The sequence below is a fragment of the Mobula hypostoma genome, chromosome 29 (genome assembly GCF_963921235.1).
Source record: "Mobula hypostoma chromosome 29, sMobHyp1.1, whole genome shotgun sequence".
Lineage (NCBI taxonomy): Eukaryota > Metazoa > Chordata > Chondrichthyes > Myliobatiformes > Myliobatidae > Mobula > Mobula hypostoma.
In genome coordinates this window covers 10,652,864-10,797,042 of record NC_086125.1, presented here as the reverse complement: position 1 = coordinate 10,797,042, position 144,179 = coordinate 10,652,864, and positions in this window count along the sequence as shown.

Below are 144,179 nucleotides of genomic sequence, written 5' to 3'. Positions count from 1 at the left end.
GTTTTCGCCTGTTGGGTCTTGTTGCTGCTTGGTACAGTTGGTTAGTTTTCTTTATGTGGGGGTCGTTGGAGGTTTAGTGTTTTATGTTCTTGACGCCGTTTGCACAATTTTTATTCACAGAAGGTGCGGACTGGGGGTGTTGATGATCATATTGCCGTTTGCGCATTTTTTTCATGTGGTTGTGTTGATCCTGTTGTCATTTGTGAGATTTGTTTTTTTTTGTGGGGGTGGGGTTGATGTTTTTCTTTGAATAACCTCCATGATTTTTATTGTTTTGCTGCTAACTGGAGAAGACGAATCTCACAGTCGTATACTGCATACATACTTTGATAATAAACGAACCTTTAAGAAAAAAAGAACACTGTCATTATAATCGAGATTGTGTATGTGCAAAGATACACTCAATGGCCACTTTACTAGTTATGGCAATGGAATTTGGTGTGGTCTTCCACAGCTGTAGCTCATCCACTTCAACATGTTAGACCGCAAGACCATAGGTCATAAGACATAGGAACAGAATTAGGCCATTCAGCCCATTGAGTTTGTTCCGTTATTTTATCATGGCTGATCCCGGATCCCACTCAACCCCATACACCTGCTTTCTCCTCACATCCTTTGATTTCCTGACCAATCAGGAAACTATCAACTTCTGCTTTAAATATACCCACGGACTTGGCCTCCACCGCAGTCTGTGGCAGAGCATTCCACAGCTGGCTAAAAAGATTCCTCTTTATCCCTGTTCTAAAAGGTCGCCCCTCAATTTTGAGGCTGTGCTATCTACTTCTGGTTACCCCACTAAACATCCTCTTCACATCCACCGTATCTAGTCCTTTCAACATTCGGTAGGTTTCAATGAGATTCCCCTCCCCTCACCCCAATATTCTTCTAAATTCCAGTGTGTACAGGCCCAAAGCTGCCAAATGCACCTCATATGTTAACCCAACCAACAGGAATTCTGCAGATGCTGGAAATTCAAGCAACATACATCAAAGTTGCTGGTGAATGCAGCAGGCCAAGCAGCATCTATAGGAAGAGGCGCAGTCGACGTTTCAGGCCGAGACCCTTCGTCACATGTTAACCCCTTCATTACCGGAATCATCCTCATGAACCTCCTCTGGACTCTCTCCAATGACAACACATCCTTTCTGAGATAAGGGGCCCAAAACTGTTGACAATACTCCAGCAATGGCCTGACTAGTGTTTTACAAAGCCTCAGCATTATCTCCTTGCTTTTATATTCTATTCCCCTTAAAATAAATGCCAACATTGCATTTGCCTTCCTTACCACAGACTTAACCTGTAAATTAACCTTCTGGGTGTCTTGCACGAGGACTCCTAAATCCTTCTGCACCTCTGATGTTTGAATTTCCCCCCCCTCCCCAAATAGATAATAGCCTGCATTATGGTTCCTTTTACCAAAATACATTATCATACATTTCCCAACACTGTATTCCATCTGACAGTTTCTTCCATTTTGTCTACATCCTCCTGCAATAGCATTGCTTCCTCAGCACTAACTACCCCTCCGCCTTTCTTCGTATCATCCGCAAACTTTGCCACAAAGCCATCAATGCCACTATCTCAATCATTGACAAAGAGTGTGAAAAGTAGTGGTCCCAATACTGACCCTTGACGAACACCACCGGTCACGGGCAGCCAACTCCCTGCCTTCTCCCTGTCAGTCATTCTGCTATCCATGGCAGTATCTTTCCCGTAATGCAGAGCATTCACAGATGCTTTTCTGCACACCACTGTGGTAATGCATGGCTATTTCAGCTACTGTTGCCCTCCTGTCAGCATGAACTAGTCTGGCCATTCTCCTCTGACTTCTTTCCTTAACAAGACATTGTCACCCACAGAACCGCCACTCACTGTATGCTTTTTTTTTTGGTTTACACACCATTCTCTGTATACTGCAGAAAAAGTTGTGCATGAAAATCCCAGGAGATCAGCAATTTTGTAGATACTCATACCACTCTGTCTAGCACCAACAATCATTCCACAGTTAAAGTCACTTAGATCACATTTCTTCCTCATTCTGATATTTGGTCTGAATAACAACTGAATTTCTTGACCACGTCTGCATGCTGTTATGCATTGAGTTGCTGCCACTTGATTGGTTGCTCGGATATCTATATTAACTAGCCTCGGAGTGCATTGAGCATATTGGGGAATTGAACAGATGTAGAGAAGTATGGGAATGAGAGCTTCCATATAATGGGAGACTGAGCAGGATGGGGCAGGAAGGAGCTTCATTATTGGAACAGCACTTATCCCTATAAGCGTAAGTGCTACACCTGTCCCTACATCTCCTCTCTTGCCACTGTTCAGGGCCCCAAACAGTCCTTCCAGGTGAGGCAACACTTCACTTGTGAGTCTGTTGGGGTCATTTATTGCATCCGGTGCTCCCGGTGCGGCCTCCTCTAAATCGGTGAAACCCGATGCAGATTGGGGGACCGCTTCGTCGAGCACCTCCACAACAGACAAGATCTCCCGTTTGCCACCCACTTCAACTCTGCTTCACATTCCCATTCGGATATGTCCATACATGGCCTCCTCTACTGCCATGATGAGGCTAAACTCAGGTTGGAGGAGAAACACCTCATATACCGTCTAGGTAGTCTCCAGCCCCTTGGTATGAACATAGAATTCTCCAACTTCTGGTAATTCCCTCCCCATCCCTGTTTCACTCTGCCCCCTCCCCCAGCTGCCTATCACCTCCCTGATGGTTCCACCTCCTTCCATTACCCATTGTGTTTTCCCCTATTCCCTCTTCACCTTTCCTACCTATCCCCTCCCTGCTTCCCATTCCCCACCCCTTTATCTTTCCCCTTACTGGTTTTTCACCTGGAACCTACCAGCCTTCTCCTTCCCACCCTCCCCCACCTCCTTTATAGGGCCTCTGCCCCTTCCCTCTTCAGTCCTGATGAAGGGTTTCGGCCTGAAACGTTGACTGTTCTTTTCCACTGATGCTGCCCGACCTGCTGAGTTCTTCCAGCGGCTGTGAGTGTTGCTTTGACCCCAGCATCTGCAGAATATTTTGTGTTTATTGGAATGGGTACTATTTGAACCAGGCTGAACTCTTCAGGGCTCTCATGCTAGTAAGTAACAATTAGAAATTATGTCTTGGTGATCTAGTAAAAGACAACACAATCAAGAGAAACATATGGATGCCATCTTATGGTATAAGTTCAGATTACAGTGCATGATTCATAAAAAGCAAACCCTTGGTTTAAAATTTCCATCCCACAACCCCCTCCCCATTCCCCACTCTGACATTTTATTTCTTCTCACCTGCCTATCACTTCCACCAGGGTCCCCTCCTCCTCTCCTTCCTCCTATAGTCCACTCCTCACTTATCAGATTCCTCCTTCTCCAGCCCCTGACCATTCCCACCCACCTGGCTTCACCTAGCACCTTCCAGCTAGCCTCTTGCCCCTCTACCAAACTTTTTTTATTCTGGTGTCTTCTCACTTCCTTCCCAGTCCAAAAGAAAGATCTCAGCCCAAAACATCAGCTTCCACAGATGCTGCCTGACCTGCTGAGTTCCTCCGGCATTTGTGTGTGCAGCTCTGGTCTATAAATATTACTTCCGGAGCAACATTAGAGCTGCCAATCGGCTTCAGTACTGACCTCAGAATATTCCCTGAGGCCACAAGAATTTCCACCCAGATGCTCCAGTTCTTTGCACCAAATTTCCATAAACAAGAAAGTCGGTACGTTCATTAGCCACTGTCAATTGCCCCTAGTGCACAGGGAGTGATGGGAGCATGATGAGAACAAACTGGGATCAGTTTTAATATCAACTGAATATGTCATGAAACTTGTTAACTTTACTGCAGCAGTACATAGAGAAAAAACATGAATTACCTAAGTATATCTATATAGTTAAATTAAATAAGCAGTGCAAAAATAAAACTAAAAAAAAGTAGAGGTAGTGTTCATGGGTTCAATGTCCATTCAGAAAGCAGGTGGCAGAGGGGAAGAAACTTACTGAATCGCTCAATGTGTGCCTTCAGGCTTCTGCACCTCCTTCCTGATGGTAGCAATGAGAAGAAGGCATGACCTGGGTGATGGGGGTCCCCAATAACGGATGCTGCCTTTCTGAGGCATCGCTCCTTGAAGATGTCCAGGATTCTGCGGAGGCTAGTGTTCATGAGGCAGCTAACTAAATTTGCAAGTCTCTGCAGCTTATTTTAATCCTGTGCAGTAGTATCCCCCCCACCCCCTATACCAGATGGTGATGCAGCCACTGTACATCTGTAGAGATTTGTGAGTGTCTTTGGTGACATACCGAATTTCCTCAAACCTCACTCCTGTACGCCCTCTCGTCACCATCTGAGGTTCTACCAACAATGGTTGTCTTGTCAGCAAATTTATTGATGGAATTTGAGCTGTGCCTAGCCACACAGTTATGGGTGTAGAGAGAGTAGAGCAGTGGGCTAAGCACGCATCCCTGAGGTGTGTCAGTGTTGAATTGTATTGACTATATTTCTTACATCCTTCACATACATGAGGAGTGAAAATCTTTACGTTACGTCTGCATGTAAATGTGCAATGTGCAATCACAGTGATTTATAATAATGTATAATAAATAGAACAGTGAATGTAATATAGAGTACACTCAAATCAGCGTGAGTTCATCAGTCTGATGGCCTGGTGGAAGAAGCTGTCCCGGAGCCTGTTGGTCCTGGCTTTTATGCTGCGGTACCGTTTCCCAGATGGTAGCAGCTGGAATAGATTGTGGTTGGGATGACTTGGGTTGCCAATGATCCTACAGGCCCTTCTTAGGTGCCTGTTCTTGTAAATGTCCTGAATCATGGGAAGTTCACAACTACAGATGTGCTGGGCTGTCCGCACCACTCTCTGCATTAAGGAAGGTACAGTTCCCATACCAGGCAGTGGTGCAGCCAGTCAGGATGCTCTAAATTGTGTCCCTATAGAAAGCTCTTGGGATATGGGGGCCCATACCTAACTTCCTCAACCTTCTGAGGTAAGAGAAGTGCTGTTGTGCCTTTTTCATCTTACAGCTGGTGTGTATAGACCACGTGAGGTCCTCGGTGATGTGGATGCCGAGGAACTTGAAGCTGTTTATCCTCTCAACCCCAGATCCACTGAAGTCAATAGGGGTTAGCCCATCTCCATTCCTCCTGTAATCCACAACCAACTCCTTTGATTTTGCGACATTGAGGGAGAGGTTGTTTTCTTGACACCACTGTGTCAGAGAGATGACTTTCTCCCTGTAGGCCACCTCATTATTGTTTGAAATAAGGCCAATCAATGCGGTCATCAGCAAATTTAATTAGCAGATTGGAGCTGTGGGTGGCGATACAGTCATGGATATACAGGGAGTAAAGGAGGGGACTCAGTACGCAGCCCTGAGGGGCTCCTGTATTGAGAGTCAGAGGGCTGAAGGTGAGGGAGCCCACTCTTACAACCTGCTGGCGTTCTGACAGGAAGTCCACGATCCAGCTGCACAAGGCAGGGTCAAGGCCGAGGTCTCTGATCTTCTTGTCCAGCCTGGATAGAACTATGGTGTTGAATGCTAAAGAGTAGTCCAAGAACAACATTCTCACATAAGCATCCTTCTCCTCCAGATGTGTAAGGATGGTGTGTAGAGCAGTGGCTGTTGCATCACCTGTTTGCCAGCGATTGTCAGCAAGGTGGAGATGTATTTCCAATCCACACAGATTGTGGTCTTCCGGTTAGGAAGCCAAGGATCCAGTTGCATTGGGAGGTAGAGAGGCCCCGGTTCTGGAGTTTTTCAATCAGAACTATAGAAATGATTGTGTTAAATGCTGAGCTGTAGTCAATAAAGTGAGTGCTACTGGGCGATAGTCAATAAGGCAGCTCACCCTGCTCTTCTTAGGCACTGGTATAATTGTTACCTTTTTAAAGCAGGTGGGAACTTCTAACTGTAGCAATAAGAGACTGAAAATGTTATTTAATACCCCCACTAGTTGGTTGGCACAGGTTTTCAGAGTCTTACCAGGTATTCCATCGGTCCTATCAGCTCGTAAGGGTCCACCCTCTGAAAAACCAGCCTGACATCGGCCTTCAAGACAGAGGTCACAGGGTCACGGAGTGCTGCAATGATCCTCATAGCTGTAGTTTTATTCACCCTTTCAAAGCGTGCATAAAAGGCATTGAGCTCCTCTGGGAGTGAAACATCATCAGCATTCACGATGTTAGGTTTGGCTTTGTAGGAAGTAATGGCCCCAAACAGTCCTTCCAGGTGAGGCGACACTTCACCTGTGAGTCTGCTGGAGTCATATACTGTGTCCAATGCTCCTGGTGTGGCCTCCTGTATATTGGTGAGCCCCAACATAGATTGGGAGACCACTTCGCCGAGCACCTACGTTCCAACCGCCAGAGGAAGCGATATCTCCCAGTGGCCACCCATATTAATTCCACTCCTCATTCCCGTTCCGTTATGCCAATCCATGGCCTCCTCCACTGTCGCAATGAGGCCACACTCAGGTTGGAAGATGGCAAGGTTATATTCCACCTGGGTAGCCTCCAACCTGATAGCATGAACGTTGATTTCTCGTACTTCCAGTAATGCACCCCCTTCACATTCCCTATCTCCTTTTCCCTCTCTCACCTTATCTTCTTGCCAACCCATCACCTCCCTCTGTTCCTCCTCCCCCGTTTTCTTCCTTCCATGGACTTCTGACTTCTACTATAAGATTCCCCCTTTTCCAGCCCTGTACCTCTTTCACCAATCAACTTCCAAGCTCTTTACTTCACCATTCCCCTTCCCAGTTATAAGGTGCAACGGAAAAACCCGGAATTCAGAATTTAATCCAAACTAGTGCATGGCAATAGATTTATGTAAGCCAGATAGAAGGGAGAACGTATAGAGTAAATGGTAGGGCACACAGGAATGTTGATGAGTGGAGAAAGACCTTGAGGTCCAAATCCGTAGGTCCCAGAAAGTGGTCACACTGGTTGATAGGATGGTGAGGAAAGCACATGCCATGCCTGCCTCCATTGGTCAGGACAATGAATATACAAGACAGAGCCTTTTATTTCAGATTTTCAGAGCCTGGTTAAGATGCACTTGGAGTACTCTGTAGTGTTCTGGTCATCGCACAATAGGAAGGAGATGATTGCACAGGAGAGGGTGAAGAGGAAGTTCACCAGGATACTGTCATAAATGGAAGAGATTAGATAGCGTGTTTTACATCATTATATGAATGCTGCGATAGCAAAGTGGTTAGCACGATGCTATTACAGCTCGAGACGTCAGAGTTCAATCCAATGTCCTCTGTAAGGAGTCTCCGTACGTCCTCCCATTGGAATACACGGGTTTTCCCCGGGCGCCCTGGTTTCCTCCCACAGTCCAAAGACGTGCCGGGTAGGTTCATTGGTCACCAGACTCTGCAAATTTCCTCTTGTTTTTATGATTCGGTTAATGGTAAATTGACCAGTGATTAGGTTGGAGTTAAACCTGGGTTGTCAAGGGTTGCTGGGGCGACGCAGCTCGAAGGACCAGAGGCTCCTACTCTGCACTCGATCACTAAATAAGATAAGTAAAATCAAGTGGGGTGACCTGAGAGAAGACCGAGAAGCACAGACTGGGTAGATGGTCAGAGTCTTCATCCCGTGGTAGAGGTATTAAGCACGAGAGGGTATGGGTTTTAGATGAGAGGGAAAAGGTTTAAAAGGGATCTCAGGGGGTAAATTTGAGTGGGTGACCACTGGAATGGGCTGGTGGAATCAGATAAAATCAGTAAATTAAAGAGCCATTTAGACAGACACTTTATAGAAGGATATGGGCACGTGGCCAAGTGGTTAAGACATTGGACTAGCGACCTGAAGGTCATGAGTTCGAGCCCCAGCCGAGGCAACGTGTTCTGTCCTTGAGCAAGGCACTTAACCACACAGTGCTCTGCGACAACACCAGTGCCAAGCTGTATGGGTCCTAATGCCCTTCCCTTGGACAACATCAGTGTCGTGCAGAGGGAGACTTGCAACATGGGCAACTGCTGGTCTTGCATACAACCTTGCCCAGGCCTGCGCCCTGGAGAGTGAAGACTTTCCAGGCGCAGATCCATGGTCTCGCAAGACTAACGGATGCCTTACTTATAGAAGGATATGGTCCTCACGTGGGATAACAGTAATGGCGTGAGTGAGCGAGGAGGTCAGCATGGCCATATGGGCCGAAGGGCCTGTCTCTGTGGTCCTGAGAGGATGTGTGGGGTCAATCAGGTGCTGGAAACATCATCCTTCAAATTAAGACAATGGAGGAGGATTTAAGGTTGTCGTGGGGATTCTGACAGCAGCCGCGAAGCAGGAACATGCATAAATGCAGCAAATAGATGAGTAGGAAAAAAAACATAGCATGGTCTTGCAGGGGAATTATTTAAAAATTAGTATAACTGTATAACCCAGGGTATTTCTTGCCTCAGTTCAGGCTCATTTTCTGCAACAAAGGTCCCAGAACCAACAAAGGTCGGGTCATATTATACTCAGTAATGAACACTGAGCCAGATTTAGTGAACAGCCAATGGTGCATGAACACTTATTTAATAGGAATCATCATCAAGGTCAATATAGCATTTGAAAGGGAGAAATGTGCGAGACCTGCTCAGAATACAGATTCGGGTCAGGCTGATTTCAGCACAGTGATGGGGAGACTCTCCACAGTAAATTGGGTGCTTCTGTTGGTGGGTCAGTGTCAGGGTAAGGTGACAAAGAGCCAGCCTGTAGCCCTTAGTTGGAAGTGGTCTATCATTATGCTGGGGCTGGAATTACTGACGAGGAAGGAGAAATTTTTTAAAAAGCCTATAAGGAACATCAATTCACCATTTTGAGGAAGTTTGAGAATCATCTCTGGCATCTTGGCCAATTATCCCTTAATTATTGCTACTACACCAGGTTACCTAATCGCTGTCATGTCGCTGTTTCTAGATGTTGCTGCACACCAAGAAGCAGGTATATTTCCTATAATACAAGATCCATGCATCAGGAGTGTACAGAGGCCCTGCGTAGGCAGCGGAAGGAATGCATCTCCGCATCAACTAACCTCCTGTCCATCACTCACCTCCCGCTCCATCTTGTGGAAGAGCACACCCCCCCCCCCGCCCCACATTTCCCACACCGGCCTCATCAGACACAAAACCAGAGCAGGAACAAAGTCATCCTCAATCCTGACAGACTTGCGACAAGAAAGATCACAGCTGAGTCAAGAATTCCCACCATTGTCTTTAAGAAGTTTGTACGTTCTCTCTGTGACCGTGTGGATTTCCTCTGGGTGCTCTGGTTTCCTCCCACATTCCAAAGAGTTACCGGTTGGTTGGTTAATTGGTCATTGTAAATTGTCCCTTGATTAGGTTAGGGTTAAACTGGGGGTTTCTGGGTGATGCAGCTCAAAGGGCGGGAATGGGCTACTCCACCCTGTACCTCAATAAATAAATTGATTCCAACATATTTGATTGGCGAGGGATTTGAAAATGTTATGTGATGCCTTCAGTTGGCAAAAAGGCATTCTCTTTCTAACTAAATTACATTTTAAAAAATTAATAGATTAAGTAAATAGCAAAGCAGGGCAAATAGAGGCAGGATTTATTTTTGTGTCTTAAATGAACTGAAATTGGAAAACTAGGAACAGTGGAGACCCTGAAGGAAATGGCGAGTCTTTACATTTTAATCATCTAAATATCATGGACAAGTGTAGAAACTACTCCAGAAGCACTAAATAAGTACAGGAATTTTAGGAGTAGTACTAGAAGTTATGCTGCACCTGTACTATGTTCAGACTCTGGCCTACTGGGACACTTCCAGCAGTTAGTCACAGAAACTGTAAAGATACAGGCCTTTACACCATATGAACCATCAACCACCGTCTTTAATTCCATTTTTTTAATTCTCCCTGCAGACGACCCGACACCTCGCAGGTGTCGCCGACTGAAGTGATGCGGGAGAGTGTAACACTGAGACAGCGGGGTACGCTGCTGTCGAAAGGAGGCCCTCGAGTCGGGGAAACTCGAATACGAGATGCTGCAGGTCGTAACGCTATGGCAGGAATGGTATCTCTCTCTCTCCTTTGTTAGTGAGCCTGTCTGAGATGTCAGACTGTTGGGATTGACTAGTTGTTGATGGACTTTAGATCCTGGTCTCTGGGGGCTTTGCTATAGCTTGCATGGGGTGGGAGATGTGGGGGGGTTGATGTTTTTGCTGGAGCAAGTAGGGGTAAGGGGAGGGGGAGGGGAGTGTTGAAGCTTTTGCTGCTGTTTGAGCATGGCAGGGGGAAAGGGGGATTTGGGGTTCTAATATTTTCTGCCATTCATTCTTTGGGGTATTTTTTTCTGTTTTGTGGATGTCTGTGAAGAGTAAGAATTTCTGGTTGTATACTGTAAACGTTCTCTGACATGAAGTTGAACCATTGAACTATTGAAATTTCTCCCCACCTCACTCCACTAAGATTTCACCTCTCGCCTCTACAGTCATTTACAACAGACAATTAACCTACCAACCCGCAAATCCTCGAGCGCGTGTGGAAACCCATGTGCTCACAGTGCCAACTCCACACATCAGCATTGAATGCATGTCTCTAGTGCTGTGGGGCAGCAAACCCATGTGCTGAATTGGACATAATTCTAAAAGAACACCAAGGGTGAAAATATTCACCAAAATGATCTTGGGCTTCAAGGGTTAAATGATGAGGTGAGATCACACAGGCTGGGGTGTCACGTTTCCTGAAATTTAGCAAAGCCAGACAGTTTCCTCAACTCTGCTCTAAATGGTCTACCCCTTATTCTTAAACTGTGTGCTCAGGTTCTGGACTCCCCCAACATCGGGAACATGTTTCCTGCCTCTAGCGTGTCCAATCCCTCAATAATCTTGTATGTTTCAATCAGATCCTCTCTCATCCTTCTAAATTCCAGTGTATACAAGCCCAGTCGCTCCAATCTTTCAACATCTGACAGTCCCGCCATCCCAGGAATTAACCTTGTGAACCTACGCTGCACTCCCTCAATAGCTGGATTGTCCTTCCTCAATCATCTTGCCATGCACACTTGAGGTCACTGCTACAACACTGGAATGAACAGACCAGCGGAACAGGTCCTTCCAGGAAATAAACAGACCCTCTAAAGCCACCTTGCCAGAAACCATGCTGGGAAGCTCAGCAAAGCCAGACAGTTTCCTGGTGCACCCATGCACCCAACTCCTCAGTTTCCAGAAGGTGAACTCTTCGACTTTCCCTGGGAGTTAGCTACTCTAACTTCACCATCCTTGTGCCAGGCATCTCTCTCCAATGCTCCACTGACCAGAGCGCCTGTTCGTCTGTCTCTCCCAGAATTATTATTTGCTTGTTCAAGTCCAGCTCTGTATTCCATCGTCCTCTTACTTCTGAGGAATCACGGTTGTGTCCTCTTCGCGACACCATCTTACTGTGCTTGGCTGTGTGAGACAGATTCCTGACTTGTATCTGGCGAGTCATTGATGAGACCACACTTGGAGTATAGCACACGTTTCTGGGCATGCAGTTATGGGAAGGATACCATTAACTATATCATCATTCAAGATGAGGTAGTGAATTGGATTAGACTTTTGTTTTGTGAGGGAAGGCAGAGAGTGGTAGTAGATGGTTCTTTGTTTTACTGGAGGCCTGTGACTAATGGTGTGCCACAGAGATCAGAACTGGGTCCATTGTTGTTTGTCACCTATATCAATGATCTGGATGATAATGTGCTTAACTGGATCAGCAAGTTTGTGGATGACACCAAGACTGGGGGTGTAGTGGACAGCGAGGAAGGCTATCATGGCTTGCAGAAGGATCTGCAAAAGCTGGAAAAATAGGCAGGAAAATGGCAGATGGAATTTAATGCAGATAAATGCAAGGTGTTGCACTGCGGTAGGGCCAGCCAGGGTTGGTCTTACACAGTGAACGGTAGGGCACTGAGGAATGTGGTAGAAAAAAGGGGTCTGGGAATTACAGGTCCATAATTCAATGAAAATGGTGTCACAGGTAGATAGGGTCGTAAAGAAAGCTTTTTGCGCGTTAGACTTCATAAATCAAAGTATTGAGTACAGGAGATTGTATGTTATGTTGAAGTTGAAAAAGACATTGGTGAGGCTTAATTGGGAGTATTGTGTGTAGTTCTGATCACTGACCTACAGAAAGATGTAAAATAGGTTGAAAAAGTACTGAGAAAATTTACAAGGAGGTTGTCAGGTCAGGAGATCTGAGCTGTAAGGAAACATTGAATAGGTTAGCACTTTATTCCTTGGAACGTAGAAGATTGAGAGAAGGTTTGATAGAGGTATACAAAAGTATGAAGGGTATAGATAGGGAAAATGCAAGCAGGCTTTTTCCACTAAGGTTGGGTGGGACTTCAACTAGAGATCAAGGGTGAAAGGTGAAAAGTTTAAGGGGAACATGAGGGGAAACTTCTTCACTCAGAGGGTCGTGAGAGTGTGGAACAAGCTGCCAGCGCAAGTGGTGCATGGGAGCTCGATTTCAACATTTAAGTGAGCTTTGGACAGGTTTTGTACATGGATAGTAGAGGTATGGAGGGCTATGGTCCTCATACATGTCAACGGGGATAGGCAGTTTAAATGGTTCCAGCATGAACTAGATGGGCCAAAGGACTAATTTCTGTGCTGTACTTGTCTATGAGCCTAAAGAAAGTGAATAGACTGGGATATTTTCCCCTAGAGTATAGAATGCTGAGGGGTAACCTGTTAGATGTTTATAAAATCATGAGGGCATAGATAAAGTGGCTACAGTCTTTTTCTCTGAGCAGGACAGTTTAAACATTGAGGGCAGAGCTTTATGGTGGAAGGGGAAAGACTAATAGGGGATCTGAGAGGCAACATTATCAATTGAGGGTGTAAGGTATATGGGACGAGCTGCCAGAAAAAGTGGTAGAGGTGAGTAAAAGATATTCAGAGATCACCTAGATAGGAATGGTTCAGAGGGCACGGGACAAATGCAAACAGACGGGACTAGCTCAGATAGACATCTAGGTCAGCACAGATGATGTGGGGCAAGAGGTCTGTCTTCATGCTGTACAACTGTATGACTCTATGACCTTTAATCTAAAAATTAGATGACTAGCCTTTCAGAATTTAATACGAAAAAGATTGATAGCTGCTGTTGAAAGAAGGTGAGTGAGAGTCTGCTGCTCTTCGAGTCAGGGAACTCGGATGTGATGCGGCAGTTCGTAACATCAAAACAGTGAGCTGCTGGTCTACCCGCTTGTTGCGGGAGTGATATCTCTCCGTCTCTCCCTCGCTAGTGAGAAAGATGGCGAAGTGTCAGAGAGCCTGTCTCAGATGTCGAAGTGTTGGGATGGACAGTAGTTTTGATGGGCTCTAGATCCCAGTCTCCAGGAGGCTTTGTTATTCTTTGCATGGAGGATGGTGAGAGTTGGTGGTTTTGCTGGAGTAAGTGAGGGGAAGGTCTCACTCCATCCTCCCACTACCCTACCAGGGATAGGGTTCCTCTTATCCTCACCTACCATCCCACCAAATTCTGCATCTGGCACACAATCCTCCACAACATCCCCTATCGCCAATGAGATCCCACCACCAAGAATATCTTTCTCTCCCCACCCCCCCCCCACTTTCTGTTTTCCACAGGGATCGCTCCCTACGCAACTCCCTTGTCCATTCATCCCTCCCCACTGGTCTCCCTCCTGGCACTCTACCTTGCAAGCGGAACAAGTGCTACACCTCCTCCCTCACTACCATTCATAGCCCCAAACAGTCCTTCTAGGTGAAGCGACACTTTACCCGTGAGTCATATACTGTGTCCAACGTTCTTGCTGTGGCCTCCTGCACATTGTTGAGACCTAATGGAGATTGGGAGACTGCTTCGCCGAGCACCTACGCTCCATCCGCCAGAAAAAGCAGGAACTCTCAGTGCCAACCATTTTATTTCCACTTCCCATTCTCATTCCGATATGCTTATCCATGGCCTCCTCTACTGTTGTGATGAGGCCACACTCAGGTTGGAGAAACAACACCTGATATCTCATTTGGGTAGCCTCCAACCTGATGGCATGAACATCAATTTCTCAAACTTCTGGTAATGCCCCCACCCCTACCCCGTTCCCTTTTCCCTCTCACCTTATCTTCTTGCCAACTCATCGCCTCCCTCTGATGCTCCTCCCCCCTTTTCTTTACTCCATGATCTTCAGTCCTCTCCTATTCAATATCCCCTTCTCCAGCCCTGTATCTCTTTCACCAATTTCCCGGCTCTTTATTTCACCCCTCTCCCTCATGGTTTCACTTATCACCTTGTGTATCTCTCTCCCCTCCCCCCCCTTTAAATCTACTCATCTTTTTTTTCTCCATTCCTACTGAAGGGTCTCGGCCCGAACCGCCATCTGTCCTGTTTTCCATAGACGCTGCCTGGCCTGCTGAGTTCCTCCAGCATCTTGTGTGTGTTGGTCGGGGGGAGGTTGATGCTTTTGCTGCTTGTGCAGGGATGGGAGCTTTGAGAATCTAACATCGCCTGGCATTCATTCTTTGGGGTTTGTTCTGTTTTCTGGATGTCTGTGAAGAGTAAGAATTTCAGGTCGTAAACTGTATACATTCTCTGATATTAAATTGAACCATCGAAATTGTTAACTATAAATTGCTAATTTTGAAGTAAAATGTTAAATGATGATTAAACATTGAAAAGTGGTCAGTAATAGTGAGAAGAAGGTGGCTTGGACCAAAATATTGCCCTAAGCTAACTGAGTGATGCAGTAATGTGTGACTCTGTGACAAGGGATCTCTTTGACCACGACCGTCTCCCTCTGTTCTGACAGTGACTCCAGCCTATGAAGTCCTTTACCCCAATCCCTGATGCCTTCATTCTACTTGAAGAACACAAACTGAACACAGCTGTACATTTTTTCAAACTAACAGTGATTGTGTAAGTTCACAGCAATAACTGGTTTGGCATAGACAGCGGATTGGATTGTATTGGCATAAGATTGAAATTGCTGCGTCGGCCAAGCCCCTGTACAGAGTTAATGAACTCCAACCATCTCAAACAAGAGAAAATCTGCAGATGCTATAAATCAAAGCAACACACACAAAATGCTGGAGGAACTCAGCAGGCCAGGCAGCATCTATGGAAAAGAGTAAACAGTTGACATTTCAGTACGAGGCCCTTCATCCGGACCCTTACGATGCTGCCTGGCCTGCTGAGTTCCTCGAGCATTTTCTGTGTATTCCAACCATACAATCATCTTCAGAGGACAATGAAGATAGGAGTTCATCGATGGTTCATGTTCCACCGGGATCTAAGGGCCCAAGTAAGAAAGATTGAAATCAGTAAGGGTGGGGTTTCTGTCAAACCAGTGCTGTGGACTAGGAATGCAGAGACTTGAGTTCAAATCTATTTGATCTTTTCCTCACCAATTTACTTGCCACTTGCTCCATGATAACTAAATGGAAATGACCTTTGCATAGTCATTATGGGAGAAATTTGACCACCTTTCCTGCCTGGTTGTATGACTCCTACCCCACCAAAAGGGATTGACTCTTACATGCCCTCTAAAAAGGTGAACGCACTCAGTTCTGATGTCATTAGGAATGGACACCAAATGCTTCCCCGTGACACCCAGATCCTGGAACATAATAAACAAGCACTGGGTTCTTGACATTTTCTGATGGCTGTGAAGCCTCTTCCCTTGTTAACTAGTTAACAGGTGATGTGGCTGTGGAAAGCTTGACATCGTCTGTTTGTCATAAAATCACATACCGCTGCTTGTATCAGCTGCTTAGGATAGATGTGGCTCTAAGGTCAGTAACGTTCTAGATACACGAGAAAATCTGCAGACTCTGGAAATCCAAAGCAACACACACTAAATGCCGGAGGAACTCAGCAGGCCAGGCAGCATCTATGGAAAACAGTAAACAGTCCTGCTGAAGGGTCTCAGCCCGAAACGTCGACTGTTTACTCTTTTCCATAGGTGTTGCCTGGCCTGGTGAGTTCCTCCAGCATTTTGTCTGTGTAACTTTCCAGATATGCCTGGTCTTGCTCCTATTATGACCTTCTCTACTCACTTGTTGTGTCGAGGGGTATTTAGCATGGTAACGTTACTGATTATGTTGGAAAAAACCCCTGCTGCTGTGCAACTACAGTGCGTCATGGATGCCCAGTTTTAACTGTTGGAATCTCATTTAGCCGTGATAAATGTCCATGCATGAAGATGGAAGTTCCCTCCACGATGGTTAAACTATCAGTAGCAGGTAGATCGGTGAATCTGAGATCAAGTAGCCTGTCTCCAAGTCTCTTAGCTAAGCTGTGCAGTGATTAATAACCATACTGACAAGTCCCTTCTCTGGTGGTAGAGCAGAGAAAGTTCAGTGCTTGTGCAGGCTCGGTGTATTGGTGATAGAGCAAGTAAAAGATTTTAAATGAATTACTTGCTAAAGGCAGACTGTCTGGGCTTGAATGGAGTCAATTTCTGTGGGTGTCACTGGAGTTGGAACCATCTAGACTTATACTAGCAGGGCCCTTTACGTTCTCAAGGGTTCCTCCCATCGGTCCCACAGTCTCTTTGATCCCCTACTAACGAGCAGGAGATATCCTAGCATGGGGCAAGAACTGTTAGGATGGAAAACAGCCAGGCTATGAGACTACAGAAGCCCCTGCCCTCATCCACTTCTCATCACTTATGAAACACCTGTGCCTTTATATTGTTTACTTTTTAAACCGGTGTCATAAATGCACCCTATGCTAAATGGAATATATTTTATTATGGAATAAATCTTATGGAATGTATTTCATTATTCATTAATTTATTTATGGCAATGTTACTTTACGTGCTGTGTGTGTTATATGTACGGTGTTGTGCACTCTGGTCTGGAGGAACAATATTTCATTTGATGGTATACCTATATGCAGATGAACAACAACAAACTTGAATTTGAACTTGAAAGGTTTGGGCAACATGAAACTAAGTTACTTATTGCAGAATGCCAGCGTCTGACTAGCTCTTGTAGCTACATCATTTATATGCCAGACCCTGTTGTGTTCTGCTCAATGGAACAGAAATTTAATTGGACCTGCCAACTAAATGGCATGGAAGATTGAATGATGGTAATGGCCTTGAATGACAGAGTAGGTAGTTAGCTTCTCTCTTGTTGTAAAGGTCACTGCCTGGCACTTCAGTAGTACAGATGTTTCTGCCCATTTGTTATGTTGAGTCTGAATGTTGTCTGGCTCTTGCTGTAAGTGAAAATGGATTGCTTCATTATCTGTGGAACTGGGAACAGAATGGACTGTACAATCAGTAGCAATGATCCCCAGGTCTTGTTAGGGCATATTCTGGAGTTCAGTTATGTAGCAAATATTAATGTCCAACATCAGCCATTCTGCAGATTTGAATGTGGATTGCAGATTGAATTTGAAAACCCAGCTCAGAACAAAGGGCTTCTTGGAGCTGCAGACAAAGAAACACTCCACTTGGACGTCATGAATGCAGCCAGAGTCAGTGGGGATTAACACTCATTTCGGGTGTCCGGAGTATGGGTGCGAAGGAGGAGGTGTTTGAGAATTATATGTAATCAAAGGAAGCATTGTAGGTACAGTGTAACTATAGAACTGTCCTGCTGTTACCTTTGATCTTTAGCAGATAAAAATGTCATGTAATGTTGGGTTGAGGAGACCCCTTCTTCCAAGAGTGTCTCAATATGATGCCTGCGGCTCATTTTTGCTGAGTAAAACACTTATGCATCCACCAACTCCAGTGTCTCTCCAGTGACTTTGTTCATCTCACAGCAGTCTGACTACATGCAGGTGCACCACCATTAACAGTTCAGCAGAAAGTGGGTGAGTCTAGAGCACTTCCAGGTGGTGACAGACATCCAGGAACTTCCACCTGCTTCTTTAGGATTTGCTATGACTTTACTCGGCACAGATCTTTTCCCACTTCCCCCGGCTTGTGTAAATAATAGCCCCTTGGGGCCACATTTAGACCAATACTACACTGGTGTCATGAACAACTGTACTCTCCTCCAAACCCCACCCCCCTCGCCACCTCTGGAATTCAGAAGCAATGATAGAATTATGGGACCATGCTGTCATGACAGAACCAAGGTCGGGTTCTTAGTTCCTCAGAGGAACATATCACACGATATTTTCTTCTGCCACGCAGATACGCGTAGGTGAACCAGTAGGTGGTAACTGATCAGTTTGCTCATATTTGCCCTGCTTGTTTTAGGCCTGGTAACGTACTGTTTTCAGGAGGACGGCAATGCATCAACTACCCGTGCTCACTGAGGGGTCAGTGGTGGAAAGAGTGAGCAGATACAACTTCCTTGGTGTAAACATCTCAAAGGAATTATCCTGGGCCCAACTCATTGGTTCAGCCATGAAGGCGGCACGCCAGTGGCTCTACTTCATTCGGAGTTTGAGGAGATTTGGTAAGTCCCAAAGTCTCACGCAAATTTCTACAGATGGACAGTGGAGAGCATTTTGACTGGTTTGCATAATAGCCTGGTATGGTACCTCCAATGCACAGGATCGCAAGAGAATGAAGATGTGCTGGACGCACAGCCACCTTCATCCTGAGCAACAACTCTCCCCATCATTTATGTGGGGCCTCAAGGAGGAGGAATCCATCATTAAAGACCCTCACCATCCAACACATGCCCTCTCCATATTGCTAGCATCGGGGAGGAAGTGCAGGAGTCTGAGGAGTCACACTCAACACTTTAGGAACAGCTTCTTCCCCTCCACCATCAGATTGCCGAATGGTCCATGAACACGACCTCATTACTGATCTTTTGCACAACTCATTTGTTTCTCTAACAGTAATTTTTATGCCTTCCACTGCAGTTCTGCCGCAAAGCAACAAATTTCACAGCATATGTCAGTGATAAAAAACCTGATTCTGAAACACTTATTCCAGTCCAGATTCACATCGAGGGCAGGGCTGGATCACGTAAGCCTTGTTGGAGCATTTATGCCCAGATATTTCTTGAGAGTATAAATTCTTAAGGAAAATGTCTGTTATAGTGGGATTGATAACGGGAAAAGGATGAGTTGGTTTAATCACTGTCAACTGTACAGCTGTGGCTGAAGCTGGTTGGAAATGTTTCAGTTTGATCTGCTCTATGCTCGAGTTTGCCTTCTTAAAGATTGTGATTGATCATGGGACTTACACCGACTGATGAGAGACGAGGTGGCCACCACCGGAAATCTGATTGAATTTAAAACGCAGCTCAGAACGATGGGTTTCCTGCAGCTGCAGGTTGGGGTCGATGGCTTGCAAAGAATAATTCCACTTAGACCTCAGATGCCTGCTACAGCGCTGTTGTTTGTAGGATCACTTTGCTCTGTCAATAACACTCAAGTTACACCATTCAGTACGTTTATGGGCAGTGCTGTACTTTACACAGCTCCTGCCGGGATGTCTGTTCCTCACTGTACTGGACTGGTGGAATTAGCAGATGACAATAGAACGGAGTGTGACCTTAAGGTTCTCTCCACTGCGTGATTTATTCCCCCGTTACAAATCAGTACCACGAAATGACAGACGGTACACCATATGCATTACTATTAGGGACGTCTAGGGGCTTCTGGATTCACTGATGATCCCAGCTTCCTTCAACTTATACAAATGCTGTCGAACGTCTTTCACCTCTGCAGGGGCCCGTCGCAGTGACCCTCCTCTGAACAGGGTGTCCTCGGTCCTCGGTCACCTGGATAGAGTGACGCGTGCTCTTGGAACAACCCACATCAAACTCGTCAGTAGAAAAGACACCTTCCAGTTTTAACATCTTCTCTATCAACCTCCTCTTCCAACTCGCAGGTACTGATGAGTCCCCAAAGTTGCCTGACTCAGCGGTCAACGTTCCCCTTTTTCAGATAGTTTCTCCCCGGCTTGTCTCACAGGGACACTAGATATTACCCGTCACCGGGAAGAGACGCACTGGTGCTCCCCCGCTTGAAGTGACATCCAGTGTCGTAGCGTTCCTGACAATCACTGCTATCCTGTTCGCCTGTACAACCGAGGGCTTCTGCAGTTCAGGCCTCACGAGTAGCCCAGCAGGCACGCCCAACTCCTCTTCGTGGTCTCCCGGTGCATCCACCAACAGGGCCTCAGCCTCGGGCATTCCAGGAAATTTTGTGTTTCCCATCACTCTCGCCACTTCCCCAGGCTTGGACTGGTTGAACCACACAGTACCTCGTCTAGACTCGTTATCCAGCCCGATGCAGCCATGCGCTTCCTCAAAAGCAGCTCGAAACACCGGGTGAACAGACAATGCCTTCAGAAAGCTCCCTCCAGCTTTCCATGAGCCTCCTCACAATAGGAGTGTTGGTCTCCACAAGAATTGAAACTCCGCCCTTCTCATCGGGTTCTGGACAAACCAGCGCTAATGTATCAAGGACCTCAACCACATCTGCCTCCGAAACTCCAGCTTCAGTGACAAATAACCATCATACGGATAATCACCGGCACTAAGATCTCTCGTGCACCGATTGGCGTCAATGGTAAATGCATCAAATACTGGTTGTAAAGTGACCTGTGACCCCGTGTCAAGTGTGGCTCTAGCATAAATACCCTCTATCTGTGGCCATACACTGAAGCTTGGCCCCACTAAGCCCTCAGGAATAAGGGTTTTTGCTTTAGGGTGTTGCTCAATATATTGCTGGGAATGTGTCCCCCAAGACACCAGGCTGTCCCCTCACTGGGTCTGTTTTAAGCATTCCCAACATCTCACTCTGCTTAGCAACCCGGGGCTCACTCTCCGAGGGGTTTCCCGTCGTTCACACTCCCGTCTGAAGTGTCCCTCTTCACCACAGTTACTGCAGACAATACCGGCCGCTCCCCCTCTCATGGGACCCCAGTTGCCAGCAGCCCTCTGCATAGTCCGTCCCATTAGAGAATCCACCTCCCTATCAGCACCATCATATGGGGGGGGGGTCACACCCGCTGATAACAACTGGGACATCTCAGTTCTCAATTCTGCCGTGATCTCCTCTACCAGTCCCCGGTGTGGGCTATCCGTAGTCACTCCAACGCAGGGGACCACTACTGAGGACTGTACCCTGCTGATGGATGCATTCTCTCCTCTTCTTGTACTTCTCCAATCACCTCAACAAACGAGGGAGGGGGGAACGTCTTACCAGACAGTCGGAGACCCCAGGCGATCAGGGTCTGGGACTGGGCGCCTTTCGCTATTTGGTCTGTCCTTAACTGATTCACCTCAGCCATCTGAATGGCCCCTCTACACCGCAAACAATTTAGCTGCCTCTCTAGCCGAAAGATGAAGGCGGAAAGCTTCTCCCTCTCCTCGTGACGCACGATCTGAAACTCCGTCATGAGCTCGATTGGGCTTCTCGTCACACCAAACACCTTTCCTAGCGCTTGTAGACTGCAGAAGTGACAAGGGGGTTCTCACTACGTCATCAGCCCGCCCACTCAAACTTTCAAACAATCGCTGTTGTCTAACCTTATCAAAGCACTGTCACTCATCTAACAACTGAGACCTTCTCCTCCCAAGTCTCATCCTCCTCTTCCCCTTTAGGGGTGGGTTCCTTTCCTGAGAACAGGCAGAGCCTACCAGAGCTGGGACTTTGAACCTGGGTAATTTTCCATTTATTCGCCAGAGAGGTAAGGGCGGATACTAGCTCAGAATTTTCACTCTTCACTGGGGGACATTCCAAATCAGACCACCCCTTCCTGTCGTTCAGCAGAAACGAGAGAACCGTGTCTTTGAAGTCTCCGCCCCCAGCCACGGGAGACTTGACCTGCGATTCGGCCCACTCCCGTACACTCTCCTCCTCCCACGGAAAGCATGGACGGTCCATGGACCCCTCGCCTGCGGCCCCAATAGTAGCAGGCAGTTCCACTGCCATTACATCAGCGCTAGTCCGGACTAAAACAAAGTCTGTGCCCGCCATTTTATCAAATCTCCATCCCACAATTATAACTTTGCCTACAGCTTTAACAGAAGTTAAAAGTCAAATTAACAATTCATCAGGAGTATGAACATCTACCCCACTCAACACGCACGCATTCGTTACCAGTAACCCTGTGGATGCACACCACCTCTCAACCCCGGCAGCATCCGTACCCATTGTAATCATTTTACCGTGCAATAGTTTAGCACAGACTTAAACTCACAACCCACTGGTTCAATTCTCAGGGCAATCACAGCATCCAACGAAATCAATCCTGAACTTTAACCCCGCAATTATGACCCTCCGGTTCTGTCAGCTGCGTAAGTCTTGGGAAGACAATCTCTGACCAGCCAAACGTGAGATTGAGATGTGAAACCCTCTGTGTGGATGCTGTGTGATTTGTTACTCTATAACAAATCATTACCATGAAATAACAGACAGAACACCATTGTAATAGACGATCTAGCTTTATAATTCTTAATTTGACTAAAGGGTTAATAAAGAAAAAACAAAAAGGAAAGGGCACATTTTAATGTAAGTCTAATGTGCATGTTGGAACTCACGGTTTCCCTTTTGCTGATCCTCCATCGATTGCCCCGGGCTTCATTGACTCCCGGTCCACTCCAAGTCTACTCCTTTCTGGCGTCTTCTCTCTCCATCTCCCGCCGAACAAAGGACCCAGATCACCTCAGTCTCAGGCACACAGCACGAAAAGACACTCCCTTCATCGGACAGCCCACATTCCAAAGCACCCATTATCTCTAGCCATAACCCAAACACTGCTGCTACAGAAAGACCATTACATTAGCAGTGAAATCTTTCCCAGGGTGTGACAGGCAGAAGACATGAAGCAACAGGGAAATGCAGTTCTTAGCAGAGTTAGTTCTCTGCTGTTGACAGTTTGCAGTGCCCATTCATCAGCCTCAAACAATATGGCATTTAGAACGAAAGTCCACAGACATGAAGCCCAGAGAAGACCTCAGCCACAGCCTCAGTTCAGCGCAGAGCCATGTAAACATCACGCAGCCTAGAGCAGGCCATAACCACAGCCTCAGTTCAGCGCAGAGCCATGTAAACATCACGCAGCCTAGAGCAGGCCATAACCACAGACTCAGTTCAGCGCAGAGCCGAGTAAACATCACGCAGCCTAGAGCAGGCCATAACCACAGACTCAGTTCAGCGCAGAGCCATGTAAACATCACGCAGCCTAGAGCAGGCCATAACCACAGACTCAGTTCAGCGCAGAGCCGAGTAAACATCACGCAGCCTAGAGCAGGCCATAACCACAGACTCAGTTCAGCGCAGAGCCATGTAAACATCACGCAGCCTAGAGCAGGCCATAACCACAGACTCAGTTCAGCGCAGAGCCATGTAAACATCACGCAGCCTAGAGCAGGCCATAACCACAGACTCAGTTCAGCGCAGAGCCATGTAAACATCACGCAGCCTAGAGCAGGCCATAACCACAGACTCAGTTCAGCGCAGAGCCGAGTAAACATCACGCAGCCTAGAGCAGGCCATAACCACAGACTCAGTTCAGCGCAGAGCCATGTAAACATCACGCAGCCTAGAGCAGGCCATAACCACAGACTCAGTTCAGCGCAGAGCCATGTAAACATCACGCAGCCTAGAGCAGGCCATAACCACAGACTCAGTTCAGCGCAGAGCCAAGTAAACATCACGCAGCCTAGAGCAGGCCATAACCACAGACTCAGTTCAGCGCAGAGCCATGTAAACATCACGCAGCCTAGAGCAGGCCATAACCACAGACTCAGTTCAGCGCAGAGCCGAGTAAACATCACGCAGCCTAGAGCAGGCCATAACCACAGACTCAGTTCAGCGCAGAGCCATGTAAACATCACGCAGCCTAGAGCAGGCCATAACCACAGCCTCAGTTCAGCGCAGAGCCATGTAAACATCACGCAGCCTAGAGCAGGCCATAACCACAGACTCAGTTCAGCGCAGAGCCAAGTAAACATCACGCAGCCTAGAGCAGGCCATAACCACAGACTCAGTTCAGCGCAGAGCCATGTAAACATCACGCAGCCTAGAGCAGGCCATAACCACAGACTCAGTTCAGCGCAGAGCCGAGTAAACATCACGCAGCCTAGAGCAGGCCATAACCACAGACTCAGTTCAGCGCAGAGCCATGTAAACATCACGCAGCCTAGAGCAGGCCATAACCACAGCCTCAGTTCAGCGCAGAGCCATGTAAACATCACGCAGCCTAGAGCAGGCCATAACCACAGACTCAGTTCAGCGCAGAGCCGAGTAAACATCATGGAGCATTGAACAGAACTGGCCCGACCCTCATCTCAGGACCAGTCACGCTGCCCCCAGTCTATCTTTTGGTCCTGGACAGAAGCCAGCCTGGTCTATGTGTCACAAGGGATAGTAAGGAAGTATCTTGCTTCGCATTGGCTCTCTCTGCTTTGTGCATAGTTTGCCAGCTACTTCCCTGAGGACTTACCCAGTCAGATAACAGCACAGGTGATACCACTGAGTCCACTTTGAATGCAGTTCACCCCCAGACCACCACCTTTTGTGTTCACTGTGTGCCTTTGGACTGTGGCACAGAGTAACTAAATGCCACAGTGATGGAGGTGTACAAGATGATAAGAGGCACAGATCAAGTGGATAACTAGAGATTTTTTTCCCCCAGGCATAAATAGTTAATACCAGAGAGCACAAGTTTAAGGTGATTGAAGGAAAGTATAGGGGGATGTCAGAAATAGGTTCTTTCACATAGAGTGGCAAGAGTGTGAAATGCCCTACCAGGGGTAGTGGTGGAGGCAGATAAATTAGGGGCGTTTACGAACCTCTTAGGTGGGCTCATGGATGATAGAAAAATGGAGATCTATGTGGGAGGGAGGGGTTAGGTTGACCTTAGAGTAGGTTAAAAACTTGGCACAACATTATAGGTCAAAGGGCCTGTTCTATGCTGTAGTGTTCTACGTTCGATTATGCTATTTCTACAAAGTGCTTAGTACAAAGTAAAACTTTGCGCCTAGAGGAACGAAGGAATGGCCACTCCTTTCTGATACAACCATTAGTGGATTGGCGAATATGACATGTCGATCTTCTCATCACCTGCCTGCACGGCAGCTCCATCCTTCAGGGACCACCAGGGGTGGTACGAATGAGCTATTTCTGATCTCAAATTGAATTCCCTCCCATCTGCCACAATTAGCAGATGGTGGGAGATATGAATGTTTAATGAGGGACGGTGTGCTGAGCAAGCAAACTGTCTTTTCCCCAGATGGTGTCAACAGTTTTTTTTTTGAACATTGTTAGATTTGCAATCATCCCAGCGATTGGAAGCTATTCCGTAACCTTTCTAAAGTGGTGGAGCAGCCTGTGGAATGACGAGGTGACTAAATTGCCACAGATATATCAGCTTCGGAACAGTTGTCGTAGTCGCAGAGTCTGTGTCAAGTCCAATTAAATTCCTAGTTATTCGGGGCCCACAGGATATGAATGAAGGGGGTATTCAATAATGGTAATGTGAATGGATGACAGGGGAGATTGTTAGACTGTTTGTTGTAGATAATCATCGCCTGGCATTGGTGAGGCACAGATGTTGCTTGTCTCTCATCCGCCCAAGCCTGGTCTTGCTGCATTGTTGGCACCAACAGTTCTCCTCATCATCTGTGCAACTGTAAATCAAACAGAAACACTGGGCAAGCATTGGTAAATATTCCCTCTTGGTGGAGGAGCAAAGGCTACCATAGCTAAATAGCATGCAGCCTTGGACTCAGCCTGGGAGGGGGAGGTGATGACTGGATTCCTACGACCACTACATCGTTCTAGATGTAATTAACCCGTGGACAGCTATACCAGGATACGTTAGCGCTCCGTTCAGTCCAGTGAGGTTTTGATGTCATTGCACCTCATCCGTGGGTTCCAGTACTGAGCCGATGTCTTTGCAGAACTCAGGGGTTTATTTGTGAGCAGGGCAGTAGTGAATATGTGAGCGGTTCTAAAAATTGCCACGACAAGACCTGGGAACTCAGTTGTATTGAATCCGTTAACTGTAGAGCTGATGGGTTGGGACAAGGAGAACCCTACCCTGGCTTTGGTTGGCAAGAGGTGAGGGCATGACTACTTAAATTACATTAAAAACTGGCATTACATCCTCATAGAAACTGCTAGTTTCACCATCACCATTGAATCTGCTCACTGGTACCTCCAGGATGTCTTCTTCTCTTATTAACCATGGCTTCCCTACACCATTGCTGGTGCTGGCTCTTAACGGCATCCCCTCTATTTTATGTACATCTGCTCCAGCACCATTCTGTCCCTGCCCTCTGCTTCCACCTCACTACATCAACATAATCTGCACCACCATCAATGGGACTCCATCAGTAGACACATCTTCCCCATCCCTTCAGTCTTCCTGCTCCACTCTTCTACCTCCACCACAAGAGATATATCTAATGTCCTTCTATCTCTACTCTTCAGACCGTTCAGGAATGAAACAGCCTTTCCATTGTTCACATGCACTTTCAGTCTAGAGTTGTCCGTGCTTACAGCGCAGTCTCTTACACCAGAGAGACCAAATACAAACTGAGTAACCTCCATTCCGCCTGCAAGGACAGTCATGGGCTTCCACTTCAATTCTCCACCTGACTCACATTCTACAATCTCCGTCACTGAACTCTATAATTCCTCTAACAATCACCAGTGTAAGCTCAGGTGACAATATATAGGTGAGAGATTGAAAATCTGGCTGAATGGTGCCACAGCAAAACCAAAGAGCTGATTATTTAAACAGGAAGAAGAAACCAGAGGTCCATGTGCAAGTCCTCATTATGGGATCAGCGACGAGGAGGCTTGGTAACTTTAAATTCCTTGGCATTATCATGTCAGAGAAGTGTCCTGCTACCAGCACATAGATGCCACCACAAAGAAGGCACACCAGTGCCTCTACTGTCTTAAAGAATTGCACAGTTTTGATACGTCATCTAAAACTTCAACAAATTTCTATGTATGCACACTGCACAGCAAAAAAGTAAATTTTAAAAAAACCTGGTCCTGTGCTGGACTGTTCTTTGAAATGTACTTCACTGGTTATGAGAGAAAAATACTCAACCATGCAAGTACTCGAGCCTGTTTTGTCATTTGTTAAGATCATCGTATATCTTTCTGGAGCAAATCCCAGATCTAATGTTCACTTTGAGAGGGAGTTTATTTGTTTTCTACCCCCTATAAGAGGGTTTCCTAGCTCCCTGCCAACGCCTTTTGTGCTGTTGTCTTGTCCAAGAATTCGTGTTTTCACTCTGTGATATATTATTTCCTCAAAGAGTGTGGGAAGTTTAAAATTTGTTTTTAATTAGAGTGAGAAAGAAAGGTATAAGTTATAGAGGATAGAAACCAAAAAAAAAACTTTATTTCTCTGAGGCCGACAGCAAAAAGAGTTTCTTTTAAACTGCTGCACCAGCAGAAAATGATTTTCTTTATCTATGTATTTTTTTCATTCATCTTGCCCTAAAAACTGAAATCAACCTTTAACTTTCCATCTTCCAGGAAATAAATTTCCAGGAATTGCTCCTGGTACTTTATCCGGAGTTCTGACAACATCTGATGGCACAGTGGTGCAGTGATTAGCAAGACCCTGTTGCAGCTCAGGGTGTTGGAGTCTGGATTTCTATTCTGGCACTGTCTGTAAGGAGCTTGTATGTTCTTCCCGTGACTGTGTCAGTTTCCTCCGGGTGGCCCAGTTTACTCCCACAGTCCAAAGACATACCAGGTAGTAGGTTAATTGCTCATTGTAAATTCTCCTGTGATTAGGCTCATGTCAAATAGGTGGGTTTCTAGGTGGCACAGTTCATTGATTTGGAAGGGTCTGCTCCATGCTATATCTCTAAAGAAACAAACAGATAAATAGATAGATTAATAGATAAACAATTAATTGATTAATTAGTTATAGAAAGATCGAGCATTGTCCAAGACCAACGTTTCCTTTCTAACACTGGACACAGTGCCCAATTTACTGGCTTCACTACAACTTTTAATTAGCAGCCTTTTGTTTCCATGAACCTCTTGCCCTGTGACAAATTCATTAACTTTAATTGTTTCTTGAAATATAAGTACATCAATTTTTTTGCTATCTTATGTAATCTCCTGTTGAGATTTACAGACTTGCTGATTTGAACCGCGCGACTGGTGTTGTCTTGGGAAACAGCAACCTAATCTCCCTAGATCTCAAAAGAGTGCATTGTATTTCACAGTGAAGTGTTATGAAGCATTAGCAGGGGGGCTGAGGAAATAGTTCAAGCGCGTGCTGAAGACCCCTTTACAAGAGTGCAAAATACCTGCTGACTGATGAGAACCCTGGCCCATGAGCCTTGAAGGACAACTCAGCACTGAGTTAAGCAGTGGTTAACTACGGGTTAATTACTGAGTGAAACACTGAGCCAAGAGACACAAAGACTTCACACTTGCCCCTAAACTTTAATTCATCCAGAGCCGATGCCCTATTCACTTTAACAAAGCCACTGATTTTTAGTGAAACCTAACTGAAGGCAAGTAATTTGTTATTTGTTTACCTAATTAATATTAATACAATTAAAACATTGACCATGTTATTAATATTGAATATGGCTTTGAATGAATTATTAATTTTTTTATTTATAACAAAGTTGTTTTACATTCCTGTCCACGCTTACTAGCAATGATTAGCATTCCAAAGCACTCAAAATCTAATTACAAACACCAAAGTGAAAATTTATTGTGATTATCTTTTTTCCCCCATTTCCTTTATGGAAATGAACAGTTGTCCCAGTTTAGTGTTCGCCCATGAACCGACCAATGATCAGCTATTGGTGAATGGGGCGCCCAGATTTCTACAGGGAATGCTGGGAACACACAACAAGCCAGGCAGCATTTGTGAGGAGAGAAACAGAGGTCAATTAGAAGTGGAAAAGTGAGAGAATGAAAAGGTGTGAAGAGGCATGGGCAAGCAAAGGTGAATGCTTGTGAGTGGGCTGTCACCAAAGTTGTTAAGGCAATAGTTATTTTAAAAACTGGCAGCGAGATATAGAAGAGGGAATTAAAAACAAGAAACAAATTGAAACAGAAAGATATGACCACATCTGTGGAGAGAAAGAGATGAAATAAAAGGGATATTAACTGAAACTGATAAATTTAAAATTGCATGCCAAGATCAGCGCCTATCCAGACAGAGGAAAATACTCCATTTCAAACTTCAAAGTAAATTTATTATCCAAAGTATATATCTGTCACCAAATACTACCCTGAGATTTATTTTCTTGGTATTCACAGTAGAACAGAGAAATACAATAGAATTAATGAAAAACTACATATAACCAAATACTGACAAAAAATATGCGAGAGAAAAATGGTACAACTAATTAACTACTAAATAAATAAATAACACTGAGAATGCAAGTTGTAGAGTCCTTTAAAGTGAGTCCATAGCCTGTGGAATCAGTTCAGAGTTGAATTGAGTAAAGTTATCCACACTGGTTCAGGAGCCTGCTCCTTATCCTGGTGGTGTGGGACCCAAGGCTCTTGTACTCCTTCCCGAAGGCAAAAGGGAGACGAGGGCATGGGCTGGGATGGTGAGGTTCCTGGATGATGCGTGCTGCATTCTTCTGGCAGTTCTCCTTGTGGATGGGCTCAATGGTGGGGAGGGCTTGTCCAGAGATGGACTGGGCTTTACCCCAAAGAAACCCAACAACTAATCCCTCCTACAATGTCCATACCTCTGAATCTCACTCATATTTATGTGCTTAAAACATTTCTGAAAAGTCTCTAATGTATTTGCCTTTACTAACTTACCAGGCTGCATGTTCCAGGCATCCACCACTCTGAGTAAAAATGTATCCCTCACATCCCCCTCTCACCTTCAATGCATGCCCTCTGGTATTAGACATTTCTACCCTGGGAAACAGGTACTCCCTGTCTACTCTGTCTGTGCCTCTCAATCTTATAAACCCCTGTCAGTTCTCCCCTCACCCTCCGCCGCTCCAGAGAAAACAACCCAAGTTTGTCCAGCCTCTTGTATACCCAAAAGGAAGATTGGAAAGAGAATCTGCACGATGGACAAGTGTGCTGCTTGGTGGTGAGTCAGATGGGTATCTTCTGGAGATCATTGCTGCACCGTCTGGCCCTGCACAGTCATGTGAGAAGCTGTTCTTGGCCAGTATGGAACAAGACATACTGGCTGGTAGGCTAATTGGTCCAGTGATTAGGCTAGGATTAAATGGGGGGATTGCTGGGCGGCGTTGCTCGAAGGGGCGGAAGGGTCTGCTCTGAGCTGTATCTCTAAATAAAAATGAAATAAAATCAAGGACAAGGCTGTGGAGAAAGGATACAAGGAATATAAGGTGACCAAAGGACTGTGATAACAACTGAGAGGATCACAGGGGTCTCCCTACCCATCCACTGGGGACATTTATCAGGAGCACTGCATATGCAGGGCCCTTGGTATTACTGAGGATCCCACCCATTCACCCAGCATCCTCTGACTTTCTACCATCAAGCAGGAGACTACAATGCATAAAAACAGGAACAGTCAGGATGAGAAAGAGTTTCTTCCCTCAGCCCACTCTGAATTCCCTGACTCATCGTATATAAAGTGTCACTGGTCAGTCTGTTCCGTACCTTACAATATTTAATGCAAATGCACTTTAGTTTGTTAATTATGTAATTCATCTGTAGACTTTATCCTTACCTTCCCAAGTTATCAGGTGTTATGTGTACTACTGTGCTTTACACCCTGGTTTGGAGAAACGTTATCACGTTGCTATATACATTACATGGTTATATATACGTTATATATGTAACCCTCTCATGGGCTTGTATGCAAACTTGGCTCATTAGCCGACTCTGCTAATGGCCACATGACTCAGAAGCCCACCGTTCACAAGCAAAGTACATCTAGGGTTGGTATGATTTGGGGTTCAACCAAACGAGAACGTCGCGATGTTCCGATTAAAGAAACCTCGATTTGAGCAAGTGCTGTGTAAATACTGCCCATACACAATTGTCAGTCAGCAAGAGCAGATCTTCCCAGCGACCAAACATCTTAATTCTGATCCCGATTCCCATTCCTGTTCCGGGATGTCTGTCCGTGGCCTCCCTTTGAGCCAAGATGAGGCCGTCCTCAGGAACAGTACATTATATGCTGTCTGGGTAACCTCCAATTTGATGGCATGAATATCAATTTTGCCTTCTGGTTTAAAAAATATTCCCTCCCTCTCTCCTCTTTTATTTTTCAGTCTGGCCTCTTTCCTCTTCTCACCTGCATTTCACTATCCCCTGGGTCCCTCCTCCTCTTTCTCCTATGATCCACTCTCCTCTCCGATGAGATCCCTTCATCTCCAGACCTTTACCTCTCTTACCCACCTGGCCTCACCTATCACCATCTAGCTCTCCTCCTTCCCCTTCCCCCTCCCCACCTTCATATTCTGGCATCTTCCCCTCTTCCTCCTTCCTTTCCAGTCCTGAAGAGTCTCAGCCCGAAACATTGACTGTTCATTCGCTTCCATGGATGCTGCCCGGCTTGCTGATTTCTTCCAGCAACTTGTGTGTGGTGCGGATGGCAGATATTGTCTTTGTGGACTTTAGTCAGGCATTTGACAAGGTTCTGTGTGGTAGGTTAGCCAGGAGGTCTAGGCACATGAGATCCAACGTGAGCTGCATGACTGGATCAAAATTGGCTCAGTAATATGAGGCAGAGGCTAGTGGTGGAAGGATTTTTTTCTTTTTGGAACTCTGACAAGTGGTGAACCACAGGGATCAATACCAAAGCCATTAATGCTTGTGATTATATATCTATTAATGACTTGGATGTGAATGTTGGAAGTATAATGCAGATGATGCAAAAAAATTAGTCCTGTTGTGTACAACAGGGTATACCTGGAAAATACAGCAGTACAGTGATGCATTTCGAGCAGTCGCATCAGATGAGGACGTGCGGTGACTGAGGACTGTTAATCAAAGGGATCTTTGGGATTTAAGTCCATAGTTTTTCTGAAAGTGGCAATACAGGGACATAAGATGGTTGAGGAAGCATATGCCATAACTTTTTTCATTGGTCAGAATATTGAATATAAAAGTTAGTATTGTAGGCGTAAGTTGTACAAAACACTGGTTAGACTGCACATGGAGTATTCTGCCTACCACACTACAGGAAGGATACAATCATGCAAGAGAAAGTGCAGAGGAGATTCATCAGGATGGTGCCAGGACTGGAGGACTTTAGTTATAAGGAGAGATTGTATTGGGCAAGGTTTAATTGACACAGCTTGGAGGTTGGATTCTGTAGTTCAGATTATCATATGCTTCCAGTAACCTCTTTCTTTGTTGTTTTGGGTGATTTTGAATTGGGGCAGCCTACAGATAACAAACTGAGATGTACAAAATATGCTGTGACTCTTCCAATTTTGTGTTTTATAGTCTGTGTTTTTCCACTTTTATTTTTACTGCCGTTTGCATGGTTTGGGGTTGTTTTTGTGTGCATGGGGGTTGATGTTTTCTGTGGAGAGGACACACTTCAGGATTGCTACTGATATTTTATCAGGATATTTTAATAATAAATGTACTTTGAATCTTTACAGGTTGTTTAGTGATGGAAGCAGAGGGGGTGAGCTGCTGGAAGAATATAAAATTATACAAACTGACAGATAGACAGCCTGAACCTTATTCCCACAGAGGCTAGTGGAATCAGATACAATCATTCTACAACTGACCAAGATATTGAATGGAACAAACTTGACTGGCAGTAGAAGTTTAGTTTCTGACATTAAGCAATGCACCGCCCTTACATGGAAATACATCACCATTCATTCACCAGCACGGAAACTAAATCAGGCACACTGGGAATATTTGAATACATGAACTGTAGCTGTTCATCACTGCACTGTAATGTTCTAGTTAGCACAACACTATTACAGCTCAGGGCGCTGTTGCTCAGAGTTCAATCCCAGCGTCCTCCGTAAGGAATTTGCACATCCTCCATAAGGAATTTGCACATCCTCCATAAGGAATGTGTGCGTTTCCTCCAGGTGCTGCGGTTTTCTCCCACAGTCCAAAGATGTACTGGTTAGTAGGTTAATTGGTCATTGTAAATCAAAGTTCAAAGTACATTTTCTACACATGTATAAATTACACGACCTTCATTTAATTGCTTATAGGCAGTAACAGAGCAAGAAACATGAAAGCACCCAATTTTTAAAAAAAGGACCAACACCCAATGTGTAAAGAAGAAAAAGAAAACAAATCATGCAACAATAAAGGCAAGCAACAGCACTCAGAACCCGATTGAGTCCACAGACCCAGAGCAGGTCCATAGCCTTGGTCTCAGTTCACTCAGTGAGGCAAATCACCATGAGACTCGTCGATATGAAGCCTGGAGCAGTCAGACCTGTCCCACAGCCTCAGCAGAGCTCAAAGAGCCAAAAGGGAATATTCCGTGTTGTACCCCTAAATAAATAAATTTAGAAGGACACTCAAAAAGGCAAGGAGTAAGGTGATGTGAACGCAATGCAAATGAAGTGGGTTAGTGAGGACGGGCGAAAGAAAAAAAAAGGTCAGCACACGGATGTGTTGGGCCAAAAGGCCTGTTTTGGTGATGTACGACTCTTCAACACTATTATTCTATTATGTTGATCCAAGGCTAAGCAGATAGGTCTTTGGCCTTCAAAGGAAGTCCAAGAGTTTGGGAAACAGCAGTAAAGAGATCTCCTTCAACAGTGAAGCGACTTGAAGGGTTCTTCATGTCCACCAGAATGGTCGACATGAGATCTGAGGCAAGGTGGTTCAGGAACTAGTACAAGAACTCAAAGCTACATGGTCAATGTCAGCCTATTAGAATAATCCTGAGGGAGCAGTCACCACTTGTTTCCCCAGGTATGTTCCAGAATGCATGTGCTCGGAGATAAGCCCATGCTCAGGAGAAAACAGGATGCTGAGATTGATTTACCCACGGAAAGGGGTCAAAGATATTCGAGTAAGAGGATTAGAGAATGCTCAGATGGAGCAGGCAGTATTCCTAGGGGGCTCCTGCTATTTTATGCAGCTACTTAAGTTAATTTGCTTCCAAAACCTCACTTCACTCTTTGACCCTGCTGTATTCTCTATTTCAGCATTGGCTGTTAACTTAATTCAATATACAGATAAGACCCTATGTTCAAAGAGGTTTTTTTTTAAAAAAAACATTTGGAATACCCAAACACTTCATTGACATTTTTGCAAAGTGCAAGTTCTCTGTCGGAAATTGGGGCAATCAAAATGCCAAATACAAGGCCCCACAATGAATGAAATGTCATAGTATCCGATTTGAGGTTGGGATTAAACATTCTCACCAGAGAACCCAATGAAATACTAACACTGCCACTCTGGCTCTGCCAGTATTACTGCTCAGTGCATATATAATTATTCCCATTCAATAAGTTGTTCTCCAATGCCTATATATTCACACACTAACAGGTTTCTGTTGGTAGGACTCATGACTGAGATTCAAAATGTTGCCCTTCAGACTTCACCGCACTTCTAGGCCAACACTTCCACAAGGTGTGAGGAAGTGCTGACCTGCCTCAGCTGCTATCTTTCAGATAAGATTGGAGTTCAAAACCGTGCTTGCTCTCTCTCAGGCTATAAGATATAGGAGCACAGTTAGGCCATCTGGCCCATCAAGTCTGCTCCATCATTTCATCATGGCTGACCCATTTTCCCTCTCAGCCCCAATCTCCCACCTTCTCCCCATATCCCTTCATGCCCCGACCAATCAATCTATCAACCCTTGTTATAAATATACCCAATGACCTGGCCTCCACAGTCACCTGTGGCAATGAATTCAATGGAGTCACCACTCTCTGGCTAAAGAAATCCCTCCTCATCTCCATTCTAAATGGACATCCTTCTATTCTGAGGCTATATCCCCGTTATTAGACTCCCCCCACCATAGGAAATATCCTGTCCACATCCACTCTTTCAAGGCCTCTCAACATTCAATAGGTTTCAATGAGATCCACCAGATGAAGTTTGGTACTGCCCTTGCAACTCTTTATCCTTCATACAAATACTTTTACAGTCATATTGCTGTTGAAGGAACCTTATGTGCAGTCACATAACTTCAGAGGTGTCCACTGATTGTAACCTGGTTAGGGATGCACTGACTGGTGTAAGATTGTAAAGTGACACATGTCTGTCCATCTTACCCAGAACGTCAGCTCTATCCATCCACCATACAATTGGATATGGAAGTTACCAGGTTTTTCCAGCACAGGCTTCCTCAGTGGCCAGTTCAGTTCCATCCTTTCCCAGTGTCCACCCAGGCACATTCTAGCTGGTCAGGAAACTCAGCTGGAATTCCTTCCCCTTCCTAGACAATGGTGACAGAGTCTTTCACTGTCTTTAATTTCTCTTCCTTCTTTTCAAATGCAGCTTTTTAAAAAATCATTTTTACCTTGAGATCTCTGGCCTGAACCGATCAGTATCACAGTGGTTACTCAACAGGACTGGACTCCCCCATGAAGAGATGCAAACAAGAGGTTGGATATAGGAATACCAACAGAGCGTCAGAGACTCAACCAAGTGACACCAGAGGACAAATCATTCTCCACACCAACAAGTCCACTTTAAATAATCATAGAATGTGGGCACCTCCATGCTCGTCACAGTTAACTTAACAAGGTGAAACAGAAAGCACCAGGGTTTAATGGCTCTAGTTAAGATAACAATTATTCAATACGGCTGTTTGAGAAACCTGGCAGCCCGGTGCTCTGAGGCCAGACACATAAGCCCAAAGGGTTCATGGCAGTCCAACGCGTTCTGTCTGTTCTCTCCACGCCTTCCCTAGATTAATTCAAAATTTGTTTCTTTCATTTTACCACCAGATATCGGAGAGAACTTTCTTGTAAATACCTACAAAGAAGTATTACATAGTTTGTCGTACTTACAAATACCATGCAAATATGAATTGAATACTGCTGACATTTAATGGCCCTCTAATTCAAATGTTTGGAGCTCCTCTCTCTCTCTCTCCAAAGTCAGTCGAGTTCATTCTCATATGTCCAAGTACATGTATCAGCTATACTGGATTGGAGATCAGCTATACTGGATTGGGTGTTATGTAATGAACCAGAGGTGATTAGGGATCTTACAGTAAAAGAGCCCTGAGGAACCCGTGATCACAAAATGGTTGAGTTCAGCTTGAAATTTGATAGGGAGAAAACAAAGTCTGACTTAGAAGTATTTCAGTGGAGTAAAAGTGACCCCTGTTTCCATCCAGGGGGTCAGTGTGGACATGGTGGAGGATTACAAATACCTGGGGATACGAATTGACAATAAACTGGACTGGTCAAAGAACACTGAGGCTGTCTACAAGAAGGGTCAGAGCCGTCTGTATTCCCTGAGGAAACTGAGGTCTTTTTAACATCTGTCGGATGGTGCTGAGGATGTTCTACAAGTCTGTGGTGGCCAGTGTTATCATGTTTGCTGTTGTGTGCTGGGGCAGCAGGCTGAGGGTAGCAGACACCAACAGAATCAACAAACTCATTCGTAAGGCCAGTGATGTTGTGGGGATGGAACTGGACTCTCTGAAGGTGGTGTCTGAAAAGAGGATGCTGTCCAAGTTGCATGCCATCTTGGACAATGTCTCCCATCCACTACATAATGGACTGGTTGGGCACAGGAGTACATTCAGCCAGAGACACATTCCACCGAGATGCAACACAGAGCGTCATAGGAAGTCATTCCTGCCTGTGGCCATCAAACTTTACAACTCCTCCCTTGGAAGGTCAGACACCCTGAGCCAATAAGCTAGTCCTGGACGTATTTCCTGGCATAATTTACATATTATTATTAAATTATTTATGGTTTTATATTGCTATATTTATACTCTGTTCTTGGTGCAACTGTAACAAAACCAAATTTCCCTCGGGATCAATAAAGTATGACTATGACTACAGAGGTCTGAGAGAGGAGTTGGCCAAAATAAATTGGAAGGCACTGCTGACAGGGATGACAGCAGAGCAGCAATGGCGTGAGTGTCTGGGGAAAAATGAGGAAGGTGCAGGACAGATGTATTCCAAAGAAATACACAAATAGCAAAATAGTACAACTATGACTGACAAGGGAAGTCAAAGCTAATGTAAAAACAAAAGAGAGGACATACAACAAAGCAAAAACAGCAGAAAGTTTTTCATTGCACCTGTGCATACATAAGACATAAGACCTTAAGACACAGGAGCAGAATTGGACCATTTGGCCCATTGAGTCTGCTCCACCATTCAATCATGGCTGATCCTTTTTACCCCTCCTTAACCCCATTCCCCAGCCCTCTCCCATAACCATAAGATCATAAGACCATAAGACATAGGAGCAGAATTAGGCCATTCAGCCCATCGAGTCTGCTCCGCCATTCCATCATGGCTGATCCCAGATCCCACTCAACCCCATACATCTGCCTTCTCACCATATCCTTTGATGCCCTGAAGGATCAGGAAATGATCAACTTCCGCCTTAAATATATGCACAGACTTGGTATCCACCACAGTGTGAGGCAGAACATTCTACAGATTTACTACTCTCTGGCTAAAAAAATTCCTCCTTTCCTCTGTTCTAAAGGGTTGCCCTCAATTCTGAAGCTGTGCCTTCTAGTTCTGGATACCCCCACCAGAGGAAACATCCTCTTCACATCCACCCTATCTAGTCCTTTCAACATTCAGTAGGTTTGAATGAGATCCCCCAGCATTTTTCTAAATTCCAGTGAGTACAGGCCCAAAGCTGCCAAAAGCTCCTCAGATGTTAACCTCTTCATTCCCAGAATCATCCTTGTGAACCTCTCTCCAATGACAACACATCCTTTCTGAGATTATGGGGCCCAAATCTGTTGACAATATTCCAAGTGCAGCCTGGGGGAGTCTCACTTTCCTTAAATTCCTTCGGAAGTGGAGGTGCTGCTGTGCCTTCCTGCTCATGGAGGTGATATTAAGGGACCAGGTGAGGCCATCCATGATGTGAACTTCCAGGAACTTGGTGCACTTAACTCTCTCTACGGAGGAGGCATGTGTTTGCAGAGGGGGATGGTTCACCTGCACCTTCCTGAAGGCCACAGATCTACCCAATATACCAAATAAATGCACAGCTGTCTGTGGCAATGAAGGCAACACATTCACCACCATCTGGTGAAAGAAATTTTTCCACATCTTTGCTCTAAATGGATGCCTCTCAATTCTGAGCTGTACTCTCTGGTCCTGGACTCTCCCACTCATCCACTCTATCCCAGCCTCTCAATATTTAAAAGGTTTGAATGAGATCCTCCCTCATTCAGTGAGTAGAGGGCCAGAGCCATCAAACACTCTTCATATGTTAACCCTTTCATTCCTGGTATCATTTATCATGAATCTCCTGTGGATCCTCTCCAATGCAAACATATTTTTCTTAGATAAAGGGGCAAAACTGCTCACATTACTCCGTATGCAGTCTGACCAATGCCTTATAAAGCCTGAGCATTACATCCTTGCATTTATATTCTAGTCCTTTCAACATTGCATTTGCTTTCCTTACCACAACTCAACCTGCAAGTTAACCTTTAGGAAATCCTGCACAAGAACTCCGAGGTCCCTTTGCAATTCTGATTTTTGAATTTTCTCCCCTTTTAGAGAATAGACCACACCTTTATTCCTTCTGCAAAAGTGCATGACCATGCATTTTCCTGCACTGTATTCCATCTGCAACTTCTTTGCCCTTTCCCCCAAACTATCTAAATCCTTCTGTGGACTCCCTGATTTCTTAACACTACCTGTCCCTCTACCTATCTCCGTATTACCTGCAACGGCGGAAGGAAAGAGTGCAGTGCGCCATGCGTGCGCAGCCCTCTGGTGAAAAATGATATCGTATCTGTTAAATAGGGGCCGTAGACAATTCTGATTTGATGGAGACAGACATGAAAACACAGAGGAACATCTGGAGGAATTTCTGAAACGCCCGTTCGCTGCTGTTGTTACGGCACGATCGAGAATCTTCCGGAGGGAAGGCCTCAAAATCCCCGGCTTTTCCTGCTGTTGGCGACCGAGATTGAAGTCGAATCGCTCGGATAGAGATGGTGCTCGGTACTCGGTGTCAGAGAGCTGATCGGAGGCTCGAAGTTTTCGGACGACTCACAGTCGGACTGTGGTTGGGCATGGCAGGGAGAGTTTTCTTCCTTCTCCCGTCTGCGTGAGATGAGGGACATTTGACAGACTTTGAACTTTTACTGTGCTCATGGACTTAATTAAGTTATGGTATTGTTGCACTGTTGTAACTATATGTTATAATTATGTGGTTTTGTTAGTTTTTTCAGTCTTGGTCTGTCCTGTGTTTTGTGATATCACAGCGGAGGAAATATTGTATAATTTCTTAATGTATGCATTACTAAATGACAATAAAAGAGGACTGCGTGTCTTCATAATCTAAAAACTTGGCCACAAAGCCATCAATTCCATCATCTAAATCATTGATATATAACGTGAAAAGAAGCATTCCCAACACTGACCCCTGCGGAACAGTACCAGTCACTGGCAGCCAACCAGAAAAAGCCCCCTTTATTCCAACTCTTTGCCTCCTGCCAGTCAGCCAATCTTCTATACATGCTGGCATCTTTCCTGTTATACCATGGGCTCTTATCTTGTTAAGCCACCTCATATGTGACACTTCCTGAAAATACAAATAAACAACATCCACTGACTCTCCTTTGTCTATCCTAACTATTATTTCCTCAAAGAACTCCAACAGATCTGTCAAGTAAGATTTCCCCTTTAGAAAATCATGCTGACTTTGGCTTATTTTATCATGCGCCTCCAACTATTCAGAAGACTGTTCCAACCACTGAGGTCAGGCTAACGGGCCTGTAATTCCCTTTCTTCTATCTCAAACCCTTCTTAAAGAATGGAGTGACATTTCCAATTTTCCAGACCTCAGGAACCATTCCAGAATCTAGTAATTCTTAAAAGATCATTACTAATGCCTTCACGATCTCTTCAGCTATTGCTTTCAGAGCCCTGGTGTAGTCCTTCTGACCCAGGTGACTTATTTACCTTCAAACCTTCCAGCTTCCCAAGCACCTTCTTCATAATAATAGCCTCCCTTGACACTCTCGCATTTCTGGCCTACTGCTAGTGTCTTCCACAGTGAAGACTGGCACAAAATACTTGGTAAGTTCTTCCAACACACACAGAATGCTGGATGAACTCAGCAGGCCAGGCAGCATCAGTGGAAATGAGTACAGTCGACGTTTCGGGCTGAGACCCTTCATCAGGCCTGGAGACACAAATATGAGGAGACAGAGTTAGAAGGTGGGGGGGGATTTGGTGAAGATACAGGGCTGGAGAAGGGGGAATCTGATAGAAGAGGTCAGAAAGCCATGGAGGAAAGAAAAGGGGGAGGAACACCAGAGGGAGGTGATGGGCAGGTAAGGAGATAAGGTGAGAGAGGGAAACAGGAATGGGCAATGGTGGAGGGCGGGGGGCAATTACCAGAAGTTTGAAAAATCGATGTTCATGCCATCAGGTTGGAGGCTACCCAGACAGAATATAAGGACTGTTTGAGGCCCTGAATGGTAGTGAGGGAGGAATATAGGGCAGAGGTAGTACTTGCTCTGATTGCAAGGGTGCCAGGAAAGCAGAAAATTGAGGGAGGGAAAGATGTACTTGGTGGTGGGTTCCCACTGAAGATGGGAACTTTGCCTTCTCCAATGGGATCCCTCGACCAAGCACACCTTTCTCTCCCCCCTACTTCCCACTTTCTGCAGGAATCGCTCCCTATACGACTCCCTTATCCATTCATCCCTCCCCACTGATTTCCCTCCTGGTACTTACCCTTGCACTACTCCTTCACTACCATTCAGGGCCCCAAACAGTCCTTCCAGGTGAGGCAACATTTCACCAGTGAGTCTGTTGGAATCATCTACTATATATGGTCCTCCCAATGTGGCTTCCTGTATATCGGAGAGACCTGACGTAGATTGGGAGACCGCTTCGCTAAGCACTTAGGCTCTGTCTGGCAGAAAAAGTGGGATCTCCTAGTGGCCACATTTTAATTCCATTTCCCATACCCATTGCAACATGTCAGTTTCATGGTCTCCTCTACTGTTGCGATGAGGCCACACTCAAGTTGGAGGAGTAACACCTTATCTTCCATTTGGGTAGCCTCCAACCTGATGGCATGAACATCAATTTCTCAAACTTCCGGTAATTTTTTTACCAACAAAGCTACCCCACCTCCTCTGCCTACCTGCTTGTCATTTTAATACAATGCATATCCTCCACCTATGACTGCACCATAATTCTGCCCATCTGTTCTACGCACTTAACTTTGATGAATCTGTGAATCGTCAACAAGAAAATATCACTCGATTTGACATTCAAAATATCAGCTGTTTTGATGGGGAAAATTTGATCAATGCTCCAAAAGGGTGGTGTAGGTGTATTGCTCTGGTGACCATAATGATCTTAACACCTCGAAAGACTGTCAGGACAGATCCAGGCTCGGTGAAGTCACGACTGTTACTTATGTGTGGATATATATCTCGCTGAGAGTCACACCACAGCTGTACACTGAAGTCTGTTAAATTCCAACAAACACATTGCTTGGTGTGATCCACTTTTTTAATATATCGCCTACAGTCACAATAACGTCCATCCCTTCTGAGTCTCGAGAGCGATGGTTCCTCCTGTTCAATTCACAGCCTGCTTTAAAAGTTCATTGCAAAGGCCCCCTGGTTGCTGGGAGATGAATGCTGGTCACTTTTGATGTGCAAGGAACAGAACAGTGCCTTCCCAGCACAGCAAAATTCCAATAATTTGGTACCCTCAGGACTTTAGGTGGTGTCACAGTGGCAGCTTTTCCAGACTATTGGAGATTACATTTCCTAATTACCCGGCACTCTTTGAAATCACTTTTTCTTGCAATGTTGCACCTTGGTAGGGCAAATGCAAGAGACAGTACATCATTAAGGGCAAGATCCTTAACAGCATTGCTGAGTAGAAAGTTCTTGGGATCCAAGTTCAAAATTCCTTGGAAGTAGCCACTCAGGTCGATAAGGTGATTAAGGCTTATGGACTGAACTCAGCTTCCTTCACTTTAAGCAGATGCTTCCAAACATCTTCAACCTCTGCTTGTGCTAACCAGCGAGCCCTCTCTTAGAAAGGTGGGGGGGGGGTCCTCTGTCACTCTAGCTACTCCTCCAGGACATAACATGACAGGTTTAGACTGGGTGTACCGCACAGTTCCTTATCTATGCTCATCATCCTGCTTAGGAGGAACTTACAATTCCTCAAAGGGTGAATGGACAAGGTCTTCAAAAAAATTCTCTCCATTTCCCTCCTTGCATACTCCCAGAAGCCTTCTCACAATGGGGGTGTTTGTTCCCAGAAGAATGGAAGTTTTACCTTTTTCAACCGGATGCAGGCAGACTAACAATCGTGTATCAATAGTCTCGGTTATTCCAACATCTGCTTCCAAGAGCTCCAGTTTCAATGACAAGTACAGGTAATCACCAGTACTAAGCTCCAAAATCTCAAAGGCACTGAGTGGAACCAATAGTAAATGAGTCAAAATGCTTTCAATCCGTATGGATACATCAGAGCTTGGTCCCACTAAACCTTCAGGAAGAGTGTTTTGCACTTTAGTATTTACCCGATACTCTGATTGGAATGTATCCTCTCTGAGATGCCAGGCCATTTCTTTACTGGGTTCCTCCATAGCTTTGCTGTCTACTTGATCAACAACTGACTTAGTTTTCCAAGATTTTCTTGTCCCTCACAGTCTCACTTGAAATGTCTATCTTCTCCAGAGCTGTAACAGAAAATACCAGCTGCCTCTCTAGTCAAAAGACCCTTCTCAGCAACATTCTTCTTGTTAGTAAGACCTACAGGAGGGTTGGATTTCCTAACAGACATGTCATGTTTGGCTGAAAATTTGCAGACATCCACCGAATCAGCTCAACCCAAAGGTTTTTCACCTCATTCTTCAAAAGCTCTCTCTCTGTGGCATCAGGGGTCACTTTAGCAGCAGAGGATACCACTGAGGACACTACTCGGCTTTTGGAAACATGCCACTCCTCAGTCATATTTTCCTCCTCTCTAACTTCTCTGAGTAACTCAGTAAAAGATGGAGAAGGGCACATCTTGTGGGTAATTCTAATACGTAGAGCAATCATGTCATCAGGCAGCGCACTCTTCACAACTTGCTCTGCCCTCAGGTAATTTCTCTCAGACAGTTGAATGCCCCCTTTGTGGGACAAACAGTGCAGCAGCTTCTCCAAACTGAAAAGGTAGGCGGAAAGCTTCTCTCCTTCCTCCTGGAATGTGTGCCTAAGCTTCATTATAAGATCGTCTGAACTTTCAGTAGTGCCAAAAGCATTTTCCAAAGCTTGCATGCGGTTAGCTGACGTGACTAAAGGATTTTCAGCCTTTCGAACCTCACTATGTCAGCTGCCAGACCCTTTAAACTCTCTACCAGTCTTTATTTTCTCATATTATCTGAGCACTGCCATTCATCCAGTAGCTGAGACATCTGCTTAGCCCAAGCCTCACGTTCTTCTTCCCCATCGGGTGTGGGCTTGACTCCAGAGAACACTCCCAGACTATGACAATGTTGGCTCTTGACAGGCACACTTTGGCATTTATTGACCAGAGATGTAATAGCCAAAACCAGCTCAGAATTTAAATCAAGCACTGAAGGACCTATTAGATCTTTCGCATCAGACAGCTCTTTTCCCTCACTCAGCAGAAAAGAGAACAACTTGTCTTTAAAATCTTCACCCTCAGCTATATTCCCCCCACCATCTCAAAAGATATGGACTGGTATGGCCATGCCTCGCCAGGTACCCCTAACCTATCGGGCAGTGTGTCTTCAGTCACATCATTGGTCCTCGTATCACACCCGACCTTAATGAAGTTCCCTAATTATGATGCACCTCACCTTCCACAAAGGTGACACACAATTAGCCACTTAATCAATCCTTATACAATATTCATACAGCATTCCAACCCAGACAAGCCCCCAAAAATGTAACCCTCTCACTGTGGCTCATAACAAAATTGGCTCATTGGCTAACTCTGGCTAACAGCCATGTGACTCAGCATTGCATGGGACACAGTGAGAAGGCCACCTTCAATAATATTGAAAGGCCTGGACAGAGTGGGTGTGAAGAAGATACTTCCAATAGTGGGAGAATCTAGGACCACCAGGGCACATCCTCAAAATAGAAGCGCTGAATATTTAGAACAAAGATGTGGAAGAATTTCTTTAGCCAGAAGGTGGCGAATCTATGGAATTCATTGCTACAGACAGCTGTGGAAGACAAGTCAATGGGTATATTTAAAGTGGAGGTTGATAAGTTCTTGATCAGTAAAAGCATCAAAGGTTACAGGAAGAAGGCAGGAGAATAGAGTTGGGAGGGATAATAGATGAAGAAGAAGAAGAAAGCCCTTAACTCTGGGTGGAGTGATTGGGACGCCGTCATGATGGAGTTTTTTAGCAGACTTTCTTATTTTTATGAGGCCAAGTTGCTAGCTCGACACTCAACCCAGCACAGATGGAAAGCGTGCAAGGGAGCTGGCTGGATTCGAACTTGGGAGCCTTCACTTTGAAGTCTGGTGCTGATGCCACTACGCCACCAGCCGGCACAGGAGGGATAATAAATCAGTTGTAACTGATAGGTGGACCAGACCCAATGAGCTAAATGACCTAATTCTGCTCTAATATCTTATAGTTTTAAGGTCCTATGGATTCAGAGACTCCCTAAGTTGCAGCTTTTGCTCATTGTGATGGAGGTGAGGGGAGACCGAAGGGCACATGAAGGTGGTGCTGCCTGAGAGAGGGTGGTGAATGTTTACGAATCACAGCTGATCTATCTGTCGGGGTGAATGGGTGGGAGGGGAGGCTGGAAAATAACACTGCATCTGAGATACAAATGGAGAATGCTGGAAATACACAGCAGGTCAGAAAGCGTCTGTGGAGAGGAATGATCTGGTCCTTCATCTTGTGCTATTGATGGAATCTTAACAATGCACACAAAGTGCTGGAGGAACTCAGCAGGTCAAGCAGCATCTGTGGAAATGAATAAACAGTCGACGTTTCGAGCCGAACCCTTCTTCAGGACTGGGAAGGAAAGGAGAAGAATATAAAGGTGGGAGGAGGCGAAGCTGGGTAATAATAATAAGCATCCGTTAGTCTTGTGAGACCATGGATTTGCGCCTTGGAAGGTTTCCAGGGTGCAGGCCTGGGCAAGGTTGTATGGAAGACTGGCAGTTGCCCATGCTGCAAGTCTCCCCTCTCCACGACACCAATGTTGTCCAAGGGAAGGGCATTAGGGCCGATACAGCTTGGCACCAGTGTCGTCGCAGAGCAATTTGTGGTTAAGTGCCTTGATCAAGGACACAACACGCTGCCTTAGCTGAGGCTCGAACTAGAGACCTTCAGATCACTAGTCAGACACCTTAACCACTTGGCCACACGCCAACAAGGTAGATAGAAGCTGGATAGCTGGAAGGTGATAGGTGAGGCTGGGTGGACAGGAAAGGTAAAGGAATGGAGAGGAAGGAATCTGAGAGGAGGGGCAAATGGACCTCATGTACACCTTGGATTGCTGCCTTCTTCACATCACCACCGTGACCACTGGTGCCCAGAGTGAACTATAGGATCTGGAGATCTTAGAAAGCTGCTTTAACACAAGAGTGACAAGGAGTACTGGAATGTAGATAGTGAGAGGGATCTACACTCTTCAGTCACTAACCCTAGTCTCAGTTTATCCACAGATTTCATTTGTGTGCAAGGTCACAGGAGAAGAAACCAAATAATGTCAGCTACAACAACTTGCATCTCCGTGGTGCCTGCAATTTTTCAAAGCATCCCTAGGAGCGTTATCAAGTGAAGATCGTCCATCATCATTCACAACCAGATGAGGCAAGATTGCAGAGATTTTGTGGCACAGTGGCACAGCAGGTAGAGGAACTGCCCCACAGCGCCAGGACTCCAGTTCAAATACTGACTGTATAGAGTTTGCATGTTCCCCCTGTGCAATGTGGATTTCCTCCAAGTAGATCCCAAAGACATGTGGGTTGGTAGGTTAATTGAACAGTGTAAATTGCCTCTGGGGTTGAAGCGCATGATCAAATCTGGGGGATTAGATTAGACTATGAGGACACTCAGTCCTCGTTTATTGTCATTCAGAAATGCATGCATTAAGAAATGATACAATGTTCCTCCAGCGTGATATCACAAAAAAAAACAGGACAAACCAAAAACTAACACTGACAAGACCACATATTTATAACATATAGTTACAGCAGTGCAAACCAATACCATAATTTGATAAAGAGCAGACCATGGGCACGGTAAAAAAAAGTCTCAAAGTTCCCATCGACTCCCGATAGTCCTGATAGCAGGTGGAAAAAGGGAGACACTCTCCCTGCCATAAACCTCCAGGCGCCAACAACTGCCAATGCAGTGGAAGCACCCGACCACAGCCGACACTGAGTCCGTCCGAAAACTTCGAGCCTCCAACCAGCCCTCTGACACCAGGCACTGGGCACCATCTCTGCCGAGCGCTTCGACCCTAGCCCGGCCGCCGAGCAACAAGCAAAGTCGAGGACTCGGGGCCTTCCCCTCTGGAGACTCTGGATCACACAGTAACAGCGGCAGCGAAAAATGCATTTCAGAAGTTTCTCCAGATGTTCCTCCGTTCTCTCATGTCTGTCTCCATCAAATCAGGATTGTGCACAGCACCCTACTTGACAGATAACAGATATCATTCACCGGAGTGGCCACTGCATGCTGCGTCGCACCGCCGTCTTCTCCTCCTCCCAGTGTTATTGGGAATGTGAATGGCATGGAACCACCAATGCCCACGAACAGAAAAGATGACATAAAGTGGTGGACAGAGCACAGTCGACCAAAGGCAAAGTCCTCCTCACCACTGAGTACATTTACGTGGAGCACTGCCGCAAGAAAACAGCATCTATCATCAGGGACCCCCAGCGTCCAGGTACTATCCCCTTCTCACTGCTACTGTTGGGTCTTAGGTCCGCTACCACCAGATTAAGGAAAAGTTACTACCCCACAACCATGAGGCTCCTGAACCAGCCTGAATAACTTCAATCGCCACTACTCTAAATTGTTTCCACAAGCTACAGACTCAGTGTTATTTTTTATTTGCAAAATTTGTCTTCTTTTGCACATTAGTTGTTTGTCTGTCTTTCTGTGCTGAGGTGTAGTTTTTCAAAAACTCTGTTGTGTTTCTTTTTTTTTTCTAAATGCCTGCAAAAAATAATCTCCTGGTTGTAAGATATGCATACTTTGATAATGAATTAATTTGAACGTTTAAGGTACAAAGAGTGAAATAGGATGAATGTAGGATTAGTGTAAATAGCTGGTTGATGGCTGGCATTACATGATGGGCTGAAGGGACTACTTCTGTGTGGTTCAACTCCTATAGTTACAGCCCTTGAAAACTAGCCTTGGAAAGAAATTTGAGGTTGCAGGTGCTCACCGAGCTTGGCAATTAGCCTGCAGACGTTTCGTCACCTGTCGAGGTGACATCCTCATAAGAGTTTTTAGAAGCTTGATTCTCTTCTGATAACTCCATAAACAAACATAGCAACATAAGGGTCATCTACAGACCCCTGGGAGCCAAAGAAACTCGGGCCTATAGAATTCAGAGGTCAACTGAAGGGGTAGCCAATCAGGACCAAGGCAAGTGAACGGAGGCTTATATAAACACAAGCGCTCCCAGAGAGAAAACACCAATAACTGTGCACTAAGGATGTCACCTCAACTGGGGATGAAACGTCTGCAAGCTAATTGCCAAGCTCGGTGAACACCACAACATCAAATGCCTCAGCCCGAGCCACCAATACTCAGCACCATCCCCGGACGCAAATGTTTGGACAAGTGAGCAAGATCACGGTCAAAGATGCAGCATTTAAACAGCGTAAAGCAAGAAGGGGCTGAGGAAGGAGCTGTCAGTGTTCAATAGCTGGGAAGCTGAAGAAAAAGCTTCCAGTAAAGAAGGGAATAATGTGGATAGCGGGGGGGGGGGGGGAAACCAGAAAACATCAAAGTTGCAAACGATACCAGAGCAATGAACAGCCAAAATGGACCCGAGGAAAGTCAGTCCTGTAGCAGCAGGTTAATTTGATTGAAGACGACGCTCAGACATGGGAGCTGCCCTCGGCTTCTGGCAATGTTACTGTGTTGTTCCGGTAACCTTGTAAGGTTGTCCTTCAAGTCCCAGAGTTCCACTTCACTAAACCAGTCCTTGCTCTGCTAAGCAACACGTTGAATAACATCCAGAATGTTTGTCCTCAGAGGATGTGCCGCAGTGTACTATTTTAATTAAAGGAGTGTATGGCCCCAGTCCCAGTAGTCACCCTACGTTGGGAAGGAGCCAAGTGATTAAATGAGAGACTGCAGCAGAACATGACACCCGCCCCTCACTTCTATCTTTGATATTGGGGCCTAGGTTCCATTGTGCTTTTCTCAGGAGAGACAGAATGAAAGGCAAACTGAGTGGGACACCTTGCTTGAAGGAATTTACCCTCTAAAACTCTTCCTGCATCCATTACTAATTTTAAATGACTACGAGCGTACTCCTCGGCTCCGTCTGATATTTAATATTATTGAGGTCACTCTCCATCATTTCGCCTGCTCTGCTGAGAAGTATTGATTCCCCAAGGCGTTTCTGTCCCAGTACACGATGTCATTTGAAGGAACTGTTTGCCTGTGTAGATACCAACAGCAAGCAAGGAGTGAGCTATTTGACAGAATTAGTGCTGACGAACACAGATCGAATAAATAGACCACCCAAACAGAAGGTGTATTTGTAGTTAGCTTCTCACCCTGACTGGGTGGTGGGAGAGAGGGAAGGCTTCCCATTCCCCAGAGTAAGATTTCTCTTTTAAAATAAATATTTCATATGAAGGCAGATTTCATGATATTACCTGCACTACCAGAAGGTGGGTGAATGTTCGAATGGTCGGATGCATCAGCAAGGGAGATGAGGTTGAGTGCAGGTCTACGGTAGGAAACTTTGTCACATGGTGTGAGCAGAATTATCTGCAGCTTAATGTGAAAAAGACTAAGGAGCTGGTGGTAGACCTGAGGAGAGCTAAGGTACCGGTGACCCCTGTTTCCATCCATGGGGTCAGTGTGGACATGGAGGATTACAAATACCTGGGGATACGAATTGACAATAAACTGGACTGGTCAAAGAACACTGAGGCTGTCTACAAGAAGGGTCAGAGCCATCTCTATTTCCTGAGGAGACTGAGGTCCTTTAACATCTGCCGGACGAGGCTGAGGATGTTCTACGAGTCTGTGGTGGCCAGTGCAATCATGTTTGCTGTTGTGTGCTGGGGCAGCAGGCTGAGGGTAGCAGACACCAACAGAATCAACAAACTCATTCGTAAGGCCAGTGATGTTGTAGAGATGGAACTGGACTCTCTCACGGTGGTGTCTGAAAAGAGGATGCTGTCTAAGTTGCATGCCATAATGTACTGGTTGGGCACAGGAGTACATTCAGCCAGAGACTCATTCCTCCGAGATGCAGCACAGAGCATCATAGGAAGTCACTCTTGCCTGTGGCCATCAAACTTTACAACTCCTCACCTGGAGGGTCAGACACCCTGAGCCGATAGTCTGGTCCTGGACTTATTTCATAATTTACTGGCATAATTTACATATTACTATTTAACTATTTATGATTCTATTACTATTTATTATTTATGGTGTAACTGTAACGAATACCAATTTCCCCCGGGATCAATAAAGTATGACGACTACTACTACTAGTTGTTGAGAAAGTTCTGTTCTCAGGTGCTGTCTATGTAGAGTTTGCTCTCGTGGTCTTGTCAGTCTCCTCCAGGTGCTCCAGTTTCCTCCCACATCAGAATCAGAATCAGTTTGAATATCACCGGCATATGTCGTGAAATTTGTTGTCTTTGCGGTAGCAGTACAATGCTATACATAATAATAAAGAAACAAAATGTGAAATAAAAGTAGTGAGGTTGTCATGGTTCCGTTTGGTGGTTCCGTTTGGTTGTTCTCCTTTAACGCTCCTTTCTCCCTGATTATGCCCTAATTTCAGCCATTAGATTTCCAATTGCTGCTTGTTTACTTAATTGCGGTACACTTTGTTTGCATCAGAGACTGTGAAATCAGTACGATGGCGTCACTACACAGGCTGCCAGTTTGTTGGTCTATTCTCGTGTGATACTTTGTTCTCTTGTCTGCTTAGAACTGTTAGTTCTAAGTTTAGTTCCAAGTTCTGCTCTAGTTTCAAGATAGTCCCTGTAGATCCCGTCTCCTTGTCAAGATTCCTCTGGTTTGCTGTTCTACATTCACGTCTACGCTAGCATCCCCAAATCAGTCGACGTGCCAGTGTCCTGTACTTGGGTTCTCCTCAGTCGCCCCGTGCAACAGAGGTAGTGTTCATTAGTTCAATTTCCTTTCAGCAATTGGATGGCAGAGGGGAAGAAGCTGTTCCAGAATCGTTGAGTGTGTGTCTTCAGGCTTCTGTACCTCCTTCCTGATGGTAGCAATGAAAACAAAGCATAACCTGGTTGACGGGGGTCCTTAACGATGGACACGGCCCTTTTTTTGAGGTATCGCTTCTTGACGATGTCCTGGATACTGTGGAGGTTAGTGCCCATGATGGAGCTCATTAAGTTTACAACTCTCTGCAGCTTATTTTGATCCTGTGCAGTATCCCCCTCCCCATACCAGACGGCGATGCAGCCAGTCAGAATGCTCGTCACGGTACATCTGTGGAAATTTGTGAGTTTTTTTTGTGATATGCCAAATCCCCTCAAACTCTTAATGAAATATAGCCACTGTTTTGCCTTCTTTGTAACTGCATCCAGGATGAGTCCTTGGAGATATGACACCCAGGAACTTTTGATCACTCTGTGAGGACTGGTGTGTGTTCACTCATCCTACCCTTTCAGAAGTCCACAGTCAGTTCTTTAGGCTTCCTGACATTGAGTGGGAGGTTGTTACTGCGACACCACTCAGCTAGCTGATATATCTCGCCTCTGTACGCCCTCTCATCGCCATCTGAAATTCTGCCAACAACGTCCCAAAGCCGTACACGTTGGTGGGTTAATTAGCCGCTGTAAAGGTGAGTGCTTGAAGCCGGGAAAAGTTGATGAGAATGTGGGGAGGGTAAAATCGGATTCATGCAGGATTGGTCTAAATGGGAAGTTGATGGATGGTGTGGACTCACAGGCGTCCCATCTCTATGCTGGAAGACTACTCAACCAGCTTTTTAAAAAACCCTTCTCCTACATTACAAATTCCAACAAATGAGAGCCCACTGTGTACCAGCAAATCAGTGCAAATTCCCAATTTCCCCAGATTCCCGAACACAAACCTGAGAATATTGGGGCATAGCTGAGGCAGAAACAGTTGGAAGCATTTTTAAATATTAACAATATTAACTTTATATAGAAATATTCAGTAAGTGTGATATTGTGAGGCATTCAAGTATATCAAGTGACAGAAGTAATAAAAACCATTGTGGTACATTTCTTGCAGACTGCATGAATAAGTCATTGGTATTGAAGTCAGTGCTTCTACCCTGTCATATTTGCTGTGATTAAATGTTATCAGGTTGACACCAAAGTTAATGGGTGTGAGACAAGTAAATTAAAATGTGCAGTGACCTGTTGTGTGTTCTCATTCGGCCCTGAATGCCAGCACTGTGGTGCACAACACTTTCACAGTCCCTCTGCCTCACCTGCAGGTGTGAATCTCACAGGTTCACGCGGAAGGACTTTGAGTGTCTTAGCACAGATGAAATAAATTGCATGCAGGTTTCTCGAGTTTACCTGTGACCAGTTTTTCCACTGCTTTGGTTCTTGTTTTGTCCAGAAGGGGCAAAAAACAAGTACTTGCAGTCTTTACATTTGCAGAAACAGGTTGGATGTATCCCCTGGGCGTCCAGGAATTTTAACATTTTGGCTCCCGGGGTTGGACAAGTGAGACTGGTTTTAATGTGAATCTTGGCCGGTGTGGACCAGGTGAACTGAAGGGTCTGGTCTGTACGACTCCGTGACTCCATGACCTCCAAGTTCACTGTCCCACTTTTCGCATCGGCACGCTATATTCTGAGATTGAGTATATCTCAGTCTCTCTAGTGACAGAGTACTAGATGGAGCAAGCAGGCAACTGCAAGAAGGATAAAGGGGAGAGAATGACCCTAATTTATTTCTACTGCCCGTAAATGCACACAATTCCCAGTGTACCTACAATTCCCACATACCTTCTGTGTATTGCTGACCATGGAATGCAGTGAACCACAATAACAACATAAAAATTAACACAAAGTAAACATCACCACTAAATTTCTACATCAAAACATAAGACCATAAGATATCCAAGCAGATTTAAGCAGATTGAGTCTGTTCCTCTATTCAATCATGCCTGTTTTCTTTCTCGATCCCCATTCTCCCACCTTCTCTCTGTAACCTTTAACCCTCTCCCTTACCAATCATAATCCTGATAATATTTGCCTTAAGTGTATCTGACTTGGCCTCCAAGATTGCACAGATTCACAAGCTTCTGGCTGAAGAAATTCCTCCTCATCTTAAATCATTCTAAATAGCATCAATTCATGACCCTGGTGCCTATCTACTGCCCATCTTCCACGTGCCTTTGCCATTCTCCACAATCTGATCTACGGTGGAATACATTGCAGATGGCCTAGGTCCTAGGAAATTGGCCACCTCGACGTAAGGGGCCAAGCTGCAGGTTAAGCAAGCTCGGACTTTGGTCTTTGGAGTGAAGGAAGATGAGAGGTGACTTGATAGGGATGTACAAGATGATAAGAGGCTTGGAAGGAGTGTACTGCCAGAGCCTTTTTCCCAGGGCAAAAATGGCTAATACCAGGGGGAATTATTTTAAGATGATTGGTGGAAAGTATAGGGGATGTCAGAGGTAGATTCTTTACCCAGAGAGTGATGGGTGCATGGACCACACTACCATGAGAGGTGGTAGAAGCAGATACATTAGGGACATTTAAGAGATTCTTAGATAGGCATCTGGCTGAAAGAAAACTGGAGGGCTGTGTGAGAAAGTAGGGTTAAATTGATATTTGAGTAGGTTAAAAGGTCAGCACAACATTGCGGGCCGAAGAGTCTACGTTACATTTCTATGTTATTTTCTGCTTTTGCTTCAAATTTTCATTATCACCAGCATCGTTTGGCTTAAGTTAGAGACATCCACTGTGCCGCCAGCTGATCTGTAAATCAGATGTGACCATGGAAAGATGGTCAGGGTCTGAGAGCGGGAAGATATTTCCCAGCCGCTGTCACTGACGAAGTTTCCCGTGGCCACTCCAGTCACGGGGAGCAGCCTCTTTTTATCGATTTTACTTTGTTTTGAGATACAGAGGAACAGGGCTGCTCCATCCACCCAACAACTAATCAGTGCCAGTGATCTCCCTGTCACCCCCCCCCCCATCTGGATCCACCAATCACCTGCAAGTACTTGCACTACTCCTTCCACCCCATCCTTTTATACTGGCTACCTTTCCTCTTTCCTTCTGGTCCTGATGAGGGGTCTTGACCAGAAGCATCAATTGTTCAATTCCCTCCATAGATTCTGCCTGAACTGATGAGTCCCTCGGTATTTTGTGTGTCGCTTCAGAGACCTTAACAGGAGAAGGTTCGAGGATGCATTCACTGACCTCGACTGCACATTGAAATTGAGAATTTGGCTGAGTGTTGTTATAAAACAACACCCTCTCACTCCATGTCAGCAAGACCAAGGAACTGAAGAATAGGGAAACCAGAAATCCCTGAGCCAGTGCTCATCGGAGGATCGGAGGTGGCGAGGGTTAGTAACTTTAAATTCCTGGGTGCTACTGTTTCAGAGGACTTATCCTGGACCCAGCGCATAAGTGCAATGGTGAAGAAAAGGGGAAGCCTCTTCTCCCTTTGGAGTCTGCAGAGATTCAGTACAATGTTTAAAACTTTGACAAACTTCTGTGGATATATAGTGGGGAGTGTATTGACTGGCCGCATCACAGCCTGGTATGGAAACACCAATGCCTTTGAACAGAAAATCCAACAAAAGTTAGTGGATTTGCCCCAGCCCAACACGGTCAAAGCCCTTCCCACTATTGAGCACATCTACATGAAATTCTGTCATAGGAAAGCAGCATCCATCATCAAAGATCCCACCACCCAGGTCATGCTCTCTTCTCACTGCTGGTAGAAGGTACAAGACCCTCAGCATTTGCACCACCAGGGTCAAGAACAGTTACTACCCCTCAACCGTCAGGCTGTTGTATATAAAGAGATAACTGCACTCAATTGCCCCATCCTACAACCAATACTCTCACCTTTAATTACTCTTTATCTCATTATGTCGTGTTCTCTTGCTACTTATTTATATTTGCATTTGGCCAGTCTGTTGTCTTCTGCACTCTTTCATTGATCTTTCATTGATCCTGTTATATTTACTGTTCTATAGGTTTGCTAAGTATGCCCACAGGAAAATGAATCTCAGGGTTGTATGTGGATAAAAGTAATAAAATTTACTTTGAACTTTGAACATGTGAGGGCTTTGAACTTCCTGCAGAACTACACTGGGCTGAATGCCTGGGATTGACTGTCACGGCTTTTGACACCTTTCTCCCTCCTTATTTTTATTTATTTATTAGATATCCAGCACAGTAGTAAGGCCCTTCCGGCCCAACAAACCCACATCGCTCCATTACACAAATAAGACCAATTAATCTACTAATCCAAACCTAGGGAGACCTCCTGTCCCATGATCCTCTCGTACCCCTTTTGCCAATCACCTGTCCAGCTCTTGGCTCCATCCCTCCCCCTCCTGTCTTCTCCTATCATTTTGGATATCCCCCTCCCCCTCCCACTTCCAAATCTCTTACTAGCTCTCCTTTCAGTTAGTCCTGATGAAGGGTCTCGGCCCGAAACGTCGACTGTACCTCTTCCTAGAGATGCTGCCTGGCCTGCTGCGCTCACCAGCAACTTTTATGTGTGTCCTCTTCCTAGAGATGCTGCCTGGCCTGCTGCGTACACCAGCAACTTTTATGTGTGTCCTCTTCCTAGAGGTGCTGCCTGGCCTGCTGCGTACACCAGCAACTTTTATGTGTGTTGCAATCTACTAATCCATACATCTTTGGACTGTGGTAATAAACCAGATCTCTCAGAGAAAGCCAGTCAATGGGAGAACATACAAAATACTTCGAGTCAGCAGCGGAATTGAAGCTGGTATCAGCCGGCACCTATTGCAGCCACATTGCACCTCCCCTTTAATTGATATATGCTGGCTTTAAGTAGAGAAGGCTGGGTTTGTATGGGGCTAATCAGTCATGAGAGTGGGCTGCCTTCCAACGCATTAAGCTGATGAACAGGCAGGCCATGCTGTTGGACACTAAAATCGGTGCATACAAACTCAGAGTACAGCTCGCAGCAGACGGATTTGTTGCACATCACAATCCCACTACCCATTCTTAGGGGGCTATCCAATTTACTCCCTCTAATTCTATTTGATGGTGTCTTTATTAGAAGAGCCACCGGTGAAGCTGAGGCATGTACTTAAGGAAGCTGACAGAGTCAGAGGAAATCTCATTAGTCTGGGATAAGTTGAATGACTAAATTTGATAAATGCAATTGGCCCAGCCAATCATTCAAAGAACGACACAGGCCTGCCATATGAGCGAACGCTAAATTCGACTTAACCAAAAGCCCTTGGGTGCGAGCTGTACTCACTCTCCTCATTTGCATAACAATTTCGGACTGGAATTATGTTCCTTGTAAAGGTAGAACCTGCTGAAGTCAGAGAAATCCCCAGGTGCTAAGTGAGGCAAGTTTATTCAACAGCTCTATACAGGCTTTTTATGCATTCAACCATGAAGTGGAACTAAACTCCAAGAGCCGAGTCAACACAGGCACTCGTCTTCTGGACAAGTTAAGATGGTATGTTCATGTCCCTCTAGTTAGACAGGCTTTTCTCTCTTGGCCCTTAGTTCTGTCACTTTGGGAATCGGGTCCATGTTGGTCCCTACCCTTGGCTATAGGCTATTTCACAAAATCCGCACGGAATTGACTTTTTTAGCCAGTTTGTTCAGCTTTCCTTAGAAATGCAGATTGCTGCCTGAGGCAAAGGAGAACAGCCAACATATCATTCTCTTCAAGAGGATGAAAAAAGTGAACTAGTGTGGCTGCAGTCAATGGTTCAATTTTGGCTATGGTACACTGTTGTAATCTATGAATTTCAATGCGGAGTGGACATTAAGATGCAGTTGTTACAGGCATATTTGATTAGAAATGCTGCAGAAATACCTATTAAAAAGTGCTGTTGTTAGATAAGCTATCTTAGAGAAGGCAGATTGCCAATGGTCAAGTCACGTTGAGTTTATTGTTATGTGCATAAGTACGGTACATTGAAAAACTTGCTTGCAAAAGCATTACAGGTAGATATCGTACTATGCAAAAGCCTATATATATATACTGCATATATAGCTAGCTAGGGTGCCTATTGTAGTAATTTTATGTATTACACTGTACTGCTGCAACAAAAATAACCAAATTTTATGATGTGAGTGATGATAAACTTGATTCTGACAAGGGTCTCTATTGTGGAATGAGAGTGAGAAAGGGGCAGGGAGAAGGGAATCATGGTTGGAAAAGGGGAAAGGGAGAAGGGAGGGAGTGGGAAGCACCTGAGAGACATTCTGTAATGATCAATAAACCAATTGTTCAGAATTAAATGGTCTTGCCTGGTGTCTCAGGGCTGGGTGTGTCTGCACTCATACCACCCCCTACCCCGGCACCCCTTTTCTGCCTCCTGTCCCACACCCCTCCCCACATAATCTGCCTCCTCTCCATTCACAACATCCTTTGTTCCCACCATATTTACAAACTCACTCTCCACCCCAAATTGACAAATACAGTACTGTGCAAAATTCTTAGGCACCCTAGCTATGTGTCCAAGACTGTTGCGCAGTACTGTAGATACAGAGAACACACAGATTATAAACTATACATTAATTATTCAGGATATTGAAAAGAAAAAAAAGACAGTGCAAAATTAAAACATTAGTGTAGAAAAAAAAGATGTCCGTTCTCAATGAAATGATTCCTTTTAGGATCAGTTTTGAGGTTACACTCACATTGAAAAGCTCAAGCTTGTCAAACATCTCTATAGTCACCTTGTTTAAAAAGCCCCTGACATTTATCCAGGTTAATCGAGACTTCCACTGATGCGTCACCTTCCATGACTCTTTCAAGATTTCCCAATTGCTAACGCTCAGGAAAGCAGCATCCATTTTCAAGGATTGCCACACTCCCAAGTTAAAGAGCAACTATTTTCCCTTCAATCATTCAGTTTCTTGAACCTGCTGGCACAAACCAAATCGATCATTTGGGTCAGCAGCTCTGTGACCCATTTGATCTTACGGCCCACTCTTCTTCAAGGCAAACTAATCCATACTCTGCCCTCCCACAGCTGAAACCCTCCACCCAGACACATCCTGACGAATCTCTCCTCCAGTGCAATTGTATCTTTCCACCAGTGTGGTGACCAGGTCTCCCACTGTGGCCTTACCAACATTTTAGGAAGCTGCAGCATTAACCTCCTCGTCCCTCCCCACTCTCCAGTAGAGAACAGTTAGGTTTTACACATTCAGCAACGGGAGCATGCAGAACCTCAGTATAACATTTCGTGGATGGATTGGCACCTCTAACATCAGCGGGTTCCCTCGGTACTGTGCTGGAGTACCAGTCTAGTTTCTAATGCTCCTGTCTCCAAAGACTGTGCCTGGGGGCTAGAGTTTGCGTGTGCCCAGAGTTAGTGAGTCTGTGTGTGTGCTATGCAATGATCTATACAGGTAAACATAAGGAGTACGGTGCTAATAATTGGTGGCGGGACAGGAGGAGATACAGAGAAGAGTACAGCACAGGAGCAGGCCCTTCAGCCCACAGTGTTGTGCTGAACCAGCTAAAAGTAACTCAAAAACACCCATAAACTAAGCCCTCCTACCTGCACAATGTTCACATCCTTCCATCTTTCTCACATTCATGTGCCATTCTTAATAGCCTCTAATGTATTTGCTTCTACCACCATACCAGGCAGTGCATTCCAGGCATCCACAACTCTGAGTGAAAAACCTACCCCTTTGTAAATAATGAGTAAGTATTCATCATCATCATCTTGTGCCACATTGTATGATGTTGGCGATCATGGTCTTTCCGTGACCACGGTGGTTCTTGCCAATTTTTTCTGCAGAAGTAGTTTGCCATTGCCGCCTTCTGGGCAGTGTCCTTACAAAATGGATGACCCCAGCCATTATCAATACTGTTCAGAGATTGTCCTCCTGGCGTCAGTGGTCCCATAACCAGCACTTGAGACATGCACCGGCGGCTCATATGACCTTCTGCCACCTGCTCCCATGGCCTCACTTGAACCCGATCGGGAGGCTAAGCAGGTGCTACACCTTGCCCAATGGTGACCTGCAGGCTAGCGGAGGGAAGGAGCACCTTACACCTCCTTTGGCAGAGATGAGTCCCCACCGCCTTGAGCAAACAGAAGGGCAGCGGAATGGGGAAAAATTGGAGAAGCAAAACAAGGAATGGATGCATACTCTCAGTGTTAGGACACACAGGTCTGTGGGTGGGAATATTAGTGTGAAAGTACACAATTTGTAAAACACAGTTGCGGATAACAAATCCAGTAGGAACAGATATTGAGCTTTAATAAATAATAGGATAAAGGCTGAAGAGAGGCATTAAGCTGGCTCTGTGCTCATAACAAAAGCTGATTCGAAAGTCCAGGTTTAATAGGCAATTTTGGGCTGAATGAGAATCACTGTTGCTTTGATAATCAAATGATGCTTTCTGCTGGAACAAGTGGGGGGGGGATGCTTGTGCATGGGAGGGGGACTTTGGGGCTCTATTGTTTTTCTGTCATTCATTCTTTGGGGTTTTTTTTTTCGTTCTATTTCGTGGGCTTCTGCAAAGAAAAAAGACTTCAGACAGTACACTGCATACATTCTCTGACATTAAATTGAAGTATTGAACCGCTGATTGGTTTTCTGAAGTTAAGAATGACAGCAGTTAGTACTCAGTCTACCTGGGTGGGGGTGGTTGGGGGGGGCAAGAAGTTCTGAAAAGCAGGAGGCTACCCATTAACACGTGGAGAATGAAACCCTTCAGACTCAATGCCTTACCAACAAAAACAGAGCAATAATCTGCTCCTTAATGGTAGCACTGGATTTACCCCCAACCCCTCCCCTAATAAGCTACTTACAACCTGCTGTTAATTACTCTGTCATAACTCGTCACCCTGCGCTAAACAACATGAATTTTTCTTTCTTACCACCGATTTTGTGATAAATGATTCCATATGCCAGCCATAACTAGAAAGCAAAACAGCTTCACATAAGTATAATTAGCTGATATATATGACCAGGGAGAGCAACAATGGGCCATTATTATTGGTTAGACTGCATCAAAATCCAATTTATTGACCCAATGAAGCCAAGAGATGTAGATCATTCTGATTCGAGATCTACCACTGACTGAGATTGTAAACACGTCTCTCAGTAAATCTGTCTGAATGTCGATAGGAAAGATTAACTTGAGAAGACTTCAGGGTCGATTGATACATTAATGTGTCTGGAAAAGTGCCGTGGCAAACTCTACAATGAAACTTGCTTCCACAGAACTAAAGGAACCAAAAAAGCTACAGATGCCAAAAATCTGAAACAAAAACATAAAAGGCTGAATCAAGAGAAAATCTGCAGACGCTGGAAATCAATGTTACACTCACCAAATGCTGGAGCATCTCATAGGCCAGGCAGCATCTATGGAAAAGAGTACAGTTGACATTTCATCAGAACTTGATGAAGGGTCTCGGCCCGAAATGTCGACTGTTCACTCTTTTCTATAGATGCTGCCTGGCCTGCTGAGTTCCTCCAGCATTCTGAGTGTATTACACAAAATGCAGGGAACACTCAGTAAATGAGGCAGCATCTGTGGAGAGAGGAACAGTGAATTTTTCAGGTCAGGCTCTTCCCCATGAATATTTTCATTTCCTTTGACACTTTGACACTATGGTCAATGATTCACAAGCATCTCAAGGTCCAGCAGTATTTGTTTGCTGTTTTCATGAAGACAATGTCTTGCTAAGTCGGAAGATTGCCCATCTACAGAACGCAGAACCTATTGATTTCAACGCTGGCAGGCCTGGATGTTTCCAGACCACAGTCCCTGCTGCTGACCTCAGTGACTCTCACAATCCAGAGCAGACGCAAAACCCGGACTCCACCACCATTAATGCAGGCTCCAATGACCTCGGACATCTCCAAAATGCCGATTGCGCAACCTCCAACTCCGACTCTGGCCTTGAACTCCAGGCTGGGTTTTCACGTGCTGCCTCTGAACCTCCCATCTCCCCTTCCCCGACACCACTCCACAATGCTGCCTCTTTCAGGTCCCACCACCAGCTCTTGGGCCCTCGGAGATGCTATCTTCCTCTCACCCCGCCATCCCTGAACACCCCAAACCTCCCTTCCCCTCTGACACTTCCAACACCCTCCCCCTCCAATCCTAGCTCTCACCCATGCTGGGTTTTCACCATTCCTTCCGGCCTTGCCCTCTCTGAGGCAGAACGTTCTGTCCTCAGTAAAGGCCTCATCTTTGTCCCTCTGCGCCCACACCTCAGTGAGTTCCACGCCATCACGACGTTGAGCTCTTCTTCCGCCACCTCTGTCTCCAAGCCTATTTCTTTGGAAAGGACCCCATCCCACACCGATGACTCCTTTCCCCATCTTCAACCCTCCTCCTCTTCCTGGACACCCCACCCAGGTCTTCTGCCTGCTCTGGACCTTTTCATTGCCAACTGCTGATGGGACATTAACCGTCTAGACTTTAACACTCCTCCCTCCAACTCCAACCTCACTCCTTCCGAACGCTCGACTCTCCACTCCCTCCACACTAATCCTAACCTCACTATCAAACCCACAGATAAGGGAGGTGCTGTAATAATCTGGTGAACTGACCTCTACCTTGCTTAGGCCCAGCACCAACTCTCAGATACCTCCTCTTACTTACCCCTCGAACAGAACCCCACTAAGAAACACCAAGCTATTGTCTCCCACACCATCACCAATCTTATTGACTCGTAATTGGAATAAGTGCCACGCCTGCCCCTACACTTCCTCCCTCATTACCATTCATGGTGCCAAACAGCCCTTCCAATGAGGCGACACTTCACCTGTGTGTCTGTTGGGGTCATCTACTGTGTTTGGTACTCCTGGTGTGGCCCCTTGTATATTGGTGAGAATCAACATAGATTGGGAGACCACTTCGCCGAGCATCTACGCTCCGTCCACCAGAACAAGCAGGATCTCCCAGTGGCCACCATTTTAATTCCATTTTCCATGCCCATCCATGGCCTCCTCCACTGTCACGATGAGGCCACGCTTAGGCTGGAGGAACAACACCTTATATTCCGTTTGGGTCACCTCTAACCTGATGGCATAAACATTGATTTCTCAAACTTCTGGTAATGCCCCCCCCCCTTCACCATTTTCCATCCCCTTTACCCTCTCCCACCTTATCTCCTGGCCTGCGCATCGCATCCCTCTGGTGCTCCCCCGCCCCCCCCCCAGCTTTTTCTATCTTCCATGGCCTTCTGTCTCTTTCACCAATCAACTTCCCAGCTCTTTACTTCATCCCCCTCCCCTGCAAGTTTCACCTATCACCTTGTGGTTCTCTCTCCCCTGCCCCCCACCTTTTAAATCCAGTCCTGACGGAAGATTTCAGCCCAAAACCAACTGTACTTTTTTCCACAGATGCTGCCTGGCCTGCTGAGTTCCTCCAGTACTTTGTGTGTGTTGCTCAGATTTGCAGCATCTGTAAGTTTCCTCTTGTTTGTGATCTTCCTAAATGTTAGTTCCAAATACAAAGAAAAACAAGCCTGGCGCGAGGCTTGGCTCAAAATAAGTATTTGCTGGGCTCACAATTGGTAACAATAGGGAATTTTTTCTCATGTGGTCAGCCACCCAAGGAGACGAACTACTAAGGGGATTCATAAGAATGCACATCAGGCTTGTTTTGACTCTCAGAGCAACTATCAAAACGATTGATCAAAGACCTAGGTTTTATGGGACAGGAAGGAAAGAGGTTCAGGTAAGAATTCCAGAAAATGAAGGGAACAATAAGGCATGGAGATATGAGTATCTGCAGGCCAGTGGCGTAGTGACTTCAGCACTGGACTTCGAGGCGAATGGTCCCAAGTTCAGATCCAGCTGGCTCCTTCCACACTTCCCATCCGTGCTGGGTTCAGCATCGAGCTAACATCTTGGCCTCAAAAAAAAACAAATGCTACAGAAACGGCAAAAATGCCACCCGATACACCACAAGGACCTCAGAAGAACATGACAGAGATAGGGAAATCTCCCACCCCACCATCTCCCAACATCCATCCTCACCACTTTCTAAAGAGGTTGTATTGAGAGCATCCTGAGCAGCTGCATCATGGCCTGGTTCGGAAATTGCGCCATCTCGGATCGCAAGACCCTGCAGCAGACAGTGAAGTCAGCTGAGAAGATCATCAGGGTCTCTCTTCCCGCCATCACAGACATTTACACCACACGCTGCATCTGTAAAGCAAACAGCATTACGAAAGACCCCACACACCCCTCATACAAACTCTTCTCCCTCCTGCCATCTGGAAAAAGGCACCGAAGCATTTGGGCTCTCACGACCAGACTATGTAACAGTTTCTTCCCCCAAGCCATCAGACTCCGCAATACCCAGAGCCTAGCTTGAAACCAACCTACTATACCCTGTACTGTGCCTACTGTCTTATTTATTATTTATTGTAGTGCCTGCACTGTTTTGTGCACTTTATACAGTCCTGGATAGGTCTGTAGTCTAGTGTAGTTTTTGTGTTTTTCCTTCCACAGTTCAGTGTAGTTTTTGTATTGTTTCATGTAGCACCATGGTCCTGGAAAACGTCTCATTTTTACTATGTTCTGTACCAGCAGTTATGGTTGAAATGACAATAAAAAGTGACTTGACTTGACTTGAGATCCATCTGATTCTGAGGAAGTAGACAACACATACAATGTGTGTCCAGCTTGGAAATTTTGTATATTCCCTTAAAGGGCATTGCAAAATTTGTTCCTATTACCGCAGCAAAAGAGGACGATGACCCTCACTTCCCCCTCTGTTAAGCTGTGCTACACAAACATTGAGAGAAATTCATCATTTTTCAGAGTCATTGAGTCATGCAACATGGAAACAGGCCTTTCAGCCCATCAATGATTTTGTCTGCACCTGTCTCATTTTATTTCCCCCAGATCCTATTACTCTCCTACACGTTACAACGATCCATCCCCACAGGTCGTTGGGATGTGGAAGGAAACCGTGGCAACCAGAGGAAACCCAACTGGTCATGGGGCAAAACTGAATTCTCCATACAAGTAGTGCCTGAGAGCAGGATCGAACCAGGATCTCTGGAGCTTCATTAGCTCCAGTACTGTGCAGTGCAAGTTCTGCAACAAAGTCGGAAGCTAATTCTAAAGGCTGTGTTCTGTGAGCTTTCATCATTCTAGAAAGGATTTGATAAGGAGAGAACTTGTATGAAAGTTCAAAGTTCAAATTTATTATCAAAGTCTGTATACCATATACAACCTTGAGATTTATCTTCTTGCAGCCAGCCACAAATCAAAGAAGCACAATAGAATCCACGGAAAGCCACACACAACGAAGAGGGACAAAAATTCAATGTGAAAAAGAGGGCAAATTGTGAAAACAGTAAAAAAAAAGTAAACAAATAATACATAGAAATGAGCTGTGGAGTTGCCCAAACTTAATCCACAGCTGCAGAGTTAGTTCAGCGCTGAGATGAGTGAAGCTGGTCCAGGAACCTGGTGGTTGCTGGGCAACAACTGCTCGGAATCCGGCCATGCGCTTTTCTCACTGCTGCCATCAGGAGGAAGGTACAGGAGCCTCAGGACTCACACCACCAAGTTCAGGAACAGTTACTACTCCTCAACCATTAGGCTCTCAAACCAAAGGGGATAGCTTCACTCATCCCATCACAGAACCGTCCCACAACCAATGCGCTCACTTTCAAGGATTCTTCATCTCATGTTCTTGATATTTATTGCTTTTCTTTTTCATTTTGTATTTCCACAGTTTGTTGTCTTTTGCACATTGGTTGCTGTCCGTCCTGTTGGGTGTGGTCTTTCATTGATTCTGTTGTGTTTCTTGGATTTATTGTGCATGCCTGCAAGAAAATGAATCTCGAGGTTGTATATGGCGATGTTTATGTACTTTAATGATAAATTCACTTTGAACTTTGAATTTTGAACATTGATATAAATAGATAATCAACCAATGTGCAAAAGAAGACAAACTGTTTCAGCTGAAGAAAATAATAATGAGACCAGGAGTTGTAAAGAGTCCTTGAAAGTGAATCTGTATACCACAGTGGTAACTGAAATTATCCACACCAGCTCAGGAGTCTGATGGTTGGAGGTAGTATCTGTTCCTTAACTGAGTGGTATAGGACCTAAGGCTTCTGTAACTCCTGCCCGATGTTTTATAGCAAGATGAAAGTATGGCCTAGGGCGGGATGGCCAACCTTTTACATTCCATGTGTCAGTTTCTTCACTCATGAGTTCAGATGCATCATACAACTCTTGTACCCCCATTCAATTCTTGTAAAAACATGATAATATAGAACTCGTGTGAAAAAATTGCACCTGAACTTGCGCGTGAAAAAATTGATGCATGGAACGTAAAAGGTTGGCCACCCCTGACCTAGATGGTGGGGGTAATTAAACTAAATCAAGTACATTATATACCTAATAAATTGGCCACTGAGTGTATGTTCGTGGTCTTCTGCTGTGTAGCCATCCACTTCAAGGTTCAATTGCTGTGTGTTCAGAGATGCTCTTCTGCACACCACTTCTATAACACATGGTTATCTGAGTTCCTGTCGCCCTCCTGGCAGCTTGAACCTGTCTGACCATTCTCCACTGACCTCTCTCTTTAACAAGGCACTTTCACCCACAGAACTGCTGCTGACTGGATGCTTGCTATTTCTCACACCGTTCTCTATCAGCTGTAAACTCCAGAGACTGTTGTGCGCGAAAACACCGCAGATCAGCAGTTTCTGAGATACTCTAACCACCTCGTCTGGCACCAACAATCATTCCATGGTCAAAGTCACTTAGATCACATTTCTTCCCTACTCTGATGTTTGGTCTGAACAACTGAACCTCTTGACCATGTCCGCTTGCTTTTATTCACTGAGTTGCTGCCACATGATTGGCTGATTGGATATTTGCATTAATGAGCAGGTATACCTAATAAAGTGGTCACTGAGGGTATAGACCAAGGGTTCCAACCTGGGATCCACGAACTTCTCAGTTAATGGCATGGGTCCATGGTATAAAATAGATTGAGAACCCCTGATATAGACTGTGTTGTATTTAATATTTGAATAATATTTGACTAATCTTGTAAATATGTTACTGATTAATCATTCTGGTTTAATCAACTGATTAATTACGGGTTATATGTAAAATTGTGTTAATTGCACACATCATCACTCTGCCGAGTGATACATACACACTTCACTTAAAGCTACACACGTGTTTCAAACGCCCTGTGTCTTCTTTGAATTAGGTTAATGTCTTGAAGTCACAAAAGATAACATAGACCTTTTATAAAAATCTAAAACCAGCTATTGGAGCCTTTAAGAAAAAGAAAGATTTTAATTCAAAATAACCCACAAACTTTCACTTGCACCTTGTACGATTGTTATATATTAATTTTAAAGTGGTGAGGGGGGGTGGGGAACCTCTCACAGCTCTCGTACCTGACTCGGAGTTTTTCAAAGTGTGAAATGTCAGTCCTTCACCCAAGGTTGCCCTCCATTGCTGGAAAGCAAGAGATAAAGCACTTGGATTACCTTCCAGATGTTTGCATTTTCATGTGGAAATTTCTGTCAGCCTCGCGGAATAACGTTAACCATTTCGCTATCATTATCCAGAAATCTCAGACTATCACTGAACTCAGACAGAAACCAGCCTCGCCTCCATGGACCCTGTCTATTCGTAAGGCCAGTGATGTTGTGGGGATGGAACTGGACTCTCTGACGGTGGTGTCTGAAAAGAGGATGCTGTCCAAGTTGCATGCCATCTTGGACAATGTCTCCCATCCACTACATAATGTATTGGGTGGACACAGGAGTACATTCAGCCAGAGACTCATTCCACCGAGATACAACACAGAGCGTCATAGGAAGTCATTCCTGCCTGTGGCCATCAAACTTTAAAACTCCTCCCTTGGCGGGTCAGACACCCTGAGCCAATAGACTGGTCCTGGACTTATTTCCTGCACAATTTACATATTACTATTGAACTATTTATGGTTTTATTACTATTTATTATTTACGGTGCAACTGTAATGAAAACCAATTTCCCCCCGGATCAATAAAGTATGACTATGACTACACTTTTGTCCTGCCTCAGTAAAGCAGCCAACATACCAAAGATCCCTCCCAACCCAGGCGTTCTCTCTTCTCCCCACCCTCCGGTGAGACAGCAGATACAAAAGCCTGAAAGTACATACCACCAGGTTCAAGGAAAAACTATTCCACTGTTATATGACTATTGAACGGGCGGTTTCTACAATGAAGTGGACGCTTGACCTCACAATCTACCTCATTATGACCTTGCATCTTATGTCTGTTTTCACTGCACGTTCTCTGTAACACTTCATTCTCCATCCTGTAATTACTTTTCCCTTGTCCTACGTCAGTGTACTATTGTGACATGGAAATACTGGAGCAGCTCAGTAGTCCAGGCAGCACCTATGGAGAGGAATGAACAGTCGACGTTTCGGACTGAGGCCTTTCATCACGGGCGGAAATGAAGGGAAGAAGGCAGAATAAGGAAGTGGGAGCCAGGGGATGCAGCACAAGTCAGAAGGTGATGTTTGAAGCATGGTGAGGGGGGAAGGTAAGGGGGTGGGGGTGGGGGGATGAAGTGAGAAGCTGGCAGGTGATAGGTGGGAGAGGTCAAGGGCTGCAGAAGAAGGAATCTGATAGGGGAGGAGAATGGACCGTGGGAGGATGAGAAGGAGGTGCACCAGAGGGTGGTGATAGGCAGGTGAGGAGAAGAAAATGGGTGATAGGGGACGGAGAATGGGGAACTGAAGAGAGAAGGGCAAGTGGGGAGAAGTTACTGGAATTTAGAGAGATCGCTGCTGATGCCATCTGGTTGGATGAAATTATCTATATGGATAGCATGCCAAACAAAGTTTTTTCACTGTGCTTCAGTAAGTTTACCAATCTATATTTGACTTGCCACTGGGCAGAAGCTCACATCACCAAGAGAAGCATTTGTCTTGCTCCCTCAGTTGAGCCCTCTGAAGGCACAGGAGTACATTCAGCCAGAGACTCATTCCACCGAGATGCAACACTGAGCGTCATAGGAAATCATTCCTGCCTGTGGCCATCAAACTTTACAACTCCTCCCTTGGAGGGTCAGACACCCTGAGCCAATAGGCTGGTCCTGGACTTATTCCCTGGCATAATTTACATATTACTATTTAATTATTTATGGTTTTATTACTATTTAATTATTTATGGTGCAACTGCAATGAAAACCAATTTCCCCCGGGATCAATAAAGTATGACTATGACTATGAATGTCGTCACTGAAGCAAATGGTTCCATTACTCGTCATGAAGTTATTGTGCTCACCCCTCACCTGGTCAGATTCGTTCACTCAGAATACGGCTGAGTTAGTCAGTGAGAAAAACAACTGGAACGTGAACCCGGAAGTTTGTGAAAAAATGAAGAAAAGGTATCAAAATACCTATGGAAGGGAGTTAATTTCAGAGCAATTGGAATCATATGGAATCACAACATCTTCTGTGATGCTGAGTTAATTTAGGTCAAATTCAAATCACTCAGTTCTCAAGTCTTCAGGGAAACAAACTGGAATCAATCACCTCCCATTGCCTGACCTGCTGAGTTCCTCCAACATTTTGTATCTGTTGCTCTAGAACAAGCTTGCCGAGTTTCAAAATAAAGGGTCACCCATTTAAGATAAAAATGGCAGATTATTGTGGATCGTTGGCCCTATTCCCTTTTGAGCTGCAGATAGTGAATACATTCAAGGCCAAAATTGACAGGTTTTGTCCTATCAGTGAACCAAAGGTTCCTTCCTGAAAGTGAGGCCTAGATCAGATTAGCCACCACTTTTAAGAACAGCAGAGCTGGTTCATGTGGCCATGTCCTAACATCTGCCTTTGTTTCCTATTTTCTTCTTTCCCCCCAACTTTCTGTGATTTTTTTTCTGTGATTTTCCGCTCCCTTTATCCCACACTTTCTTCCCACTTTCTCTTTCCCCAATTTTTCCTCTCAAGGTGTCCTCAGTCTTCCAGGTTCCAGTTGTCAAACCAGCCAGAGATTATAAGGGAGATGGACCGAGATTTACACCTGGCCTTGAGTTAGCTCAATGACCTTGCTCCACCTTCAATTATATAATCTGTATTTGACCCCAACAGAGAAGGTTTCATCCCCAAATCGAACTCCTCAAATCCTTTCAACAGTTTAAGAACTGGAGACCATTCTTTGGTCTTTTAAGGTCAACAGATCTTATGCAGAGCCTTTTCAGGGCTGTGTTAAAGCTAGAGCATGAAACATAGAAACCTACAGCACATTACAGGCCCTTCGGCCCACAATGTTGGACCAACAGTGTAACCTACTCTAGAAATTGCCTAGAATTTCCCTACCACATACCCCTGTACTTTTCTAATCTCCATATACCTATCGAAGAGTCTCTTAAAAGACCCTATTGTATCCGGCTCTACCACCATCACTGGCAGTGCATTCCATGCACTCACCACTCTCTGTGTAAAAAAACTTACCTCTGACATCCCCCTTGTACCTACTTCCAAGCACCTTAGAACTATGCTCCCTCATGTTAGCCATTTCAGTCATGGGAAAAAGCCTCTGACTATCCACGCGATCAATGCCTCTCAACATCTTATACACCTCTATCAGGTCACCTCTCATCCTCCGTCACTCCAAGGAGAAAAGGCCAAGTTCACTCAACTTATTTTCATAAGGCACACTCCCCAATCCAGGCAACATCCTTGAAAATTGTGTACAGTTTTGGTCACCGAATTATAGGAAAGATGTCAACAAAATAGAGAGAGTACAGAAGATTTATTAGAATGTTACCTGGGTTTCATCACCTAAGTTACAGAGAAAGGTTGAACAAGTTGGGTCTTTATTCTTTGGAGCGTAGAAGGTTGAGGGGGACTTGATAGAGGCATTTAAAATTATGAGGGGGATAGATAGAGTTGACATGGATAGGCTTTTTCCATTGAGAATGGGGGAGATTCAAACAAGAGGACATGAGTTGAGAGCTAAAGGGCAAAAGTTTAGGGGTAACATGAGGGGGAACTTCTTTACTCAGAGAGTGGTAGCTGCGTGGAACGAGCTTCCAGCAGAAGTGGTTGAGGCAGGTTCGATGTTGTCATTTAAAGTTAAATTGGATAGCTAAATGGACAGGAAAGGAATGGAGGGTTATGGGCTGAGTGCAGGTCGGTGGGGCTAGGTGAGAGTAAGAGTTCGGCACGGACTAGAAGGGCCGAGATGGCCTGTTTCCATGCAGTAATTGTTATATGGTTATATGGTTAAAATCTCCTCTGCACTCTCTCTACAGTGTCCACATCCTTCCTGTAGTGAGGTGACCAGAGCTGAGCTTATAGTAATAGACATGACAACAAAGAAGCAGAAGTGAAGGGAGACCCGAGGTAGAGAGAGTTAGAACACCAGAGAGGTTTAAGGAGGGAGTTCCAGAACTCAAGCGAAGCCAAAGTCATGATTATACAATATATCCAAGTCTGGGTTCTCAGTCTGGCTATTCTTACCTGTGTGATGCACCCACCACTGCCTACGCAATGATTAACTTGTTGCTGAAACCTTCATTAATGTTTCATTAGTTACCCAGACGTATCAAATCCAGCATTGTCCATACTGACTTTCTCATTCCCTTCCATTCATCTGTCACACCCCTTCACTGCCTTCCCATTAACCCTGTTCACAGTTTTCAGATCCCTCCATATCTTCATTTTGTTCCAGCCCCAAAATTTCTTTCCACCTCTAAAGGTGACCTGACCATCCCCGTTTTAATTACACCACCTCTGGCCGCCCATATTGTTTCAGGAATGAAACAACCTCCGATATTCCTAGACCTACAGTTTTCCATGGCTTCACCGTAGGTCGTGGTGCAAGAAGTGGATAAAAATAGTCTTCTTCAAAGTTCAAAGCTTAAAATAAATTTATTGTCAAAGTGTATACTCTATGTACTACCCTAAGATTCACTTTCTTGCGGGAATTCACAGCAGATACAAAAGAAACACAACAGCTTTAGTGAAAAACGACGCACAAAGATGGACCAACAAACAATGTGCAAATGAAGACAAAGTGTGAATACAAATTAAAAACATGAAATAAATAGACAGATAAAAAAAAACAAATAAATAAATGGGATAGCTAGGTAGATAAATGGACAAATGAATGAATGAATAAATGGATAAATAAATAGATAGATAAATAAACGGGCAGACTGTTATTTAAATGGGGAAAGAATTCAAAGTTCGGAGATGCAACGGGACTTGGGAGTCCTCATACAGGATACCCTTAAAGTTAACCTCCAGGTTGAGTCAGTAGTGAAGAAGGCGAATGCAATGTTGGCATTCATTTCTAGAGGAATAGAGTATAGGAGCAGGGATGTGATGTTGAGGCTCTATAAGGCACTGGTGAGACCACACTTGGAGTACTGTGGGCAGTTTTGGTCTCCTTATTTAAGAAAGGATGTGCTGACGTTGGAGAGGGTACGGAGAAGATTCACTAGAATGATTCCGGGAATGAGAGGGTTAATATATGAGGACCGTTTGTCCGCTCTTGGACTGTATTCCTTGGAGTTTAGAAGAATGAGGGGAGACCTCATACAAACATTTCGAATGTTGAAAGGCATGGACAGAGTGGATGTGGCAAAGTTGTTTCCCGTGATGGGGGAGTCTAGTACGAGAGGACATGACTTAAGGATTGAAGGGCGCCCATTCAGAACAGAAATGCGAAGAAATTTTTTTAGTCAGAGGGTGGTGAATCTATGGAATTTGTTGCCACGGGCAGCATTGGAGGCCAAGTCATTGGGTGTATTTAAGGCAGAGATTGATAGGTATCTGAGTAGCCAGGGCATCAAAGGTTATGGTAAGAAGGCGGGGGAGTGGGACTAAATGTGAGAATGGATCAGCTCATGATAAAATGGCGGAGCAGACTCGATGGGCCGAATGGCCGACTTCTACTCCTTTGTCTTATGGTCTTATAAATAAATAAATTTCGAGAACATGAGTTATAGAGTCCTTGAAAGTGATTCTATAGATTGTAAAATCAGTTCAGTGTTGAGGTGAGTGTAGTTATCCCCTCTGGTTCAAGAGGCTGATGGTTGAGGGGCGATAACTGTACCTGAAGCTGGAGGAGTGGCAGCTGGGTCTCCTGTACCTCCTTCCCGATGACAGTGAGAAGAAAACATGGCCTGGAGGGTGGGGGTCCTTGGTGATGGATCTTGTGACAGCACTCCTTGTAGATGTGCTCAGTCGTGAGACCAGGAAGCCATCAGGCACACACTTAAAAAAGCACAGGAAGAAGACAACTGCAGTGGTTAAGGTCCTAGAGTTAGAGAGCTGGATAGCATAGAAACAGGCCCTTTGCCTTATTGTCTCTACGTTGACCATCATGTCTCTCTGTACAGTTCCCATTCCCTCTATACTCTGGCCAGATGCCACTGTTACTGTTCCTGACTCCACCACCACCTCCAGCAGCTTAAATCAGATGCCAGCTATTCTTTATATGAAAATAGTTGTAGCAGCAAATTCTAACAAAGAAATGCTGCTACTGGCAACTACGTTGGCTTGTTATCCTCCAGTCAATCCAATAGTATTTTCCAAATGTCAAACAATGTTCCTTTATCGGCAACTAGCAAAACAAACAATCCTGAAGTGGTGAAACTTAAGTGTAGTTAAACGCAAATTAAGTGGTCAACAAAATATGTGACTTCCATCGATTCCCAACTCCAAACTAAAGCAAAGCAATTTCATTAGGAGTTTGAAGAGATTTAGTTTGTCAACTAAAACACTCGAAAACTTCTACAAATGTACCGTGGAGAGCATTCTGACTGGCTGTATCACCGGCTGCTATGTGGAGGCTGCCGCACGAGATCGAAGTAGGTTGCAGAAACGTGTAAAATGAGTCTGCTCCACCATGGGTACTAGCCTCCATAGTATCCAAGACATCTTCAGGGAGCGATGCCTTACGAAGATGACATCTATCATTAAGGATCCCCACTACCCAGAACATGCTCTCTTCACACTGTTACCATCAGGAAAGAGGTACAGAAGCCTGAAGGCACACGCTCAGTGATTCAGGAACAGTTTCTTCCCCTCTGCCATCCGAGTTCTAAATAGACATTCAACCCATGAACACTACCTTACTACTTCCCTATTTCTGGTTTTTGCACTACTCATTCTAACTTAACTATTTAATAGACATGTGTTGGCACATGGCCAAGTGGTTAAGGCGTTCGTCTAGTGATCTGAAGGTTGCTAGTTCGAGCCCCAGCCGAGGCAGTGTGTTGTGTCCTTCAGCAAGGCACTTAACCACACATTGCTCTGCGACGACACCGGTGCCAAGCTGTATGGGTCCTAATGCCCTTCCCTTGGACAACATCGGTGTCGTGGAGAGGGGAGACTTGCAGCATGGGCAACTGCTGGTCTTCCATACAACCTTGCCCAGGCCTGCGCCCTGGAAACCTTCCAAGGCGCAAATCCATGGTCTCACAAGACTAACGGATGCCTATATATTAATAGATATATGTATATCTATTTAATGTAACCCAGATTTTTTCCTCTATATTTATTTATCATGTATTGTACTGCTACTGTAAAGTTAATAAATTTCACAACCTATGCCAATGATATTAAACTTGATTCTGATTCTGAAATACATAACTTATTCTCTTCGCTTTTACCACGCACCCCCCTCATGTGACTAGTTACCATAATAAACACGTAACACAGAATACAATGCAGTTGGAAAAAGATGCATGGCTGCTACAATTGGATTTCACTCTTAAAATCTCTCCACACCACTCTCATTTTCTCTCATCACTTAAAATGTTACTTAAAATTTGCTCCTCCCACCCCCCAGCTTGTATTTAACCACTTCCTGTAATATGCTTCAAGATCAATATTTTGTTTGCTGGTGCTGTGCAATGCACTGGGACGTGCTTGAAATGTTAAAGTCGCTGTGTAGCTGGCCCATTGTAACAGGAACAGGAAGGTAAACTTCTCCGGCAGCTTCTGCCCCTCTGTTCCTTTATTTCCAGCTCTCCTGTGCAGCCTGGGCTTTGATCCACATGGCGTTTTACTGAATGAAGTAATGTTGGAGCAGTAATTGATGAGAACATGTTCAGTCTCTGAGTATCTGCTATACTGTTTGTGACCTTGCATTTTTCTCTGCGCGCCTGTAGACGTGGCATTTTTTTTTTGACTGAAATTAATCCTCAGTTCTCCATCACACTGCAGCCCTGAAAATGAGTGTCAAACACAGGATTTGTGGAGCACAATCCAACAGCACAGCGGATCCTGAACACATTTAATATGGAGTCTGAAGGAACGGGGTAACGAGGGAATTCAGCCTCTGTGTGGGAACATGACTGGAGCTTCAAACTACGCCTTTGTAGCGAAAGGGACTGACTTTGACAGGGTAGAATAATGGAGCCCATTCACAGGAAAATGCAGGGAGACCTTGCGGTTCAAATCCATGCCTCCCTGAATGTGGCAAACCAGGTCGATATGGTAATGAAAAAGATGTACGGCAGGCTTTCCTTCATAGGTCTGGGCACAGAATGCAGGAGTTAGGGGCTTATGTTGCAGTTTTACATGAAGCAGAAGTCTGACAGCACTCTGATGTATTATGTGGTTACCACACTGTAGGACGGACGTGATTGTGCAGGGAAAGGTGCAGAGAAGACATTCAACAGGATAATTCCTGGATTGGAGGACTTTAGTTATGAGGAGAGATGGGCTTATTTTCTCCGGAGCGAAGGAAGCTGTGAGGCGTGACCTGACTGGATTTTATGACGTCATAAGAGGCAGCAATAAGGTGGATAGTCAAAAGCGTTTTCCTCTGGTAGGGTTAGGGAGATCAAAATAAAAGGGAGCAGAGGTTTAAAGTGGGAAGTTTTAAATTGGATCTGAGGGTTAAGTTTTTTACAGAGAGTGTTTGCAGTCAGAGGAGGTGGAGGACACAAGAATTGCAAAAAGTGAGAGTATAAAGATATTGAGGTAGTGTTCATGGGTTCAATGTTCATTCAGAAATTGGATGGCAGAGGGGAAGAAGCTCTTTCTGAATCACGAGTGTCTGCCTTCAGGCTTCTGTACCTCTCTCCTGATGTAGTAATGAGAACAGGGCATGTCCTGGGTGATGGGGGCCCTTAATAATGGACACCACCTTTTTGAGGTATTGCTCCTTTTTTTTATATATAATTTTTATTGAATTTTCAAAAAGAATACATGAAAAGATAAAATCTACCCACCCCCCCTCCCCTTAACCCTCCCCCCCTCATATATGTAGTCTGCCTAAAAGAAAGAAAGAGAAAAAAAAAGAAGAGCCGCCTGGGTATTGGAAGGTTTCCACATGCTCCATGGGATTCAAAATAAATTTGGTATAATTATTCGTTATTTTCCCCAAGTAACCAAGTTCTTTGTCGGAGCACTTAAATATGACATCCTATCTTGAGGTATTGCTCCTTGAAGATGTGCTTGATACTACACAGGCTAATGCCCATGATGGAGCTGACTAACTTTACAACTCCCTGCAGTTTATTTTGATCCTGCGTAGTAGCCTCCCTACCCCTGTCCCCAATACCAGACGATACTGCAACCAGTTCAAATGCTCCTCACAGCACATCTGTAAAAATTTCAAAGGTTTCAAAGGTACATTTAATGTCAGAGAAACGTATACAGTATACGTCCTGAAATGCTTTTTCTTCACAGCCATCATCCGCGAAAACAGAGGAGTGCCCCCAAAGAATGAATGACAGTTAAATGTTAGAAACCCAAACTGCCCCCCCCAGCTCCCTTCCCTCCTGCGCATAAGGGGCAGCAAGCAATGGTTCCCCCCTCCCCCGACTAACAAAAAGAAAGCATCAGCACCCACCATCGAGCACCCAAGCGTGCAGCAAAGCAACGGCAAGGACACAGACTTGCAGTACCCCAAAGACTACTCGTTTTCCCGGTTTTCGACATACCACAGGCTCTCTCTCTCTCACTAATAAGGGAGAAAGGGGTGTCTCCGTTTCACAGCGAGAGGGGAGACATAACAAACTACTGGCTGGTTTACGATGTTAAAAGTCCATTGCGTCACTTTTTTCTGAGCTCTGTGCCCAAAGCTCTCAGGTCTCTGGGCACATAGCCGTAGATCTCCCGACTCCCACGACACACCGATCTTCTGCCAGGACACCGACCTTCAATCTGCCCGTCCCCAGAGCCACGAAATCTTGGGCCCCCAAAGGCAAGCGAAGCTCTTGGGCCGTGCCCTTGGCGTGTCAAAAAACAGCCAGTCGCAAAACCCTGAGAGCGTGTCCCATTCCCACAAAGAACCAAAGTCAGCTTGTAACTCCAGGTCAGGGTCTTCAAAAGAACCCTGAAAGGGAAAAATTGAGACATCAAAGATGGAAACAGAGCTGTTTCTAAAGATGCAAGCAAAGAAGTCGCCGAGTGTTTGCGAGTGTTTTTGGTGACAAACCAAACCTCCTCAAACTCAGAATGAAATATAACCTCTGCTGTGCCGCTTTGTAGCTGCATCGATATGTTGCCCAGGATAGATCCTCAGAAATATTGATACTCAGGAACTTGAAATTGTTCACTCTCCCCAATTGTGATCTCATTTTCTGCCCCCCCCGCCCCCACCAACCTCGCCCGCACCCATTTGCACTTTACACTGGGCAGTCAGCCTACCAACTTTCACAGCTTTGGGGTGCGGGAAGAAACCAGAGTACCCGGTGGAAACCCACACCACCACTAGGAGAACATGCAAACTCCACATGGACAGCATCTGAGGTCAGGTTGCTGGAGCCAAGAGATGCACAAGAAAAAGAAAAAAAAAATACAGATCATGCAAACAATTGAAGCGAACAACAGCATTCCGAACCAAAAAAGATTCTTCAGATCCAAACCCTGGAGCAGCCCGGAGTAGGCCCAAAGCCTCACTTATCAGTTCGTCATATTAGCAGGCACAGAGCACAGCAGCTGGGGCAGTCTTCACAGCCTCAGCGCTATGGAGATGACCATCACAGAGAGCGAGTGAAATCAGCACTCAGCCCGACCGACACCCTGTCTTCTCAGTCTCTCTGGGCCAGAGTTTAAATTGACCCAACAGAACAGTGAAAAACTCCAGCGCCCTGGAGAGAGGAGCAAAGATTGCAGAGAGTGAGAGAAACTGTCTCATGCTCCGATCTGAGCCAGCGTTTAAATTGTCTGAGCAGCTCATCAACCTAGAACCCAGACACTGCTGCTGCAAAAGGCTCCAGTCTTGAGGCTGATTTATACTTCTGCGTAGGCTCTACGCCGTAGCCTACACAAGTGGCCTACGCCATTGTGAGCATTTATACTTGTGCATTGGTGTGTCTGCGTCACTCTGCAATTCACTGCCAAAACGCTAGTTGGCAGTGGGATTTCAATGCCACTGTGTGGAGTTTCTGTGTGTACTTCAAACAATGGCGACCGAAACTGAGCGCATCATGTTGGAGTTGGAACTAATACGTGTTGAACAAGAGTTACTTTTACTGAAATTACTGCAACGCAGAGAAGAGAGAAGGCATCGGAGGAGGTGGTGCGTACGACCATTGAACGGATTGAGGCAGAAGGAGGGTGAATTTTCTGTTCCTGTCTGGCCACTGAGACATGGACGAGGAAACGCATTTCAAATATTTTCAGATGTCGGCAGGTAGATTTGACGATTTGATGTGAAGAAGCAACCAGAAATGCATAGGAGGAAATGCGATGCTACCAAGCGGACCAATCACAGTTGTTGCAGTCTGCATCGCGGCGACGCGTAGTTACATTTTTGGGGAGATGCGCGTCAGGCTACACCGTACTTACAGCGTAGATTCGACGCAGAAGTATAAATTGGCCTTTAGACCACACCATACAGCAGCTCACTCTATGCCCAGATTCGTTGCCCAGCCCAAAGCCGCTCTTAACCTCTTCAAATCAGCTCAGCGCCCAGAGTGGTCCAACCTCGCACCCAGGCCAGTTGAAGGAGCATCGAAACTTCTCTGCCCGCACCCTGACTCTTCCTTTCGGCACCCAGACCAATCCACCTCACTTCCGGGGCATCGGAACCCCATGTGCAGAGATTCTGCAACGCACCATCTCAGCTCATCCCCAAACCTGCCTCGCAATCGCTCGCCCCCTTCGCTGTTTGCGGTGATAATTTAGCACAATTTACCTCAGAAAAGGTATTTTTAGATAGAGAGAATGAGAGGATGAAGATCAAAGTAAAGAGGGGACGAAAGAACAGAGGTTGAGTAAAGGTGAGATGGAAAAAATCAAAGGGGGAAGAATAAAGGAATAATGATGATAAAAGATCAGAAGATAAATGAAGATAGGAAGAATAAAAGAATAAAACTGAAATGAAAGAAGGTGGACAAAATAGAGATGGGGAAAAAAGAGGTTGCAATTCTTGGCTTCCTGACAAGTGAAGCCCATGTCCCATGAATGAGCTTTCAACAACATAAGTAGGGTGTCTCTCCATTGAAAGTCACCATGAATTTGAAACACAAAAGGAGTGTTGAATCTTGAAAGGGAGATTAATTTAGGGATCTGTGCTAAAGTTGCCTATGCCTGTCCAACAGACAGTTCCTGCCAACCCTCTCATCGCCACACTCAAGGACTGTGCAGGTGATTCGCTCACCGGCAGATCCAGCACCCCCACGACTTTCAACAACCACTTGTTCTGCATTTACGGGCTTGTCTCCAAGCCACAGAAGGACAGGGAGGTGATACAATGAACTGAAAATTAAATTTATAACTTCTTATTTTGGTGGGACAGAACTCACAGGAGTGCCAACAACAGATGGTGCTGGGAAAGTTATATCGATCACAAACTACATAAATAATTCAGAGAGTGAGTGTAACAGATGAGCAACCAAACCTCAAAGTATAAACCAGTCTTTCTATTCTTTTTTAAATCCCTTCCCCCTTCGCTGGGGATTAAAACGCAGTCTGCAACCAATGAAGCTTGGTATTAAATTGCATTAGCGAGTACAGCCGTACAGTTGGTAATGAAAGCAGCCACTGAGGAACTCTTGGAAGGCAGACTATTAAACTCTGCCTGATGGCACTTCCACTGTGCTGTAGGAAAGTGTGAGTATCTTCTGCTCCTAGCTGCTTAATAGAATGGAACAGGGCGAACTGAACAACCAAGCTGCTGATTGTTTTAATTCATTAAGCTGACGTAAGTCATTATTTGTCCATCTTGTGGTGTCCCTGGACTTGATGGGAGCTATTTATGAAGTCTCTCTAATCTTCGAGCTAATGCATCCATCAGTGAGTGGAGAGAGTGGGAATAGGAAATAGTGAGCTCTTGTTAAAGTGATCAAGGAGGTGTTAAACCTCTCCCCTCACTACAGTCTGCCTGTGTTTGTGATTACTGGCTCAACTCTCAGGGTTACTTCGCTCTACAGACGTCTGAAGATCCAGTCCAGTGACGAGCTGAGTGAGGACAATGCCAAGAGAGCCACTGACCTACAGATATTTTTCCAGGGTGAAAATGGATTGAAAGGGTGTCATTTTAAGGTGATTGGAGGAAAGTATAGGGCCTGTCAGAAGTAGGTTTTTTACACAGAGCGGTTGGTACTTGGAGAGTGTTGCCCAGTGTAGAGGTAGAGACAGATACACCAGGGACATATAAAAGACTCTTAGATAGGTACGTCCTCCAAGAGAAGCACAACCTTGTTGTGGCTTGGAGGCTTGCCTTAATGTCTCAGAGAGCTATGTTGGCTGAAGTCAAGCCTTTGACTCTTGGTAGGGTCACCCATGCCAAACAGGTCAAAGGGTGGAGACCAGCTTAAGAGTGGCCCATCAGTCCTCCATGTTCAGAGACTCAGCTCAGGGCAAACAACCCTGACTGGGCAAACAACCCTGACTGGTCAAACAAAACTGTTACGGAAACAGCAATGAAGGGTCCTTCTACATCTGAATGCAACGGTATTCCTGAGTCTCCACCCGAGACTTGCATGACTGACAGTGGTGAAAACTGAGAGGAAGCTACTGACACGATGAAGGAAGCCCTGAACACCGCCAGAGATGGAGGACCTTCATTGCTGCCCTAAATGCCAGCAGCATTATGGGCAAAAGAGAGAGTTACAAATAGAAAATTCAGCTGGAAATCTGAAACAAATAGCAACAGATGCTTAGATTACTCTTCAAGCCAGTCAGCAGCTGTGGCGAGAGCTGAGGAAAGATGAGCACGAAACCTTGACCCCACCCTTGACCAGAAACTGTAGAGGATGATGGGTAAATCGGAGAAGGCTGGGGTAGGTGGGGACTGGTGACAGGCAGTAACGTCCCGTGACAACAGATACAGACTGTATCATACAGTTCAGAAATGGGCCCTTCAGCCCATCTTATTTGTGCTGACCCTGATTCCTACCGACATTAACCTCATTCTCCTGCACCTTTCAACACCTTTCCCACCTGAATACCTGTCTAAGTGTCTTTAGACATAATTATATCTGCCTCCATCACCTTCTCTGGCAGCTCATTCCAGATAACGGCTACATTCTGTGTAAAAACACCTCAGATCTCCCCCTTTTAAATTTCTCTCCTCCCACCTTAACTCTTTGGCCTCTAGTTTCAGATCCCCTGTCTTAGAAAAAGAGGCGCAGGAGACTGCACGTGTTATAACGGTGAGCAATGTGATGGAGGAGCTTAACAGGGTGGTTCTGAGGGGAGAGAAGGATTGTTGAATCTTAATTCCTGATGCAGGGTACGACACACCCAGCTCTTCCAACAGAATATATCTTCGAAAAAGCCTCTATCCCTACACATCATAATCTTAGAAACGTCTATAAAGTCATCCCCAACCTCCTACACCCCAAGGAGAGCAAACCCAGCCTATTCAATCTCACCCCGCTAAAGCTTTTCATTCCAGGCAATACTGGGTGAACCACTTCATCATTCTCTCTCTTGCTGACAGTAGAGTGTGACCAGAACAGTGCCCAATACTCCTAGTGATTATTTATTTACTGAGATAAAGTGCAAAACAGGCCCCTCCAGCCCTTCGAGCCACACCGCCCAGCAACCCACCTGTTTAATCCTAGCCTAATCACGGGACAATTCACAATGACCAATTAACCTACCAACCGGTATGTCTTTGGACTGTGGGTGGAGACCAGAGCACCCGGAGGAAACCCACGCAGTCACGGGGAGAACGTAGAAACTCCTTATGGACAAGAGTGGGAATTGAACCCAGGTCGCTGGTTCTGTAAGGCGTTGTGCTACAGAGACCTGTATTGTCATTATACAGTCAGTACAGGTTTTGCTTTATATATTTATTAATTAAGTACTTTTGAAATAGAAAAATGTAATCTCTTCACAGCTGGGCAAGATGCCACATAATGTATAAAATCTGTGCAAAGATATATTGTACAACCTAGAATATACATCTACAGTTTTGGGTATCTTTCAATGGATTAAGAGGATGAAAGCTTAGTAAATTTAAACCATAGTGTTCATCTAATAAAGTCAGGCTAGATCGAATTCAAAGTGACAGTAAGAAAAAAGCCTACAGTTATTAGAAATTTAAAATAAAATCAGAAAATACTAGAAACGCTCAGCAGGCCAGGCTGTGTCAGTGAAAGGGAAACAGAGTTAATGTTTCTGGTCAAAACCTTCTTGTCCAAGCTGTGAAGGAGGCAAGAGAACTTCGTTCAGCTGCAGAGCTGGTGAGGATGCTTTCTATTGATGCTCTTTATTGATTACAACTTGGCATTTAACACCATCATCCCTTCAAAACTAATCAGTAAACTCCAATATCTCAATACCCCCTTGTGCAATTGGATCTTGGATTTCCTCACTTGTAGACCCCAGTCAGTTCAGATTGGCAAAAACACCTCCTCCACAATCTCCATCAGCACAGGAGAACTGCAGGGATGTGAACTTAGCCCCCTGCTCAACTTGTTTTACACCTGCGACTGTGTAGCTGAATACAGCTCCAGCACCATTTACAAGTTTGCTGATGACAGCACTGTTGTGGGCTGTGTCAAAGGGGGAGATTGAAAATTTGGCTGAGTGGTGTAATAACACCAACCTCTCACTCAATGCCAATAAAACCAAGGAACTGATTGTAAACTTCAGGAGAGGGAATCCAGAGGACCATGAACCAGCAATCATTGGAGGATCAGAGGTGGAAAGAGGCAGTAACTTTAAATTCCTGGGTGTCACTATCTCAGAGGATTTGTCCTGGACCCATCATATAAATATTAAAGTATTGCAAGGAAAGCATGTCAGAGCTTCAACTTCCTCAGGAGAAATCTGCAGACGCTGGAATTTCAAGTAGCACACAAAAAAGTTGCTGGTGAACACAGCAGGCCAGGCAGCATCTCTAGGAATCACCTCTTTCTAGAGATGCTGCCTGGCCTGCTGCATTAACCAGCAACTTTTTTGTGTGTTACTTCCTCAGGAGTCTGTCAATGTTTGGCATGTCATCGAAAACCTCTCAAACGTCTATAGATGTGTGGTGGAAAGTGTGACTGGCTGCATTACAGCCTTTTGTAGGAACACCAATGCCTTGGAGTGGAAAATCCTACAAAAGGTAGTGGATTCGGCCCAGCACATCGCAGGTAAAACCCTTCCAACCTTTGAGCACATCTACATGAAACATTGCCAGAGAAAAACACCATCCACCATCAAAGATCCTCACCACCCAGGCCATGCTCTCTTCTCTTACTGCTGCCATCAGGTAGAAGATACAAGAGCCTCAGGACTCACACCAGGTTCAAGAGCAGTTACTGCTCCTCGAGCATCAGCCTCTTGAACAAAAGGGGACAGGTACACTCATTTAAGGACTCTGATATTGTTATTTCAAGCTAGTTATTTATAACTATTTATTTATATCTGCATTTGCACACTTTGTTTACAGTTTACAGTTCCTGATTTTTGTAGTTGACAAATCCTGTTTACAGTTACTGTTCTATAGATTTATTAAGTATGCTCGCAGAAAAAGAACCTCAGACGATAGACAATAGGTGCAGGAGTAGGCCATTCGGCCCTTCGAGCCAGCACCACCATTCACTGTGATCATGGCTGATCGTCCACAATCAGTACCCTTTTCCTGCCTTCTCCCTATATCCCTTGACTCCGCTATCTTTAAGAGCTCTATCTAACTCTTTCTCGAAAGAATCCAGAGAATTGGCCTCCACTGCCTTCTGAGGCCTAGCATTCCACAGAACCACAACCCTCAGTGTGAAAAAGAGGGTTGTATATGATGACATGTGTGTACTCTGATAATAAATTGTACTTTGAGCTTTGAGGAGGAAGTCTCTGATGGGTAAGACAGGGGTGACAATGGGGAAAAGATGTAAACAAGGTTAGCTGGTCAATGAGTGAGTGAGAGTAATTACAGCAAATATAAAGAACAGGAAGAAAGGAATGTGGGAACTGCAAAATGTAGAGAAGGAGGACATGCCAGGCAGGACAGGTTGGGCACATCCTGCATTCCCATGAAAGGACAACAACAGCGAGAAAAAGAAATAAAAGAGCTGAGACAACATCACAGATGGACAGCCATTGCAGACGGAAATGAGAAAACCCGAAGTTGAAGAATTCAATATTGAGTCCATAAGATTGCAACATTCGCAGTTGGCAGATGGTGCGGAAGTGCTCGATGAAGCGGTCCCAATGTAAGGGGAGGCCGCATCAAGAGCAATGGACACAATAGACAACCCCAGCAGATGGTGAGGTGTTGCCTCACCAGGAAGGACTATTTGGGACCCTGCAAGAGAAGGAGTGGGAATGACAAGACTGGTGGTGGAATCGTTGACAGTGGTGGATATTATGAATCATGATCTGTTGAATCCAGAGGCTAGCAGATAGAGAATTCAACATTTATTTCTCAAAGTACAGCTCGTTGGCATCTTTACTTTCATGCATAGTCATATTTTACTAACCTTGAAGCAATTAAATTGTAAATTACATTGCACAGTTCATTATTAATGAAATGAACAAGGTTTTAAAATGTGAGTTGATTTTTGTTTCATAGATGACTTGAATCTCCCAAGGAAAAAGCTAAATGAATCATAAAACTAAAGGAATTTTTATGGAAGTGAAGTGCTCAAGAAGGTGGAGTTATGTGCGGCTCTTACAGCTGGTTTTACAGGTCTTGTGTCCATTCGGTAAGAGAAAGAGGAGGCCATTTGGCCCCTTGTGCCTGCTCTATCATTCGATAAGATTGAAGTTGGCCTTCCACTTCAGCGTCACTTTCCTGTATTAACTCTACTCTCTTGATTCCCCCAGAAACGTTGCATAAATACCTCATTAAACAAACCATACGCCATTCCAGAACCCTCATATAGATAAAGAGTTATTGAAATAAGGATAAAAGAGACTTAAGAGACTAAGTGACGAGGAATCAAAGAAAAGGAGAAAGGTGAATAGAACACAGCAGTAAATGAGCTTAGAACTCAGAAGTCTGGTCAAAAGTAGGAGACACAAGATGGTGCAGATGTTGGAACCTGAAGCAAATACAAGGTGTTGGAAGGTCTCAGCAGGTCAGGCAGCATCTATGGAGGGAAATGACCAGTCAACATTTCAGATCAAGATCCTTTATCCGGACTGGAAAGAAAGATGGGAGGCAGCCAGAATAAAAATGTTTTTTTGCGGGGGGGGAGGGTTTTGGTTGCAGGGAGAAGTGGAGCAAGAGCAGACGGGTGAGCGGAGTGATAGGCGCAAAAGGGAAGAGGGTGAGAGTGGTGTAGGAAACTGGCAGGTGATAACGACGCTGATCAGGAGGTAGGTTAAGAGAAGGATGTGTGTGCCAAGGGATCATAGAAGAAGAATGAGGGGAAACATTTCGAATGTTGAAAGGCATGGACAGAGTGGATGTGGCAAAGTTGTTTCCCATGATGGGGGAGTCTAGTACAAGAGGGCATGACTTCAGGATTGAAGGGCGCCCATTCAGAACAGAAATGCGAAGAAATTTTTTTAGTCAGAGGGTGGTGAATCTATGGAATTTGTTGCCACGGGCAGCAGTGGAGGCCAAGTCATTGGGTGTATTTAAGGCAGAGATTGATAGGTATCTGAGTAGCCAGGGCATCAAAGGTCATGGTGAGAAGGCGGGGGAGTGGGACTAAATGGGAGAATGGATCAGCTCATGATAAAATGGCAGAGCAGACTCGATGGGCCGAATGGCCGACTTCTGCTCCTTTGTCTTATGGTCTTATGGTCTTTTGGAATTGGAGGTCACGACTCAGGTACTGAAGAGCCACTCTGCAGAAAAGGTGGCCAAAGGAATGGAGAAACAGCGGAGAATAAAAATTAAACCGCAAGTGTTGGAATCTGATCCAGTTGGGACGTACCCTGGGATCCAGAGGGAAGAAGACTGGGGAAGCAGCAACAGCAACCTTTGAAGGTTACCAGTCCTTCAAAGGATTCAAAGTACATTTATTATCAAAGTATGCAGTACACAACCCTGAGATTCATCTCCCCACAGTCATGAAACAAAAAAGCCACAGAACCTGTTCAAAGAAAAACACCAAGCCCCCCTCCCCGACACACAAGAAACAAATCGTGCAAATGGTAACCAATTTAAAACATAAAACACAAAAACGAAAGAGTCCATATTCAGTTCAGCTCAGTGGTCATTGTCTGCAGGCTGCCTCAATTCAAGGTTCTGAGAAACACATCAAAATGTGATCTACAGTCCAATTCACAAACCGCATCGATTAACATTTGTTCTGGCACCATCCTCCGATAGCAGCATGGGAGAGAGAGAGAGATCATTCCAAGGCAGGGTCCTTTCTTCGAGAGCAGTGAGTGAGAGGGAGGGAGAGACCACCACATGCAGACGCCTTCTCCGGCAGGAGCGAGCGAGAGGCCGGTAGACGGCGCTGAACACTCGCTCGCCTCCCCGAACCTTCTCGGAGGCAGCAAGGCACCAGATCGCTCAATCAACCCGAAAACATGCCATCAGACTGTAGATCGCAGGCTCCAGCAGTACCAGAACCACATTTGAAAGAAAAAAAAATACGTAAAAGAAGTGAAGAGACGCAAGAGGTACTGCGTATGCTGGAAATCTAAAACTATACACACAACGTGCTGGAGGAGCTCCACAAGTCAAACAGCATCTATGGATGAGAATAAACAGTCAACGTTTCAAGCCAAGACCCTTCATCAGGCCAGGGGTCTTGGCCCAAAACCTCAACTGTTTATTCCATCCAAAGGTGCCGCCTGACCTGCTGAGCTCCACCTGCTCAAAGTAGTGAAACAAGCAACATCACGGACCATTTTGAGGATGTCACCCGTGGTAATGTTATTCGCGGACGCCATCTTCTTCCTCAGCTGGATAAATGTAAGCGTTGCACTGGAAAAGAGGATGGATCCAACTGTTAAGCAATCACCAGCGGTGGAGAGATTTTAGGGAAATTATGCAGGACAGAGTTAATTGTCAGTAGGGAAAATGTGGGTTAATAACTGACAGTGAATATGATAAAAGCAATTCACATTTAACCAACCTGATGAGTTCTTTGCGGAAGATACAGAGAAGGTAATGAAGGTTGTCAGGGTAATGTATATATGGACTGTTAAAAAGCATTTAATCAGGTGTCACATTACAGGTTGCTTAATAAAATCGAGCCCGTGGAATTAGAGAAAGCAATGGGAGCACAGATACAAAACGGGCCGAAAGGCAGACAGTCTTGATAGTCTTGATCTCCCAAGATTAAGTTTTATGATCATTGCTCTTTCTGGTGTGAGCTCATGACCAGGACGGTGTACACAGGGAATAATGTCTGAGCTTGCAGCTTACACAAGACTGGAAGATGCAGCAAGCATCAGGAGTGTCAAACTTTAAGAGGGTGTGGGGAGACAAGTGAAATGGGCAAGTACGTGGCAGGTACAGATTAACTGAGAGATATTAATTTACTTGATAGGAAGAATGAGATTGTACCTTGTCTGGGGTTGTGGGAGCAGAGGTCAGACCGGTGTGTTCCATGTATCTTCACAAGTTGTTGGGCAGGTAGACAAGGTTGTTGAAAGGTCACACATTGAAGCCTGGCCTTTATAAATTGACACGCAAAGTACAAAGAAACAGCAAGCATTTTATAGAACAACAGATCATTGTCCCTGGTTCAGGTGGTGGGGTGGGGTGGGGTTTATGTTGGAGAGGCTGAGGTTTCCCATATACGCTCTGTCCTGATGAAGACAATGGGTTTTGTTGAAGGAACATGGACAAGGTGGTGGAGAGAGAGAGTCCAGTGCAGTGTGGGTACAGAGGCAGCAATGGGAACTCCAGCACACTCTGGAGATGTCATTGCTGGAAAGAACAATGGGATAAAACAAAACAAACTTAGAGATTAGTATCCCCAGTGTCCAAATTTCAACTCCTGTAGATGCATAAAAAGCTGTTGTGATTTGGGAAGAGTGGGGAGGCTGATTTAATAGTGGAGAGGATTTAACAGCTTCACCATCTACAGAGCACCCTGTAGATCATCCAGAGGAAGTGTTAGTTCGACAGGAAGGATCCTTTGAGATAGGCACATGAGTGTGTTATACCTAACGGTTCACAGGATGGGGACACCATTGGCCAGGCCAGGGTCAATACCTAACTGTGCCTGAACTGAGGAGACAGTTGAGCTGATCAAAGCACTGGGGCTGGAGTTGGAGAGTGACTTTCTGAAGGACACTGATTTTTAATGCCATCAATCCTATCACAGTTACTCATTCCCTTTGCCCAGATGTAATTAATTGTTAGAATTTAAATCCCATAAGACATAGGACCAGAATTAGGCCATTCAGCCCATCAAGTATGCTCCGCCATTCCATCATGGGTGATTTATTATCCTTCTCAACTCCATTCTCCTGCCTTTCCCCCATAACCTTTGATGCCCTGTCCAGTCAAGAAGCTATCAACCTCCTCTTTAAATAGACTCCATGACCTGGCCTCCACAGCCCTCTGTGGCAATGAATTCCACAGATTCACTCATGTCTCCAGGTCTCTGGGTATCAGTCCAGTGACCAACCACACACACTGAACCCATGAATCAGATGCTGATGGTAGCCTTAACGCTCAGTCGGGAAGAGAGTGTGCATTGTAGATTCACGCCTGATTTGACTTTGCACTGTCCTGCTGGAGGGGTGGGCACAGTGGGGCATCTGGCAGAGTCGCTGCCACTTAGCTTTGGTGACGCCAGGTTCAGATCCTACTCCCGGCACTGTCTGTGTGGAGTTTGCATGTTCCCTCCGCGATCGCGGGGGCTTCCTCGGGGTGTTCCAGCATCTCCCACATCCCAAAGGCATGCCATGGGTTAATAGAGAGGAGGGAGGAGAAGATGGCGGCGCGACGCAGCGCATGTGGCTGCTCCGAATGATATCGATGTGTTAAGTAGGTACCGTGCACAATCCTGATTTGATGGAGTCAGCCGTGAGAAGCACGGAGGAACACCTGGAGAAACTTCTGAAATGCCCGCTTCGCTGCCGCTGCTACTGTGCGATCGAGAATCTCCGGAGAGGAAGGCCCCAAATCCTCGGCTTTGCCTATCGCCTGTTGCTGGGGCCAGGGTCGAAGCGCTCAGCAGAAATGGTGCTCGGTGCTCGGTGTTGGAGAGTTGGTCAGAGGCTCGGAGTTTTCAGACGGACTCGGAGTCGGACTGTGGTCGGGTGCTTCCGGGATGCCGCATCGGCAAGTTTGCGGCGCTGAGATTCACCGTCTGCGTGAGATGATGGGACTTTCGAGAGACTTTGAGACTTCTACCGTGCCCATGGTCTGTTCTTATCAAATTACGGTATTGCTTTGCACTGTTGTAACTATATGTTATAATTACGTGGTTTTTGTCAGTTTTTCAGTCGGTTTGTCATGTGTTTCTGTGATATCATTCTGGAAAAACATTGTATCATTTCTAAATGCATGCATTACTAAATAACAATAAAAGAGGACTGCGTGTCCTCATAACCTAAATTGGCCCTGCCAATTGCCCTAGTAGGTTGGTAAGGGGTTGCACCTGGGGAGAAAGTTGGTGGCAGAAAGAAATGGGTGTCTGATGGTCAACGCAGATTCGGTGGGCTGAAGGCCCTGTGTGGGTACCAGATTACTCCATCACTAACAGAACAGGCACCAAAAGGCACGTTTTAGAGAGATTCGGTGGGGAACTGAACCCACCCCACTAGTCAAATCTCACCACCATTCCACACCCCCCACAATCCAACTCCAGCCAATCCACCCCACCCTCAATCCACCACAGCTCCAACTTCACCTTCACTCCACCAATCTCTGCCCCCCTCCACGCGCACTCACCATAGCCTCAACCCCAGCTCCACCCCCAGTTCCCCACCCACGACACAGCACTAGGGTTGTTGGAATTTGCACCAAGCCCAGAGCTAGTGAGATACCTCTCAGCTGCTCACTGTCACCATGGAGACAGGACCCAGGCCTTTGCGTAGGCAGCAACTGTACTATCCCTATAGTGTTTGCATCTCCCTCAACTACAGGCCACCCCCACAGCTACCTTGCCTAAGCCTGGGGACCAGGGCCAGGCCAGGATAGAGTCTGGAGGCAAGGAATTTCTTTAGCCAGACGGAGGTGAATCTGTAGGAATAATTGCTGCAGACTGCTGTGGAGGCCAGCTCATTGGGTTCATTGAAAACAGAGGTAGATAGGTTCTTGATTAGCAAGGGAGTCAAAGGTTACAGGCAGAAGCAGAATGGGGTTGAGAGGGAAAATAAGTCGGCCATGATCGAATGGCAGTGCAGACTCGATGGGCCAGATGGCCTAATTCTGCTTCTATGTCTATGGTCTCATGTTCTTATGGACAGTTCAGCATTCACCTTCAGAGCTCCACACCAACGTGACACACCCTGGGTGAAGAGAAAGATGGAATCATAACAGAAGCAAAAGCCCCAGCTTTGGACTAAAGTGAACAGCAGCATTCCTGTCTTGGATCAGACTGGCTGCCCCCCCCCCCCTGTGGCCCTCTGTGTATCCAGATGGGGGTCATTGTACATTGTACCACCTCCTCCAACCAACTGAGGTTAATTCATGAACTGTAACGAAAGACCGATCTAATGCTCTCAGAGCTTGTCCATACAAAGTCCAGGTGCCACAAGATGCAACATTCTCAAAGCTAGGGCCCCACAATAGCACTAATCAGACATCTGTTTAAATAATACAGGTAACACGGAATCCCCAAGCCTATTAAAATAAACTTAACAAGCTTAACCAGAAAGCATCAGGAGACCATATTGCAAAGAGAGAGTCACTTGAGAAGAAAAAGCACAAAGATCTCTAAAGACTCTCAATAAACAATAATTAACCAATTCAGGAGCTCTGGAAACCTCAGCCCCCCACCCCCAATGCTCTCTGGCTCCCCTCACAGGCCGGAAGAGCTCATTACAGGTTCATCTTGAGGTCTGTGTCCTTGCAGTTCCTGTACACAACTCTTTTCCCAGAGTACATCAGACAGGAAGTGCCAGGTTTTGACCATTTTCTGCCTGATGATACACTCAACAGACTGTTCTTCCTGAATGTTTGGTCTATCTATTCTCATTGGTGTCTGAAGAGCAACAGGACCTTGGCACCTTTGACAGAGACTGATGCATTTTAGATGTTAAGGAACAAAGGGATAACAGCCGAGATCCCACTGAGCAGGATATGATGGGCAGCACGGGGAAAGAATTCATCAGACGTGTACTGAAGCCTCACCAAACCAGTCAGTCTTCTCCAGGACCTCATCAGTATACATCAACTTCTTCCGTTTGTAAGCTGCCATCAACTACATTTCCTTTCAAACAAAGCATCTCTACCCAAGATCAAAGCTGCCCCAAGCATTGTGAAGGTACTAATTTGGTAAATACAAGTGAAACTCCGATAGTCTGGCATCTGGTCGTTCAGAGGTCCTGGATGATCTGCTGTCTGGCTCACTCATTACAGAGACACAAGAGATTCTGCCGATGCTGGAAAGCTTGAGCAACACACACACAAAATGCTGGAGGATCTCAACAAGTCAGGCAGCAAGTATGGAGGGAAATGAACAGTTGACGTTTCAGGCCAGGACTTGATTCACATTAATCTGAAATGTGAGCCAGGGGTCAGGAGAGGAGAATGGCTGGAGACAGAAATGGAGTTGAGGTTCTGAACACTCAGGCTTGGGAAGGCAGGTCTAGGTCAGAATGGGGTCTGAAGTGTTTGTATGTTCTGGCTTATTAGGCATAACTGAAACATACAAGGTGAGACACACGTGATCTGTCTCCCACTCTCTTTAAACTCACCAAATTCACTGAAAAGTTATTTTGAAATTTCTATTTATAAAAATTATTACTTATTGCTATCACAACACCACCAAGTTCAGGAGCAGTTATTACCCCTCAGTATTCAGGCTCTTGAACTAGAGGACATATCTTCACACAAATTCATTTGCCCCAACCAATGGTCTCACTTTCAAGAACTCTTTGTCTCATGTTCCCGATACTTATTGCTTATTTATTTATGTTATGTTTCTTCTTTACTTTATACTTTATTGTCGCCAAACAATTGATACTAGAACGTACAATCTTCACAGCGATATTTGATTCTGCGCTTCCTGCTCCCTGGAGTACAAATCGATAGCAAATATTAAAAATTTAAATTATAAATCATAACTAGAAAATAGGAAATGGAAAGTAAGGTAGTGCAAAAAAAAAACCGAGAGGCAGGTCCGGATATTTGGAGGGTACGGCCCAGATCCGGGTCAGGATCCGTTCAGCAGTCTTATCACCGTTGGAAAGAAGCTGTTCCCAAATCTGGCCGTATGAGTCTTCAAGCTCCTGAGCCTTCTCCCGGAGGGAAGAGGGACAAAAAGTGTGTTTACTGGGTAGGTCATGTCCTTGATTATCCTGGCAGAACTGGTCTGACAGTGTGCGGTGTAAAGTGACTCCAAGGATGGAAGATTGGTTTGTGTGATGTGCTGCACTATGTTCATGATCTTCTGCAGCTTCTTTCGGTCTTGGACAGGACAACTTCCACACCAGGTTGTGATGCACCCTAGAAGAATGCTTTCTACGGTGCATCTATAAAAATTAGTGAAGGTTTTAGGGAGCAGGCCAAATTTCTTTAGTTTTCTCAGGAAGTAAAGGTGCTGGTGGGCCTTCTTGGCAGTGGACTCTGCTTGGTTGGTCCAAGTCAGGTCATTTGTGACATTGACCCCGAGGAACTTAAAGCTTTTGACCTGTTCCACTTGCGCACCATCAATGTAAATGGGGTCGTGCGGTCCACTACTCCTTCTGAAGTCAACAACCAATTCCTTTTTGCATTTGCACAGTTTGTTGTCTTCTGCACTCTGGTTGAACACCCTAGTTGGGTGGTCTTCCACTGATTCTGTTAAAGTTACTATTCTCTAGAGCTGGAGAGCATGTTCTGAAGAAAGCGATTGTATATGGTGACACTTGGTTCTTAATTAAGGTGACAATTCATTAATTGTTGTTCCTTGATAATAAAATTCACTTTGAACCTTGAGCATCAGCAAGATCAAAGAATTGATTGTGGACTTCAAGAAGGGAAATTTGGGAGAACACACGCCAATCATTGAGGTGTTAGACTTGGATAGGTTGGGTGAGTGGGCAAACTCATGGCAGATGCAATTTAATGTGGATAAATGTGAAGTTATCCACTTTGGTGGCAAAAATAGGAAAACAGATTATTATCTGAATGGTGGCCGATTAGGAAAAGGGGAGGTGCAACGAGACCTGGGTGTCATTATACACCAGTCATTGAAAGTGGGCATGCAGGTACAGCAGGCGGTGAAAAAGGTGAATGGTATGCTGGCATTTATAGCGAGAGGATTCGAGTACAGGAGCAGGGAGGTACTACTGCAGTTGTACAAGGCCTTGGTGAGACCACACCTGGAGTATTGTGTGCAGTTTTGGTCCCCTAATCTGAGGAAAGACATCTTTGCCATAGGGGGAGTACAAAGAAGGTCCACCAGATTGATTCCTGGGATGGCAGGACTTTCATATGAAGAAAGACTGGATGAACTGGGCTTGTACTCGTTGGAATTTAGAAGATTGAGGGGGGATCTGATTTGAAACGTATAAAATCCTAAAGGGATTGGACAGGCTAGATGCAGGAAGATTGTTCCCGATGTTGGGGAGGTCCAGAACGAGGGGTCACAGTTTGAGGATAGAGGGGAAGCCTTTTAGGACCGAGATGAGGAAAAACTTCTTCACACAGAGAGTGGTGAATCTGTGGAATTCTCTGCCACAGCAAACTGTTGAGGCCAGTTCATTGGCTATGTTTAAGAGGGAGTTAGATATGGCCCTTGTGGCTACAGGGGTCAGGGGGTATGGAGGGAAGGCTGGGGCGGGGTTCTGAGTTGGATGATCAGCCATGATCATAATAAATGGCGGTGCAGGCTCGAAGGGCCGAATGGCCTACTCCTGCACGTATTTTCTATGTTTCTATGTTTCTATGTTAGTGGTGAAAAGGCTGAACTGCTTCAAGTTCCTGGGCTTCAACATCCCAGAGGATCTATCCTGGTCCCAATGTATTAAAGAAATCACGACAAGGGCATGCCAGCTTCTAGGAGTTTGAGGAGATCTGGTATGTCAGCAAGGACTGTAGGAGACTTCTATATATGTATCATGGTGAGCATTCTGACTAGTTACGTCAACACCTGGTATGCACAACATCAAAGAAGGTTGCAAAAAGTTGTGGATTCAGCCAGCTCCATCACAGGCTCAACCCTCCCCACAATCAAGGACATCTTCAAAAGGTTCCCAAGAGGGTGGCAACCATGAGTAACGAACTTCACCACTCGGACATACCCTCTTCTCATTATTTGTACCAGGGAGGAGGTACAGGAGCCTGAAGACACACGCTCAATTTGTTCTCCATGCACCGTGCAAGTGCCACAAAACAACAATTGTGATGATTTATGTCTGTGACAATGAAACTGATTCTACGCCGGTGTAACAAATAAAGGTAGCGAGATCTTGGAGCATAGTCAATAGTTCCCCGAAAGGGGCCATACAGGGCAGCGAAGAAGGTGCTCGGCACATTGGCTTTCATTGGACAGAACACTGAGTATGGAAGTTCAGATGACAACTGTACAAGATGCTGTTGAGACCACACAGTTCTGATCGTCCAGCTATAGCAACAATGTCATTAAGCTGGAAAAGATGCCGAAAATATTCACAAGGATGTTAGTGGGACTGGCAGGCTTGAGTTACTAGGAGAGGATGGATCAGCTGGGACTTTCCCCATGGAACTCAAGATGAGAGGAGAAAGATTTAAACAGGAACCAAGGGACAACCTTGTCACTCAGAGGGCGGTGGGTATGTGGAACATGCTGCCAGGTGAAGAGGCAAAGGTGAGTGCAATTACAGCGTTTAAAAGGTATTTGTACAGCTTGATGGATAAGAAAGATTTAGCAGCGCAGGCAAATTTGACTAGTTCACATGGGTAAATTGGTCAGCATCAATGAGTTAGGCCGAATGGCCTGCTTCCATACTGAACACTTCTACGATGCGTTAGAAAAAAAATGAAGTAAGAGTGTGTAGGGGTATTAATAGGGGCAGCATCCAACAGCCGGAACAGTCGGCTGCTCCAGATTCTGGGAATGCTGGAGCAGTGGAATTTCATGGCACGTCTGAGCAGAACACTGGCACTGGAGACCCGCTGGAGATCAAGTGGAGGCTACTGGAAGTGCACTGGTGACCTACTGGAGCACCAATGGAGGTCCTCTCGAGACCCACCAGTCAGAGCGCTCTCCACTGTATATCCATAGAAAATAGCGAGAGTCTTTGACGCAATACCAGGTCTCCTCAAGCTCCTAATGAAGTAGAGCCATTGGTGTGCTTTCTTTGTCATTGTGTCAATGCGTTGGGCTCAGGGTAGATCCTATAACATATTGACGCCCAGGAATGAAGCTGTTCACATTTCCACTGCTGACTCCTCGACGTGGACTGGTATGTTCCCTCGAGCTTGGTTGTCAGGGGGCCTTCACTGGAGGCAAGTCTAGAGCCTAGGAGTTCCTGGCATGACCACCAGTAACAGAGCGATTATGAAAGGGAGACGAGGGTGCTGAGTTGGATGAGATGATGGAGGCAGGGAGGGGCAAGGCAGTTGGAGTGGTTTGTAAAGAGGAGCGAGGTTCAAAGTTCAAAATTTATTATCAAAGTACATATATGTCACCATATACTGTATATGTCTGCGACTCATTTTCTTGCAGGCATGCCCAATAAATCCAATAACCATAATAGAATCAATGAAAGACCACACCAACAACGCAGAAAACCAGTGTGCAAAAGCCAATGAACGTGCAAATACAAAAAGAAAGAAAAAATAAAAGAATAATAATAAATAAGAAAGCAATAAATATTGAGAGCATGAGATGAAGAGTCATTGAAAGTGGGTCCATAGATTATGGGAACAGTTCAGTGATGGGACGAGTGAAGTTGAGTAGCTACCCCTCTGCAAACTTCTAAGGAAGTTAAGGGGCTGCCATGCTTTCTTCGTAATTGTACTTACACTCGTCCCAGGTCAGGTCCTCCGAAACGATTACACTGTGGAATTTAAAGTTGCTGCCCCTCTCCACCTCTGATCCTGGATGAGGACTGGCTCACTGCGTTGGAGTATGAGAGGCTTTTTTGACTCTCAGTAACCAGTCTGGCAACACATATCTCCTCAAACAACTGAGGAATGCAAATCCCCAATAATTACAAATTAATGTAATATTATTTAATAAAGATATAATTAACTGAGCGGATTATATTTTGTTACTAATAGTTTAATTTTCTGAAGTGCACTAAACAAAGCGCAGCGGAAAATTTGCTAACAAAATGATTGTAAAGTTGATGGGGGTGTCTGGTATGTAAATTACAGCTTGGAGCCTTGACTTTTTGTTAAATAAATTGAACATAGATGTCTCTGTTTATCCAGATTTACGCTCATTTCACAGTTCAGGGGCTTACTCACCTGAACGGTGAGGTTCTGCAGCCCCCTGCTGGTGAATCCTGGAACTGCACCAGGAATTATTTCATCGTCGCTTCTTTCCCGATGATGTTCCTTCTTCCTTAATCACTTCCCTCCATTGCTTGAAGCCCAAAGACCCTCTTTCTGTGGCTGGCTCAAGAAGTGTTGTGTCCTGTGCTGGTCCCTGTAACCGGTAACCTGGCCTGATCCCATCACTTGAAGCCCAAGGATCTTCTTTCTGGTAGCTGACTCAGGAGGCACTGTAAATCTGTGTTCCTGTCCCAGTCCCCGTATCCTGTAACCAGCCCTGATTTCATCATTGCTCATCAGCAAAAATGATGAAACTATGTACAGGGAGGAGGTCAAACAGCTAGAGGGCTGGTGCAGGGATAACAACTTGATGCTTAATGTCACCAAAACCAAGGAGATGATCGTCGATTTCAGACGGTCTCAGCCTGAGCACACACCCCTCAGCATCAGCGGCTCCACAGTGGAGAGAGTGGAAAACATCAAGTTCCTTGGGGTGCAGATCTCCGACAATCTCACCTGGTCCAGGAACACCACTGGGATTGTGGAACGGGCCCAGCAGAGATTGCACTTTCTGAGGAAGCTTAAACAAGCATCACCCCCCACTAACATCTTAACTACATTCTACAGAGGCGTGGTTGAGAGTGTGCTGACTTTTAGCATCACAACCTGGTGCTCCAGCTGCAGTGCTGTCGACAAAAAAGCCTTGCAGAGGGTGGTTAGGGGAGCAGAGAAGGTTATTGGGGTCTCCCTACCTTCTGTCCAAGACCTCTTTCAGAGTCGATGCCTCCAGAAGACACGGTACATCATTAAAGACCCCTCACACCCTCTCCATGAACTGTTTGTTCTTCTGCCATCAGGCAAACGTTACCGGAGCATCAAAACTAAAACCACAAGGCTACTAAACAGCTTCCTCCCACAGGCAGTCAGACTGCTAAACAGCTGCTCCACCTGACTCTGCTTTGGACACTTTTAACTTGCACTGGACACTTATAACTGATTTTAATTGACATGTGGCTGTTGGGTTTTACTATTTATTGTTATGTTTATTATTTAGTGTTGCGTTTGTTATGTTATGATCGCACTGCCCCTGAGAAACGCTGTCTCATTCTGCCCTGCAGAGCTGATGTACGGTTAGAATGACAATAAAGTTTTTTTTTGGTATCTTTTGAATCTTGAATCTTGAATCACTTGGAAGTCCATGCACGAACACAATCTCACACACACTCAGACTCATACAGTCACTCAGCTCTTTAGCCCCCGGTGTCCACACTGACCATTCAGACCCATTTGAGCCAGTTGTTAACCGACCACGCCAACCTCCACGATTTAGGCACTCCGATTTTCCGGAGTACGGAGAGCTGTTGCAGCCTCCTTAGAGGTTCTGGCCAGCTCCGCTAATTGGCGGCCATGTTTTGGTGCCAAGAGTTGGATATTTAAAGTGCTCTTGAACTCAGGATCAGTGCTCCACCATCAGCTCCACTTCGGTTCAGTCTGCGATTGCCTTTCGGATGTCTATCTCCTCAGGTTCTCGCCCAGCACCCAGTCAAGAGCCCTGCCTCTGTCTCGAATTTGTGTCTCAGTTCTAGTCTCAGGTACTCCAGCACTTACCATCCTTGCCTAGGCCTCTCGTCACACAAATCTAACATTATTATCGTTTTTATTCCCTCCACGTTCCCCTCCACACCCTCAGGTTCTAAGACTAGATCAAGGTCTCTCTGGGATTTTTTGCCACTCTAGCATGGTGGGGATGTGGTTCTGCTGGCGCAAGTGGGTGGAGGGGAGGGGGAGGCTCAGTACTGCTGCTGTTGCTTGCGAGTGGGAGGAGGGAGTGGGGGCTTTGGGGTTCCAATATTTATTATCATTCTTTCTTTGGGGTTTCTTGTTTGGTGGACGGCCCTGTGAAGAGTAAGAATTTCAGGTTGTATACTCTATACATTAGAGTATTAATGTCAGTGGTGTGGTGGCATCAGCACCGGACTTCGAGGCAATTGGTCCCAGGTTCGAATCTGGCTGGCCCCTTGCATGCTCTCCATCCGTGCTGGGTTGAGCATCGAACTAGCAACTCGGCCACATAAAAAACAGACAAATGCCAAAGAGACTGCAAAAATCACGCCTGATGTACCACAGGTGTGAAAAGGAGCAACGAAAACACTGTATATACATTCTCTAATATTAAATTGAAACACTTGAACCAACACACTGGGGCCAATTAACATGCCAGCCTGCACATCTTTGGGAAACATGATCGTGTCACCAGTAACTCTCACCAATTTCTACAGGTGCACCATAGACAGCATCCTATCTGCACTGCCCAGGACCGCAAGAAACTGCAGACGACTCTCTGGTCTCTTCTTCCCTCCTCTCATCAGGCAGAAGGTGGAAAGCTTGAGAACACGTACCACCAGTCTCAAGAACAGCCTCTAACCCACTGTTACCAGATCCTTGAATGGAGATCTCATGCACTAAAGATGAACTCTCGATTTCCCAGTTGACTTCACTGTAGTTCATGCATTTTAGATTATCTATCTGTACTGCACTTTCTCTGGAGCTTTTACACTGCATTCTACATTCTGTTTTCTTTTTACAACCTTCATCTACTTACCGGTCAAGCAAACAAATGATTTTCATTGCATCCCGATATAAGACCATTGGTCTGACTGGAGGCCTGTGATTAGTGGAGCCACCGGGATCGGTGTGAGGTTCTTAGCTGTTTGTCGTCTAGGTGATAACGTGGTTAACTGGATCAGCAAATTCGCGGATGACATCAAGATGGGGGGTGTAGTGGACAGCGAGGAAGACCATCATAGCGTGCAGAGAGATCGGCGTCAGCTGGGAAAATGACGGATGGAATTTAATACAGACAAGTGTGAGATGTTGCACTTTGGTAGGACCAGTCAGGGTCGGTCTTACACAGTGAACGGTAGGGCAGTAGAGCAAAAAGATATAGGAACACTGGTCCATAATTTGTTGAAAGTGGCAACACAGGCTGGTAGGGTTGTAAAGAAAGCTTTTGGCACAATGGCCTTCATGAGTAATAGTACTTATCCGGAGGAAAACACACAGAGGATGCAGAGGGGGATCACAAAGCCGAGGAAAGAGGACCGGGTCGAGACAACAGAGACTTTTGGAGAAGAGGAGTTTGGTGGGTAATACCATTCCAGCTGACCGGAAGTGCACTGAGAGTGGTAAGCGTGAAGGAGTTGGGTGCTCACTGATCTGGTTAACAACGGATGGTGCAATCTGGGGTAGATTACGATCGAGGAACATGTTTGCAGACTGGATACTGAACTTTTTACTGTTGGACTTCGGCCACATTCCACCGTGATACAACACTGGGCATCACGGGAGGTCGTTCCTGCCTGTGGCCATCGAACGTGCAGCTCCTCCCGTGGAGGGTCAGACACCCTGAGCCAATAGACTGGTCCTGGACTTATTTTCCATCTGGCATAGTTTGCATTTTGTTGTTTCATTGTTGGGGTTTTTTGTATTGCTATATTCACTCTCTACTCTTGGTTGGTGCGGCTGTAATGAAACCAAATTTCCCTCGGGATTAATAAAGTATATCTATCTATCTACTGAGTACAGGAGTCCATGAAGACAGAGGAGTACACCAAAGAATGAGTGACAGCTAAATGTTAGAACCGCAAAGTACCCCCCAGCTCCTCTCCCTCCTGCGTGTAACTGGCAGCAAAGCAACAATCCCCCACTCCCCCCACCAGCAAAAAAAAAGCATTGGCACCCACCACCGAGCACTCAAGCGTGAGCAAAGCACAGCAAAGATACGGACTTGCAGTACTCCAAAGACTACTCGTTCACCCAGTATTTGACATACCACAGGCTCTCTCTCTCTCTCTCTCTCTCTTTCTCTCGCTTTCTCACTAATAAGGGAGAAAGAGGTGTCTCCATTTCACAGCGAGAGGGGGGACATAACAAACAAGCTCGCTGGTTTATGATGTTAAAAGCCCGTTGCATTGCTCCTTCTGAGCTCTGTGCCCAAAGATCTCAGGTCTCTGGCAACACAGCCAGAGATCTTCCAACTCCCACAACACACCGATCTCCTGCCGGGGCACCGACCTGTCTCCAGAGCCACAACATCCCGGGCCTCCAAAGGCGAGCTAAGCTCTTAGGCTGCATCCTTGGCGTGTCGGATAATGGCCAGTCGTAAACCCCGAGAGCGGGTCCCATTCCCTCAAAGAACCAAAGTCAGCGTGTAACTCCAGGTCAGGATCTTCAAAAGAATCCTGAAAGGTAAACATAGAGATATTAAAGATGGAAATAGAGCTGTTTCTGAAGATGCAAACAAAGGAGTCGCCGTTCAGCGCCATCATAACTAAGCTCCTCCATCTTCAGCTTCACTTACCTACAGGAAAGATGTAAGTAGCGTTGAAAGAGTACTGAGAAATTTTACAAGGATGTTGCCAGGTCTGGAGGAACTGAGTTGCTACAAAGCAAAGCCCAATAGCGTGAATGGCAGCCATGCTTCACTACCAGACAAGTTCAATGCCTTCTATGCCCATTTGAAAGGGAGAATATAACCACAGCTATGAAGATCCCTGCTGGACCCGGTGACCTGGTGATCTCTGTCTCAGAGGCCAATGTCAGGCTCTCTTTCAGGAGGGGAATCCCTCGCAAGGTGGCAGGTCCCGATGGAGACCCTGGTAAGGCTCGGAAAACTTGTGCCTACTAACTGGCGGGTGTATTCAAAGATATATTCAACCTCTCACTGCTACAGTCAGAATTTCCCACCTACTTCAAAAGGGCAACAACTACACCAGCGCCTAAGAAAAACAGTATGAGTTGCCTTAACGACTATCAGCCAGTAGCACTCACATCTACGGTGATGAAATGCTTCGAGAGGTTAGTCGTGGCCAGAATCAACTCCTGCCTCAGAAGGACCCGGGCCCACTGCCATTTACCTATCGCAATCTTAATGGCTCTTCACACGGCCTTAGATCACCTGGATAATACAAACACCTATGTCAGAATGGTGTTCGTTGACTATAGTTCAGCATTTAACCCCATCGTTCCTGCAGTCTTGATGGATAAGCTGTGGAACTGGGCCTCTGTAACTCTCTCTGCGATTGGATCTTCGACATCCAAACTGGAAGACCGCAATCCGTGCGCAATGGTGATAATATTCTCTCCTCACTGGCGAATAACACCGGTGTACCTCAGGGATGTGTGCTTAGCCTACCTTTCATGACTATGTGGCTAGGCGTAGCCCAAATGGCATCTATAAAGTTGCTGATGATACAGCTACTGTTGGCAGAATCTCAGATGATGACGAAAAGACTACAAGAGCAGGGTTACTAGTTAGCTGGGTGACCTCAACGTCAGTAAGCCAAAAGAACTGATTGTGGACTTCAGGAAGGATAAGATGAAGGAACACATACCAATCCTCATAGAGGGATCTGAAGTGGAAACAGTGAACAATTTCAATTTCCAGAGAGTCAAGATTTCTGAGGATCTAACCTGGTCCCAACATATTCATGCAGCTACAAAGAAGACAAGACAGCGGCAATATTTCATTAGGAGTTTGAGGAGATTTGGTTTGTCACCTAAAACACTCAAAAACTTCTATAGATGTACCATGGAGAGCATTCTGATAAGCTGCATCACTGTCTGGTACGGGAGTCCGGGGGTGGGGGGGTTGCTACTGTTCAGGATCATAAGAACCTACAGAAAGTTGTAAAATTAGTCAGCTCCATCTTGGTCACTGGTCTCTGTAGTATCCAAGACATCTTCAAGGAGCGATGCCTCAGAAAGGGGGCGTCCATCATAAAGGACCCCCATCACCCAGGTCATGCCCTCTTCTCATTGTTACCATCAGGAAAGAGGTACAGAAGCCTGAAGGCACACACTCAACGATTCAGGAACAGTTTCTTCCCCTGCCATTCGATTTCTAAATAGACATTGAACCTTTGAACACTACCTCACTTTTATTATTTCTGTTTTAGCACTATTTTTAATTTAACTATTTAATACACATATATATGTACTTACTGTAATTGTTTTACTTATTTTTTCTATATTATCATCTACAGTATTGTACTTCTGCTAAGTTAGCAAATTTCACGACAAATGCTGGTGATATCAAACCTGATTCTGATTCTGGTTATAAGGAAAGATTGAGTAGGTTAAGACTTTATTCCTTAGGACATAGAAGATTGACAGGAGATTTGATAGAGGGATACAAAATTATGAGGGGTATAGATAGGGTAAATACAAGCAGGTTTTTCCACTGAGGTTGGGTGGGTCTACAACCAGAGGTCATGGGTTAAGGGTAAAAGGTGAAAAGTGTAATGGGAACATAACGGGAAACGTCTTCACTCAGAGAGTGTGGAGTGAGCTGCCAGTGCAAGTGGTGCATATGAGCTCGATTTTCATGTTCAAGAGAAGTTTGGATAGGTACATGGAAGGTAGGGTTTTGGAGGGCTACGGTCCTGTTGCAGGTCGATGGGAGTAGGCAGTTTTAAATGGTTCAACGGACTAGATGGGCCAAAGGACTTGTTTCTGTGCTGTAATTTTCCATGATTCAATGTTACAAGAATAAATCAATAGTATTAGTAATAACGTAAAAATACACACACTCGTGTACGCACATGAATTCATGCATACCGTCATACCTATACATGCACTTCCACACACTTCACACACTGAACTAAGACTAGAGGATAGAATAGTCACACAGACAGAACTTGCACAAGGTTCAGAGTTGGGAGCCTCTATTTTTCAGCCCCATACAACACTGTGTAAAAGTCTCAGGAGTGTATATATAGCTGGGGTATGTAAGACATTTGCACAGTAGGTATTATGGCTAGCATGAGAGGGCATAGTTTTAAGGTGCTTGGAAGTAGGTACAGAGATGTCCGGGGTAAGTTTTTTACGCAGAGTGGTGAGCGTGTGGAATGGGCTGCCAGCGGTGGTGGAGGCGGAAACGATAGGGTCTTTTAAGAGACTCCTGGATGGATACATGGACTTAGAAAAATAGAGGGCTTTGGGTAAGCCTAGGTAGTTCTAAGGTAAGGACATGTTCGGCACAGCTTTGTGGGCCGAAGGGCCTGTATTGTACTGTAGGTTTTCTCTGTTTCTATTTGTCAATTTGGAGCAGAGAGTGAGTCTGTAAATCAGGCCAGAGAAAAGGATGTTGTGAATGGCAAGGGTGAGCACCCCAGGAGAGGTGTGGGACAGGTGAGCGAGAACGAGTGCCAGGGGCAGGAGGTGGCGTAGGTGCAGACACACCCAGCCCTGAGACACCAGGCAAGGTCATTTAATTCCAAACAATTGGTTTATTGACCATTACAGAATGTCTATCTGGTGTTTCCGCTTCCTCTCCTCTCCCTTCCACTTTTCTCAATCATGATTTCCCTCTTCCTATCCCCTCCCCACTCTCAATCCACAATAGAGACCCATATCAGAATCAGGTTTATCATCAAACACATATGCCATAAAATCTGTTTTTTTTGCCACAGCAGTACAGTGCAATACGTAAAATCACTACAGCAGTGTGCAAAACTCTTAGGCACCCTAGCTAAGACCTTTGCACAGTAATGTAAATTGTACCAATTCTGTTACAGGAAGAACAAATTCAGATTTTACAAAAGGAACCAGATTAGATGTGACGAATAAAAAAGAGCTGGTGGCAATTTGGAACGGCTGATAAATGAACTTTGATGTAAAGCTCAGAGGTGGAGCATCTTTGCTGGAAGAATAAAGGGGCCACTTATTCTTCAGAAAAGAAGTGTCTCTGTAGGTTAGAAGAGGTCTATCTGTCGTTACAGATGCACAAATCACCAGAAGTGACACCATAAATTTATGAAGTCATTAAAATAAAAACAAACAAAGCACTGAGGCGGATTTCCAGAGAGCAAGAAGGGAAAAGCTGACAAATGATGTTATACTTGTGCAGAAACTCAGCTAGACTTAGGGAACTGCAAACAGTTCTGATCTCCGTGTTAAAAGATAACATTATTTACAAGGGTGATGTGGTAACTGAGAGATTCAAAGGAGAGACTTCAAGACTGAGAGGTGCACTAACAAAGGTGTTAGGTTTTGAAAGGGATTTGTTAAGGGAGGCGTGGAGAAGATGACTGTACATGGCAAGACCGGACTATGAGTCATAAATATTAGCCAGGCACAACTAAGCCCATTGGAGAGTTCAGGAGATATGTCTACCCCTGAGGGCAGTGAGAACGTGCAACTTGATAGAACATTGAGCGGTTGTGTTGAGCAGTTGAGATATTTTTAAGAGGTAGGACTGCATTTTTACAGCAGTTTTTGTGATTGCTCAAAGTGGTTTACAACCAGTGATGTACCTTCACAGAGCAGCCAGTGTTTTGAAATGAAGCAGTTAACACGCACTTCCACGAATGACAATGGACTTATGACTGGTGTGTCTATCTTCCAGTGACAGTAACTAAGGAACTTACAGTACTGTGCAACAGTCTTAAGTAGAAATATTTGTTTATTTTATTGATTTATTGAGACACAGCACGCAATAGGCCCCTTCCAGCCCTTCAAGCTGCGTCGCCCAGCAATCGCCTGGTTTAATCCTAGCCAAATCACAAGTTACAATGACCAATTAACCTACCAACCGGTACGTCTCAGGAATGTAGAGAAAACCAGAGCACGCGGAGGAAACGCAGGCGTTCACGGGGAGAATGTGCAAACGCCTTACAAGCAGGGGCAGGAAGTGAACCCCGATTGCTGGTACTGTAAAGCGTTCTGCTAACCACCACACTACCAGGCCACCCCAGTATATATAGCGAGGGTGCCAAAGACCTTTGCACAGTACTGTATCGCCAACGTGTAGCGGAGAACATGTTTGTAAATCTGGCGGGAGCAAAGGATGCTGGGGATGGTGAGGGTGGAGCACCCCAGCAGGGGTGTGGGACAGGTGGCACAGAATGAGTGTCAGGGGCAGGAGGTGGCCTGGGTGCAGACACACCCAGCCCCGAGACACCAGGCAAGATCATTTGATTCCAAACAATTGGTCTATAAACATTGCAGAGTGTCTCTCTGGTGCTTCCTGTTCCCTCCTCTCTCCCTTCCCTTCTTCCCAACCATGATTCCCCCCCTCCCTGCCCACTTCCCACTCTCAGTCCACAATAGAGACCCATATCAGAATCAGGTTTATCATCACTCACATATCACGAAATCTGTTTGTTTTTGTGGCAGAGGTACATCACAATACACAAAATTACCAAAGTACTCTGCAAAAGTCTTGGGCACCATAGCTATATATATATATATATATATATATATATATATATACACACTAAGGCTTTTGGACAGTACCGTATTTTAGTCTGCACATCAGAAGTTTCTACTCTGTCTGCTTTGAGATCTCCTCTCTGGGACTCAGATTGTCCCTCAGTTTAGTAAGACGTGAAAGATGGCTCGTCTGACAGTGCAACACCCCCTCTGTACATTGTCCTGCAGGGATATGAGCTCACAGTCTTGTGACTGTGAGGTAACAGGTCAGCCTGGGTTCAGAGCTGAGGGTTAACCAGCCTCAGCAAATGACCGCACAGAGAGAAGGGAATGGAGGGATGTAAAAGTAAAGTAAAGGCATCCGTTAGTCTTGCGAGACCATGGATCTGCGCCTGGAAAGTCTTCACTCTCCAGGGTGCAGGCCTGGGCAAGGTTGTATGGAAGACCAGCAGTTGCCCATGCCGCAAGTCTCCCCTCTCCACGACACCAGTGTTGTCCAAGGGAAGGGCATTAGGACCCATACAGCTTGGCACCAGTGTCGTCACAGAGCAATGTGTGATTAAGTGCCTTGCTCAAGGACACAACACGTTGTCTCGGCTGGGGCTCGAACTCACGACCTTCAGGTTGCTAATCCAATGCCTTAACCACTTGACCACGTGCCCACAGAAGGATGTACTGATGAATTAAATGTACAATCGTGTGATGGAATGTATTGAAGCTTCAAAAGGACACCGGTCTGTTTCTCCCTCCACAGACGCTGCCTGACCTGCTGAGAATTGCCAGCATCTGCAGTTTTTTTTGTTTTTCATCCATCGAGAATGAATCGGAATCAGGTTTAATATCATCGGCATATGTTGTGAAGTTTGTTAATTTTGCGACACCAGTACAATGCAATCCATAATAATAGAGAAAAAACTGTCAATAACAGTAAGTATAGATTGGAAGAATGGGCAAAGAAGTGGCAAATGAAATACAATGTTGGAAAGTGTATGGTTATGCACTTTGGCAGAAGAAATAAACAGGCAGACTATTATTTAAATGGGGAAAGAATTCAAAGTTCTGAGATGCAACAGGACTTGGGAGTCCTCGTGCAGGATACCCTTAAGTTTAACCTTCAGGTTGAGTCGGTAGTGAAGAAGGCGAATGCAATGTTGGCATTCATTTCTAGAGGAATCGAGTATAGGAGCAGGGATGTGATGTTGAGGTTCTGTAAGGTGCTGGTGAGACCTCATTTGGTCTCCTTATTTGAGTTTTGGTCTCCTTATTTAAGAAAGGATGTGCTGACGTTGGAGAGGGTACAAAGAAGATTCACTAGAATGGTTCCGGGAATGAGAGGATTAACATATGAGGAACGTTTGTCCGCTCTTGGACTGTATTCCTTGGAGGGGAGACCTCATAGAAGCATTTCGAATGTTGAAAGGCATGGACAGAGTGGATGTGGCAAAGTTGTTTCCCATGATGGGGGAGTCTAGTACGAGAGGGCATGACTTAAGGATTGAAGGATGCCCATTCAGAAGAGAAATGCAAAGAAATTTTTTTAGTCAGAGGGTGGTGAATCTATGGAATTTGTTGCCACGGGCAGCAGTGGAGGCCAAGTCATTGGGTGTATTTAAGGCAGAGATTGATAGGTATCTGAGTAGCCAGGGCATTAAAGGTTATGGTGAGAAGGCGGGGGAGTGGGACTAAATGTGAGAATGGATCAGCTCATGATAAAATGGCCGAGCAGACACGATAGGCTGAATGGTCGACTTCTGCTCCTTTGTCTTATGGTCTTATGGTCTAAGCCTGCCTCACCTTTGACCCCTTACCCTGATCAACTGCATCCAACATTACTGCTACACAAAGAACTTTTAAAAAGCCAAAGTTCAAAGTAAATTTATTATCAAAGTATATATATATCACCATATACTAGCCTGAGATTCATTTTTGCAGGCATTCACAGTAGAATAAAGAAATACAATTGAATCTATGAAAAACTACACATTAAGAGACCAACAAAAATACAATATGAAAAAGAGGACAAACTGCAAATACAAAAAAATTTACAAATAATAATAATAAGTAAATAAATAGAGTGATAATCATGGATGATCATGGTCTATCCGTGACCATGATTGTTCTTGACAAATTTTTCTACAGAAGTGATTTGCCCTTGCCTTCTTCTGGGCAGTGTCTTTACAAGATGGGTGACCCCAGCCGTTATCAATACTCTTCAGAGAATGTCTGCCTGGTGTCAGCGGTCCCATAACCAGGACTTAACCAGCTGCTCTCTCGACCATCCACCACCTGGTTTCACGTGACCCTGATTGGAGGCCTAAAAAGGTGCTACACCTTATCCAAGGGAGGCCTGCAGGCTAGTGGAGGGAGCGTGTCTAACACCTCCTTTGGGAGAGATGCATACCCACCCCACCACCCAGATAAACGGAGCGCAAAAGTCAAAGGAACTGAACACGATGGCAGAAAGATCCTCCCAGGCCTGTTTCTGGGAAGTAATGAAAAAAATCAGTGCATCATTCCTCTGCTTCCAGAGGGGAGAGACTGGAGTCTTGGCATTTTCATTTCAGTCGAGATATGTTGTGCAAACTCTCTTTACCAGAGTGAAATTGCTTTTTGCTTTCATTAAAGTCAAACCTGAAGGACTGCAGGACAGAACCACAACTACTGAGAGGAAGTGGGAAGCCGGATCTGGTTTTATTGTTTTGGATAATGACTGCCAGACTCTCTGTAGCACCCGCAGAGCTCCACCAAATCTCAGCCGGTCCGAACTCTACACATGGATCGGTGAATCGCCTTGGAGGAATGGTAAGTGCTCTTTGAGCTCAGAATGGGTAAGTTCCAATTTCACTGGACAACAAATGTTTTCAAAAGTGTTGCTTCCTATGAACTTTTTTTGTTTATGATAGATCATTTAAAGATGAACACAAATATAATTTTAAGCTACTTGCATCACATAGGAATCTGAAGTCGCAAGAGAAATTTTTTATTGAATATAATGTGCTTAATTGCAAAATGGAGCTGTCACTTTGCAATAGTTCAACGAAGCTAAAAATGTTTTGTTGATGATTTTCATTTGTACTCAGTGTCTGTGTCTTCTTGCTTACGTGTCCAACAATAATCAGCCAGCATTGATGGATTCCAGTGGCTCTGATACCATTTCTCCATGACCTCAATATCCTGGAGAAACCTTTCATCATTCTCGTCACCGTCAGCGCCAAGATTTGCAGGGAAGAAGTCTAAATGGGAATGCAGAAAACGAACTTTCAGTGACATGTTGCACTTTATGGTTTTGTATGTTTGAAGTATGTTGTCAACCAATAGTCTGGTGCTCTGTGGTTTCCAAGAAATTTTTCAACCACATCTTTGAATGCCTTCCATGTGATTTTCTCCGGTTCCACTAGATGTTCTTTGAATTATCTGTCATTGATGACCTGTTTGACTTGTGGACCAACAAGAATGCCTTCCTTCACCTCGACATCCGTTTTGCTGACTTGAATTGTGAACTGAAATAACAAATAGAGGTTTTTTTTAAAAAAAATTGTGTGTAACAGTGGAATTTCATGTTGATTTTCATGATCAGCAGTCCGAAGTCCATAAGATGCACCCCAAAGTATTCAGGAAGCAAAATCTTTGTCCTCCAGTGTTTTCACAAATACAGTGGGGTTATAGAGTTAATTCAGGATTGATATAAGAGGCAAGTGATGGGCTGAAGGGCCTATTTCTTTCTGTGAATCTGTACCATCCTATCACTTGGTTATTTATGAAGTTTTCACCAAGGTCAGGAACTAAAATACCCAAGCTGTAAACAGGCAAACTTCACAGGGACATTAGAACTAAGAACCAGAAAAGTTCATACAGTAACCCCTCCTCCTCCTCCTCCTCCTCCCCACCCATTCCCTCATACCCCACCTCACCCCCCAGCACCATGATCCTGGATAATCCTTTGACCCCACTCCAGTCTCTTGCTCGATATTCCCTACCATTAATTCCTGCTGGATCTAAAAACCTGTCTGGAATGTATTCAGTGATTGAGTATACACAGTTCTCTGAAGTACAGAAACCCAGACTTAAAAGTCTCCGAGGGAGGAAATGTCTGTCCTAAGTGGCCATCAATTTATCCTGAGAATATGGATTCTTCCTAAAGAAGAGGCAGCCTTTCACTATCTAACCTGGAGAATCTCCTCGTGAGTTTTACATTTCAATCAAATCCCTTGTTCTTTTAAACTCCTGAGAGCTCTCAGAGATGAGGAGAGATACAGCAGAGAAGCAGGTTCTTCAGTTCATCCAGTTCGTACCAACCATCCACCCATTTTATACAAAGTTCGTCCACCTTCTCATTGACTCCTTCCATATTCCACCACTCACTACACACAAGGGGACAATTTACACCAGCCAGTTAACCTCACAATCTGGACAACTTTGGTTTGTGGGAAGGAACCAGAGCACGCAGAGGAATACAATACAGCCTCATGGAGAACGTGCAAACTCCACGCAGACAGCACCGGATATCAGGATTAAACCTGGTTCTCTTCCGCTGTGAGGTGGTGATTCTACTGACTGCACCACCTTGCTACATTACCCTAAACTGATTCAGCCCAAACTGATAATCCCAGCATTGAGTAACATCTCCAGCACCTGCATTTTTCTCCTGGTTTTAAGTTTCAGTGAGTTTGTTTTACAAAGAACATAGAAAAATACAGCACAGGAACAGGCCCTTTGGTCGACAATGTTGCGCCAAACTAGCTAAAAGGTAAGTTAAAAACCCCCAAAAACTAATCCCCCCTCCCAACACAATGTCCTTAACCCTCCATCTTCCTCACATCCACGTGCCTATCGAAACATCTCTCAAAAGCCTCTAATGTATTTGCCCCTACCGCCATACCAGGCTGTGCACTCCAGCCATCCACTGCTCTCTAAGAAACTTCCCCCTCACAGCCCCTTTCAACCTACTCCCTCTCACCCTCAATGCATGCCCTCTGGTATTAAACACTTCAACCCTGGGAAAAAAAAGATACTCCCCGTCCAATCTATCTATGCCGCTCATAATCTTATAAACCTCTATCAGATCTCCCCTCAGTCTCTGGCACCCCAGAGGAAACAACCCAAGTTTGTCCAGACTCTCGTGACAGCACATGCCATCCACACCAGGCAATATCCTAGTAAACCTCTTGTTCACCCTCTCCAAAACCTGAACATCCTTCCTATAGTGGAGCGACCAGAACTGTAGGCAATACTCCAAATGTGGCCCAACTAGACTCCTATAAAGTTGTAAAATAACCTCTTGACTTTTGAATTCAATGCCTCGACTAATAAAAAGCAAGCATCCCATCGACCTGTGCAGCCACTTTCAAGGAGCAATGAACTTGGACCCCAAGATCTCTCTGCACAGCAACACCTCTAAGAGTCTTGTTAGGCATTTTGTTCATCTTTCTGTTCCCACAAACTGTTGCTTTCACACTGGGTTCGGAGGAAGGAATTGTATTTATATATCACCTTTCACTATGTCTACAAGCCTCAAGATGCTTCACTGCAATGGAGTTGGTCGGAAATTTCGTAGATTATGTCCTTCATTGTTCCTGAGTCTAAACCCTGAAACTCTAGAGGACATAGCTTTAAGGTTAGAGGTCAAAGGGTTAATAAGAACAAGAGGGACAACATTTGTACTGTGTAAAGAACCAACTGGCAGAGGTTGTAGTTCAGGTATGCATATTAGGTACATTGAAGATTTACGTGGACAGGTATATCAGTGACAAGATTTCAGAGGGACATGGACCAAGTGCTGGGAAATATACATCTAGTATGAATATTCATCTTGGTCAGTATGGACAGGTATGGGGCGAGGGGCTTTTTTCCATGATACCACAGCTCCCTACCTGAAAACAGAGTCCTTCACCAGAAAGACCGCAGCAGTTCAGAATGGACGCTCTCCCTCACCTTCTCAAGAGCACAGCGGAATGGCCAATAAAGATGCGCCTTATGCCCACATCCTGAAAGATGAGCAAATAAAATCGATCTGTACTATGCTCAGCCGTCTCCCATAAAATGACAAGATAACGTGTTTTAGCGATTGGGTTGAAGTATAAAATGGCCCTGACGCACGGGCAGGAGTGATGGTGGGAGAGCGGGATGGACAATCTCGGAGAGGAGGAGGGAGGGCAGAGTCTCAGGATTAGTGTGGGCCATTATGGGCTAAAATGAGAAAAGCCACCCTCAGTGTGGAGGGGCAACACTTTATATTTCATCTGGATAGCCTCCAGCCTGATGGCATGAACATCAGTTTCTCCTTCCAGTAAAAAAATTCCTACACCCTTCCTGTATTCCTCGCTCTGCCCTTTTACCTCTTGTCACCTGCCTATTACCTCCCCTGGGTCCTCTCCTCCCCTTTCTCCTAATGTCCACTCTTCTCTCCCATCAGATTTCTTCTTCTCAAGTCCTTGAGCTTTCCCACCCACCTGGCTTCACCTATCACCTTCCAGATAGCCTCCTTCCCCTCGCACCACCTTTTTATTGAGGCATCTTCCCCCTTCTCAGTTCCAAAGGGTCTCGGCCCGAAACGTTGACGACCTATTCATTTCCATAGATGCTGCCTGATCTGCTGGGTTGCTCCAGCATTTAGTGTGTGTTGATTGAGGAAAGATCTTTTCACCTAGTTGACCTGTACTTCATACAGGGCTGGAGACAGAGAGATTTTGGACGTGATAGGGAGCAGCTTGGTTGATGGGCTGGCAGGAGATTAGCTCAGTTAAAGTGTAGCGTTATGTGGTTCAGGACTGACAGTAGAGTCATAGAGCAATACAGCAAGGAAGTAGGCCCCTCAGCCCAACTGATCCGTGCCAACCACAATGCCATCTAAGCCAGTCCCATTTGACCCATAATCTTCCAAACCTTTCCTGCACATGTACCTGACTAAATGTCTTTTCAAAGTGCCTCATCCACTTTCTCTGGCAGCTCTTTTCAGAAATGTTGCCCCTTTGGTTCCTGTTATATCTCTCCCTTCCAGAATTGTGTCGCAGTTCTGGTCACCTGCCTACTGGAAGGATGTTAATAAGATTGAAAGAGTGCAGAGAAAATTTACAAGGGTGTTGAAGAACTGAGTTACAGAGAAACGTTGAAAATATTAGGACTTTACCCCTAGAAGAATGAGAGGAGATTTGATAGAGGTGTACAGAATTATGAGTGGTATGGTTAGGGTAAATGTAAACATGCCTTTCCCCCTGAGGTTGAGTGAGACAAGAACTAGAGGTCACGGGTTAAGGGTGAAAGGTGAAAGGTTTAAGGGGAAAATGAGGAAGAATTTCTTCACTCAAAGGAAGGTGGGAGTGTGGAATGAGCTGCCAGCAGAAATAATGGATATGAGTTCAATTTCAACACTTAAGAGAAATTTGGATAGGTACATGGATGGGAGAGGTACAGAGGGCTAAAACCTGGGTGTAGGTCAATGGGACTAGACAGACTCATAGTTTGGCATGATTAGATGGGATGAAGGGCCTGTTTCTGAGTTGTACTGCTCTATGCTGTAGAGATATTGGAGTTTGCTCACCTTAAACCTGTGCTCTCAAGTACTTGATTCTCCAGCACTGGGGAAAATGCATTCACCCTAATTATACCCCTCATGATTTCATACACTTCTATAAGATCATCTCTCAATCTCCTACAATCCCAAGGAAAAGAATTCTTAGCCTGTCCAACTTCTCCTTGTAATTCAGTCCACTGGGTCTGGAAAACATCCTTGTAAACCATTATCTGCATATGTTTCGAGTTCAGTAACTTTTCCTATAGCAGGGTGACCAGGAGGAGATCAGCTGGATCAGATCAAGTGGGCAGTAAGGTGTTCAGAACCACAGACATGGGTGGGCAGCCATGATCATATTGAGTAGTGGAGGGCTGAAGACCCAAATGGATGCTTCTGCTCCTATTGTCCATGTTTCATGCCTTCTTGCCTTCCAACCGTCTCCGAGAACTGTGACTCTTTCTTGGCTGAAGCTGTGTCCACTGGTTCCCAGCGTAGGTTGTTGGGAAATAGCACTACTTCCAATGTTTCTTACAACTTCAATAAGGTGGTGGGAGAGGAGAAGCATTGGCACCCGTTGGTAACCAGATTCAAACCATTAAGTGACCATGTGAAGGAGCTTTTCAGGGTGAGAGGGCTCAGGGTACAACAGTCGCCAATGCTGATGAAACCTAGGACAACCAGGAACCTGTCTGGCCCTGCTGTTCCAGTTTCTGAAGGGTAATGACTATAGTAAAAATTGGGAGAGTGGGATTCACTGGTGTGGGGCAACTTAGAAGACAAACCCCAGTATAGAAGGCAATCCAGTAAGTCTTAATATCAGCATGGTGAGCGTACAAGGAGGAGGATAGGAGGCCCAGAAATATCATCTCCTGGAGTTACCTATTTCAGCACTTTGCAATTAAAAGTGCACCTTAGAGAGTGCTGAAAATAACGGCAAATTCCAGGTCATTTCTGAAATAACTCAGCATTTCTCAACCTAAGGTGCTCCCCAAGTGACAACCACTCCCTGCACAATAATTATTTGGAACTTCACTGCAGAAGTTAGTCCAACCATCACTCGTCACTCTGGGCTTCAGTGCGTTGTGCAGGAAGTGACCTCATGAGCGCATTTCCAATACCTCACTTCCTCGCTTCAGTGAGCACACTCCAGTACGGGCCCACGCATTACCCACAGGTCTTGGGAAAATCCTCATACTACCTCCCCTCCTTCAGCCTGGGCCCCAGTACTTTGTCTCCCTGATCAACCACCTTTCTAACACTCCAATGTTCCACTGGCCCTGTCTGAACAATTCTTCACTGGTTCTGTCGAAGGCCCAGATTTCCACTGTTTGCTCCCACCCCAAGCCCCAGATCTCCAATAGTGCCCAGACAATGCCAACCCTCTCCCCGCTCACATCTACATCCACCCCACTAACCTGCTCCATCACCACAACCCACCCTTTCTCTCAGACATGTCTAAGTCACCCTTCAGGTCACACACCAACCTGACTTGAAAATATATCAGGGTCCTTTCACCATCACTGGGTCAAAATCCTGAAACATCCTCCCTAACATAACAGTGGGTATAGCCACAAATCAATGCCTGCAACAGTTGAAGAAGACAAATCACCTCCATCTTGGCAAGGAGGAACTCAGCAGGTCGGGCAGCATCCGTGGAAACGATCAGTCAACGTTTCGAGCCGGAACCCTTCATCAGGACATGAAGGGTTCCGGCCTGAAACATTGACTGATCGTTTCCACGGATGCTGCCCGACCTGCTGAGTTCCTCCAGCGTGTTGTGAGTGTTGCTTTGACCGCAGCATCTGCAGAGTATTTGGTGTTTACCTTGGCAAGGACAACTTGTGATTTCCAACAAAATGCTGGCTCAGCCTTTGAGGCCCATATCCCTTGAGTGGATATATTCAGAGGCCACTTTATTAGGTACACCTGTACACCTACTCATTAATGAAAATATCTAGTCAACCAATCAGGCGGCAGCAACTCATTGCATAAAAGCATGCAGACATGGACAAGAGGTTCAGCTGTTGTTCAGACCAAACATCAGGACGGGGATGAAATGTGATCTCAGTGACTTTGGCCTTGGAAAGATTGATGGTGCCAGACAGAGTGGTTTGAAGTCAGAAACTACTGATCTTCTGAGATTTTCAAGCACTACAGTCTCTAGAATTTACAGAGAAAGGTGCAATAAATGCAAAAGCATCCAGTGAGCAGCAGTTCTATGGGCAAACACACCATGTTAATGGGAGAGGTCAGGAAAGAATGGCTGGCCCTTAAGTTTTCATTTGGACAACTTATTCCAAATACAGGGAACATACCCACAGCCAGATTAGTTCAAGCTGACAGGAAGCCGACAGTAATTCAGATAACCGTACATTACAGCAGTGGTGTGCAGAAGAGCATCTCTGAACACGTAACACATTGAACCTTGAAGTGGATGGGCTACAACAACAGAAAATCACAAACATACGCGCAGTGGCCACTTTATTAGGTACAGGAGGTATAGATATTTAATTTTCTACATATATATGAAGACAGTGCAGTTTTCTTCATGCCTTTTAGTTGAATGCGTTGCAAGTCCGTGACCACCTCAGAACTCAAACACTTTCCAGGCACCACTACGCTTTCTCCTTCACACGCTGTACAGGACACAAAGCAACCTATTGTCCGGAACTGTTGTCTCAGTCAGGAATTCCCACTGTGCCAACGTCAGGCACAAGGTCTGGTTCTGTTCGACTAGACAAATGGGAACTGGAGGGGTGGCGGTTTTGATTGTGGTCTCCACTGGGACAAGAGCATGACAGGTGATCAGACCCATTTTCCTGGGGCCTCAGCACTTTAGAGAGGCGAGGGCTGTGGGTATGTCCCCTGTATTTGGAGTAAGTTGTCCAAATGAAAAATTAAGGACCAGTGACCTTCACAGATTAATAAATTTCAAGAAAAGTCAGATAAGACGGCCAAAAATAAGACCAGAACACGATCAGAATCTAGAGATCAAAACAAAAAAAAAGAGTTTTTTAAAAATGTGGATGCTGGAAATCTGACGCAAAAATGTTGGGGGATACTCAACTGGTCAGGCAGCATCCGGAAAGAGAGAAAAAAAAGTTAATGTTTAAGGCTTTCTGAGCTACAAGGTTGATGGTTAATGATTGGGAGAGGTGGGGTAAGGTCAAATGAATTAGAAGCTAATAGGCAAGGGTCCTGATAGAAGTTTACTCAGTTATGAGAGGGATCGATAGAGTAGACAGTCATAATTTTTCTCCCTGGAAAGAAGTATCAAATATTACAGCACATGCCTTTGGAGTAAGAGAGGAAAGTTTAAGGGAGATGTGTGGGCAAGTTCTTTTACGCCGAGAGTGAATGGGTAGTGGTCGAAGCAGATACAATAATGGTATTTAAGAGGTTGTTAGAAAGACACGTGATTATGTGGGGGATGGAGGGATATAAATCACACACAGGTAGAAGAGATTTAGTTCAATTCAGCATCAAGTGCAACACATATATCATGGGCCAAAGAGCTTGTCTTTGAGCTATCTTGTTCTATGTGCGGTGTTGCTGGATAATTGGAATAGAATGGTTCAGTGATTCAATTTAATATCAGAGAATAGAACCTGAAATTCTTACTCTTTGTAGAAACCCACAAAACAAAGAATGAGTGATAGAACATGTTAGGACCCCGAAGCCCCCTTCATCCCTCCTTTGCCCAGGCAGGAGCAAAAGCATCGGCCCTCTCCCCCACCCCGCCACATACTTGCTCCAAAAAAAAGGATTAACTCCCACCACTCACCATGCAGGCAATAGCAAAGCCCCAGAGGTGGGGGGAAATGGTGGAGTTGTTGATCATTTCCAGTGCTTAAGTACTGTGTGAAGGACACATTATTTATTAGCGAGACAGCTTTTATATCCGTTCCAAGGAGCTGGAGAAGGCTTGGCAGAACTGAAAGCAGAAGCTGATCCAGTACAGACCACGTCAGGGAAGTAAGGAGAAGTCTTTTTCTTTCTGGCATAAAGCAGCAAACTCTCTGTTTGTGAAGCGGTGCCAAGTTTCTGAATTCACTCTGGCAGGGGACCGGCCTATTCCCAAGCAAGCAGCGACCTCTGTTGTCTGCAGAGCTCAACCACAATGAGGCTTCCTTCTTAATGATACCCATAACCTCCACCCGCATTCTTTATATAAAATATTGATGCTTTAATACTTTATTACTATTCATGAATTCAATTACTTGTCATAGCTAATAAACATGTTAGCTCTGGTCACTGCTGCTATGTATTATTCAAGCAGTAAAGTTGTTCCTCCGCAACTCACGCTGAGAACGTCTTTGTTGCTTTTACTGGGAGTGGCTAAACGTATGCACCAACACTCATACAAACTTACTGAGAGAAGACCAAAGCTCCAGTCACGAACAAAAGCACCTGAGCTTTTCCAGAAGGAACACAACTACAGGGAGCACTGTGGCAAGAAAGCAGCATCCATCATCAAGACCCCTACCATGCTCTCTCCTCGCTGGTGCCAGCAGGAAGGAGGTACAGGTGCCTTAGGTCCCACACCAGCAGGTTCAGGAGCAGTTATTAGCCCTCAACCATCAGGCTCTTGAACTAGAGAAGATAACCTCACTCACCCCGACGCTGAACTGTTTCCACAACCTATGAACTCAGTTCCAAGTATTCTACAACCCCTGTCCGGGCAACATTATTTATTTATTTAATATTTGGGCTTTTTCTTTTCTTTTAGTATTTGCATACTTTGTTGTCTCTTCATATTGGTCTGAAGAAGGGTCTTGGCCCCAGACGTTGACTATCTATTCATTACCGGCGATGCTGCCCGGCCTGCTGAGTTCCTCCACAGTTTTGTGTGTGTGTTGCTATCAGTTGTGTTGATGTTTGTTTAGCCATTTTTGTTTGTTCAGCCATTTTTGTATGTTCAATTTTGCAGTTTTGCACTGATTCTATTGTGTTTCTTTGAAATTACTGTAAATGCCTACAAGAAAATGAGTCTCAGGGTGGTATATGGTGACATATATGCACTTTGAGCTTTGACCTTTGAAGGGATGTCCATTGCTGTTGTAGATGAGGCCTCTTTTCTGGATTCCATCACTTGGGGTTTGGAGAGGAGTCACACCAAGTGACCCTGGGTCCTTTCTCTGACTTGGCTTATCTGTCTCTATTCTTTCATAACCAACATGGCCTGGTAGGTCTATATTTTTTTATCCATCTTTTGTCGTCATGGAATAATTCTCTTTGTGGATGAGATATCGAAGCTGAGGGTGGTGTACCTGTGGAATCCATTGCCACAGAGGCCAAGTCTTTGTGTATATGTAATGGTCAGATTTATTAGCCACATGCACATTGAAACTTACAGTGAAATTTTGCAGAGGAAAGCAAATCAGTGAGGATTGTGCTGGGCAGCCCGCAAATGTTGCCATGCTTCCAGCACCAACATAGTAGGCCCACAACTTACTAACCCTAACACATATGTCTTTGGGAGGAAACTGGAGCACCCGGAGGAAACCCACACAGTCACAGGGAGAACATACAAACTCCTTACAGACATGGCAAGATTTGAACCCCAGTCTTACAGTTGCCACTATAACAACATTGCAATCGAATTTAAGGCAGAGGTAGATAGACCCTTAATTGGGAAGGTGGGCTGGGGAGGGTTGCAGGTTATGGGGTTAAAAAGAAAACACAGTCAAAGTCAATTTTGTTGTCACATACACAAGCAAGTGCACAGGTACAAAGAAAACTTTACCTGCAGCAGCTTCACAGACACATAACATCATATAAGCAGCATTCATTTATGTTTTTTTCTTATGAATGTTGCTTATCTGATGCTATGTGCCATCTAATATCTCCTTATAACTCAGATTTTTGAATTTCCTCCCCATGTAAAAAAGTCCACACTTTTATTCCTTCTACCTAAGTGCATGACCATTTATTTCCCGACACTGTATTCCATCTGCCACTCCCTTTGCCCATTCTCCTAATCTGTTTGAGACCTTCTGTGGCCTCCCTGCTTCCTCAGCACCACCCCTCCTTCTACCCATCTCCATATCACCTGCAAACTTGGCCACAAAGCAATCAGTTCCGTCATCCAAATTAATGACAAATAATATAAATAAAAGTGGTCCCAACACAGACCCCCGTGGAACACCATTAGTCAATAGCAGCCAACCGGAAAAGGCTCCCTTTATTCCCACTCTTTGCCTCCTGACAATCAGATCATGCTCTATTCATTCTATCTTTCCTGTAATACCATGGCCCCTTACCTTGCTCATCCGTAGCACCTTGTCACTGAAGCTCCAAGTATGCAAGATCCACCACTTCTTTGTCTACCCTGTTCCTTTAACAATCAACTCCAACAATTTCCCAACCACTGAGGTCAGGTTAACTTGTCCATAACTTTCTTTCTTCTGTCTCCCTCCCTCTTTGAAGAGTGATTCTCGAAAGATCATTACCAATCCTCCGTAATCTCCCCAGCCACCTCTTTCAGAACGCTGGGGTGTAGTCCATCTGGTCCAGGCGACTTATCTACTTTCAGACCTTTCAGTTTCCCAAGCACCTTCTTCCTAGTAATCTGATGCAAAATACTTATTCAGTTCATCCGCCATTTCTTTGTCTCCATTACTACCTCTCCAGCATCGTTTTCCTGCCATTCGATATCTACTCTCACCCCTCATTTACTCTTTATATATCTGAAAAAGAGTTTTGGTATACTCTTTGATATTAATGGCCAGCTTAACTTCATAATTCATATTTCCCCCCTTGTGCCTTTTTAGTTGCATTTTGTTGGTTTTTAAAAGCTTCCCAATCCTTTAACTTCCCACTAATTTTTGTTATATTATATACCCTCCTGTTTGCTTTTATGTTGGCTTTGACTTCTCTTGTCAGCCATGTTGCATCATCCTGCCTTTAGAAAGTTCTTCTTTGGGATGTACCTATTCTGCGCCTTCCGAATTGCTTCGAGAAAATCCCACCATTGCTGCTCTGCCATTGTCAATGCTGGAGACCCCTTCTAATAATCTTTGGTCAGTTCCTCTCTCATGCCTCTGTAATTCTCTTTACTCCACTGTAATACTGATGCTTTTGACTTTAGCTCTCCCTCTCAAATTGCCGGCTTAATTCTATCATATTCTGACCACTGCCTCCTCAGGGTTCCTTTACACTAAGCTCCCTCACAAAATCCAGTTCATTCTAAAACACCAAACCAGAATAGCTGATCCTCTGGTAGGCTCAGCCACAAGCCGTTCTGAAAAGCCATCTTGTAGGCATTCTACAAATCCCCGACCAAGCCGGATCGATCGGGGGACAGAGGTTTCCTCAGATGACACTCGCGAGGGCACCCGTAGCAGGCTCGTCCCCTCTCTGTCAAGATCTAGAATCAGCACCAACTTGATTTTCCCAATCTACCCGTACATCGAAATCTCCCATGACTTTTGCCATTTTGACATACATTTTCTATCTCCTGTTATAATTTGTAGCCCACATCCTGGCTACTGTTCATAGGCCTGTATACAACTCCCATCAGGGAGATTTTACCTTTGAAGTTTCTTAGCTCTACCCACAATGGTTCCACATCTTCCAATCCTATGTCACCTCTTCCTATGGATTTGATTTCATTTTTTTACCACCCCCTTTTGCCTACCTGCATGTCCTTTCAGTACAATGTGTCCTTGGATTTTAAGCTCCCAACTATGACCTTCTTTCAGCCACGACTCAGTGATACCGACAATGTCATACCTGCCAATCTCTAAATGCGCAACAAAGTCATCTACCTTATGCCATATAACCGTGTAACAATTACAGCGCAGAAACAGACCATCTCGGCCCTTCTAGTCCGTGCCAAACTCCTACTCTCACCTAGTCCCACCGACCTGCACTCGGCCCGTAACCCTCCATTCCTTTCCTGTCCATATAACTGTCCAATTTAACTTTAAACGACTACATCGAACCTGCCTCAACCACTTCTGCTGGAAGCTCGTTCCACACAGCCGCCACTCTCTGAGTAAAGAAGTTCCCCCTCATGTTACCCCTAAACTTTTGCCCTTTAACTCTCAACTCAATACTGCATACATTCAAATATAACACCTTCAGTCCTGTGTTTTCGATTTTGTCCCCCTGTAACACTGCAACTTATCTCACTGACCGCAATTTTGCCCTGTCACCAGACTGTCTTTCCTCACTGTCTCATTGCACACTGCATCAATGTGAGTACCAACTGCCCCATCCTCAGCCCTATCAATCAGTTTCCCATCCCCATGCCAAATTAGTTTAATCCTTCCCTGACACTTTTAGCAATTCAAGTAGACTCTGGGCAATGACTGGCTTCCTCCTCTTCTCCTTCATGACATAATAAGAGCCCATTCAGCCCATCAAATCTAGACTGCCTGTCATCCCAATCGCCAGTCCCATTCCACCATTTATCTCCCTGTGATCTGTTCACCCCTCCGCTTTCCCATCACTGCCCCCGATTCTCCCACTGCCCTCCTATAGGGGAGAAATCACTGCAGCTAATCATCCCGCAGGTCTTTGCGATGTCGGAAGAAACCGGAGCACGCGGGGGGAGGCGATCCTGCGGGCTCGCAGCTAGAGCGTGCAAACTCCACGTGCCCACCGGCAGTGGTCAGGAACGTGTCCTCTGGAGTGAAGCAGCAGCAACATTACCTTCTGCTCGTTCCTGACAAATCTTCCGTTTGCTTCTCTTTTCAAGAACACCTCTATTATCTGAAAAATATGAAATGCAAATGAATTCAAAATGTTTTGTTCCAACATGGGTTTAATTTGTTCCTCCTTTCTTTCGCTTCCCTGTTAGAGCAATTAGCAGTAAATTGGATTTTCGATGGTACTCACTTGGAGTTGTAAATGGTTTCCCAGCACAATGGAACCATCTGTTTTATTGTCGAGTGTGAGGAACACGCTGGGGCGTTCCAAACCGAGCGAGGCCACTCGGCCCCCAAGATTGCTTCTCTGTTCAACTCGATCCGAAGTATGCCCTCTTCCATCTACCTGGTGCGAGCAGGTGGTACCACTGCCTGTCACCTCCAGCGGCCCAGGTTCGATCCTGACCTCTAATGCAGGGTTTGCACCTTCTCCCTGTGATTGTGTGTGCTTCGCACCAGTACACTGGCTTCCTACCACAGTCAAAGGTTCACGCATGTTGATCACCCACTGTATTGGTAGTGGGAGAAAGACTTATTTTGATATTATCGTGTGTACCAAAATATGATGAAAAGCTATACCCTCACTTTGATCTGGCCCACGCCTTCATTAACCTAGTCCAAACTTTCTCCTTCTTAGATCTTTCTTAAGGTTTAGGGTTATGAATATGCTAAGGATTGGTGGGTGCAGTGGGGTTAGAAACATAGAAAACATAGAAAACCTACAGCACAATACAGGCCCTTCGGCCCACAAAGTTGTGCCGAACGTGTCCTTACTATAGAAATTACCTAGGGTTACCCATTGCCCTCTATATTTTTAAGCTCCACATACCTATCCAAGAGTCTCTTAAAAGACCCTATCGTATCTGCCTCCATCATCGTTGCCGGCAGCCCATTCCACGCACTCACCACTCTCTGTGTGAAAAACTTACCCCTGACATCTCCTCTGTACCTACTTCCAAGCACTTTAAAACTGTGCCCTCTCGTGTTAGCCATTTCAGCCCTGGGAAAAAGCCTCTGACTATCCACGCAAACAATGTCTCTCATCATCTTGTACACCTCTATCAGGTCACCTCTCATCCTCCATCGCTCCAAGGAGAAAAGGCTGAGTTCACTCACCTATTCTCATAAGGCATGCTCTCCAATCCAGGCAACATCATTTGTAAATCTCATAGGTTACTACCTATGGTTGGGGTTGGGGGTGTTGGATTGTAGGGAATGAGTATTCAGGTTGGGAGGGATGTGGGCCAGGGTTTGTAGGGCATACAGGAGCGCGATGTCTCAGCTGGTTCCATAAACATGAGAAGATCTTCAGATGCCGGAAATCCAAAGCAACACACACAAAATACTGGAGAAATTCAGCAGGTTAGGCAGCATCTATGAAAAGAAGAAGGGTCTCAACCCAAAATGTCAACTGTTTACTTTTTTCCATAGATGCTGCCCGACCTGCTGAGTTTCTCCAGCATTCTGTGTGCGTCAGCTAGTTGAATGGTGTTGTAGCAACAGCCTTGCACTCAATCTCAGTAAAACCAAAGAACTGATTGTGGAGTTCAGAAAGGGAAAACGAGGGAACACACATCAGTCCTCATAAAGGGATCAGAAGTGGAAAGATTGGGCAACTTCAAGTTCCTGGCAGATACAAAGAAGGCAAAACAGCAGTTATATTTCATTAGGAGTATGAGAAGATTTGGTATGTCACCAAAAATATGCACAACTTTCTATAGATGTACCACGGAGAGCATTCTAACTGGCTGTATCACCATGTGGTTTGGGGGACGAATAGGGAGGAGTGGCTGATGCACAGGTTCAAAATAACCTGCGATAAGTTGTAAACGCAGTCAGCTCTATCATGGCCATTAACCCCCCCACCCCCCACCAGCATCCAGGACATCTTCGAGGAGCGATGCCTCAAAACGTCAGCATCCATCATTGAGGACCTCCATCGCAAAAGTCATGCCCTGTTCTCATTGCTACCTTCAGGACGGAGGTACAGGAGCATGAAGGCACACACTCAACGATTCAGGAATAGCTTCTTCCCCTCTGCCATCCAATTTCTGAATGGACATTGAACCCATGAACACTACCTCACTACTTATTTTTCTCCTTTTGCCCTACTTAATTAACTTTAAGATATATATTTTTAAAGTTAAATTAGTACAAAATAAATATATATATACTGCTACCACATAACAACAAATTTCATGACTACTGCCAGTGATATTAAACCTGATTCTGATCGAGAAACTTCTGTTCGTATGCCAGCCAGGCTGATCACGCCAGACAGTATATCAAACAGAATACAGAATATAATATTGTATTTGTATAGCACCTTAGTGAAACGTCAAGCAGCCCTTCTCCAGAAGAGTAACCAAACAAAATTTTGTATTGACCAATTTTAAAGCAAATGACAGCAGAAGTTTAAAGGAACCTTCGGTTGGTATCAATAGCTTAAAGCCTCACACGAACTCTGATTCTGATATTAAATCTTTGATTTTGATTCTGAAATCTGCTTAAAGGTTCCACTTTGCAAGTCACCTAGTACATTTTCAAGTATTTTATACAAGTCCAAATTAAAGTTGTGATTTTCCAAATGGCGTGCCTTCCACAATATTTGGCCTTCATAGTGATTTTGCTAACCTGGAGATGGAGCCAGAAGAAGCTCTTGAATCTTTCTGAACCAAAATTGACCAAAAATTCTATCCCGGCAAGTTGTGCAGAGCTCGGTCAATGCTAACCTTTCCAAACAGGTAGTTATCTGAAAGTCCTAACCAGCTACTTTGTGCAAGCACAAGATTTTGTCTGTGAAAATGTCACCAAATGATCACTCTGATGTATTGGCTCCTGTCCTCAAGAGCCTTTAGAGGTGGTAAACATCAGACTCATCACTGGAGTGAGTACCAACTGTAAAAATGCTGATGAGCTGACGAGTATTGTTTGGTGATCATGAGTGCTTTTGTGTGGCTGGTTGAACTTTGGAGGATTCATGGTCCTGTGTCAAGACAAACAGGATGAATGTGCTACAACCAGCGGGGTGGGGGAGGGATGGAAGGGGAGGCTGTCAACTAAATTGCCATGCATTTTCAAAGCTCAAAGTAAATTTTATTATGAAAGTAAATTTATGTCACCACATACAACCCTGAGATTCATTTTCCTGCCGGCATACCCAGCAAATCGATAGAATACTAACTATAACAGAATCAACGAAAGATCAACCAGAGTGCAGAAGACAACAAACTGTGCAAACGCAGATATAGATAAATTGCAATAAATAATGAGAACATAACAAGATAAAAAGTCCTTAAAGTGAGGTCATTGGTTGTGAGAACATCTCAATGGATGGAGTTTTGATGCCTTTGTTCATAAAATGAAGAGGATTTGGCAACCCAGAGGAAACTACAGACAGACCGTAACATGTTCTGAGTTGTCATCAGGGAGAGTTATGTCTAGGATCAAACTTTATACTTTAAACTTTATTGTCGACAAACAATTGGTACTAGAACGTACAATCATCACAGCGATATTTGATTCTGCACTTCACATTCCCTGGATTACAAATATTAAATATTATAAATATTAAACATAGTTAAAATTAGTAAATATTAAAAATTTAAATTATAAATCGTAAATAGAAAATAGAAAAATGGGAAGTAAGGTAGTGCAAAAAAACGGAGAGGCAGGTCCGGATATCTGGAGGGTACGGCCCAGATCATCAGCAATTAAAGACTGAATAATATTTAAAGTTAAATAATAACTTTTATTGATAAGATTCATTGCCCGTACGGAGCTAAAAGGAGGTAGACAGGTATATGACCCAAGTGATGTTGAGTTTATTGAGGTGTGCACAACTACAACGAGGTACAGATAGAATGAAAATCTTGTTTGCAACATCATCACAGGCATGAAGGTTCAAACCATACACATGCAGAATATAAATTTTACAAGACAGGGAAGGGAGAGGGAAAGACGTGTGAAAAAGCAAGAGCTCGGTGCAGAAGAAGACCCAACTGTGGTGCGAGAGGTGCTCTGCGGAATTCCACTGATGAGGTAAGGTTAGGTTTGAACAGATCAGTTCAAGAACCTGATGGCTGGAGGAAAGTCTGTTGCTGTTTCTGAGCCTGGTGGTGTGAGGCTTGAAGCTTCTGCTCCTCCTCCCAGTGAGAAGAGGGTATGACTAAATGGTGGGTATCCTTGACAATAAATCTGCCCGCTTAGAGCAGTGCCTCCAGTGGATGTTGTCAGCACCGTCAGCCCATGAACGTGACAATTGACCTCACTGTCGGCTGCCGTGTACAGCTCACCTGTCTGATCTCAAGCAGGGCCATCCCTTCTTCCCTTCTTCCATTCCTCTTTGCAGTTCTCTCACTCTGAACCAGCTGAGCCATTTGTAGTCAGTACCTTCCTCGGAGTATCTCTGTACAGATCTCTGATCCCCCTGCTATCAGGCTGAATCTGGCCCTTTCGAGCCGAGCCCCCCCCCCCCCCAGCAATCCCCTGATCATAATCCTAGTCTAATCCTGCGACAATTTATAATGACCGATTAACCTACCAACCGGTACGTCTTTGTACTCAGGGAGGAAACCCACATGATCACAAGGAGAGCGTAGAATTTGGAGCGATATGTAAACTGCTGGAGGAGCTCAGCAGATCTATGGAGGGAAATGGACAATTGGTGGTTCAGGTCCTGTTGCAGAGCTTTGACACAAAACACCAATAATTCTTTTCTCCTTGACAGATGCTCCTCAGCCCGCTGCGTTTCTACAACAGATTGTCTCTTAAACGTTATAATTATACCTCCTTCTGCCACATCATGTTACCCAGGGGGTCCTTTAAATGTTCTCTCTCTTAATGCAAAGAGATTACAATGCCATCCCACTATGCTGCAGTGGTTAGTAACCTGGACTGTAATTCCAAAAATATCAGGGGAGTTAATCAGATCAGCGGTACATCAACGTTCTTCAACCCTGAACATCACTCCTGCTTCTCTCTCAGCAGATGCCGCCTGACACACTGAGTGCCCCCCCCCCCCGGCATTTTCCGTTCTTGACCAGAGCACCGGCGGTTTACAGGATCTTGCTGTGCGCACATGCAGGGCAGACGCTACTTCAGTGGGAACCAGGGTGGCGTAACGGGGAACGTGACATTATTACAGCTCAAGGCATCCAGAGGCCATTCCGAACGGAGCCACTGTACCTCCTCCCCTGTGGAATGTGTCGGCATTCCCCCAGGCCTCCGGTTTCTTCCCGCAGTCCAGAAACGTACCGGGTAGGTTAATTGGTCATTGTAAATTGTCCTGTGATTCGGCTAGGGTTAATCAGGGGTGTGGGGTTGCTGGGACAGCCCGACTCGAAGGGCCCGAAGGGCCTTCTCTGCACTGTATCGCCAAAGAGTGCATCATTGGCTGCCAGGCCCTTCGGGAGCGGCAGCATGTTCTGCCGCTCGCTTGCTGGATGATCACTCATTACGCAGGGTCCTCGTTAGATGACCACAACAGAACAGAGTGAAAATCGGCCGCCTTTAAGTGCAGTTTGAAGCCTCCTCCAAGCAATCAAGGTGCAGCGAATCAGACCCATTATGGTTCTGCTTGTCGGGGGTGGTCATCAGAGAAATCACACAAGGTATCTGGCTTGTGTTCATCTGCAAGGAAGCAAAATTGCACCAAAATAATCCGAAATCACTTTGCAAGGGGCCGCACGCCACTCTAGCCAGCAACAGCAGACCGCAGCTCCCTGCCTCTTAATGAGCAGTGACTGAGTGACTGACGAAGTGGCAGCCAGGGGAAGGGAGCCACAAACAGGGTCTATCATTGTTAACCAGGCTTTTAAAGGAAGGCTGGGATCAAGGTGAAGCTGAAGGCCATGGTGTGGAAGGGGGTCAAGGGGAAATGGGCTTAGACTTGAGGGGGATAACTGGAGGTGGTGGGGGAGAAGATCCATCCGCATTTTAAACTGTTGGAAATTACTGCGGAAGGAGGGGTGACCAAACGTTAGGGAGGTGGAGAGGTGAAAGGCTGGAGGCAGCTGCAGTATCTGGGTCTCAGGCCAGGCAGTTCTCCAAACAGCACACTGAGCCAGCTCGTCATTGTAAAGTACAGTACATCTCTCCCCAGAGGAACAGGCGTCCAACACGTACGCACATGCCTGCCTTCACAGGGGCTGCAGTGGGTTTCCTGTCCTTGAGCTCAGAATGGCTTCTGTGTGGCAGGTAATTCTCATGCCTCGTCTTGCCAGTGAACTGCAGTTAACACTTTCAAAGTGTTGTCTGTCCACTCTGGACACTCCTTCCCACTCGCTCCTCTGTAATCCCTCTATCCCCATCGCCATCTCCTGGCAAGGGTGTTAAACGTGCATGTGAGAGAGAGAACCAGATGGAAAGTTTCAGAGAAATATGGGGGGGGTGGGGAATAGGAGCTGACGTGAATCAAACGGGCAGAATGGCCTGATGTAATTATAAATGAGTAAATATATTTCTTCATGATGTTCATAATTCTCCACTTACACAATGTGATGAGCTGCTTGAAGTGATAGCCTGGTAGAGTCTGGAGTCAAATATATACACTAATGTCAAGGGCAGTCAATCAAAGACTGCTCCAACTTGGGTATTCAACCAGCACGCAAAAGACAACAAACTGTGCAAGTAAAAAGAAGAAAGAAAGCAATATGAATAATAATAAATAAGCAATAACCAAAACATGTAATCTGATAAATTTAGTCACCATAACTGACTCTTGTTGTTTAAGAATATAGAACATATAATAGTACAGCACAGTACAGGCCCTTCGGCCCACAACGTTGTGCGGACCCTCAAACTCTGCCTCCCATATAACCCCCCACCTTAGATTCCTCCATATACCTGTCTGGTAGTCTCTTAAACTTCACTAGTGTATCTGCCTCCACCACTGACTCAGGCAGTGCATTCTACGCACCAACCACTTTCCGAGTAAAAACCTTCCTCTAATATCCCCCTTGAACTTCCCACCCCTTACCTTAAAGCCACGTCCTCTTGTATTGAGCAGTGGTGCCCTGGGGAAGAGGCGCTGGCTATCCACTCTATCTATTCCTCTCATTATCTTGTACATCTCTATCATGTCTCCTCTCATCCTCCTTCTCTCCAAAGAGTAAAGCCCTAGCTCCCTTAATCTCTGATCATAATCCATACTCTCTAAACCAGGCAGCATCCTGGTAAATCTCCTCTGTACCCTTTCCAATGCTTCACATCCTTCCTATAGTGAGGCAACCAGAACCGGACGCAATACTCCAAGTGTGGCCTAACCAGAGTTTTATAGAGCTGCATCATTACCTCGCGACTCTTAAACTCTATCCCTCGACTTATGAAAGCTAACACCCCATAAGCTTTCTTAACTACCCTATCCACCTGTGAGGCAACTTTCAGGGAGCTGTGGACATGTACCCCCAAATCCCTCTGCTCCTCCACACTACCAAGTATCCTGCCATTTACTTTGTACTCTGCCTTGGAGTTTGTCCTTCCAAAGTGTACCACCACAAACTTCTCCATGTTGAACTCCATCTGCCACTCCTCAGCCCACTCCTGCATCCTATCAATGTCTCTCTGCAATCTTCGACAGTCCTCTACACTATCTACAACACCACCAACCTTTGTGTCATCTGCAAACTTGCCAACCCACCCTTGTACCCCCACACCCAGGTCATTAATAAAAATAACAAAAAATAGAGGTCCCAGAACAGATCCTGGTGGGACACCACTAGTCACAATCCTCCAATCTGAATGTACTTCCTCCACCACCACCCTCTGCCTTCTGCAGGCAAGCCAGTTCTGAATCCACCTGGCCAAACTTCCCTGGATCCCATGCCTTCTGACTTTCTGAATAAGTCTACCATGTGGAACCTTGTCAACCTTATTTCTGGTTTATTTAATTAATTGAATTTAGATTTTTCGACTTCCATCCTATCAGTGAATCAACGTTCCCGAGCTCGTGATGCTGGTTAAACACCATGCTGCTTACTTGCAAATACAAAACATGGTTATCTCAGCGAGTGTGCTTTTTCAAGGTGGCACTGCGTTGCGCTCTCCGTCGAGATTGTGCCTCAAACTTAGTTGTTTTTTAAGTTCGCCAGGATGCTTTTGGGAACAGAGAGGGGAGGTAGGGGTCAGGTTATGGTTTAGGGGTAGTGATTTGGGGAGGTTAGAGGCTAGATTAAGAGTTAGGGATAGGAATATGGAGAAGTTAGAGGTCAGGTCTCTGGTCCATACTCCGCATTCCACATTCAAAGTGCAGCGACGTGACAGGTGATGAAGAACATCCACTGTCCAGGCCTCCAAAGACCAGCGAATAGGAGTCCGTGTGAGCAGGGGGCATGAAGAGGTATTAGAGCCTGAATTCAAGCCCGGTGTTTGGGGTCCCATCATCGGTTAGTCCGGGGGGGAGGGAGCAATACCAAAAGTCAAAGTCCAAAGGTCGATCGGTTGTCCAGAAGTCAATGTCCAATGACTGAAGCCTGGAGAATGGAGACTGGAGGCCTGTCCTGCAGTTGAAGAACTGTCCGTGTGGGCGGGAGGAAGGGGCTTGCTTTGCCGTTGTTGTTTCAATGATTGTTGTGTCCTGTCTGGTTCCGCTGAGGGTTGTGGACATGCTACGTTGGCGCCAGAATGTGTGGCAACGCTTGTGGGCTGCCCTCGGCACATCCCAAGAATGTGTAACTCACTTCACTACATGTTTCGATGTACATGTGATAAATAAATCTCAATTGGGTGAGAATGGACCCTTCTTCCTCTGTCCTATGTTGTGGTCCACACTTGTCTTAGGTCCAATCTTGTTTGAGGGAAATTGTACACAAAGAAAGCTCTGACCTGAAAACCAAATAGATATCAGTAATCTACTTAAAACAGTGCTTCAACTGAGTGAGGTTGTTACTAATGGTCAGGTGATTAGATTATTGATTAGAGTTATTGATCAGGAGGAAGGTTAGCACTCCAGTACATCAATCTTTTTCCTGGAGTCTGTTCCCTGCACATCTGAACCAACACAGCACCGTTACCTCCCTGCTGTTCCACATTTCAGCTGCGATCACAGTCTCTGGACTCTTTTGGTAATGAGCATTTAGATTAACGAGGCGCATCACAAAGAGAAGTCAATATTAAAAACAAATGGTCTAAAATGTGTTGCAGCGTGAAGTCAGGTCCAACCAGTAATAGACCGCGGTTTGCCGGTCACAAGTTCAAGTGTATGGTCCTCGGGGAGGTCCGCCTGGTGGGAAGCGATACCGAACTGAGGCCCTGTGTGTCAAGCTCACTCCCGAAGATCTCAATCCATGAAGACCTTTTCCAGGTGTCCTGACAGATACTCATCCAGCAACTCACATCCAGCAAGTCTACCTGGAGGTTCATGGGCAGCTGCTGACACAATGACCATGAGGCCAATAAATGATTTGGTCGTTACTCAGCTGGCTGAAGGACTGTTGCCTCCCCAGTGCCTGGGCATCCCACACTTCTGTCCCCGTGTGGAGAATCGCCAGGGAAAGTACCACATCTAGGAATAGGGCTGGCACTGGGATTATAGGGTCTGGTAGTGGAGTTTTGGGTCATGAGACAGAACGTGTGATTGGCATCTGGGAGTACAGCAAAGAATCAGGTTCTTCAGTCCATCGATTCCATGCTGACCCTCAGGCACCCATTTTTGCATGAATCCCACCTTGACCCATTTTACTCTCTCTACCTTCCCAACAACTCCCCAAGTTATACTGCTCATCCACCAGGTGCAATTACAGTGGCTGGTAACCCACCAAGACCACACATTTATGGCACATGAGGGAAACCAGCGCACCCAGGCAAAACCCGCACGGTCACAGAGAGGACGTGCAAACTCCACAAACACTGCGCCAGAAATCAGGATTGAACTTGGGCTGCTGGAGCCACTGAGCTGCCCTACACAGTGGATGAGGGGGAGATCATCCAAAGGTCACAAGGCACGATCCTAACCACTTATTAGCATGGAAAGTCACCGGAAAGAGCAGAGTTACACACCTGAATCTGGACCTGTTACAGGACCTTGCCTTCTGTATGTTAGTTATTGTGTTACCTAGCATAATGATTGGTAGTTACAGTACTAGTCCATCACCTACTTTACTAGGAGTTGATCTATAACAGTGATATCACTATTATCAGGAGTTACTGCTCTGCTTTATCAGAATCAGGTTTAATATCACTGGCATTGTTATGAAATCTGTTAACTTTGCGGCAGCAGTACATGATAAATTTAGAAAAAGAACAGAATTATAGTAAATATATATATAAATTAGTTAAATTAAAGTAAGTCGTGCAAAAGCAGAAATTTTTAAAGAAGTAGTGAGATAGTGCCCATGGGTTCAATCTCCATTTAGGAATCGGATGGCAGAGGGGAAGGAGCTGTTCCTGAATTACTGCGCATGTGCCTTCAGGCTCTCGTACCTCCTTCCTGATGGCCACAATGAGAACAGGGCATGTCCTGAGTGGTGGGGGTCCTCAGTGCTGGGCACCACCTTTCTGAGACACCGCTCCTTGAAAACGTCTCGGATACTACGGAGGCTGGTACCCAAGATGGAGCTGACTAAATGTTATCACCAGTCCGCACAAATTGTGGTCTCCTGGTTAGGAAGTTGAGGATCTAGTTGCGGAGGGAGGTACGAAGGTCCGGGTTATCACCTGTATTGCAGGAATTACTGTATTAACTATATTGAAGGAAGTTACCACCGCATTTAATACTAGTAACTTTTGTATTGCCTGCACTTTCAGGAGCTGCTGCACCACTCCATTATCTATATTACTTGGGTTTGCTACACTACTGTGTTTCCTGCGTGATAGGAGTTACCAGGAGTTAGCATGTCAATTATTTTACTGGGAGTTACTACAGTATTGCATTGCCCTGGGTTTGCTAGATTACTACAGGAGTCAATACATTACTGCATTGGTTTCAAAAATATGAGACACTATTTTGCTACATTGCCTGCATGTTGCCCAATCTACCGGGAATTACTACCATGCTGCATTTTACCTGTATTGCAAGCAGTTAGCTAGGGTACCCAGGACTTTTGCAAGTACTGTAGTAACTTCATGTATTCCACTGTATTGCTCTGAAAAAAAAAAATCATGGCATATGTGAGTGTCATGATAATCGTTGGGGATTTTAACATGAAAGTGGATTGGGAAAACCAGGTCAGTACTGGACCTCAAGAGAGAGAATTTGTAGAATGTCTAAGGGATGGCTTTTTAGAACAGCTTGTTGTTGAGCCCACTAGGGGATCGGCTGTGCCGGATTGGGTGTTGTGCAATGATCCGGAGGTGATAAGAGAGCTTAAGGTTAAGGAACCCTCAGGGAACAGTGATCACAATATGATCGAGCTCACTTTGAAGTTTGAGAGGGAAAAATAAAATCCAATGTGTTGGTATTTCTGTGGAACAAAGGAAATTACGATGGCACAAGAGGGGAACTGGTCGAAATTGACTGGAAAGGGGCACTTGCAGGAAGGACAGCAGAGCAGCAATGGCTGGAGTTTCTGTGAAAAATGAGGGAAGTGCAAGACAGATATATCCCAAATAAGAAGAAATGTTCAAAGAGAAGGACACTACCGTGGCTGACAAGTGAAGTCAGAGCCAAAGTAAAATCAAAAGAGAGAGCATACAAGGAAGCCAAAGCTAGTGGGAAGATAAAGGATTGGGAAGCTTTTAAAAACTTGCAGAAGGAAACTAAGAAGGTCATTCGAAAGGAAAAGATGAATTATGAAAGGAAGCTGGCAACTAATACTAAGAAGATACTAAAAGCTTTTTTAAGTATATAAAGGGAAAAGAGAGTCGAGGGTAGATATAGGACCAATACAAAATGACACTGGAGATATTGTAATGAGAGATGCAGAGATGGCAAAGGAACTGAATGCGTATTTTGTATCAGTCTTCACAGTGGAAGACAGCTGTAGTATACTGGACATTCAAGAGTGTTAGGGAAGTGAAGTGAAAATTATGACTGATAAGGTACTCAGGAAACTTAGTGGTCTAAGGGTGGATAAATCACCTGGACCTGACGGAATGCACTCTCGAGTTCTGAAGGAAGTAGCTGGAGAGATTGTGGAGGCATTAACAATGATCTTTCAAGAATCGATAGATTCTGGCATTGTACCAGATGACTGGAAAATTGCAAATGTTCCTCCGCTGTTTAAGAAGGGTGGGAGGCAGCAGAAAGGAAACTATAGACCTGTTAGCCTGACATCAGTGGTTGGGAAGTTGTAGGAATCAATTGTTAGGGATGAGATTACAGAGTACCTGGAGGCACAAGACAAGATAGGCCAAAGCTAGCGTGGTTTCCTGAAAGGAAAATCCTGCCTGACAAACCTACTGTAATTCTGTGAGGAAATTACAAGCAGGGTAGACAAAGGAGATGCAGTAGAGGTGGTGTACTTGGATTTTCAGAAGGCCTTTGAAAAGGTGCTGCATATGAGGCTGCTTAGCAAGATAAGAGCCCATGGAATTACAGGGGAGTTACTAGCATGGGTGGAGCATTTGCTGATCGGCAGAAAACAGAGAGTGGGAGTAAAGGGATCCTACTCTGGCTGGCTGCCGGTTACCAGTGGAGTTCCACAGGGGTCGGTGTTGGGACCGCTGCTTTTTACAATACATGTCAATGATTTGGACTACGATAGTAATGGATTTGTGGCTAAATTTGCTGACAATACAAAGATAGGTGGAGGAGCAGGTAGTGTTGAGGAAACAGAGAGCTTGCAGAGAGACTTAGATAGTTTAGGGGAATGGGCAAAGAAGTGGCAAATGAAATACAATGTTGGAAAGTGTATGGTCATGCACTTTGGTGGAAGAAATAAACGGGCAGACAATTATTTAGATGGGGAGAGAATTCAAAATGCAGAGACACAAAGGGACTTGGGAGTCCTTGTGCAGGATACCCCAAAGATTAACCTCCATGTTGAGTCGGTGGTGAAGAAGACGAATGCAATGTTGGCATTCATTTCTAGAGGAATAGAATATAAGAGCAGGGATGTGATGTTGAGGCTCTATAAGACACTCATGAGACCACACTTAGAGTATTGCGTGCAGTTTTGGGCTCCTTATTTTAGAAAGGATATACTGACATTGGAGAGGGTTCAGAGAAGATTCACAAGAATGATTCCACGAACGAAAGGGTTACTATATGAGGAACGTCTGGCAGCTCTTGGACTGTATTCCCTGGAGTTCAGAAGAATGAGAGGGGATCTCATAGAAACATTCTGAATGTTAAAAGGCCCGAACAGATTAGATATGGCAAAGTTATTTCCCATGGTAGGTGATTCTAGGACAAGAGGATGCAACTTCAGGATTGAAGGACATCCATTTAGAACAGAGATGCAGAGAAATTACTTTAGTCAGAGAGTGATAAATCTGTAGAATTTGTAGCCACTAGCTGCTGTGGAGGCCAAGTCATTGGGTGTATGTAGGGAAGAGATAGATAGGTTCTTGATTAGCCAGGGCATCAAAGGGTATGGGGTGGAGGCAGGGCAGTGGAGACGACTGGAAAAATTGGATCAGCCTTTGATTGAATGGCAGACCAGATTCGATGGGCTGAATGGCCTACTTCTGCGCCTATATCTTATGGTCTAATGGTCCCATGGAGTGATGATAAACCTGATTCTGATATGGGCAAAGGGGTCCGAGAAAGGGGCATCATGGCTGGGAAAAGGGGAAGGGAGAGGGGAGGGAGCAGGAAGCACCAGAGAGGTATTCTGTAATGATCAATAAACCAATTGTTTGGAATTAAATGATCCTGCCTGGTGTCTCAGGGCTTGGAGTGTCTGCACCCATGCCACCCCTCACCCTTGACATTCCTCCTCTGCCACCTGTCCCACACCCCTCCCTCGGCGCTCCACCCTCACTATTCCCAACATTCTTCACTCCTGCCAGGTTTACAAACCCACTCTGCACTCCGTGTTGACAAACACAGTACTGTGCAAAGGTCTCGGGCACCCTAGCTATATATATGCGCCTAAGACTTCTGCACAGTGCTGTAAGTTCCCTACATTTCAGAAGATGCTTACCGCTCGGTGGCCACTTTATTAGATACACCTGCTTGTTAATGTAAATATCTAATCAGCCAATCATGTGGCAGCAACTCAATGCATACAAACATAGTCAAGAAATTCTGTTGTTCAGTGTAAACACCAGAAAGGGGAAGAAACGTGACTCACTTGACTTTGACTGCGGAATAATTGTTGGCGCCCGACGGAGCAGCTTGAGTGTTGCAGAAACTGCTGATGGGCTCAGACTTCCATGCACAACAGTCTCGAGAGTCTACAGAGAACGTAAAGCATCCAGTGAATGGCAGTTCTGTGGGCAAAAATGCCTTGTTAATGAGAGAGGTCAGGGGAGAATGGCCAGACTGGTTCAAGCTGACAGGAAGTCGACAGTAACTCAGGTAACCACGTTAGAACAGTGGTGTGCAGAGGAGTATCTCCAGACACACATGTCCAATGTCGAAGTGGGTGGGCTACAGCAGCAGAAGATCACACCAGGTTCCTCTCCTGTACCTAATAAAGTGGCCACTGCGTGTACATTTTACAGAGAAACATTACGCCTCAAAACTGTTCAGCCGGTTTCTTTAGACCTTTCCTGAAACTCTGAGAACATCTTTGTTTCAACTTCACCTTGCAATCAATACCCTCACAGGTTGTTTTAAACTGACCTGCACAGCTGGGAAAAATACAGAGAGACTTTGACTATAATCTGCTTTACAAAACATATCGACTGAAAGGTTTAAGTCCTGTCAGAGAAGTAAAGATCATCTCTTGCTGTGTTTTTCAAGTCAGTTCAGCTCTTGAATTCTTTGACCAACCTTTAATATTTAAGTTAATCGATGATACTCAAAATAAATCAAACTGTTCATGAAGGAGAACAAGCTGGTGCTTTCTTTCCTGCACCTTCCTTCATCATGGGGGAGGGAGGGGACTTGAGGAGACTGTCTGAAGAGAGGTGTGAAGCAATGTAAACTTTTACATGTGGATATCTGAGACCTATTGAGAAATGATGTTATAATCGGCATAGGGGAGTGAGAGAACCTTTTCTGTTCAGAGAAGCACAAAAATGTTTTTTCCATGTACTTATCCCACACCATTATTGTCCTGGGATCTTTTATGACCAGAAATCTCATTTGGACCAGCCTTGTGGGTCAATTCTGTGGCCAATGGAAGCAGCCGGTCCTGGATCTAGGAAAGAGATGGTTAAACTGGAAAGAAATGATTTACAAGGATGCTTCCAGGACTAGAGGGTCTGAGTTACAGAAAGAGCTTCGTCAGGCTAGCCCTTTATTCTTTGGGGCATAGGGGAATGAGGAGTGGCCTTATAGAGGTGTATAAAGTAGCAAGGAGCACAGATGAAGTGGTGGTGGTGACATTCTTTTCCCCAGGGTAGGGGAGCCCAGACGTTGGGGATATAGATTTAGGGTGAGAGGGGAAAGATTTAAAAGGGCCCCTAGGGGCAACATGTTCATGCAGAGGGTAGGGATCATACGGAATGGCTGCCAGAGGAAGTGGCTGAGCCAGGTATAGTAGTGCAGTTTAAGAAGCACTTGAACAGGTACGTGGAGGGGTTGGGCTTCAAGGGTTATTGGCCAAGCACAGGAAGTTGGGATTGGATGGGTGTGCACCAAGGTCAGCAAGGACTCATTGGGCAAAGGGCCTGTTTTTATTATTTATTTATTGAGCTACAACATGGAATAGGCTCTTCTGACCCCTCAAGCCATGTCACCCAGGGATTCCCCGATTTAATGCTATCTGGAGCACCCAGACAGTCTCTGGGAGAACATACAAACTCCTTCCATGCAGCAGTTGGCAATGAACTCTGAGTCACTGGTACAATGTATCTGTGCTCTGCTGCTCTGAGACTCCGTGATTCCTGTGGTGAGAGACTCATCGCCAGCCCCCAAGTCAGGAGCCGGATGAGATTCCTGGGTTAGTGAGGCTCCAACAATCTCTAGGAACTTCAGCGCCATCAAGGATGAAGTGTGCACTTGATTGGCACCTGTCTGCCATACTAAATATTCCTGCCCTCCAGCACGGCGTCGGAACCATTTACAATTATTCATCTAGACCATTCCAGCAACCAATCCCAAGCCATTGACCTCCTCCACAATGAAGGAGAAGAGTAATAAATACAGTAGAGCACTATCATCTGCAGGTTCTCCTCCAGCTTCTAGGGAAGATTGCCTTGGATAGAAGGCACACAGAGACATGATCCAGTCTAACCCACTGGGATGGACAAGCTATATGAGTAGGCCTGACAATGGGTGCCTTGTCTTATCTCAAGGAGCAGTCTCTCTTCTGAACCATTTTGCCAGGCTATGCGGTGGATGCTGAGTCCGTAGTCTTAGAAGGAAGCCATGTCAGTTCTTGAATCAGCTGGAGAGCAAATCATGCTGAAGAAGGAAGGAGTTTCACTGGATAAGTTATGATCCAGAAGCATTCAACAAGTCAAGCAGTATCTATGGAGGTAAATGAACAATTGATGTTTTGGAACGAGACCCTTCATCGGGACCTGCTGAGTTCCTCCAGAATTTTGTGTACGTAGCACAGGTCAGGCAGCACCTGCGGAGGAAGAAACAGTGTTAGCATTTTAGGTCAAAGAGCTTTCATTCAAACTGAACTGAAATTCTAACTCGTTTCTTTTTCTACGGATGCTGCCTGCCCTGCTGAGTGCTTCCAGCATTTTCCATTTTTATTTCGGACTTAAAGCATCTGTCTGATTTTTTGTGCTAATTCAACAGACGGTTTCAAGTTGCTTTAGATCAGCTGGGAAGAGCCAATGGAATTCTTTTCTGAATGATTCCCTGCCCCTGATAGACTTGTGTATGCCATTTCCAGGTGACCAGGTGTGTAGGTGTAAACAGTGGAGAATTAAGTTCCTTTAAAGCTCACCCCTCTCACCTTATGCTCTGTGCCTTCTGGAATTTGATATTTCCAGTCTCGAGAAAATGAATCAGATCTTCTACCATATCTGAGCCTTTCATCATTTTACACACTCCTACCTGGTCTCCCCTCTGCCTCCAGTGCTCCAGAGCTCCAGAGAAAACCATCCAAGTTTGTCCAACCTCACCCTCCAGCCAGGCAGCACGCTGGAGAACCCCTACTGCACCCTGTCCATGTCCCTCCTTGGAAAGCAGCAGCCAGAAACGCACACAACACTCCAAAGTTGCATACCGCTGTAACATGGCTTCTCAACTTTTATACGCAGTACCCTAACTTATGGAGGCAAGGATGCAGAAGGAAGAATGTTTATTCATTGAGTCTGTTCTGATTTCCAGAACAATCCCACCAATCCCATTTCCACTCTTATTTCCCTGTATTCTATTCTCTCATGTTCCCATCATTATTGGATTAGGACATAGAACAGCTATTTTGCTTGTAGTTTAATTTTCCAACGCTTGTTTGTATTTTTATATAATTATCTCTCTCTCTCTCTCTTCCCCCCGCCATGTATACACACACACACACACACACACAAAAGGGATGATTGATATGTTCATGGCCTAAGGTAGAAGGAGTCCATTTTAGAAAACCTAGCACATTTATTTTTCAACATAGTCCCCTCTTACATTCACACACTTAGTCGAGTGGTTGTGGAACATACGGATCTTGGACCTCCAGAAAGTGTCCACAGCAGGGGTGATTGATAAGTTCGTGGCCTTGGGCAGAAGGCGATGAGTTATACAGCTCTGGTTACGTGCACGTGCAGGTCAACTCTTTGAGTGATAATGCAGAAAGTTTGAAGTTAATAACTCATCTCCTTCTACTTTAGGCCACAAACTTATCGATCACCCCTGCTGTGGACCACTTCTACAAAGGAGGAATCCGTATGCTCCACGACCGCTGGACTAAGTGTGTAAATGTAGGAGGGGACTATGTTGAAAAATAAATGTGCTAGGTTTTCTAAAATTTACTCCTTCTACCTTAGGCCACGAACTTATCAATCACCGTGTGTGTGTGTGTGTGTGTGTGTGTGTGTGTGTGTGTGTGCGTATATATAAAAGATTGTTGTGTGAATTTTTATTTACTCATCTATTTATTGAGGTACAGTGCTAAATGAATCATTCCAGCTCAACGAGCTACAGCGCCCAGCGACCCACATTTATTTATTTATTGGATACAGCGTGGAATATACCCCTCTGGCCCTTCGAGCTGCGCCACCCAGCAGTCCTCCGATTTAATGCCGGCCTAATCACAGAACAACTTACAATGGCCAATTCACCTACTAACTGGTACGTCTTTGGACCCTGGGAGGAAACCAGAGCACCAGGAGGAAACCCACGCGATCACAAGGAGAACGTACAAAATCCTCACAGGCAGTGGCGGGAATTGAACCCGGGTTATCTGTACCGTAAAGCTTTTTGCTATCCACTATGCTACCGTGTGTGGGAGAGTTTACAATAACCAATTAACCTACTAACCGGTACGTCTTTGTACAAGAGGAGGAGACCAGAGCACCCGGGGGAAACCCGCGCAGACTCGGGGAGAAGGTACAAACTTGTTACAGACGGCACTGGAAATGAGTCCTAAACTCAGACGCCCCAAGCTGTGATACTGTCATTCTAACCACTACGTTATCATAGCACCCATTTTCCAGCCATTACGGGACAAACCCATCTGTATTTTTCTTGGACATCTGTAATTTCCGGTACCAGGTGTCAGGCCACTTGAATCTGACTATTTGTACGTTAATTGCCGTCCCTTTCCTTCTCAGTCCTGAGGAAGCGTCTTGGCATTGACTGGCCATTCATTTCCATAGATTCTGCCTGACCTGCTGAGTTCCTCCAGCACCGTGTCTGTGTTGCTTTGGATTTCCAGCATCTGCCGAATCTCTTGTGTTTTTTCCTTTGGCTTTTCTTAGTTCTTCCAGCTCTGTCATGGTTTGCTCTTTGTTCTCGGAACAGCTAATAAAATGGTTGTGAGAAATAAGCTACATGCGTCCTCCTTGACTTCCAAAGAACCTCTGGATTGCAAAAGCATTGGAATCTTACATCATCCAGCCTGCACAGGAGGTGATTTACAATAGCCAATGAACCTACCAACCCCGCACGGCTTTGGGATGCAGGAATAAACCGGAACGCAGGGGGGAATCCCCACAGTGACAGGAAGAACATGCAAACTCCACATGGACAGCACCCAAGGTCAGAATCAAGCCCGGCTCATTTGGACCTGTGAGCCGGTGGCTCTTCCATCTGTGGCACTGTGCCACCTCTGACTCATCAGACCATTTCGTCTTTTCCGCTGGACCTCTCTGTCATATTGATTTGTAATTGGAAATATTTCAACCATGTTTGAATAGTCTATTGGAAAAACAAGGCACTTTCCACCTATTTGACTTGCAGCACAGTTTTGGATCTATAAACTTGCACCTCATTGACATCCATTGATGTACGTAAGATGAACAGGAAGGAACAGATGAGTCACAGGTGACACTGGGTGTCGACTGCCGCAGTTTAATACTGCGCTAAGTTTTTTTTAACTTATTTCCAAAATATGAAATCAAAAACAAAAAGGCATTTCTGCCTCATTTCATCCTGTTAAAGATTTCTATAAACTTAAGATAAATTGGACCAATTTGCAAATCTCTTTCTCACACTCCAGTTAATCAGCTGCTCCGCAAATCGATTTCAACAACACGGAATAACACAGCGAACAAAAAAAAAAATCATTTGCAGAAAAATAATTAGATTCCTATCAATGGTATATGGTCTCCCGGGGTGGGGAGGGGGGGGAGGTTCTGATGGCTCCGATGATTATATTTTGTTGTTGAAATTAAAAATAAGCATGATTTATGCTGGCAGCAGGATTGTGTGAATAATTGCCTTGAGAGAATTAAAAGCTTTGCTCCTGGGCAGTGTGTGTGTAGGTGGAGGATTCCAGCGGTTGGAATCCAGGAACCTGAGAGGCACCGGGAGTGAAGGGGGCAACCAGAAGGGGATCGGCAATTGGAATTCTGAGGAGCAAAACAGCGGGTAGCAGGGAACTGACAGGAGTTTAGTCCATTGCAGTTCTAATCAAAAGAAGGGAATGAAAAAGAGTTGCGGGGTTAGATTGGATCTGTGGAAACTGGAAGGAGATTAGAGTATGGGATTTCTAACCAATGGGAAAAGCTGGGAGAAGAGCTGGTCTATTGGAAGAGAAAGTGGCAGGATTTTCATAATGGAATTCCATATAGAACCACATATACGTAATTTCAAGGGCTCTGAGGGTTAAAGTTCAAACTTCAAAGTAAATTCATTGTCAGAGTACATATTTGTCACCACATTTAACCCTGAGATTCATTTTCTTGTGGTGTACTCAATAAATCCACCAACTGGTTGATTGGTTGGTTGTTCGTCCATCGTCGACGTTGATGAGGACCTCGACACCATTATGATGGTGTCAAGACTAGCGCGTGATTTGGATTTAAGTGAGGGAGAGTTGCGCAGCGTCAGCCTCACTCTCTCTTCCCAATTCCCATCTGGATCCAGTGGCAAGACAGAGTCGAGACAGCTGGAGATGGGACTAGGCGCAGTGGATGACCAGGACGTCTTCTGTGTCTTGTCCTGCTCTACACGTTCCATGACGCTTGCAGAGACCGCCTTCTTGACCGTTGGACCTTCCGTTGGTCTCGTCCGCTCAATCCGCCGGAGTCTGTCTGCACATGCTGGGATAGACAACTCCCTATCTCACTGAGGGTTTGAGACCCGTCGGCTACCCTCACCTGGTTTAGCCGGCTTGTCGAAGCCGTTGCCCGGGGTGTGGCCGCTGTCGCATGCAAACAGCTACGGGGAGCCACAGGTGAGAGCTGAGTGCCAGGTGGGGACCAAAGGTGGACTAACCGCCTTGAAAAGGACGCGACATGTTCCCCCACCAGAGGTGCTACCCCTCCCTGACACCCCATACACCCCAAATCCACCAACTATAATAGAATCAATGAGCGCCCACACCAGCAGGCTAAACAACCCAATGTGCGAAAGAAAACAACTGTACAAATACAAAAAGAAAGTAAATAAGAAAAGAAGAATAACAATATATAAATAAATAAGCAATAAATATTGAGAGCATGAGACGAAGACTTCTCGAAAGGGAGTCCACTTGTTGTGGAAATAGTTAGAATCAGAATCAGGTTTCATATCATCGGCATATGTTGTGAAATTTGTTAACAGTACAATGCAATATATGATAAATATAGAAAAGAAGAATTATAGTAAGTATATACATGTATAGTAAATAATTAAATTAAAAATAGCAGTGTATAAAGAGAAATAATTTTTAAGAAGTGAGGTAGTGTTCACGGGTTCAATGTCCATTCAGAATGGCAGAGGGGAAGAAGCTGTTCCTGAATCACTAAGTGTGTGCCTTCAAGCTTCTGTACCTCCTTCCTTAATGGTAGCAATGAGAACAGGGCATGACCTGGATGGTGGGGGTCCTTAATAATGGATGCTGCCTTTCTGAGGCATCGCTCCTTGAAGATGCCCTGGATACTATGAAGGCTAGTGCCCATGATGGTGCTGATTAATTTTACAACTTTCTGTAGCTTCTTTTGAATCCTGTGCAGTGCCCCCACCCGCCATTCCAGACAGTGATGCAGCCAGACAGAAGTTTTTGAGTGTTTTAGGTGACAAACCAAACCTCCTCAAACTTCTAATGAAATATAGCCACTGCCGTGCCATCTTTACAGCTGCATTGATATGTTGGGATCAGGTTAGATCCTCAGAGATATTGAAACCACTCCCTCTCTGTCGGCCAGAGGAAGCAGGATCTCCCAGTGGTCACACATTTTAATTCCATGTCCCATTCCCATTCTGATATGTCTATCCACTGCCTCCTCCACTGTCGAGATGAAGCCACACTCAGGTTGGAGGAACAACACCTTATATTTCATCTGGGTAGCCTCCAACCTGATGGCATGAACATTGACTTCTCAAACTTCCATTAACGCCCCTCCTCCTTCTTACCCCATCCCTAATTTTTTTCTCTCTCTTTCCCTCTCACAATAACTCCTTGCCTGTTCTCCATCTTCCTTAGTGCTCCCCTCCCCCTTGTTTTCTTCCAAGGCCTTCCATCCCATGATACTCGCCCTTCCCTAGCTTTGTATCCCTTTTGCCAATCAACTTCCCAGATCTTGGCTCCATCCCTTCCCCCTCCTGTCTTCTCCTATCATTTCGGGTCTCCCCCTCCCCCTCCCACTTACAAATCTCTTACTATCTCTTCTTTCAGTTAGTCCTGGCGAAGGGTCTCGACCCAAAACGTTGACTGTACTTCTTCCTAGAGATGCTGCCTGGCCTGCTGCGTTCACCAGCATTTTGTGTGTGTTGCTTGAACTTCCAGTATCTGCAGATTTCCTCGTGTTTCCCTCTCTCTACTTCTGATCCCTCTATGAGGTTGGGTTCATGTTCCCTCGTTCTACCCTTTCTGAAGCCCACAATCAGGTGTTCGGTCTTACTGACTTTGAGTGCAAGGTTGTTGCAGTGACACCATTCAACTAGCTGGTATATCTCACTCTTGTCTCCACCTGAGATACTGCCAGCAATTGTTGTATCATCAGAAAACTTATAAATGGTACTTGAGCTGTGCCTAGCCACACAGTCATGGGTGTAGAGAGAGCAGAGCAGTGGATTTAACACACATCCTTTAGGTATGCCGGTGATGATCGTCAGCGAGAAGGAGATGTTGTACTCCAGGGAGTGTGAAGCGCAGAATCAAATATCGCTGTGATGATTGTACGCTCTAGTATCAATTGTTTGGCGACAATAAAGTAAAGTAATTACCAATCCACACAGATTGTGCTCTTCCAGTCGGAAGTTGAGGATCCAATAGCAGAGGAAGGTTCAGAGACCCAGGTTCGGTAACTTTTCGATCAGGATTGTAGGAATGATGATGTTAAGCGCTGAGCTATAGTTAATGAATAGCATCCTGACATAGGTGTTTGTGTTTTCCAGGTGATCTAAGGCCACGTGAAGAACCTTTGAGATTGCATCTGTGGCGATAGGCAAATTGCAGTGGCTCCAGGTCCTTGCTGAGGAGACTGAGGTCCTTTAACATCTGTTGGACGATGCTGAGGATGTTCTATGAGTCTGTGGTGGCCAGTGCTATCATGTTTGCTGTTGTGTGCTGGGGCAGCAGGCTGTGGGTAGCAGACACCAACAGAATCAACAAACTCATTCTTAAGGCCAGTGATGTTGAGGGGATGGAACTGGACTCTCTGACGGTGGTGTCTGAAAAGAGGATGCTGTCTAAGTTGCATGCCATCTTGGACAATGTCTCCCATCCACTACATAATGTACTGGTTGGGCACAGGAGTACATTCAGCCAGAGACTCATCCCACCGAGATGCAACACAGAGCGTCATAGGAAGTCATTCCTGCCTGTGGCCATCAAACTTTACAACTCTTCCCTTGGAGGGTCAGACACCCTGAGCCAATAGGCTGGTCCTGGACTTATTTCCTGGCATAATTTACATATTGCTATTTAATTATTTATGGTTTTATTACCATTTAATTATTTATGGTGCAACTGTAACGAAAACCAATTTCCCCCGGGGTCAATAAAGTATGACTATGACTATGACTATGAGTTGATTCTGACCATGACCAACCTCTCAAAGCATT